The following is a 102,411-nucleotide window of genomic DNA, read 5'->3' on the forward strand; positions in this document are numbered from 1 at the left end:
TTATTCATACAGAATGTGCATATTGCAAATTGTCTATGGAAGAAAGTGGCTAAGAGGAAGGTGTTGTCCGAGCTTACATCCATCATGCACAACACCTCTCACTCTCTGCACCAGACTGTAGAGGAGCTGAGCAGCTCCTTTATATAAATACCTATTAATACCCTGTGAAATAACTATATATATAAATACCTATGTATATAAATACCTATTTATATAAATACCTATTTAATACCCTGTGCAATAACCCTGTGCAATAATCCTGTTACAAGAGACTGAAATATATGTTAGGTTCAAAAATGTAGGTTCGTAAAAGAAGGACTGAATACACACAGAAAGGGACTTAACCCAACACACTACTCTCTCTCGCCCCCCCCCCCCCCCCCCCCCCTCCATCTGCAGTGCCTTTTATTAACAGAACATAACACATGGTTACAAAACAGAGCATTGTTCTGACAGGACAATTGATCAGGTCATAAGACAGGATGCTCCACTAACTGAATCACATGGCAGGGTGAAGCATTTCCTTGCTCCAATGTTTCATAAGCACACACACATTAATTTTATAATCATCATTGAATAAACCTAACAATATATATGTCACATATATAAATTATAAATAAGAGCTGTTTATATATATATATATATATATATATATATATATATAGACGCACTATATATACTGTATATAGCCCATGCTCCTCCTTTTGGCATCTTATTTTTGACCAGCCGATATGACAAATTTCTCCACTGTGAGAACAATAAAATCTATCTTATTGGTTGTTTTTACAACCAATCTAGTTGGTTAAATCTACTTTGGTTAAACAATATAATGATTGGAATCAGAGCAGGCCACTGGTTTCAGTTGTAATATTAGTATTTTATAATATTGCTTTCTGAGGGATCTGTCACACCTTGCCGATTTAGACCATGTATGCCCGACACCCCAGAATCTCCTAAAATGGTAGCATACGCTAAATTTTCTGTTTTGCTTTTCAATTTTCGGCGTACGTATACATACTGTAGTGTATTCATGATGAGTCCAGAACTTATGTCCAACGACAGCCTAACGTATACATAACACACGACAGTGTAAAGCGTATGCTCATAACTTATACAAAATGTACCCATAACTTATCCAACGTATGACAGATTTTTTGTACGTCAGGCATATCTGTTCTAAATTGTCAAGGTGTGACAGGGGCTTTAGGAACAGATAATATTGCCTTCCAACGCAATGGTTGTTGGTTCAACACCTGGCTTAGGATCTTGAAGGTTGCTATGCTACTCAACCAGTATTTTGGCCATTGTGACTATTTGTATTTGTTTGCCATTTTACTGATATAGATTGGCAAAAAATACTATGAAACTAAATTGGTTTGGTTAAGCATATAACTTCTAACCAGATTAAATCCAAAAACTGTGGAAAAAGTATTATTTTTTTAATAAAAATGACTAACACTTTTGATTTTGCTCATCATGGCCCAATTTGCACAAGCACTTCCATTGTCTGCTTGAGCTTATTTTTCAAAAATGATAAAAAAAACAGTGTACCTTAAAATATTGTTCCCTTCTAAGACATTTTGCGCACAAGAATACCTTACAAAAGATTTTTTTATACACACTTATTAACAGTTTCAAAGGAACTTAATTGGGGAAAGAGCAAGAAAAACAATTCCAATAAAAAATCCCAGATTATATTACCAACTGAAGTTATGAACTCAACATGATATGGTGACATCTTAACATGAAGCTTAAAGAACGTTGGGGATCGTTGCAGCAATTTGTTCAATGCCTCAAGAGGCTTCATCTCACCATCACTACTCAAAAGTTTTTTCAGGAGTGAGAACTTTGGGTACATTACTCTTAAGTGAAGCAAGGAAGAGAACTGGTTAAAGAGGTTTCTAGGAAACAAATGTTAGGAACTCAGGAGGCAAGGAGTTACCACAAAGGTAAGTAACACTCTGGCACTGGAGAGCTGGCAGCAGCCTCCTTAAGTAGTCCACTGCTTGATGGGGAACAGGTGAAACCAATCAACCTGCCAAACTGCTTGAGGAGGACCTCTGGAGGAGAAGCTGAAAACTGGTTAAATGCAGGAGGAAACTCGCAGACCCCAACATAACTAAAGTAAGGCAATATTATTTATATAGCAGATATCAGTGGCAAGATAATTTCAAGAGCATGAAAGAAATAATTAATTGTAGTTGCATTGAGACAACTCAAAATAAGAGAACACAAGAAATTCATTAAAATAAGACAATTCTAAAAAAAAAAACAGATAAAATGATTCATAAAAAAGAGAAAGTTAAACTGATAACTATCCATCCATCCATTTTCTGGCACGCTTAATCCCAAGTTGGGTAGTGAGTGGTGCTGATGCCTATTTCCAGCTGTCTACGGGCGAGAGGCGGGGGCAACCCTGGACAGGTCGCCAGTCCATCGCAGGGCAACACAGAGACAAACAGGACAAAAAAAAACATTCACGCACACACTCACACCTAAGGAGAATTTAGAGAAGCCAAGTACCCGGAAAGAACCCACGCATGCTCAGGGAGAACATGCAAACTGGACTGATAACTAATTATACTTAAATGATACATTCAAATGTCAATATAAATGTCAATATTATAAATTATGTCTTTAATCTTTAATCATACTGAGAGCCTTAGTGAGGTAGTTAACTGTCCAGGCAGCTACTAGTTATCTGTCCAGTCCAGTGCCTCCAGCTTCCACTTCAGCAGCTCTGGTCGAATGGTGTTGAAAGGGCAAGAAAAGTCAAAGACATTGACTCTCACTGCATTCCAGGGGGTCTCCAGGTGGGTGAGCGCCCGCTGCAGCAGGTAGATGACGACGTCCTCCACTCCGATGTCAGGTCGATAAGTGAACTGCAGCAGGTCCAGGGTGGGGCTCACCACATTGCCCATAATGTAAAGCTGTGTGCCCTCTGCATAGCTATGGCAAGGTCCAATAATACCAGCACTGTGGTTCAACCACAGTCTGCATGAATCCGGATGTCACTGAATATCTTAACAAGGGCAATCCCTTTACTGTGGTGTGCACAGATGCTTGACCCAAGATGTTGATTGCTTGCAAGAAAATTAGTCAACAACAATAGTTATGAGAGCAACTGACAAGCTAATCATTTACTAATGAGTAGCAAAGTTTAGATGGATAGCACTGTAGATTTTTTTATCAGCATGCTTATGTTGAATATTTCAGCTGCAGGCAGGCATATTGCAATAAATGTTTTCTGACTGATAGCACATTACTTTTCAAAATAAATATGAACAGGACATCAATATCATTTTTTTCAACAATTTATCTGTCATTTTAAAATTCTTATACTGAGGCAACTGCAGAGCAATTAATAATATAAAGCAAAAAACTAACATGGGGGATGTCTGGCAACATCTATGTGTTAATAAAACAAACAAACAAAAAAACAGAAAAAAACTGTTTGGATTTCTGCTTTGGTGTTATATAAAAAAAAAAATGAATCCGTTTTTCCAGAAAAGTCTCTCGAGTCCAGGAGTTTGTGGAGCATTAGGTTGTCTCCCGGGCTTTCCAAGACATTAAAAGGCGTGCTGTTTTTTTTACTTCTCCCCAAGTTACACTATATTGCCAAAAGTATTTGCTCACCCATCCAAATTATTGGAATCAGGTGTTCCAATAACTTCCATGGCCACAGGTGTATAAATTCAAGCACCTAGGCATGCAGACTGTTTTTACAAACATTTGTGAAAGAATGGGTCGCTCTCAGGAGCTCAGTGAATTCCAGCGTGGAACTGTGATAGGATGCCACCTGTGCAACAAATCCAGTCGTGAAATTTCCTCGCTCCTAAATATTCCACAGTCAACTGTCAGCTGTATTATAAGAAAATGGAAGTGTTTGGGAACGACAGCAACTCAGCCACGAAGTGGTAGGCCACGTAAACTGACGGAGCGGGGTCAGCGGATGCTGACGCGCATAGTGCGAAGAGGTCGCCAACTTTCTGCAGAGTCAATCACTACAGACCTCCAAACTTAATGTGGCCTTCAGATTAGCTCAAGAACAGTGCGCAGAGAGCTTCATGGAATGGGTTTCCATGGTCGAGCAGCTGCATCCAAGCCATACATCACCAAGTGCAATGCAAAGCGTCGGATGCGGTGGTGTAAAGCACGCCGCCACTGGACTCTAGAGCAGTGGAGACGCGTTCTCTGGAGTGACGAATCGCGCTTCTCCATCTGGCAATCTGATGGACGGGTCTGGGTTTGGCGGTTGCCAGGAGAACGGTACTTGTCTGACTGCATTGTGCCAAGTGTAAAGTTTGGTGGAGGGGGGATTATGGTGTGGGGTTGTTTTTCAGGAGCTGGGCTTGGCCCCTTAGTTCCAGTGAAAGGAACTCTGAATGCTTCAGCATACCAAGACATTTTGGACAATTCCATGCTCCCAACTTTGTGGGAACAGTTTGGAGCTGGCCCCTTCCTCTTCCAACATGACTGTGCACCAGTGCACAAAGCAAGGTCCATAAAGACATGGATGACAGAGTCTGGTGTGGATGAATTTGACTGGCCTGCACAGAGTCCTGACCTCAACCCGATAGAACACCTTTGGGATGAATTAGAGCGGAGACTGAGAGCCAGGCCTTCTCGTCCAACATCAGTGTGCAACCTCACAAATGCGCTTCTGGAAGAATGGTCAAAAATTCCCATAAACACACTCCTAAACCTTGTGGACAGCCTTCCCAGAAGAGTTGAAGCTGTTCTAGCTGCAAAGGGTGGACCGATGTCATATTGAACCCTATGGATTAGGAACGGGATGTCACTTAAGCTCATATGTGAGTCAAGGCAGGTGAGCAAATACTTTTGGCAATATAGTGTATATTAATGGTCAAATTCTTACTGAACTGAATGCTCTAAGCATCCATCCATGGAAGGACCAGGGGTTTATAAGGTCTAAAACGGAAACCCAGCCATCCCTAACCCCACTGACATCATTTCTGTGGGACTGCAAGCAGCCCAGAAGGAATACATTGTTCCTCCAATATAAACTGTGTCTGCCCAAAGGTCTTCTTCCAGTGGGATATGTAGTGGGGAGATCCTGAAGAGGCATCCTGATGAAACGCCTGCGGTGGGGAAAAATTATTTTCGCTTCTATTCCTCTTTTCCTCTATTTTAAAACCTGAATTCAAACAAAAGTATTCACTAAGGCTGAACACCTGCTGGTCAAGGCTCGGCCTAAAACAGGGATGTCAAACTGGCTCCAGAAAGGGCCATGTGGCTGCAGGTTTTCTTTCCAACCCTGCAATAGTACACCAGACTCCAATCATCTCATCAAGTCATCATGTTAAGACTGGACTCACTTGATGGGATGACTGGAGTCTGGTGGGCTATTGCTGGGTTGGAAAGAAAACCTGCAGCCACACGGCCCTTTCTGGATCCAGTTTGACACCCCTGGCCTAAAGGCTTATCTTACTGTCACCTGAGAAGCTGTTTTTTAGTGTGAGATGTTTTGGAAACTGAGCCAGACCCCTTTTAGGTTCAAGGTTATTCCGCATCCCTCTGTTTGTTCCAAACAGTCTGAATCTTGTTTTTGTATAGCTGCAAGTTAATCTCTCCCATTTGTTTAGTAGTTTTAGTGTTAAGTAGTCAGTACAATCCTGTCTGACCAGAATGGACAGAACATTGGCAAAAACGATATCTGCTCTTTGCAAGGGTTTATACTGTACATGCTAATTAAATGAAGACCACAATCGTGTTCTTCTTGAATAAGACAAATTTGTTTTTTGTCAATAACGATGCCTAAACCACCTCAGTAAACTGCTTCGATGTAGAGGATCAGTGCCTTAACTAACAGCCTTCTGCTGACCCAACAAGAGTAGCCCAGTAAACTAGCCCCACCCCGCCATCAGCCAAAATCCTTTTTGCCTGCGAGTTTGGTCTAGCCTCGATCAATACCCCAGCTCCTAAATCTGGCGGGCCAATCACAACGCAAAGATGTGTTTTAAATATCAGGATGCAAAGCGGGCGGAGTTTTGAGGGCATGACGACAAAGCTGCGTGATGCATGGAAAAAGCACAATAGTAGCATGCACTGCGGCGGCAGCAGCTTTCAATGGAGCACTCCATTGCAAGCTAAAAGTTCTCTTTTCTGTTGCTGTTGTTCAATAAAAGTACAATTTATGATAATTTGAGGTGAGAATATTATACTTTAAAGCGCCACTATATGGTCCATTTACAGATTTAATGTGTAATTAAAAAAACTATTTCCGAAGTTGAGAGGACCGCAGCAACCAGTGTACCTCCGAGGGTAATGGCAGCCAGGGCTGCAGCCCATCTGCAGGATTAGACTTGGGATTTTCATTGAAATCTGAGCAGGAAGAGGCTCTGCGCTCATTCATTTTTGAGGACATATTCGCCATTTTACTGACAGGCTGTTTGTTTACATCCCCCCACTAGCTTTCTGTCGCTCCTACTACGTCACAGTCAGTTGCACTCATTGGTCAGCGGGTTGGCCAATAGGCACATACATGGTTTAAAAAACAACGGGTTGTTCTCATTAACAATCTTCCGATATCTCATTCATTGGGGCCAGACTAAATTACACATTTAATCTCACATTTATCAGGCTACCAACACGAGCACTCTATATTACTATACACTGTAAATAGGGCACCTAATGCCTAATATTCATCCATCCATCCATCTTCTAACACTTAGTCCCAAGTCGGGTCACGAGGGGTGCTGGTGCCTATCTCCAGCTGTCAATGGGCGAGAGGCGGGGGAAAACCCTGGACAGGTTGCCAGTCCATCGCAGGGCAACACAGAGACAAACAGGACAAACAACCAATCACGTACGCACTCACACCTAAGGAGAATTTAAAGAAGCCAATTAACCTAACAGTCATGTTTTTGCACTGTGGGAGGAAGCGGAGAGAACCCACGCATGCTCAGGAAGAACTTGCAAACTCCATGCAGGAAGAACCCGGGCTGGGAATCGAACCCAGAACCTTCTTGCTGCAAGGCAGCAGTACTACCCACTGCGTGCCTAGAAGTCCTAATTATAATAATCATTAAAATTATATTTTGAATCTTAAAATGTTTAACATTATTAGAAAGTAAAAAATAATGTCCCAAATGGTATTTTGCTTGACGATTACCTGACAAATCCTCTTGAATATTCTATTTGAAGCAGCACCCCCTCCCTGTCCTGGAAAAGACTATAGCAGTGTTCGGAACTGTGAACTGTGAATAGAACCTAGCTTGATCTGCACCTACAGTATTGGGCAAACAAGGCCCCCACTTTATCTTATCAATAAGCAGTCATACAGGTGCTGGTCATAAAATTAGAATATCATGAAAAAGTAGATTGATTTCAGTAATTCCATTTAAAAAGTGAAACTTGTATATTATATTCATACATTACATACAAACTCATATATTTCAGATGTTTATTTTGTTTAATTTTGATGATTACAAATGACAACAAATGAAAATCTCAAATTCATCATATCAGAAAATTAGAATATTACTGAAGACCAATAAAAACAAAGGATTTATAGAAATGTTGGCCAACTGAAAAGTATGAACATGAAAAGTATGAGCATGTACAGCACTCAGTATTTAGTTGGGCCTCCTTTGGCCTGTATTACTGCAGCAATGCGGCGTGGCATGGAGTCGATCAGTCTGTGGCACTGCTCAGGTGTTATGATAGCCCAGGTTGCTCTAATAGTGGCTTTTAGCTCTTCTGAATTGTTGGGTCTGGTGTATTGCATCTTCTTCTTCACAATACCCCATAGATTTTCTATGGGGTTAAGGTCAGGAGAGTTTGCTGGCCAATTAAGAACAGGGATACCATGGTCCTTCAACCAGGTACTGGTAGCTTTGGCACTGTGTGCAGGTGCCAAGTCCTGTTGGAAAATGAAATCTGCATCTCCAAAAAGTTGGTCAGCTGCAGGAAGCATGAAGTGCTCTAAAACTTCCTGGTATGTGGCTGCGTTGACCCTGGACCTCAGAAAACACAATGGACCAACACCAGCAGATGACATGGCACCCCAAACCATCACTGACTGTGGAAACTTTACACTGGACTTCAAGCAACGTGGATGAAGTGCCTCTCTTCTTTTCCTCCAGACTCTGGGACCTTGATATCCAAAGGAAATGCAAAATTTACTTTCATCAGAGAACATGACTTTGGACCACTCACCAGCAGTCCAGTCCTGTTTCTCTTTAGCCCAGGCAAGACGCTTCTGATGCTGTCTGTGGTTCAAGAGTGGCTTGACACAAGGAATGCGACAGCAGAAACCCATGTCTTTCATACGTCTGTGTGTGGTGGTTCTTGAAGCACTCACTCCAGCTGCAGTCCACTCTTTGTGAATCTCCCCCACATTTTTGAATGGGTTTTGTTTCACAATCCTCTCCAGGGTGCGGTTATCTCTCTTGCTTGTACACTTTTTTCGACCACATCTTTTCCTTCCCTTCGCCTCTCTATTAATGTGCTTGGACACTGAGCTCTGTGAACAGCCAGCCTCTTTAGCGATGACCTTTTGTGTCTTGCCCTCCTTGTGCAAGGTGTCGATGGTCGTCTTTTGGACAACTGTCAAGTCAGCAGTCTTCCCCATGATTGTGTAGCCTATAGAACTAGACTGAAAGACCATTTAAAGGCTTTTGCAGGTGGTTTGAGTTAATTAGCTGATTAGAGTGTGGCACCAGGGGCCATCAATTTTGAACCTTTTCACAATATTCTAATTTTCTGATATGATGAATTTGAGATTTTCATTTGTTGTCATTTGTAATCATCAAAATTAAACAAAATAAACATCTGAAATATATGAGTTTGTATGTAATGTATGAATATAATATACAAGTTTCACTTTTTAAATGGAATTACTGAAATCAATCTACTTTTTCATGATATTCTAATTTTATGACCAGCACCTGTAAAGGGCAGAGCATCGTCATTTCCACTTAAGAGTTTGATGAAGTGCATTTTTGTAGTAGCTAATCTGCAAAGAGACAGCATCTGTTCTTTTTTTTTATTAATCTCTAAGTTTAAAAAAATTGTTATTCGTAAATCATATATGGGTATAAAATTGGTATATTTGTACATCCAATGCTTAAATGAATAATGTATATACAAAAAAATTCAGATGAGTAATTGTAGAATTTTCAATGTATTTGCGATAAATCATGAATTACATCTGGACACTGATGTAAATAATTGCAATTAAATACAGTTAACTGACAGACTTACTGCAAGGTAACATAAGGTATTATGGCATCACACCTCATTGCAGGCCATTTCAGTATCTGTTATATGAAAGGCTGCATTAAGAGAGTTCTTCACCCCATTTGTTCCAAGACCCAAGCACTTGCCAACTTCCTTATTTTACATTATTGTTTTATCTCTCATGATCCACGTCTGCTGAACAAAGGTGAATATTGGCTTGTAGAAAGGACCAATAAACTTACTTAGTTCTTTCTTCACTAAAAGAAACTTTAGCAGACACCATATTACTGCAATTAAGATTCTAATCTATCTGTTTTGCTCCATCACTCACAAGTGATGTGGAATAAAGTGTCTACCTTTATCCAGTTGAGAACCACAGACGCAAACATAGAAAAGCTGACTTTTATCCCTCCCACTTCACACTTGGTTTCTTCATAAAACCACTGCTGAATAATCAAATTATTACTAAAAATGTATACATAAACACATCAAATGACAGTAGAATACTTATCCAAGCTGTTATACATTGATGCTCATAAGGATCATACTTGCATAATGATTTAGTACACTGTTGTTGTAAAGAGGGAGGACTAAAGTCTCCTGCTAAAGTTTAAAAAGGAAGCACCTGCAGGATAGCATTTAATGATTTGTTGTTTTCCCCCCTTCTTCTTTTTAGGTGAGATTCAGCTGCTGCAAATCTGTTTTACTAAGCATCAACATATTCCTCCTTTCATTTGTCAGCTCGTGACAGAACAATAAATTGTCTTACAAGAAAAAGGGTAAAGCAAAAATCATCAAGCAAAGTTCATCCTACTGGGTCTGCAGTTTAGATGCTGCAGGACAAAAACACCTCCCCTCTGACAACAGATCGGTCCCCATTTAAGACTGATCCTTGTCACCTCCAGCACAACATGTTAACATTGATGTGCATAATAAGAGCTGTAGTAGCCCCATTTGTTTCTCTGCTGTAGGAATTAAAGCAGGCTGATTAGCAGGCAGATGGCCAAATAAACAAGCAGGCAGTCGTGATGGAGATTAGATTAACATGAGGGTCGAATTGCATTTGTGAAACCAGACAAAGAACATAAGGCAAAATCAAGTGGGATCCAGATGATTGCTGTTTCTTAGCAACAATGGTACACAAAGAAAACTGCTTTTTTTTTTCTTTTGGATTCTGGTTCAAGAATATACTAAATAAAATTATAAGTAGAGCACAATCATTTTGAAAATCTCTATTATTGATTATCAGGCGTTATTTTGTTTTAACAGTTGTGCAAAACAATAGAGTTAGGCCTATTCATTTTCATTCTGTCACTTCCTGTCTAGTATCTATTATGTTCCTTGTTCCTCTTCATGTCAGGCTGAAGGAAACACAGATGTTCTTGTATGAAGGCCAATTACCCCAGTGTCTGCATGCTGCTAATTGTTACCTTGGTCTGAGTTTCCTCTGTGTGCCTAAAGACAATCCAAAAGCTTGCATGTAATTAAATATTGAGTGAAAATGCTCTCTGCTCTGCAGACTTTTTACAGCTTTGTATACTTAATGTTGCTGATTTTCTTTTTTTATCTCAAGCTTCTGTTGGTAGTCTTGCTTTTAAATGAGATTAGTTTTTTTTTTACAATGAACATAATATGATATAACTGATGATCTCATCTAATAACCTGCCAATAAATACATTTCTCTAGACAATCCTATAATAGAACAAATGTATAGTAACAGCATTTCTTTTTGAAAAAAAAAAAAACTGTGATTACTCTCTATAGCAGCCAGGCTACTGCAGTTTTTTTTTTTTTCAATGAAAGCTTCTTTAGTTTTGTTAGGATAATTATCAATGATGATGTGTGAGTTTATTACACTTAATATTAGCTGCCTGTTGCATGTTAGAATTTATATTTTCCACAATAGTTTATCTAATTAAGACAGCATCTCTGTCCGGATATAGAGTTATAATCTTCATTATGTACGTAGCAAAGATTTGGAAATGGAATGAGAGCGGCGTCTTTCAGCTAAGAACAAAGTGTAATATCTTTATAAGGCTGGAGCCATGGATGTCTCCTCATCTGATAACGTATGATATGATGATGCAATGATGTGGCAGACTGGAGATGTATAAAATGCCTCTTTAACTGTTAATGGGGGCCACTTCCCGAGAAATGAGCCTGGGGGTTAGCAGCTGCCTTCTATAACCCTAAGCAACTTCTCTGATTTGAGTAAGATTACAAATTCTATCAGAATCTGTTGTCATGTCTCATGGTTGTTTATTACATAAACATTATGAGGTGTTATTTAAAGAGTTTGTCCCGAGTGATCTCTTTTCAGGAAAAAGAACTGGAGAGATAGAGTCTCAAGGTGCAAATACAGAGCCTATCTTTAACAGTTTCATACTTTGTTTTATTTTTTTATTTTTTTACAGTATCCTGAAAATCTTTGGTTAGTTTCATACCAGACTTTTACGCAATGTGAGCTTACAAATAGTTATCTGATCCCCACAAAAGGAAACATAACCTTTAATGTGTTGTAAAGATAGAAGCAAATCTTGTCAGACATTGGACTCAGATGTTAGCTTACAAATAACACAATATAGTTAATAGTTCAAAGAAATGTATTTAGCACGATAAAAGCTTATATGTTTATTTTACTGTGCAACAATTTGGAAATGCTTCTATTATATAGATAAAATGGAATGGATTTGACTGGATCAGGTGATTTAAACAAAGTTGTCAAATTTTTATAAGAAGGGATTACTCATTTTAGATCTAAAACTTGGAAGGCTTTTGCAGTTTTGCTTTATTAAAAGAAAACCATCTGGTTTGCAAATGCAATTAAGTATTGAAGCTGTGCCAAAAAATTTACAAATAAATCTGATATATCCACAGTGATACAATTCTGTCTTTGAAATGTCAGGGTTGGTGCATGTGGTTGTGGACCCAAACGCAGAGTAGAAGGAGGCCGAAATGAGTTTTTGTTGATTTAATGAAACTGGAAAAGGCAACAGAAGCAAAATCCAAGAACAAATACAGGAAACCGAAAAAACAGGAGATGCCAGGTGAGAACACACATGTGGAGAAAAGTAAGAACAAGAAACCAGCACTGAGGAAATGCACAAGAGCAGTATGCTGCTGAACGTTTAACTTTTAGCTCTTTTAAGTTCATCTCATTTCTATTCTCAACCGAAGGAAATGCATGTTTGCACAAATGCCTATCTGCACTGAACCATTGCAATTTGCACTCTGTTTTTATCCACTGCACTGTTTACACTTTGACCACTGCTGCACTTTTTGTATAACTCGTGTGTAACAATCCAGAAAGGTATTCCATCTCATTTGAAATATCAATGCAATGTTCATAAGCTGTATGCAACGCAATTTCGTTCTGTATGCACTCTTTGCATACAAAATGACAAATAAAGAAGTCTAAGTCTAAATGGATGATTGAATAAAGACAGCCAATCAGCTGACAAGGAGCAGGTGTGGATGGAAGCAACCAGAAAAAACACAAGAAATTCAACACTTTCAGAAAACTACAGACATATAATCACAGTGAAACTAAAAACTGAAAAACAAACCTATAAGAAGGGCAGAACCATTACATGAAATCACTATGTGCATCTAACAAGTGGAAAGATGTGCTCATATTCATTGCAAAGTAAAAGAGATGTTTTTGAAAATATAATTTGTCCCCATCTGCACTGGCCATGTAGGATAGTTGGAAAAATTTGTATCATTATCGAACTGCAGGCCAGGGGCTTCAAATGTTTCCCAGGTTGAAATTTGGACACACTAGCTCTGTGAGCTATAATGTTAGAATAGCACTGCTGATTGTGGCGTGATACGACATGTGCACAAAGATCAGAGCAGCTTTATTGAGAACAGCTGATATTAAAGTGTTCCACCTGTCTCAGAAACCATGATATGAGACTATTGTTTCAAGTCAGCACAGGAAGAGCTTTTACAACTATTCAGATTAATCAGACTATCAGAGAAAACTTCAGTTTGCTCTTTGGACTTTTTATTCTTTTGGAATGTCGTAGATCAGGAAGAGGTTCCTGAGTCTAAATCTCAGCTTCCTCCCACTCTCCAAAAACATGACAGTTAGGTTCGCCAGTCTTTCTAAATTGCCCTTAGGTTCAGGTATGCGCTTCAGTTCTACCTTGTGTGCCCGGTTCTCCATCCTATGTGCCTCTGTGTTGCCCTTTGTCAGCTTCTCACTTAATGACTTAATGGATTGATAAGGGAATTGCAGACATGTATTAAACATAATTTATTCAAATTAACAGCATCCAGAAGAGATGGAAACGTAAACTGTTTATTTTCTGCCTCGTTTGTCTGTTCTGTTAACTACAGTAACTCATAGATTGTGAGTTAAACTCACATATTGTGGGTTAATGTAGGTTCTCTGAGGTGCTACTGCGGTTTCCCCTGCGTCCTGTATGATTCCCAGAGCTCAAGCTGTGTGAAGAGAGGTGGGGGAGGTGGGGTTTTGTTGGGCTTTAAAGGAATGATTAGCCTTCTCACTCATTTTTCCCAGAGCTACTGGAGTGGAATAATTGGATAGCATGTACAAATCTGAGCTCTTTTCACTGTGAGAGGATAGAGTGATGAATGATAAAGAGAAAAAAAATTAAGCAAAAGAAAGAATGGGACTTACTTCCTGTGGATGGCTCTGAGCCCTGCACAGCAGCGATCACATTATTTACTGCTGAGGGTTTAATGCATTGTTGAATAATGAGCAGGCAACCGATGGTCTGTGATTTGAAGCTCACTTATTCACTCACTGGGCTGTTTTCCAGGACTGTAGACCCTCTGGGTTGAAACAAAACCTGCTCCGCCTTCTAATTTAGCCACTTCACTCTTTCTGCATTTTGGTGCATTACATGCATGCTAATTAAAACACATGACAAATACAAGCATCTTTACAGGGTCGGGTGAAATACCATTTTATTTTTCATACTATATTATTCTATGAATGGAAATGAAACAGACCCTCAAAGCTGTTTTTATGGTGACACCTCACCTTGTTGTTAAAGGAACTGCTCCAGCTTCTGAGAAAGAAAAGCTAAGTTTACAGTGACACATGGTGGTCACTACAAGACACAACAGCATGTTCAATTTCTAGGCTTTCTGATTGGTTCAGGTCACAGAGGCTTAGTTACTGTAAATATATTTTGCCTGTTACTGAAGACTACCTCTGTTTGCAGAACCCTTCTGAGGCAAGGGTTATAAATGATCTAGGATCCAGAGTGTCAGCAACCTTCCCAATACCTTTAAAGTTAGGGGACGCCGCAGCAGTAATAACATATGTAGAGAAAAAGAGAAAAGTCCCCTTTTTCCTGGTTTCACTTAAAATGTTAAATGGAAGTCAAACAGCTTTGATGCAGAAGACCAGGCGACTTTACTTTGAGGTCAATCACACCATGGAGGAAACCGACAGGCTCTTGTAATTGAGATCTTCTACTTTTACTTACTTCTTTGCTTTAATCAAATGAGATGAACGGTACAGGTGAAACAATAAGATGGATTAATGAACACAACCCTTTGCATTTTAGCCAATGTCTGTCCTCAAATCAAAATATGAACCTACACCATGCTCTGAAGTTATCAAACTATATTTCTTAAAACAATCCGTCTTGGCATGGCTAAACGTTGAATTGTATGTCTTGCCAAAAAAAATCATAAATAGGTATAGTAACATAGACTGCAAGATTACAAAATACCTACACATTTCCAGAAATGCGGGAGCAAATTATAGATTTTGACAGTGGCTTAGGACTGCACCATGTTCAATACAAAAATGAAGCCATATTACTATTTTATCATTATCATAAAATATAATCCAATTCTCTTTTTAATTATCCATCCAACATATACCAGTGATATATAATTTTCATATGAAGATTTTGAAGAATTACAGGGCACTGAAATGTCTTTTCCCTCTTAAAACAACCCACTAGTGAGTCTAGCTTTTCAACTTCAAAGAAATTAAAATAAATGAATTTGTAAATATATATATATATATATATATATATATATATATATATATATATATATATATATATATATATATATATATATATATATATATATATATATATATATATATATATATATATATATATATATGAGAGAGAGAGAGGCTACTATAAAGGGTGAAGGGATAAAATGGATAAATAAATTACATAATGAAATAGAAGAAAAAAATTCACTATAGGACACAAAAATTCAACTTTAAATAAATTATTTCACCCATAAATAATTTAATTGAAAACTTTTTCATTTATTACATTACTATATTATTGTACCAATAAATTGTGAAATGCTCAACTAAATGTATATTTAGTTTATTTAGTACATAATTAAATACTGGACTATTACATAATGAAATGTACAATTAAATGATATAATTTTCAATTAAAAGAAGATAAAATATTTGTATTTTATTATTATACATTTATTTTAATATAAATGTAATCATTTAATCCATTCAACTCAGTGGGCAGATTAGGGTAGCTTCTGTAGAGATGCTGGCATCTGTTAGGTTGTTTTACACTGGGACAAGACAACCTATGACTAGTTTGCTATGACACTGAGGTCAATATTTTGCTGAAACTTGCAGACATAACTCCAAATGTAATGTTGCAATTGATTTATCATAAACTTTGGGTGAGCAAATATCTATGATGTGTCAACAAGAGAGCGTTAGCTGATCAGTCGTCAGTCTAAAACCTAATGAAGTATGCAACAGAAATCTAAATATACTGGAATACTAAGGATGAGGTAAATAAAAGGGATGAAGTAAAGGAAGTACACTAACAGAATAAACGAATAAATAACGAGAAAAAAAAAGAAACGAAATGAACCAAAAAATGATCACACTCAAGGGTAATGACAAGATACTTTGAAGAAATCTCTCCTTCTGGGTAAGCAAAGAGCAACAACAGTGGGCTGTCTATACTTAATGAATTAAGTTTATACTAGCTGCAACAGATGTAGATAAAAACACAGAGTAAATATGTCAGAGTGGGTATACTATGTCCTCCAGCAGATTGCACAACTTCATTGGTACTCTTACAACTTTAAATGTTAATAACAATCATATGCTTGAGGAGCAATCAAAATACCCCATGGACTTTTATTGTAATTAGTTATTTTTCCCAGCAAAATCAAAAGATCTTTTAATGTGCTTTTTGTTTTTCGCATCCTTTTTGATTCCTGTCAGTGGTGTCTCTCCTGGATGCGCAAATGAAACGAAAACAGACGTTGCAAGACGTCTTCTAGGACTGCAGGCGGAGCTAAAACACAAAGTCTGAGAAGAAATAGATTTAATATTTGGAGCAATTCAGTTAAACATCAGACTCCACATAACTGCCACCTATTTTTAACATTTTTGATTGTGAAAATTAAACTTGAAATAGAATTACATTATAGTAGATTAGAATCCGTATATAACTAAGGTATTTTGAAATTAGAGCTACAGTAATAGATGTAAAAAATATATATATATATTTTTTTTATATACACATTAGCTAATGACAGAAAATCATTTTCACTTACCTAATGTGAAAGTTTTTATCGTCATGGCCGTTCTCAGAGCCGGGACCCAAACAAACACCTTCCTGCTCCAGTAGCTTCTGACAGTACAAAACATCAGCTTGCATTCATAACACCTATTAAATAAAAAAAAACACACATTTTACTATCACTAAAGTTTTTGAGAGGTCGGATCTATCATGTTTGCCTTTGTCATTATATTCCAAAGTTTTCTTAGGTTAAAACTTACCTCAGCCTGCTGTATGATTTCAACAGGTAAACGCAGACTAGGATAAAGGAATACTCCTCCCATCGCCGGTTGGCAGCTCATCCCTGCTATGTTGTTGAGAAACTCATATCCTCGCCGAGCATTCTGGGAGATAATCTCTGCTCTCTGGAGAACCTCCTTGAAGAAGAAACAGAAGTTAAGACCAAATAACAGAAAAGTATGAAAAACTTTATTTAAAAATGTATTTTGTTGTTTTTTTTCACATCTATACAGGATGACATAATTTCATTTACAGGTGCCATGGCTGAACATATAGAGGGAGTATAAAGACATTTTCTTCGGATTTTCTATTTTTTTCTTACTTTTTTCTTATTTTTTAGCTCTTATTGTGAGCTGCGTAAACATGTTTTTTTTTTTTTTTTCTTGTGATGCTCATCATAATCTGATATTCTCGGCATTACCCTTGCTAGCTCCTTGCCTAAAAACATATTTTTGATGATTAAAGAGATTAAAAATTCCTGACCTACATGTATTACATCACAGCTGTGTTTGGTGAAGTTGGGTAAAGTGCTCATACTCTACTGGAACACTTTACCTAAAATGTCTAAGTTTTAATCTTCAGCATTTGGTTTTGGGGTAAAGCGAAAGCACTTGGATTAACATCACCATCAATTATGCAAGAAAATAGGAAAATCTGCAAAAACTTTTCTTTTTTTTTCCATAAGGGACATTTATCGTCTGTTCCTGTTTGGCTGTGACGTCATCCTGGAAAGAAACATCAGCTGTGCTGCTTCTATCAACACGCTTGTTTATAGATGTTGGAGATCGGCCTGTTTTCCAGTGTGGTCCTGTTTCTCTGACCGTGACTGAGTGGATGTGCTTTCTTCGTCCTCTGGCATGGGAGCTGCCTTGGAGCTCGTCTGCCTGGCTGTGTGTTTCCTGGACGGGGCCGCCTTTTACAGCTGCTTTTTGTATCTCTGCTTCTGTCTCCTTGAACCCCAGTCGGCCTCGGCAGATGGCCGCTCACACTGAGCCTGGTTCTGCTGGAGGTTTCTTCCTGTTAAAAGGGAGTTTTTCCTCTCCACTGTCGCTACAAGCATGCTTAGTGTGGGGGATTGTATTTGAGTCAATGAGTCAATGCAATCAACTGGTTTTCCTTAGATAGAAAACTTTGTATCAATTTGATCTGGTTGAACTGTAAAGTGCCTTGAGATGACATGTGTTGTGAATTTGGCGCTATATAAATAAACTGAATTGAATTGAATTGAATCAAGACATTTAAGATTTACACACTATTGTGGGAATAACAAGAAAGAAGAATATTCACTTTTTCCAAATGGCAGTCATGATAGAGATGAGATTTTCCACACACATTTTAGAATAATGTTTATTTATTCCTTTTTGGGGGTTTCTTTGTTTTTTGTTTCAGGGTTTTTCAATATATATTCTCCCTACCTGAGAGTACACTTCATGTGAATGGTCTCCAGGTGATGGTGGATTAACCATGATTTCCAATGCCAGCTGTGGTAAAACTGGAGGGCTGTAAGGAGCCTGCATACTCATTAGAAAGCTTTTGACCAGTGGGTCCATGTTGATGACCTCCATATAGCCTCCTCTCAGACCACACCTAAACAGGGCAAGTAAAATTCAGACATTCTAGGTCAATATAAATAAAATGAGATACATGTTGTGATTTAAGGTGAAAGTAATTATTAGGCTAAAGAGCAGCATTTTTTGCAGCATAAATTGGCGTGAAATAAGATGCAATTTACTGAGAGCCTATTTCCAAACCAGTTTGTAAAATCCTGTCACTGTTGTTTTACATTCTGGTTACTAACATGATTAAAGAACACTCCAACACATAGGGCTTTTTATTAGGGGTGAATAAAATAAAAATAAAAACTACAAAAAGCTTTGACTGTTGTTGTTTTTGTTCAACATTCCTCTAAAGAAGAAGATCACAGTTATCTATAATTTCCCCCATTTTATGAAGAACAGCTTCATAAAATTAACAGCTTATTAAGCTTTTTTTTAAAGTAACTTGCTCTGCCAACCCACAAATGATTGCAGAAGAGATCACAGTCCCAACAACTGACTTGTGCATAAATATGCATAATCTCGTTGCAAACACTGAAGGGCCTAATCTTCCTTAGGAAGTAAAGACTGTTCTGTCTCTTCTTGTAAACAGATGCACAGCTGCATATCTAGTTGAATCTGTTGTGCAGATAGAAACCAAGGTATCTATAAACTGGATTCACAGTTTAACACTATTTTAAAAGCTAAATGACTGCAGAATTAGATAATTGTTTCAGGAAATACTGTGAAATGTTTCTTTACGATGACACTTCATAAACATAATTTTTGGATCTTTTCAAGTTCTTATCAGCTATCTCTGAGCAAAACATTAGATATCAAAGGCTGGTTATCACTATTATCACTTTAGAATAAAATCATTCCTCTTCCTTAAAAAGCTTTGGTTACTCACTCTCCCAGGATGCCATTGGATATTGAGTGGAACGACACCATCTCTACTTTGTCTGAGTAGTTAGGTCCCATCTCAAAAAGGACCTTTTTGTAAGAAAGAAACTTTTGCTCCTGTCCAAACACACTGTCCTGGTACACCTAAAAGGAGGTGAAAAGGTAAGAGAAAATAACTATTTCTAACAGTAAAACAAATAAAATCTATAATTTACCACTTTATAATGTACTTACCTCTTCAACTAAAAGAAGGAGCTGCTCTGATGCAGGAAACCGAATCACTCCTTCTATAGTTTTAAGGTCTTGTACATGACCTAACAGAACACAAGATATTTTTTTATTTGTCTTTGAATAAAATATGAATATTAAAAAAAATACAAAAACATGTGCACGACATAAGAACAGAAAAAAAAATACATAAAAAAAAAATTAAGATTAAATATCTAAATTAGGATTGAACTTTAAAATGAAGTTCACATTTAGAAAAAGTTTCATATAAATGTTCTTTGTTGATGAGCGTCATGTTTTTGGGGTATGCAGCCTTCTTTGCTTGCTCCACAGAATACCAGGACTCAATCACAGAGTTCCTTAATTCCAGTCCCGGAGGTCCTTAGTAAAACACCTTTTAGATGTGTCAAATAATCAGCTCATTTGCAGGAGTCTGGAGAATCTGACTACATACATATATCCACCTTCTGCACACTTTCTTCACCACTCAGAGGAGCCTGATCAGTGGGAGATTGCTCCTCCCAAATGCAGGACTAACAGACTGCTGAACACAAGCCAACAAGCAGCACAACTCCTCACTTGGTGGAAGGAAGAGGTGTTAGGAAGAGGGACAAGGGTCAGCAACCCCCTCCTTAGATATCTTATGTAAAACATTACCTATTGTCACTCGTGCAATATTCTACTCTCTCCCTGTGCAAGAAGACATGCCAATACTGTGTAGCCTGTGTAATTTTTTACTTATTTATAATTCAGTACATCTCTGCACTACAAGTGCAATAATCCAAGTCAACTAGTGTTTAATCTGTATATTTTTTACTTATTTATATAGTCAGTACATTTCTGCAGTGCAAGTGCAATAATCCAAGTTAACTGTAGTCTTTCCTTAGCTCTCTACTGTGCAGATAGTTTCATATCTAAAGGAAACATATTGGACATTACAACTCTTTAATGTTTGTTTCTTTTTGTCCTATATACACTCTTTTTATACTGTATGTTGTACTTTTATCTTTAATGCACCCTGCATTAACTCTGCCCTTTGTACTCTATATAAGCTACTGGAACCAGAATTTCTCTGAAGGAGTAATCCCGAGGGATAAATAAAGTTGAGTCTAAGTCTACTGAGGAGGTAATTCGGCCATTTGATCTGATCTGAAAAGATTGGAGCTGGAATTAAGGAACCAGTCTTAAATCGGAGGATCAGATTTTAGTCTGAATGACCTCTGCCCGGGTCACTCCAAAATCTTCATATAAACTTATATCAAAAGAAAAATGTTGGTAACATTAAAATTACTTTTAAAATCTGCAGGGGGTTTCAACTAAAAAAAAATACTTTGGATCAACTTAAAGAATTACTGTAATTTGTTACATTTAAATATAGTACTTTTTCTCCAAAGAAATTTACGAGCTGGGTGAAAATATATTTATTAAAAATGTTTTTTTTGTTTGTTTTTTTTTACCTTTAGACAAAGAAAGAAACTGCATTCATACAAAGTAGGACTATAACTTATAACATAACATAAACAAGTTTTATGCTTTGATATAACTTAAAATTTTAACTTGGAAACAACAACAATACAAAAAATATTAATTTACTTTTTAATAAAGATGTGAAAAAAAAAATCTAACTTCCAGCAATATTTGTTGACCACAGAATTTAGAGCCGGGCCTTTAGTTTTCAACATTGCATAAATCAATAGTTTTATCTTTTAATTGTTTATTTAACAAGCTAATGAACCTGTAACGCCTCAGAGTTCATAGAAAATTGTTTTATTGTATGACATCTGAGACATTTTAATTAATACCTGCAACGTTTTCCCCTCATAAACATTTCTGTGCTAAAACTGAATAGACCGTATTAGTTGTAACGTAAACCTTGCACATGGTGTTGCAGTGGTAGCCATACTTATTTTTTAATTAGGCGGGTAATGAGGTCATCTTCACATGAGTTACCACATGTGAAAGGCTAAACCCCTGGGGAAATTATTACCTTTTGACTTGAAGCAGATATTTGCTTGGAAACTCGATTTTTTTCCCCCCATGATTTCTAATTCCAGGTAATGTGAAGTTATTGGTTTCAATCCACAAATATCTTCTTTTTTTTTTTTATGCGGAACAACATCACATTTTAAGTTGACCTATTGAAATGGACATTTCACTTCTTTCATTGTTTAATTGTCTATTATTGATGGTCTCTGTGCTTCGTACCTGTGGGGTTTCCAGGGTTACTTATGTAAATGGCTCTGGGCTCACAATGCCCCTTGGCGGTCCTCAGAGCTCGTTGCAGCTCTTCCAGCTCTAAGGCCCAACCTTGCTCCTCCAGCAGCTGGTATGGTATCAGTTTGATGCCAGCCTCATCCAGCAGCATGGGCAGGGTGTGTGGACATGGCAAGGGGGTCAGCACACCTGCCTGAGTGGGCCCCTGTCCACTAGACATCAAGTGTAGAACCAACTAAAAGTAATGAAAAATAATAGACCGAAACATTGGATGTTGTATCATAACATTTGATTTTCCAGCTATAACTGTCATACCATTAAGGTTGTCTGTGAACCGCTGGAGAAGATGATGTCCTCTGGATCTGAAGCCACACCGCCATCTCTCCTTGTGATAAACTCTGCAATGCTTCTCTGGATTTGAGGTATCCCACAGGAAGAGGCAGAGTATGAGCCTGTCATGGGTAATTAGATTACCTTTTAGAGCAGAAACTGCCAGACATTAATGATATAAGTCTGTTTCACCTTACCAACGCTGCCTCCATTACAGGCACCCAGCAGCTTCTGCGCCCTCTGGCGAACATCTGAAGGAAAACTGTTGTCCTTAAGAAGCTCAGGGTACAAACAAGCTGCCAAGACCTTGGTGAAGCAAATAGATGGCAGTAACAGGGATGAATTTTTAGGGATGATCTGAATGAAACTGAGAAAAAGGTGCAAACAAAATGTTTGGGACCAACCTGGCGAGCAAACGAGAGTGGGCGCATCCCTGTCCTATGGGGATCTCCTGAGCTGACATCAATCACCCTCTGAAAAGGTTTCTGCTCACCCTAAGAAACATGTCAAAGTTTACGAACTTTATGGAAGTGCATTAGGTGCTTCCTAGCATCTAGCTACCTGCGTCCAGCTGGATAAAGTTAGTATGAAGGAAATGCATGAAAGGAAAACGATTATTTGAACTTGCTCAGCCCAACAATTCAACAAAAACCACAATCCAAAGCATTGTGTCTGTATGTAACCCACTTGTCTTTAAGCTCTCGTGAAAATCTGGTTTAGTTTTAGGTTGTTAATCAAGATTTATCTGTAAGTAAAGCTGGATAGTCTTTAGACTATAAACTAATAATATTAATATCTTTATCGCTGCGTTCAAGGCAGCATATTTTTATGAGCAGAATTTAAAGTAACCTGTGAACTGAAAAGGCTTGTAGCTAATCAAAATGTCTACAGCTGCATCAAATACGTTTTTTCTTCAAGTTTTTTATATATGTTCAAAAGGCTAAAAAAAATTTCAATAATTTTATAAATGAATTAGATTTAATATTTACCATTTGACAGCAGGTATATATAATATTATATTGTGCATGAACAATATTGCAATGCTTAGAATATTTGAATCACTAATAAGGCCAAGTTTCAGTCATTGTTCCTTTTAATGTTTTTTAAGAACTCTAAATCTCTGAAAACAGAACCACGCCAGGAAAGATGAAAACTTGTACAGCCTGAATCCAAAGGACTAAAAACAAATACGAATCAACTCTGCAAACATTTAAAATTAAATAATCCTTCAATTGAGTTCTTTATCCTTTAAACTAGAGGCTCAAATAACTCAGTTTAATATCAAAATACCAAAGAACAAGATGAGACATTTAAAAGTTATAGAAGTTGGCATCTATGGAGATCAGAAACCTAAATAAATCATACAAATTGATGAACAGTGTTTGCTCCCATTATGGCCACAATAGTAACAGGATTGTGAGTTTTACTGCACTGACTTTTCTCCTCCTGAGAAACATGAACCTTTAAAATGGTGGTTTAATGTAATTAAAGTTTAACCAAGAGGGTACCAGACAAAGTTTCAGTTTAACTTTAAGGACTCTGTATAAACCTCTGCCGATGAATAATACAACACAGATATTTTATTTTTCCTTTAGATGCCTACACAGTTTAAAGGACTGCCCTGTATTATTTGTGATAACACTTGCCAAAGGCTAAGTGGGGATTTTTTTATTGCTCAACGAACGATTAAGTCGGGATTAGAACTGTAAACATGAGGGATCGTTTGAACCTGTTGATGGTGCTTAGATGACTCACCTTTGCAATCTGTTGAGTGATCTGTGCAGCGAGACCCTGCAGGTTCACAATGTTTCTGATCCCACGGACCTTCGGGTTTACCTGCTGCATAGAGCTCATCTTTGTTCAACTAACTGAAGGAAGACTAAATGCCCAGCTAGACAGGAAGGAGGCGGGTGTTAAAGAAGGCAGAACCAGTTGTTTATGCTGAGTTTTTTTTTTTTTTTTTTGACAATTCAATGACTAAAACACAGATGTGTTGTTTTTAGTTTCTTACCTTTTGTTTTTATTAAATTTTTAGGAGTTAAGGCCTGAATTAAAAAAAACAACAATGTATTTGATGATTTATCATTTTCATCAGTAGATGTTTTGCTTTGATTTCTCTTAGCAAACACATAACTCATGAGGCATTTGGATTGCTTTGCTGCGATGAATGTGGATCCATAGCAAAGTCATGGTCATCAGGAACGTGGAGGAGCTGGACAGGTATGATCGATCACCACAAGCTACCCAAAATACCTCATTTATCTGACAGCAGTGACAGTGATGGAATAACTCAAAGAATTCCTGATCATTCCCAAATAAATTTTATATACATGTTATAGTTATTGGACATAGAAAATTACATATTGGACTATTTTTTTTTCAGTGTTAATGACAGTTACTATTGTTACACTTAGGAGACATTTATAAGACTATTCACAATTATTGCCATATCAGAAATTTGGATTAAACCTAAAAAGTAATGGATTATGAGCTGATTGATTTTAAACTTCATTGAACTTCAGTTTGATTTGTTAATGAGATTAATTTGTTTAAACCAGCACATTTATCAAGTCATTTCCAATTACCACACTAGTTTATTTGAATAGTGCTTTTCTTATTTGATTCTATGTTTTGTCTATTGTAGCACTCTTTTGTCTAATACAAGGCAATTATGTTTGTTGCCCAATAAAGCTAACATCTAAAACATGTCCGGCACAGAGCTAATATATTTATCATTCAAATATGTTAACATCTCTGTCAGCGAAGCGAAGATGGAAGGTAGAGAGACGATAAAGAACCTCATCCAGGGTGTCAGGAGGAACCAGAACACATAATCTAAAGGAAAGTCAAAAATTGTAAATATCAATATTTGTACTAACAAACTATTCAGTGCTGGATCTAACTTAGATGTTTCCTACCTTAGATGATGGCTGCCAGTTCTTTCATCATATTGGCCTGGTCCTATGATCAAACCCTCCTCCTGCAGCAACATCTGGCAGTAAAACACATCTGGTTCCAGTCCTAACATCTGAAAACCCAAACATGAGTAACAGTACAATAGGACAAAGATTTTCATTCCATTAATTTTCTTTGTTTCATTTTTAAGCATGTGAATCATGAAGACCATATTATTTTAACTTACTGTTCTTCATGTTGTCGATCACTTTGTTTTACGTATTAATAAAGACTCCACCTGTTTTACTAAATGCTAGTTTTAAATTCTTTTCGGCACTATATACAATCATTTGCTAGCTCATATTTATTTCTGATGACTTGCATGCATTTTAAAACATTTGATTTTTTGGGATATAAACAAATATTATGCAAGACCAACTCTGACATATTTAAAAATAAATACAGAAACATGAGGAGGGGTGTTTCTAAGAGGGTCAACTTCTGCCCATTGGTTGGTTAGCTTTTTACTGCATCGGTCGAATCTACAGGAGGAGAGGAGAGACCCTCTTAGACACAGCCCTCCTCATTTACATAATGAGGCAGAAATGCAGACAGAAATGTAAAAAACGACTGGCAGAAATAAATAGCATGGAAGAAATAAAGAGGATTAAAAAAATACAAAGGAATAATAAAACAGACAAAAATATTATATCATGCACATCAATAAATACTTGAAAAATAAGTAATAAATAAATAAAGTTAAAGATTATAACGGACATTAAAGAAATAAGATAATTATTACAAAGGCGAATAAATAAAGAAGCTAATAAAAAGATATATACATTTATGTCTCACTGTATAATTTAAATTCTACCTAAATTTATTTTTTTTATTGTATTTTTGGGGGCAATTAATTGTATGCTTATTTATTTATTGAGCATTTATTTAATTGTGTATTTATTTTTAAATATGGCAGAGTTGGTCCTCCATAAAATATAACCTATTTATAACAGCAAAGTTAAACTTTTGTATTTTACATTTTGAATTTTGCTTCTGTATTTTGGTTATTCAAGAATAAGAAAAAAAATATCTAATTAAATGTTAAGAAAATAGAAAAAACTAAGAAACCATGTTAATTCAAGCTAACGAAAGGCACTACTGGGTTATTGAGAGTTAGCAGCAGTGTCTAAAAATGTAAAATAAAATATAATTAAATTACATTGTTCTTTATAAACTATAATTTTTTAGCTTATTTGTTCTTTATAGATTGGATCAGCAGCACTTCCTGAAACACATGATGCTACATGGTGTGTGTGTCCTCCCATTTCCCATTGACATGATATTTTTCAGAAGCAATATGTTTTGTTGTTGTTTTTTTCCTAAAGTGTGTGTACTTGGTTCTTGGTTGCTATATCTACTGCACCTTTCCACACCTTGGCTTGCCTCCTGAACTCAGGAGGTAGATCCAGATGTGGGTAAAGGTAGATTCCTCCTATCGCAGGCTGGCAGCTTATTCCTGGTAGATCGTTCAGCAGCTTCAGAGACCGCTGAGCATTTCGGGCCAGAGTGGCTTGAGTCAGGAGAGTCTCCTTCAATGAAAATATCATCAAAGACAAGACTGTAAATAGGTGAACAACGGGAGCTGCTGATGAACCTTTGGTTTTGTTCTAACCTGAGCAAATGTGTTATATGAAGGGTCACCCAGTTTGGGTGGGTTGAGCATGAGATCCAGGGCAAGTTGTCCTGTGACTGGGGCATTAATGTCAGTGCAGAGCAAGGTATCAACATAATGCATCACCCCGGAGTCAATGTTGACCACCTCCATGTATCCTGCTCTGAGGCCACACCTACACAAATCAACAGGAGCTGATTAAAATACTCTGAGCTCAGAAAAGATAGCAATCTTCTAGAAAATCTATTAGCATACTTATTATATTCAAAATACTGATTATATTTTTGTTTAATTATTAAAATATACAAACATGTGTTCAGTAAAACCTATAAGCTAATATTTAAAAGATAATTTTAAGATTCCAAAAAAAAGAAATTCAAAATTATTTTGTAAAAAGATCTCGAGAGGTAATTTAAAAAGTCATTAAAATCTTTTTAGAAAGAATATAATATTAGTATTTTGCTGCGATTTTCCTTGGCTTAATCTGATTATCTAATGACATGATATAAAAGGTAACAGGAACTCACTCTGCTACAAAGGCACAGGATAAAGAGTGGAAGGACACAAGCTCGACAGAGTCTCTCAGATGCTTTTCCATCTCAAAAAGAACCTTCTTATATGAAATAAACTCTCTGTTTGGTGCATAAATGCTGTCCTGATATACCTGGAGGGAGGAGAAGAATAGCTAATGGATAAATAAAATGATTCTTCTGATGCTGAAGCGGTATACAATCATCACCTCATCAACCAGCAGCATAAGTCTTTCGGCTGCAGCGAACTCTATCACTTCTTCTATTGACTTCCTGTCCTGCAAATGTCCTAAAAATGAGAAAACATCAGCCACAGTAGTCTGAAAAAGATCTTTATTTAACTTGTGTGCAATAAAGGATGTACCTGTTGGGATTCCTGGGTTGCTGATGTAAATTGCTCTGAGCTCACAGCGCCCTCTGTAGGTAGTCAGAGCTTGGTGCAACTCACTCTTGTCAACAGCCCAGTTTTTCTCCTCTATCAGCCGGTAAGGTACTGCCATCACCCCGGCCTCATCCAGCACTGGGAGCAGTGTGTGTGGGCAGGGCTGAGGGACCAACACACCTGTCTGATGCTGCCCCTCCCCTCCGGACAGCAGCTTTATAAATACCTTAAAACAGAAACAGAAACCTTCTTCACTGAGCTAAACTTAGAAAATACTTTAACCACTATCTTATCAGATTTTATAAAAAAAAAAAAAAAACTTAATGAATAAATAGATACATATTAGAAACAACTGAGAAGCAATAAAAAAAAAGAATGAATAATGTAGGACATAATTAAATTAATACACGATACTAAGTTAAAAACTGCAGTTTTATTTTTCTTGCATATTTGATTTGACTTAACGTTTGATGGCAGATAAAAAAAAGATCTTTGTTTTCAACTTCAAGGAGGGAACTATAAATCAGACATTTACAATCAAAACATTTTAAATATTTCTCTTTACCACATAATTGCCTTGATTTAACCAAAATAATGCAAAAATATTGCATGTTCTTTAGCACACACATTGATAAGTCTGACTTAATATCAGTCAATCTTATTAAACACTTCTAGGGTTGTGGGAATTAATTTAATTTTAGGAACATTTGGAACACAATTGTTATGAGGGACATAACCATTGCTTCAGGAAAGCAATAAAAATAACACAGCAATTTAAGCTTCATGCTTTACTTAAGAAGCTGTATATTAGCAATTTTTGTGATTTGTATGCAGTAAAACCAGAGAAACAGCGCTTATTAATTGTTTTTGTATTTAAACACAAATAATGGAAAATCTCTTATTTTTAGTAATAACATTTTTTTTGTTATATCTTCCATTATTTTATATTTCTAAGTCAGACTTCCAAAGTTCCATTAAAAAAAAACCAGAACCCCGCCTGATGAATGCCTTCTAAGCTATGAATTTTCTACTAATTTGCTCATGGCTTTATAAAACAATAGATTCTTGTGATTCTTGATCCAGAAGACAAAAATACTCTTGGGGAAATCAGATGTTGCTGAGGACTTCTATTGCACATGATTGATAAATCTTTGAAAATACAGAGAAATCTGTAAGTATTTGTATATCTTGAGGTTTTATCTAAGCAAACACATTTTTATGAACATGTTTCTTTACATTTAAATACATAGAATATGTAATAGGACACCGTGATTAATCTATGGTTACCGGAAGGTAGCAGCATAGATGTGTATTAATCTCCCTAGTTTCCTGATTTGTAATTACACTGTTTTTTTGATAAAATCATTCCCAAATCTGACCTCTAATCAAATTAAGGAAAGCATGATATGCTTATTTGGGATTTGGTCCTTTCTTCAGGTTAACTGTAAAATAATCAAATAACAAATTGTCCCTAGTATTTATTCAATAAATATAAAAGCTCAAGATGTTCCCCCTGGTTCGATAAATATTTTTTCAGAAATACATGATTTAGATGCACATCAACTCTAAACCAGGGGCAGACTAAGTACGTTCATCCTTCGGATTTAATGGAAAAGCAGATCGAGAATTCTCTAATCCAGTTAAATTCAGTTCGTCACCGAGTCATTTTTCCATGGAGTTTTTTTGTTTATAAAAATTAGATTTTCTGTTTAGTTAATATTTGTTTCTCATTTTCTGGAACCAAAGAAGTATAATAAAAAAATAATCTGTTTTTCAAAATATGAAATTTATTTAAAGAGTTATAAATGTACAGATTAAAAAAAAATGTCTGTCCTCATGTTATGGAAACAATTGCAGAACTAAATTATAAATGTATTATTACAAATGAATAAAAATTGAAAACTAAAAGTTTGACTGACTTAAATTCCCAACCTTAATACAAAGAAAATCTGAGAAGCCCTTGAACTTCTGTGAAGTTACTTTTTCAATTTACTGTAAAGTAGTTGTGTTTACACAATCCATGTTGGGATCTGGAGGTCTGTCCACCTTTCTCCAGCAGAGGGCGTTCTAGGTCTCCTGGAGCTGAAGCTGACTACCACACCTGCGGCTCGTGAGCTCATCAGGAGACCGGCATTTAAGGAGAGGCAGAGCAACACTCCGACGCCAGAGTGTTTTGCCAGTTATGGTTAGCAAGCCTGAGCCAACCTGCCTGTCTGATTCTCTGACTCCCTTGAAGCCTGAACCTAATCTGTTTTTGTCCTCTCTGTTTCTCAGGAAGAACCTTCCTGAAAACCTGAAACCTGGAAGAGTTTCTCAAGCGTGAAACCAAGCAGTCTGTTCTCAGTAGAACCCTGGAAATCCGAATCAGTCTGATACCTGCCTGCCCGCTCTCAGAAAGAACTGAGAGAGAAGCTCTGAACCTGCTCTGTAAGATTTACCACTCAGCCCTGCCTCTGCCTAGCCCTCTGCCTGCCTTCAGCCTCTGGACCCTCCTGGTTCCCCCCTTCTACCGCTCTGCTCAATTTCTGATCAGTGAAAACCAGTCGTGACCAGACCCGGACCCGATTTATCCCAGAACCATTGTTCTTTATTGTGATCTGTTTTCAAATAAACTTTGTGAACTTTTTCCCAGCCTCTGAGTGTTCTGCATGTGACTTAGATCCCTGAAGACAAACATGACAATCCATTTAAAGCAGATGTCATGGATTACTCAAAATTCTAATAAATTTGCACCAAGTTTGCCAAATTTTTGTAACACTGTTAATAAAGTCTTGTTTTAAATAGTTTTTTTCATAGTATATCGCTGACAGTATTTTATCTTAATTGACACATCCTTCAAGTTGCTATGCAATATAATGATCCCTATAACAATGGTATTAGTGATGTGGGGAAAACTACCATTAAACAATAGTAATAGTAAAGACATAGCATAGTATTCATACCATCAGAGCTCTCTGATGTCCAGAGGAGATGAAAATGTTCTCGGCGTATGCAGGAACACCATCCCGTTTCATGATGAACTCAGCAATGGTTTGTCTGACGTGAGGCAGTCCAGATGAGGCCGTATAGGAACCTTAAATCAGAGGAAAAATCTGCTGTTTATTGAACTTTTAAAAAAAAGTTGGTGTCAACATAAAACATTACATTTGGTGCAGTAGCTGGTTGATTCAATGACAGGGATCTAAAGAACCCAAACTGATGTCTTTAAGGTTGCTGGAATTTGATAGAGAAATCTGAGCTCTCAGTAAAATTCAAAGGTTGGTAGAGACACTGAAACTTCATTGTCAAAAAAAAAAAAAAATTTAGTTTTTACTTCAGGTTGATGGCACTTTTGCCCATAATGAGATATAAAGTGTGTTATTTGGCTACTAAAGGTGGACAGTATGCTAAATCAAAACTCTTAAAGCCAAAACTAATTTTACAAAGTAAAATAGGCTGCTAAGAGAGATGGAGAGACTAAAACAATAAAAAAAAACATATATAAATACACAGCACAATGGCAATTTAAAGCAAAAAATCTATTAGATTTCACTTATTTGCTGCAAAGGTCTTAAAAGGTTGCAAAGTGGAGCAGCTTCTTTCTCATCATCAATAGAGGAGAATAAGAAAAATCCTAGATTTCTCTTTAAAACTTACTTGTCCATCCCCTTTCTCTTAGTAGTAATGATTTTATGGACTTTTTTTAAAAATAGAATTGATTCCATGAAAGATACGATTGTTTGAACCTACAAATATGATTAATTTATTTTCAAAAATAAGCGAGAATTTGTGGTAAGTATAGAATCTAAACTATGTTTGGACTGGTTTGATCTCTTTGAGCTTTCTACATATTATTATTATTATTGGCTTCATCAACGCTTTAATCTTGTATGTGAGATCTGGTTCCAAACAGACTATTTCAGGAAGTTCCACGTCCATTTTTATATACTGTAGGACAACAGACAAAAAACATTTTCCCGTCATTAAGACTAGTTGGTCAGGAAAATGTAAACTTGATGTCTAAGCAAGTATATTCAAATTAATATAAAACATTTAAGTTTTAGTTCTATAACAATGTGATAACTTTTTTTCCTTAAATGCTGTAAACATTGGATAAAAAAATGCCCCTTCTTTGATTGGCTTGTGGTGTGGTTCATTTACATATAGAAGCTGTATCTAAATGTCCACCCTAATCAATATATAGGGCACTATATAGTGTTTACGCCCTTTTAGAAGAGTGTCCGAATGTCTAGTGGATTAAAAAGTAGTGGAATCGAATTTTCTCAAAATGAACATTAAAAAGTAGAGAACATTCAAATGCTGCGTTAGAATTCAGCGGCTACATCCTCCGAAGGCCAGATTCGTTGGCAGATTACGTCATAGAGTGACACTGAGGCTTGTTTAGGTTGGAAGACTCCAGTACATGGCCAATTGATGCAGTCTTCATTTAGCCCGTTTTGAAGGACGTGTCTGGTGTGTCCTACTTTGTCTTAGGTATCCCGTGATTCATTGCGAGTCCAAAAAAGCCTGCAGCTCTGTGCTCAGAGAACAAAGATAAATGTTGCAGAACATTGGCAATTATTGTAATAACAGTTTATTATAATACAAGTATGTACATAGTTCCATATAAAATAAATGACTATAATAAATAAATGACAATAGATGTGCCATGATTAATGACGTTCAGGTCGGATGAATGCACCCTGGCTGTTCAGACACAGCTCGCATTTTTAAATATCGGATACGTATCAGATTCAGGACCATAAAGCCAAGGGCCAGAGTTGCATTGGAAAAAAAATTAGATCTGTGCTGCTCAGATTGTCATGAAAGGATCAGATACAGATCGGATATGAGCAAAAAAAATATATATGTAAAATTCTTAAATTCTTACCCACACTTTGACCATCACAGGCCTCAAGTAACTTTTGAGCTCTTAGCCTGACGTCCAGAGGAAAAATTTCTTCTGTCAGCAGTTCAGGGCACAAACACACTGCAATTACCTGAGAAATAATACCAAAAGCATAGGGAAAATAGCACAAAGTAAAAATATAGAAGATTTTAAACAGAAACAGTTACTATGACTGTTTAGAGAAACTTTTTTTTGCTTGTTTTTAGGCTAACCATATCAAGGATGTTTCTGTTTGCTAAATTATAATATAAAGAGAAATTCTTTCATTGAAAATGTTATTTCTTCCGTCAGATTTAAAGGTCAGCCTGATCACACACCTTTCCAGGTGTGCCGATTACGTACATTACAAAGTACGTCCAACCCCTGAAAATTGTGGGAGGTCAGTGCAACAGGATGCCATCCATCTTTCCTTACTTTATATAGTAGTTCTTCATTATGCATAGTGCATAAGATCCGTTGTTCAGGCACTACTTGCAAGTGTTTATTGGTCAAGCTTAAAACTGGAACGCATTTAACAAGGCTGCCAAGCTTCCCGCACTAAGTGTGGCAGTCACTCAATTTGACCCATTTTTACGAACCATGTCACAAATTATATTTGTCACGCATATTTCTACATCATTCAATATTTATTTAATACAGCTGGCCATTGTTAGTGTAACTCCAATTGACTGACCGAGATAACCAATCCAGCAGTTCTTTGTGTCTAAATCTAACCAACCACGGAAAGCAGCACATAATATAAACCAATCAGAGGCGACCTAAGGCAGGTCTTGGTGTCTCTTGCTGTCTTACACACACAAGAGCTTCGACATTTAAATCGCATTGGATTGCTCTCTTATTGCTGGAATACAGATGGTAGCTGGCTACTAATTATGACCACTGTTGATTTGTTGTATTTGCTTGAGTTCAATAAATATGTACTAATTTAATGCTGCTATAATTCTATTTTTTCCTGTAGTACTAGCAGATCTTTGCACACTTTATTTACCTCTTTTCTTGCCCAGTTCAGAAAAAGAATAGACTCCAAGGGTATGCTGAAGTTTATTCTTCAAGAACTACCATCCTGTACATTTTAGATGCATCTCTTCTCTAACACACCTGAATCTAAGGGCTGAATTTCCTCATTTAGCTCAGCAGAGGCATGTTAAGGAGCAACAAATATGATTAATGTGTTCTGTGTGTGTTTTCAGTACAGGGGCAAGGACCAGTTCTAAAGGGGTGCTGGCCCCTGCTGGACCATCTATAGAACCGCCCATGTGGCAAACATATCTGGCACCAGCACTGATGGGTTTTTTGTCCCACCATCAAATATAAATTTTCGCAATCTGATATCTGTTTTTTTATATTTAATATATATCAGCCTCCTAGCTCTGTCAACAAGGCATTAAAATGTGTAAAAAACATGACAGTACGGATGTCTTATGTTATAGGATGCCATTTGGTTGTTTTTTTAGATGAAATACTGTCAAACGAGGGAGATCTAGGGATCTATATTTTCATGGAAAGGTCAATGTTACCAAAAACAGTCATGTGTTCGAATATGGTAACCGAAAATCCAAATATTGCTTCTCTAAGAATTTGTAAAAAGCACTTACAAAAAGAAACAAAGATATTTTTTTAAGGAACATAACCTTAAAACATTACTAATGATATAGGAACTTAATTTTTATTTTTTTTTCTTACTTAGATAATTAGGTTTTTAACTTAGCTTATATAAGTTACCAAAAGTGGTAACTCAAACGATAAAGGGTTATGTTTAATCGAATAACATAACAAGATGGATTTATGTAAGTTTGGTTCAGGTAGAATATTATCAAAAGAGGTATTTGTTTTAAATATTTGATCTTTAGCTTTTGTTGAAAACCATCATAGCTTCCCCGGGTCCGTTGATTCGTGTGCAGGTCACTTAGATGGAGAGAAATAAAGACTGCTGGACAACAAAGCTTTTCTTTCGCCTCTGCAAAGGGAGAGCAGCAGCAGCAGCTTGCATCTGCGAACAGCAACTCTGACCCGCTGTGCAACACAGGCTCTTTTTATTATCTTCGTCAAGGAGAATCAGACCCACAAGTCCCACAAGAAGTTACCGAGTGATCGTACTTCCTACATTCCTATCCCCATGTATGGAGTTGTTTCCTGTTTTTCTTCTCCCTTGTTAATCAGCTTTCTCTGTGTGTGTGTGTGCGAGCAAGGTCATTCTCAGCCTTCCCATCTGCACATGTTGTTTTGTACACTCTGTCCTGTAAATCTGCCCTGATACATATGAACAATAAGTTTTGCTGCAGCTTTAACTTAGCTCTTTACTACTTTTAGCTTAAACATGTACCGTATTTTCACGACCATAAGGCGCACCGGACTAAAAGGCGCAGTCTCAGTTATGTGTGCCATTTCTGTATTTAACACACACATAAGGCGCACCGGACTATAGGGCGCGTTTTTTATATAAAGGTACATGTCCTCTCAGGTGGATTTTCTCACTTAAAAACATATTAAAACTACTTTATTCCCACTGATCACAGCAAATAAAGCTGCAAGGTGTATTTATTACAAAGTATTATTCAAACCTGGGAACCAGCCGTGAGAGACACATCGCTGATGACACAGGGCTGCGATTACTCCTCTGATACAGTTTATTGACGCATAAATTAACTTAAAACATAGGCAGGATAATAATCTGGATGAACTGTCTGCAATGATTACATTTTCAGGTGGACTTTCTCACTCAAAAAGATTTAGATTATTTAGATGAAAATACACCTGCGGAGGTGAGCCCTGATGCGCTGCGGCCCAGAGGCTGGTGTTGAATTAAGTTTTCAGGTAGAAAAATAGAGCGGGAGCAAAACTGAGTATGATTGTGCTTTATTCAAGTATTTATTACAGAGTATTAATCAAACCCATCAAAGTCCTCATCCTCTGTTTCTGAATTAAACAGCTGCGCTAAATCCGACATGCCAGTTTCCCCTTCTTCTTCGTTTATTGACGCATAAATTAACTTAAAACATAGGCAGGATAATAATCTGGATGAACTGACTGCAATGATTAAATTTTCAGGTGGACTTTCTCACTTAAAAAGATTTAGATTATTTAGATGAAAAAACACCTGCGGAGGTGAGCCCTGATGCGCTGCGGCCCAGAGGCTGGTGTTGAATTAAGTTTTCAGGTAGAAAAATAGAGCGGGAGCAAAATTGAGTATGATTGTGCTTTATTCAAGTATTTATTACAGAGTATTAATCAAACCCCTCAAAGTCCTCATCCTCTGTTTCTGAATTAAACAGCTGCGCTAAATCCGACATGCCAGTTTCCCCTTCTGCGCTGTCAGTCACTTTCCGTGCAGCGCAGCTCCTCAGAAATAATGCCGGCTTTTGCGAAAGCTTGAACAACAGAGCCAGCAGACACAGTCCATCTACAATCCATCCGCAAACTGTGGCGTAACTTGCCCGGCGCTGCCTTCTATTTATCATGAAACTGTGGTCTCAGTCTGTCATCCATCGCTCCCACGCCGCTCGCAGCCTTATGCTGCGTTCACACCGGGGGCAGCAAAAGCAGCAAAATCGCGTCTGCTGCTTCATTTTTGCTGCTTGTACCAGTGAATTCTGACGCGCGTCTGAAGCAGCTTTGCTGCTCTCGCTGCGCGGTCCAAAAGTGTGTCTGACGCACGTTGGGCGGAGCTTCACTATCCTTTCTCTGCCTTGCAGCTATATTTGCTGTGATCAGTGGGAATAAAGTAGTTTTAATATGTTTTTAAGTGAGAAAATACACCTGAAAACTTCATCAGTGGAGTCAGTTCATCCAGATTACAATCCTGCCTCCCAATATTATTTCTGTCGGAGCCGCTCAGACCCCCACATACTGGCGGTGCGCCGACAGAAGGAATCCATTCATCAGCAGCCTCTGGCCGGGTTGCCTCCTCGCGGTTTACCGCGGTGGCTGGTAGGTGTTTTTCATCTAAATAATCCGATCTGCAGGCATCAGGATAATAAAAGCGAACATATTCTGCCGGCAGATGTATATATTTTAAGTTAATTATGCTTTAATAAACTGTTTAAGAGAAGTGATCAGAGCAGTCTGTATCATCAGCGCTGTGTCTCTCTCACCAACCAGCTCCCAGATCAGCTTCTCTGATTGGTTGACGCGGCGCGTCGAGCAGCAAAAATTCAATTTTTCCATCTCGAGCAGCAACGCGTTTGCGGCGCGTCACGCGCGTCAGATGCCAAAACGCGCCCGACGCGCTGCTTCGAATGCTCAGACGCGCTGCGCTTGCTGCTCGAAACGCGCCGCGGGACCTTTTGCTGCGCCTTGACGCGCGTCAACCATTGACTTTGCATGTAAACTCGCTGCTTCTGTCGCGCCAGCTGCCCCCGGTGTGAACGCAGCATTACTGTGAACGGCCGCTTCGATGTCGAGCGGTGGAAGCTCCTTTGTCAGACCCCCGGGATAACGGCGAGCACAGCGTTCATTTGATTCATCTTTTTTTCACATCGGCTGTGAGATGGGCACGCAGCGATGGTGATGCGTGGAAAAAACCACCTAGTCTTCTCACATACACCTGCCTCAGCCACGCATCCACCGAGCCTTTTCATTTGCGTTAATGTCATCAGAGCGCTGTCTGTCTCGCTGCCAGCTCCCAGATCAGCTTCTCTGATTGGTTGATGCGGCGCGTCCAGCAGCAAAACTTCAATTTTTCCATCTGAGCTGCAGCAGCGCTTAAACGCTCCCGACGTGCTGCACCAAAACGCGCTGCGGGACCTTTTGCTGTGCCTATACGCGCGTCAACCATTGACTTTGCATGTAAACTCGCTGCTTCTGCTGCACCTGCTGGGTCCGGTTCACACTGATGTCGAGCGGTTGAACAGCGAGCACAGCGTTAATTTGTTTCCCCATGTTTTTCACATCAGCTGTGAGATGGGCACGCATGGAGTTACATATTAACAGCGATGGTGAGGGGTGGAAAAAAAACACCTGGTCTCCTTACATTCAGCCACTCTTTCATCATCTCCTCAATGAGGTGGTCTCAAAAGTCGCAGTTACAACACACATAAGGCGCACCGCACCATAGGGCGCACCGCACATTTTGAGGAAAAAAAAAGACGTTTAAGTGCGCCTTATAGTCGTGAAAATACGGTATATATATCTTCACTTTACATCTATTTAGAGGGTTTTTATTCACCTTCTGCCTTGCCAATGCTTATATTCCCCTGTCATAGCTGAATCAAAGCATTTTCCAACATGCAAATGTGATGATAATGTTATCTAGTGACTTCCTGACCAGCCAATAGCAACTTTCCTTGCTAAAGAGTTGCTAACAGTGGACACAGATGTAATTGCTGCATACTATCATCTCAGATGGGACCAGATCCTTAGTAAAGACATAAGTGGGATGCTCAAAGAGTACTTGAAAAATAATTAAAAGGAAAAAGAAACCTTTTCTTTTTTCTGTTCTCTCGACGGATATCCATTTTATGCTTTTGTAGTGGATCTGGTCCACAGACATAGTTGCCTACCAATGTCTATGTCTGGTTCCATATGTATTGATGGTTATCTCTCTTCCAATGTGTCTAGAGAACTTTTCTGTCTTTGTGTGTTATAATCATGTATGTGTTTGCAGCACATTTGCATTTCCTGCTCTCTATATTTTGCGAATGCAGCGTTTTTCTTATGCATTTGTTTTGTGTGTTCTTCGGTTCATCTCATTTTTGTTTTTGCAAGCCTAGGTTTTGTCTTTGCAGTACTTATTATGTTTGCTTAGCAGTTTTTTATCCGCATCATATACGCACCCCTTTTGCCAACCTAAATGTCTCGTTACTATTACAAAGCAGTTTATAAATCTGTCAATGTTAAGAAACTGATATATAAATAAATTATCATATGTTAATCTCCAAAGGAAGCAAACATGAAGAAACTAACCTGCCGAACAAATGAGATGGGTCTCATCCCTGCTCTCTGTGGATCACCACAGCTAACATCAATCACCTCCTTGAAAGATTTTTGCACCCCCTGTAGGAAATCCTGTTTTTAGGCACAATAGGACAGCATATTTCCTGAAGAAAATGTATTCCTGTCTATTAAAATAAAAGGTTTAACAGTTCATTAGAGGCTCTCTTGCATGTAGAGGGGATTTGTTATCTTAAAGTTTCACTCTGATTGTAGTTGGTTGTAAATTGCTTAAATTCTCTGATCTGGTAGAATTTTAAGCCTCACAATGTTTAGAGCTAAAAATAAACAGCTATCAGAGAGCATGCAAAATTCGTTTTTTTAAGAGAGAGTCAGTATATATTTGCAGAAATAATCTCAATTTCGAGATCTGATTTCAAGAAGTGCTTTTGAAGTAAATTGAAATCAATTTAATTAAATCATTCATAATTAGGAGATTTTAAAAAATCTGATAGACATAGACAGTAGTTGTCATTTTTGTGACCATGTTTCTAATTTTTCATGATTGAGCCATAGGGTAGTGATAGAGTTGACTATATTTACTATAACTATCAATGAATCCTTGCTAAATGAAAGGAAAAGGATGGACTTACCTGGCCGATGGTGAAGTTCTCAACCAGATTCTGCAGTGCACTGTGAGATGAGATCCGGATCCCTCTCACTCTGGGATTCACATCTTGAAGGGAAGTCATCTTCCTTTTGCATCAGATTAATTTTAGTGAATACTTGTGAGATTTGTAACCTTTTGATTTCGAGTGTTCTCCAGGATTTTAAGCAGTTTCTCTTTCCACATTACCCTTGCATATCAAATGCTCACCTTCTTTAATTTGAGACTTAGTCATGTTCATAGAAAGCGCTAGTTTCTGCTATAACAGGGCTATTGCATGTTTACACAGTTCCAACTCAAAACTCTTCTAAGATGTTATCCCTTTCCCAAAAAAGCATAAATCTGACAAGAACTAATTAAGGGGGATCACACCCTTTCATATCAAAAAGTTATCAATCTGTTAGAAGGTCTTGAAGTATGATAGCCCAACCCAGCCCAATTGTAACAGCATAGGAATTAGAAACCAGATGTGTCGAAACAAAAAAGAAATGTTTAGCTACAATCAACTTGCTCAGAATATTATGTGAAATAAAGACTTCTTGATTAAATTGGAATCTGTTACTGTGCAAAATCTCACAAGATAATATTAGGGATATGATTTATTTTTGATAAAATGTTCATCTAAAAACTTCTACAGATACATCTCCTCAAAATATGAAAAACTTAATGAGCAAAGTCTTTTAAATAAAGCCTGTTTTGATAAGTGTCCTGAATTTAGATAGTAATGGTACCAAAAATGCATATATATATATATATATATACGTTATACTGTTATACTTACTATGATTTGCAGCAATGAATGTTCTTATGTTCTTGATTTGATGTGTTTTCTCTAGCAGCTGCTCCAATGTTCTTGGTGAAAGTTCCTGACATACTGTTCAAAGAAAATTGGTTGAATGTATAACTGATGAACTACAGTTATTTGCTCGTCCGCTGTTAACTTAGTTTAATGTCTAACCATCTTAATTATTTCAGCAGGACCGGATCTTTGAGCCGGACTTTGAAAGCACTTGATGTTCTGACACTTTTTTGTCTTCATGATATGAAGTCGTTACATGATTAACCCAAGATACATCAGTCCTTATAAACTGAAGCAGGACCAATTTTATGACACATTGAGGTCCCTACAGGTTTGAGCTGAGTTGGGAAATACGGTATCTATGGAGTAGACATGTTCATCCAGGTCTGGGGAGTTGAGAGGCAAGGGACATTTCAAGGAATACTTTTATGAGCAAAATTTTCCCAAAACCTCAACAAAAAGCAGCATTTGTTTTTCTTGTTTTTTTCTTTTTTATGTTGTTAAGACAACAAGAGTCAAAACATGGTTTAAAAAATTGTCTTTAACAACATTATGGAGAATTTAAGGCCAGAACATTAAAAATATCCTGATTGGTACTGCTGAATAATTGTAAAACTTGATGCTGCCCTGTGTGTAAGGCTAACCCTTTATAAACTGCTCAAAAAAACTAAAGGAAACAAAAACTAAACAACACAATATAACTTCAATTAAATCAAACTTATGTGAAATCAAACTGTCCACTTTGAAGGCAACTCTTGGAGTGATTGAAAATCATTTTCACCTGCTTGTCTGCAAATGGAATAGACAACAGTTGGAAATGATTACCAATCAGGACACATTCAATAAAGGGGTGGTTCTGCAGGTTGGGACCACAGACCACTTCTAATTACCTATCTTTTCTGGCTGATGTTTTGGTCACCTTTGTATGTTGGTGGTGCTATCACACTGGTAGCATGAGACTCACTCTACAACCCACACAAGTGGCTCAGGTAATGCAGCCCATCCAAGACAATGCTAGAACTCATGTGGCTGGAGTGAGTTAGCAGTTCCTGCAAGGTGAAGGCATTGAAGCTATGGACTGAAGCTCCCCTTCCCCAGACCTGAATATGATTGAGCACATCTGGTACATCATCTCTCAATCCATCCACAGACTATCCAGGAGTTAGTAGATGCTTAAGTCCAGATCTGGGAGGAGGACCCTCAGCAAACCAACTGCCACCTCATCAGGAGCATGTTCAGGCATTGTAATGAGGTCATGCAGGCAAGTGGAGGCCACACACAACACTAAGCTTCATTTTGACCTGTTTTAAGGACATTACATCAAAGCTGGATCACCATTTAGTTTGACTTTCAACTTTATTTTTGTTTGTGACTCCAAATCCAGGCCTCTGTTGGTCAATATATTTGGTTTGCATTGAAGATTTTTGTGGGATTTTGCTGTCAGCACATTCACCTTTATACAGAACAAAGTATTCAGTAACAATATTTCATTTATTCAGATCTAGGATCTGTTATTTGAGTGTTCCCTTCACTTTTCTTTAGCAGTAGTTTGCAGATAAGTCAAGTTTCAGAACACATGTTGAATTCTAAATGATGCAAAAAATCTGCCAAAGAATGATCAATGGTTTACAGACGCAGACATTAAGGTGGTTTTGTTATGTACATCTCCTGTGGTTGTAAATAATTCCCTACATTTTTACAGCAGCCCTCTGGCTGCAGTGAGTAGGGGATGTATTATAAGCTCAGATTCCCATCTAAAGGCGAGATCGTGTAGACTGCTTAGTTTTCAAATCCAGAAAAAAAATTGCCTGATTTAAAACATATATATATATCTTTCCTTGGCTAATGATTAATAACTCGGACTGTTTTCCTTAAATGCTGCCCCACGAGTTTCTGATTCTTCCCCTCCTGTTGGAGAAACCATGTAAAGTAGGAGCCTCAGAAGAAAAGTGTTCCCTTCTTACGCATCTTTGTGCTTCCTGACTTCATTTTCATATTATTATTTTTTTGTATAGCTGACTAGTTGGCATATGCAGTGTTGAGTCAAGGAGAGCATTTTTTTTCATCTCAACAGAACCACAGAATTTTGCTATTCTGTTTGTTTTTGTGAACTTGGTCTTGTCATATCACTAGGTAGTGGTCAACTATAGTCAGTTTTAAAGGGCTGTATGTTTTTTATTTTTTATTCTGTTATTCTTCTTCTTGTGGTACACATTTATATGCGCAACACTGCTTGTCCTGTCTTGTTTTTACAGGTCCAAATATACCAAATTTATAGTACAGTATGACCGCTTTTACATATAAAAGGGAGAACATGCAAACTTCATTAGGAAACACGAGTCACCTGGTCTATTGCTGCGTAACAAAGAGACAAACTGAAAATAAAGTTTAATTTGGAAAATGAAACGTTTTATAGAAACCTACACATATAAAGCAAAACATGAAAAAACAGAACTATCCCAGGATTTGACCCCAGGACCTTTGTGGAAAAGGATGCTTGATTTATAGACATTTGTGTCCATAAAATAATTGCGAAAAACAGATTTCAATTTTCTGAATTTGTGTGAAAATACTTCTCACACAGTAGTGTATATGTCAGGATAATGTGTATGTAACCCATATGGTTACTGATGTTTTGCCAGAAAGTTTTTTCTGAATTCCCCTTGTACGCACCACCGTTCTCCTAGTTCCACTAAATGCATCATACAGGTGCTGGTCATAAAATTAGAATATCATGAAAAAATAGATTGATTTCAGTAATTCCATTTAAAAAGTGAAACTTGTATATTATATTCATACATTACATACAAACTCATATATTTCAGATGTTTATTTTGTTTAATTTTGATGATTACAAATGACAACAAATGAAAATCTCAAATTCATCATATCAGAAAATTAGAATATTACTGAAGACCAATAAAAACAAAGGATTTATAGAAATGTTGGCCAACTGAAAAGTATGAACATGAAAAGTATGAGCATGTACAGCACTCAGTATTTAGTTGGGCCTCCTTTGGCCTGTATTACTGCAGCAATGCGGCGTGGCATGGAGTCGATCAGTCTGTGGCACTGCTCAGGTGTTATGATAGCCCAGGTTGCTCTAATAGTGGCTTTTAGCTCTTCTGAATTGTTGGGTCTGGTGTATTGCATCTTCTTCTTCACAATACCCCATAGATTTTCTATGGGGTTAAGGTCAGGAGAGTTTGCTGGCCAATTAAGAACAGGGATACCATGGTCCTTCAACCAGGTACTGGTAGCTTTGGCACTGTGTGCAGGTGCCAAGTCCTGTTGGAAAATGAAATCTGCATCTCCAAAAAGTTGGTCAGCTGCAGGAAGCATGAAGTGCTCTAAAACTTCCTGGTATGTGGCTGCGTTGACCCTGGACCTCAGAAAACACAATGGACCAACACCAGCAGATGACATGGCACCCCAAACCGTCACTGACTGTGGAAACTTTACACTGGACTTCAAGCAACGTGGATGAAGTGCCTCTCTTCTTTTCCTCCAGACTCTGGGACCTTGATTTCCAAAGGAAATGCAAAATTTACTTTCATCAGAGAACATGACTTTGGACCACTCACCAGCAGTCCAGTCCTGTTTCTCTTTAGCCCAGGCAAGACGCTTCTGACGCTGTCTGTGGTTCAAGAGTGGCTTGACACATGGAATGCGACAGCAGAAACCCATGTCTTTCATACGTCTGTGTGTGGTGGTTCTTGAAGCACTCACTCCAGCTGCAGTCCACTCTTTGTGAATCTCCCCCACATTTTTGAATGGGTTTTGTTTCACAATCCTCTCCAGGGTGCGGTTATCTCTCTTGCTTGTACACTTTTTTCGACCACATCTTTTCCTTCCCTTCGCCTCTCTATTAATGTGCTTGGACACTGAGCTCTGTGAACAGCCAGCCTCTTTAGCGATGACCTTTTTTGTCTTGCCCTCCTTGTGCAAGGTGTCGATGGTCGTCTTTTGGACAACTGTCAAGTCAGCAGTCTTCCCCATGATTGTGTAGCCTATAGAACTAGACTGAAAGACCATTTAAAGGCTTTTGCAGGTGGTTTGAGTTAATTAGCTGATTAGAGTGTGGCACCAGGGGCCATCAATTTTGAACCTTTTCACAATATTCTAATTTTCTGATATGATGAATTTGAGATTTTCATTTGTTGTCATTTGTAATCATCAAAATTAAACAAAATAAACATCTGAAATATATGAGTTTGTATGTAATGTATGAATATAATATACAAGTTTCACTTTTTAAATGGAATTACTGAAATCAATCTACTTTTTCATGATATTCTAATTTTATGACCAGCACCTGTATGCTTGTCTGAGCAGACATGCAAACGGGTGACCTGAGCTACAGTACTTTAGAGATACACAGTCAAAACTTTTCAGTCTTCCTTTGCAAGACGCACTTTAACAAAAGGAATCTTGCTTTGGCCCAAAACTTTTTTATCTATCATAAGCCTCCAGGCACCACAAGGGAGTTTGTTATTCTCCTCTTCTGTGGCTCAAACCAGTGTTCTGTCAGATCAGCATACCCATGGTAATACGCATGCATGCACATTGCCATACGCTTCAAAAAACACCAAAAAACTAAGTAATTAAATTGTACATAAAATTTTTTGTACATGACTAAAGGGATACACGCCCATTGAGGTGGTCTAAAGACTATATTTCATATAAAACTAAAGGGATACTCATGCGTTGAGGCAGTTTATACTTTGTCTTTATTTGGAAAATATGAAGTTTGTGCTTTTTAATTGTCCTTTTGGATCAGTGTAGATTGACCTTGAGGTTCTGGCACCTATGTGCTGTCCATCACCCCTCAGTTCACAATGGTTCCTGCCTAACTGCCCCTATAAAACAAATCTGGCTACGCCTCTGGATGCAGAGTCCATTAAAAAAAAGTCCAGTATGTTTTTTTTTATAAAAAAAAAAGTTGGAACAAAAGTTTAAATGAAAGACTAGCAGCCACATAAGAAAAGAATAAGCAGTGATACAGAGACTGGGAACATTTCTATCAAAGTGCAAATTAGAGGGCAATCTTTGTGGAATCTTTGTGATCATGTGTGCTTCAGATTTGTAGTAATTTTGGTTAAATATATAATTCTCCATTTATACAATAAACCAAAATAATAATTAAAATAATCCTAGCAAGACCTTTAGATGGCAGAATAATTAGCAGATAAAATGATCCAAAAATGCTTTAGGAACACTTTCCTTATCTTTTAAAAAAGTTTTGATTTGGACTTTGAGTCGAAAACATTAAGTGGTGTACGGTTACATAAAGCCAGTGTGGAGTATAATGGTGATTATGATATAACTCCAGTCTAAAGTATAAGAGGATTAGGGAAAGAATTGAGAGGGTTATTGATTAGAGAGCAATGTTAAAAAATGAATCCTTTTTAACCACTGAGAAGATTTTCAGAGACGAAGGTAAGTGAGCTATAAACAAGACAATCCTGTTTCATATTCCAGAAAGTTAAGAATAGATGAAGCGATAAAGCTATTACCTACAATTGACTGATCATGGCAGAGAGCAAAAAATGTGCATAGAAACAACTATTTTTACTGTAAACCATTTAGGACAAAACTGACTGTAAAACTGCATCTTGTGGATGATTGGTAAAAATAGAATAAACATCACTTTTGAAAATGAAACAACTACATTTTATCTGTAAATCTGTTTCTGGTAAGCTAGAGTATAGGAATGAGTTATGACATTTTCAGTTTGATGCTACATTTTTTCCACTCAAGAGTCAAACATAGGGTGTGTAAGAGTTACCAGGTGAGAGCAGGAAAGAAAGGAGAATAAACAAAACGGATGTCTACAATTGCTGTTAGAAACTCTGGAAAATATGGCGGCTGTGGAAACAGAGACTGGACAGAAGATCAATGGATCATTTACTGTAGACTTTCTGAAAGTACTGCAGTAAATTAAGTGCAGGAAGTTAAGATGACATCAGGAAACAAGCAGAGGACAATGAGGTTAACAGTAATACACAGAGCTGGTATGGTGTCCTTGAATCTAAGCCACCCTGGAAAATTTTACTTTTCTGCTTTACCTGCTGATATTCCATAATTTCGTATACGTTAGAATATTGCTGAAAAATCAACCTATTTCAGGACTAAAATTCACATTAAATTCATCCATTCAAGTAAAACACTAAATATATATATATATATATATATATATATATATATATATATATATATATATAAGTGTTTTTCCCTTTCTGTTATGATGGTGTTCTACTTGCAGCAACTGGCAAAATGTTTTGGATTATGGTATAAATGAGCAATAAAGGAAAAAAACATTTTTTAGAGAAATCCTACCTTTAATCAAATACCATTCACTTCCATTTATATAGCTCCAGTTCACAATATGTTATCTTAAGGTGGTTTATAGAGATAATTCAGGCAAATCATACAGATTGTATAAAAGTTTTTTAGCAGTAACCTAACATGACATCCTCTTGGATCACGTCAAACTTTTGTTTGATGATGGATTGAATTTGTTTGACTGTACTTAATTCAGTCACACTGGAAATCCACACGTTCAAAGGTACAAAGTGCAACTAAAGGAAAAATATTGTACTGACAGAGACTAAACTGCTGTTTGTCTGTTTAAATCAGTGAGACAACCTGATTTATTTACTTAGTCAAACCAATCAAGCATGAGGTTGCAGTTTAAATGAAAGTACGTCTTAAACCTAAAGTATTTATACAAAGAAAAACAATTCAAACCAAACCTAAAAGCTAAATTACCTGGGGTCAAATCTCTGAAAGACATCAGACATCTATTTTATAATATTTCATCTAAAAAGAAAAAGATGCATCAATTCCCTTTATCTGAAAAACTAAAATATATGTGATCAGACAAAATATCTGCAGTTAAAGCTACAAGCTATATTCTATTGTAGAAAATACAAAGTTACAAATATTTTGGATTAAAACAAGCATGCTCTTTATACTGTTGCATCCCTTAACACAATAAAGATCGTATAACATCGAAATGGAGGCATATTTCACTATAATTGTGCTTTGGATCAAAGGTGACAGCATCAGCTAAAGTTAGCGTTGCTGCTACATTTTTTTGATCCACTGAATTATTTTATGTTTTCCTTTTAAAAACCATCTGATAGCATTTTTTATTCCATCTAATTAAAATTGTTTTTGTTTTGCTCACCTCTCCTGCATTTTTAGAGTGTAATTTATTTCATGAAACACATTTGATCATTTAATAACTAAATGTACTCCATGAAAATTGTATACATTCCAGCTTTTTTTTTATTGAGAAATTTACAAAGAATTTATGCTTATAGAACTAATGGCACTTCCTTTTCTATGTGATTCTGTCAGAGATTTGAAAGAAGGCAAAGAGCTATAACTGGATTAATTTATTGATTTGCATGTCTAGAGAGAAATTTGACCGATTCTAAGGTAAACATTCTCTATAACTGTCAGGATCCCTCTCAGTAACACATCAGATACATGCTCCAGGTCAAATAATTAACAATAAAAAAAATCATTGATGCCAGTACTTGTCTAAAGCTATAAACAATCAGAAAAATATCTGCTGAGGTTAAAAATAGTATCAATAAAACTGTTTTTGTAAAAAAAAAATAAAGCATATCTGAGCAATATTTTTTGTTATGTTCTGTGTTAGATCAGCTGCTCAGAGGGTCTGACTTCAGTAACTTTGCCTGTACAAGTTTCTCTCATCAATATAACTGGATAGGTAGCATTTAATGGACAATACCTTAAAGGTATAGTAGAGGGTTTTCATGAATTTTTTAAAAGACCCACCCTCTCCACTTTAAAACAACAGCACATGCACCCTGTAAGGTGTGCGAGAGCATGCATGAGCCCATTTCTCCTCGTGCACGATCTGTTTAAAAGTTTATGTTTGCATCGCTCATTGAAGCTTACTTTCCAAAAGATTTGTAATTTTTCCAGTATGTCAGACTCACCACCATTAAGTGAAAATGGGGACGAGCATGTAGGAGGGCCTTACGTAACCATATCACCAGAATGATCGACAATTAGGAGGACCACTTATTTTGATGATCCACCCGGAAAAACAACATCCTCCACTATACCTTTAACCTTAACAACTTCCTGTAAAATCTCTAGTTTCTGTATATAAGTAAAATAAAACGCTGAAATGCTGCTTTGACTGTGACATAAACTTGAGGGAATAAATACAACGTGTCATTTAATACTGCTGCTGTTAAACTACATCTTTATAGTCTTTCTCAGCCTTTAACATTTTATCTGTCATCCTGGATCATGTTTTCAACCTTTTTTGACAAGTGGGAGAAAGTCGGCCGCTGATCAAAGTCATAGGTCCAACACTCTTTCATCAAACTGTACACCTGGAATTATTAAAGGAAAAATATGAGATGTAACAAATGATATCCGTACAGCTGCAATGCTCATTATCGAGTGTAACTTACCTTGGGAGGGCAGTTTGGAGGAGCTGGTAACCTCCAGTTATTCGCCAGCATGTTTGCCAGATGCATTGAAATAGATGTACCCTGAACGTTTTGCCCAATCTCCTGCAGACAAAGCTGCACAGAACAATTATTATTTTAATTTAATATAACCTTAGATGCTGTCAATCTCTGAAAGCAATAAGGTCCTTTCCTCTTACCCTTTTGGGATTAAAGCTATTGTCACAGTAGGAGAAGAGCTCATGAAGAACAATCCCAAAACTCCAAACATCTGATTTGTTGGAGAATTTATTCTCATTAAGGCACTCTGGAGCTAACCTGGAAACAAGGAGGTTTAATTTAATGTAAATCGAAGTGAAGCCTGAAATAAAGAGACAATAGAAGACATAGTAGTCAGCACTGATAACTAACAAGAAGCAGAAGATCTTTAGCTGTTTTTCCAGAGGAGAAATAATAATTTTTGTCAATATCTGATTTATCTGTTATCTTTTTATGACCTAAACAATATATTGCATAAGAAACATGTGGCATTTTTGCAGTCTGTAGCTTTAGAGTAAATGAGAGCTCAACTGTCTTTTATCGGCTTGTCATGCTTTTGCATTGAATCCATGCATTGACCCAGGTCTATGCATTGGTGCTGATCCTCTATCATTGTGCTCAATGTAGTAACAGCTCTAAATACTTACCACATATTAACCTTTTCAGCTCAACTTATTCCCTAAGAAAATAACACTAGTGATACCCAGGCGCAAACATCTCCATGAAAAGAAGCAGGTTTAAGAAAAATTTTAACTTTGGAAACTAATTGTATGTTAAAAGCTATGAAACAAAGCAGCTAGCGACACAGACAGAGAAAAAACTGTTTTTCTAGTCATATAGAAGGATGTTGTTTCTTATGGTGACGTTTAAAGAAAGATGTTTTGCTTTGTTCCTTCATTAACATTTGAGCAGGGAGGAGTTTACCAGAAGAGGGGGCTCTGTCCAGGCTGTGAGAGGCGGTAATACTCCTTGTCAAAGGGAAGAACTTTGGTCAGACCAAAATCTGCGATTTTCACCAGCGAATCGTTGGCAACAAGAATATTTCTGGCTGCAAGGTCTCTGTGGACATAACGTTGAGTCTGCAGGTACTCCATCCCCTGTAAAAGGTAAAACAGGTAAAAATACTTTTTCTTCTAAATACTTAAGTATTTGTAAAGACTTGTCAAAAATGCAATTACTAAGGCTAGACAGTGCTTTAAGCTGGACAGTGCATTTTATCTCAAAGACTTTTAATATTACACAAGACTGGTTTCACTGCTAGTCAAACATGCCTTTCAAAAGGCCATACAGGGTTCAGAGATCTGCAGCATTTTTGTTTTCTCAGTTCTATTATCAATATATTTTAAATGATGTAGAACTGGCACTTTGTATAGATACAATATTTCAGCCACTATGATGATGACGTTATGATAGTAAAGTTTTAAAATGTATATGTTTGCAGGTAAAACCATACCTCATTTAGTTTTATGTATTTGCAAAAACTGGATGTGAGCCTCACCTTACAGATCTGAGAGGCAAACAGCAGCATCCTCCTGGGGGTGATGTTATGGCGGTTAGTCCAAACATAGCCATTGAGGCTGCCATAGGGAAGGTACTCCATCACTAAGCTCATACTGAGGCGACCTGTGAAGGAGCAGTTAAGTCAACCAGCAGTGAGAATGATTCACACAGAATAAAATATATGCATAAATATTATAGCGTTTAAAGGTATGAATATTAAAATGAATACTCTAGGATATGATAATTGATTTTAGACTTTATATTCTTAATAATGAAAATTATTTTAAGTCCTGTTTTGCTATGTTCCAGTCTATATGTGTGCATGTAACTTTTACCTGCACTGTAGCAGACTCCCCTGTACTTGACGATGTAGTCACAATGCAAAACACTGAGAGTTTTAACCTCCTTGTGGAAATCCTCCAGATTTGAAACTTTGTTTGGCTGCAGCTTCTTCACAGCCACAAGCTCACCAGTATTATCACCCAAAGGATCGTAACGACAAAGCTCCACGCACCCAAAATTTCCCTGCAAACATAACCAGACTATTTGGAAATCTGCCAAACTCAAATATTACCAAACAATGAATGTTAGCTTTTGCAATTTAAACAATGCTTTCAATAATTTGTGGTTTTAAGCTTACTTTTCCCAGATGGGAGATGTAGCATAAGTATCTCTCCTCAAACTGATCATGTTGAGAAGTGCTGAGAGCGATGGACATGGGGCTTTGTGTTACCGGTTCAGTAGGGTGAAGAATCACGTAATCTATCACAAATTATAAAAACACACAAATCAGGGCCATGAGATGCATTAGAAATACAATTTTCTGCAAATATTAAGGACTCAAAGATAGAATCAGTCACATTTATCATAAGGACATTTTAAACAACAAAATATTGGTATCTACTCTAGGATATTTTAAAAAACTGATGATTAGAACATCTAAGAAAAAACACTTGTCCCTCATAGGTCAGATAATCATTTGAAAACAGCTTTAGTACCTGAGGTGATGAGGCTGTTGAGCTGACGGATGATACTGCGACATGAGGGTCTAAAGGCGGCATCATATTCCATGCACTGACTGATCAGCTCTGCTAACTCTGTCCACTGGGAAGGGGGCAGCTGCTGCATGTTCTCATAAAAACTCCTCTTCTATAGTAAAAACACAAAATATGTCTTTAGGGCTGCTTGACAATCTGAACGCTTTTGGTTTGATTACAGCGTCTTGGTGAATATGGAGAAGTGCTCCGGGCAAGGCACTAAATACAACTGATCTGTGTGTCTGAATATAAAGATCCATTTTGTCTTTTATCCTAGCTGTAATTTTTACAAAGCAATAAAATGTATAAAGTTATGTAAAAATAGATAATTTAAGCTATTATTAATGTTATGCAAAACCCCCCAAAAATGTCTGTGGTTATATAACAGCTTTGTTATCACGTAATACTAGACCTCATTTGAGATAAAGCACATCATTTCTTTTACACAGTAAACCTTCCTGTATGTGTCCTTTTTCAGCGAAAAATTAAACACGTGCTGAGTACTGGGTCTCTTGATTTTTGAGCCGAGATATAAATCCACCAATTAAGTACAATTTATAGAATTTTCAAATAAAGCAGGTTGATTTCCATAAACAAAAATAAATAAATTAAATGAAGGAGAAATAAGTTGAAACCTTAAAAGGACCAATTATCAGTGAACATTAAGTAATGGTCCCACAGAGTCTTAAAAGCGTTTACAGTCTCTGCTACATAAATGTCTGTACCTGATCTAAGTTCCAGCCTCTTAAAGGGGAGCTTCCATCGTTGAAGATTTCCCACACAGTGGCACCAAAGCTCCACTTATCACACTCCAGCGTAAGGTTGTCTGGGGTGTTAAGCACCTCAGGGGCCACCCAGGGAATCCTGTCCAGAATAACTGAAAAAGAAAATGTATCATACTAGACACTGTTTATACATTTGTTATATATAATATTTATATATATTCTTTTTTCCCTTTTTTTTTTTTTTTTTACCATCGGTGCCCATCATCACCACACTGATACCAGGGTCACTCAGCTTGATGAAGGGAGAGTTGCCCAATGAAGGGTCACCTTCTCTTGCCAGCAGCAGGTTTTTGGCACAAATGTTTCCATGGACAATGTTTTGTTCTTCCTGTAAAGCACCCAGGTATCTTTTAGACCAATCAAAATTCTGCCTATCTCTAAAGCATTTAGAGCTTTCATCTATAGTAAGAAAAACATTTATTTCTTCAGACAGATTTCCTCTTTGTAAAATGTCTTTCTTACCAGAAAGTTGAGTGCACATGCAAGCTGTTTGGCTATGCTGAGTTTCCAGCTCACTGAGACAGATGTCCCTCTTTTCAAGTAAAGGTCAAGGGCTCCGTACTTGACAAACTCCTGGACCATGATGTCTGTAACAGCACAGCAAGATCTGTTTCTACAGCTGGACTTCAAATACAGATTCTCAAACACTCACGTGAACAAGGACTAAGCTTCAGCCAGAGTAACTTCACACTAGAAGTGAAGCTTAATGTATTAATTGATGTTACTGATTATTGCAATAACTGTGATGTACTAAAATTATATTTTATTTTATTTATTGCTAATTATGTGAGTTAAAACCTGGAAAATGTGTGCAAGGCATTCAAAATCGTTACTCAAATCTAGAGACAATCTTGCCACCTGTCATTAACTTACTTTGCGATCCATGAACACTGACACCATATACATGGAGGAGGTGTTTGTGAGAAACCTGGCTCATTAAACTGGCAGCTTCAAAGAGTGACTGAGAAAAAAGTATAGTAAAAAGATACATAAATGATCCATTAAACCTTAACTTTATGAAGGTTTATATTTAAACACTCATCCTCCAAAAAAAACCCACCTCCCAGCAGCTCTTGTAAGCAGAATCGAGCTCCTTCAGTATAACGTCAGTCATGTGCTTTTCTCCCTCACGGGTGTCAGTTTTGTAGCCTTTAAAAATTCGAGTGAAGGAACCCTGTCCAAGGCTCTCACCCTGACAGGAATGAAAATCTCATGTGAACTGTTCTTTTTAAAGTACATTTATAGTTGTAATAGACTTAAATAAATAAATAAATCTGATGACATAAAGATAAAACCAAGAGATTGCATGTTAATGTTGGTGTCATCTTAAATACGTACCCATTTCAGGTCATCAAATTTGATCATGTGGATCTGAATGTGGCTGAACTTGTTTCTCTCAGGTGACGGAGACCCTAGAGCTTCAAACAAACTGCTGTTTCGTACGATTATGAGGTTTGTTAGCTCTGCAGTGACAGAAACACATATATTTACTTCTCGTTGAAAAATGTATATTTGCATACACTATTATCACGTAAAACCTTTCCTGTTTTAAGCAAATATGGATAGTCTAAATGATCTCTATGTGTTCTAATAATGACAGGGAGGGATTTTTTAGAGATATTTTATTTTTCTTGTTCAAATTCTAGAAGTGAAGTTCACTTTACAACTACTAAGCCTCAGTTTGGAAAACCCCAGATACACTTAGCTTCCCTTATCTTAGGTTCTGATAAGTTCATTCCCATTTTATGTAAATTGAAAGCATGTGTAATTTCAGGCAACATATGCATATTCATGCTTTCAGGCAGCATACCACTTTCTTTTGGGACATCAGAAGAAGTTAAAAGAATTTTTTAGGAAGATCTTCACCACAATTTGCAATTGCAATCAGGGACAAGTTACCTTGCAAGCAAGAGGACTTGGTTTGAATAGTGGCAAAGGGGGTCCCGATCCAAACCGCGGTCTGCTAATCTGTGACCTCTGTCCTAGTTGGATGAATCCAAGTATTTTGTCATAATCGCCTTTGTTACATTTAAAGGAAAACAGGGGAGATCTTAAAGCCTGAGAACACCAACCCAGCTCCGAAGTATGGTGTTGGCAGTATCATGCTATGGGAATATTTGGCCACAGATCAGACTCTTTCACAAAACAGATGGTATCAAGAAGAAATAAAATTTTGTTGAAATATTGAGGCAACTTCTCAAGTCATCAGTTGGAAAGTTAAAGCTTTGATGCAAATGAGTCTTCCAAACAGAGATTATGTTTCATTGTGGTCACCAGAAAACCCTTAGTTTTATTACACATAAAGTTGTGAGAGAGAACCTAAAAGTAAGATGTGAGGTGAACAAGAAACCTCTCTAAGTTACTCGGTTACTGTAAAAGTCTGACTCAAGTTAAACAGTTTAAAATACAGTTCTGTTAAATACTGAGATATAATGTGAATTATTATTACAAATGAAAAGAAATGGCTAATGTTATTACACATGATAGGATTGGCTGTGATTGTTTGATGAAGTCCAATTATCATTACAGAACAATCTTTTATTTAAAAAAAAAAAACATTTTTGAATTTAAGTCTTTGTCCGCTGTACCAATAGTCATATGCTACAGAGTTCTCTATGTACCTGTTAGATGAAGCACAACTTTCAAGCTAGTTTTTTAGCTCCCTGTTTGGTTCCTCAACCTTCCCAAAGTGTTTCTGAACTAACAACGTTTTTGCCTGGGAGACATACCTTTGGGTCGAGGTGGACAGCAGTGAGTTAGCTTGACAGGTATTTCAGCCAACAGCAACTTGTTGTGTTGATAATAGTTGGTGAGTTCTCTCAAGCTGGAAAATGATTTTGGCACACCAGGAAGACTGTAGCTCTCACTTTTAATAATGAGACAGTCTTTGTAATCAAGTCCAAGTGGAGTCTGCGGGAAACAAAAGCAATAGACTTTATTTACAATTTAGACTAGTTTTAGATGAAAGGTAATAACTCAAAAACAGGGACATCAACAGTATATAATGACTAATTGTGACTCTACTTATAGGTCTTTTACAGACTCTTTTAACAGGCTCATTATCCAGAAAGCACCAAAGGGTCTGAGTTTTGTCATTAGGTCAATAAAATTCACAAAAGAGCTGGAGACAGTTTGCAATTTGATAAGAATATAACACGTGAACTACCACTGTCTTTACCTGAACACAGACGGTAAGAAAGAAGTTCTCGTAGTTCTTGGGACTCTGCCGAATAAGGAAGGTACCCGCCTTTACATCCTGACTTCTTCAGCTTGTTGACTGCAAAGTCCGATCTGATGCCACAAGATAGGACCAAGATACCTTAAACAGGTTTACTGGAATACTGTCCACACTGAGCACCTGACAAAAATAGGACTCACGTGATGGGGCCATGACAATGGTTTTTGAGTCCTTCAAGGAGACTTGGTGGAGAAATGTCTTGACAGAAGAAGTGGCTTGAATCTGTGATTAGCCTGAAATATCCATCAATCAGAGACATAAAGGAAAGGGCCTCGCTGCGGCTCTGGAAGCTGGCTTCCTATTGTGGGAAATTAGCGAAAAAAGGGTGCAAAAAAAAAATTTAAATCCATTTAAATTTAATTTCTATATCTTACAAAAGTACTTACCAAGCATCTCTCATCTTTCCGAGTTATTGTGACCATCCTGCTGTCTTGTGGGACCATTTCATTTAGAATCCTCTTAATACTGATATCTACAATTTCATGGAAATCACAGAAGGTCTGCCATTCCTAAAAGAGAACTGAAATTACTGCAAAAGGACTGATTCTAAAGAAAATGAGTCATTTTCCGACAAATAGCCACAAACTACATATGATCACTGGAATAGAAGCATGCCATCTCGAAAAAATAAACAACTGCAAAAACCAGGTTATCTAGAGATGATAGAAGAATCCAGCATTTTTAAAAGCACTGTTTGTGGACCTTAGCTAAAGGACATGGACGAAAATTAGGGGAACATGTGGACAGAAAGTGTTACATATTTTATACTTTTTTCCTGCACCTCTTGACGCAACCAGCATTCAAATCCAGATCCTCCGAATTACAATCAAAGAAATTAATCTCTGCACCATGGGGGCTGCAATCTGGGAATGAGATATCAATGCCTGAAATCTGATAGAATTAAGCCCTATAAGGAAGCAGGCCCAAATAATGTTCAAGGACAGGTTATTAAAGTGTCCAAAAAACAAAAGTAGCTAGTAATCAAATTATCGAGATTTAGCTTTTACTTTGCTTAGGCCACCAGACCCCTTTACAAATTATTCAGAATTAGCATGCATAGACTAGTTTCCCCAATAAAAGAAGCGGCCTATTATGCTTTCAACAGTGTTTCTTTTCAAATAAATGGAGCTCTGGGTGAGCTGGTCTTTCTTCCCCTTTCAGCCAATCAAATTGCAGGAAATCATTGAAATTCTCCTGCGAAATAAAACAAAGTAAAAAATACTGATCAAAGCAGGTAAAATAGACTGCCTATTGCGTAGATAACAGGAAAACCCAACCCCCAATTGACTGCACATGTATACTAGCAACTAAAAAAAAAAAGTGGTAGCTGACTGCTAAGTTACAAATTTTTTATCTGATCTTGTTTGAGCTCCAGTAAATGCTTGTAGGAGCAATGTCAAAATACACCCACAGCTCTTCAGTGAGGGTTCTTCCAACTTCACTTCAGACGTAACTAATGCAAATTTCGAATGAACTCTATGACTCACTGAAGGGCCTTTACACAGGATTAGCCTGTCTTTCATATATATATATATATATATATGTATAACTAAGCCATTGGAAGTCAAGATCAATGAATATACTGGTAACAACAATTGGCAATTCTGTTCAGATCATCACAAACTTCACTAAAGGAATGATTATTGGTTAATTCAAATGCATGGATCTTTATGTTTATCACTAATAAAGTGTCTGTGGTAAGATGACTATACTGTGGGCAATGTTTTGTAGCATGACTTTTTGAATATTAGCTCCCTTTGTTTTGGCATTCATAGTGAAATGCAAAAACGTTGAAACAACTGTAGAGACCAACAAGAGACCAACAAACTATGGAATTAAAAAACTTTATCATGCAGATAAGTAATTATTAAACCCAACTGTGTAACCTTGAATGTTAACAAATATTACAATTTGCACTCACCAGGGCACCATCAGAATGGCCAGTTTGGATTCCCGTCTCGCCACAGACTCGTAGAAGGGTGAAAGTTGTGTCAGAGGAAGAACGATTGACACGGAAGGTCTCACTCCCTAGAGAGGGCTCAATGCCAGCAAGTTCAATCAGGTATTTGAGTTTCAAGCTGTACTCATCAACAGAGCATTTGCCAAGCTTCTTCAAGAAACGCTTCAGGGTGTTTCGGATTCGAAAGCGGTCCAGGCGATTTCGTTTCTGGATGTCGTGCCGATGTGACTTGGGGAGGCACGATTTATAGCTGAGAAACGGCAATCAACGTTAAAGAAAAAAAAAATCACAAACATATTATGATACTGCAAGACATTTTGCAAAGTAGTACTTTAAATATTGTAAATGCAATGCTCAAATTTAAACCTGCTCATTTGCTAGTTCCACATACGTGGTATTTAAAACAAAATCAATTACATCAAGTATAAAATGAAGATGTGCTACCCATATTTCTCCATGCATGATTAATCTTAGAACATCAAGTAAAGTTTTTAACAGTAAATACCTGACAGACTTGCAGAGCTCCCTGATAGTCTGCCGTCGCTCTTTAGCCATTCTCCATAAGTCCAACACAGCAAGGCCAAGGCATTCCTCCTGAGCACTCAATGGTGGAACAATTCCTGCTTCACTTGTAATGAAGTCACTTCGCAACTACACCAAAAGAAGCCATATAACTGACCAAAATATTCAGTCTTTTTTTTTTGTTGCATTTTTCTATTTTTGTACAACAACAAAAACAATTTTTCCTACAAAACAGATTCTGCTCGGAGATAACATACATTCAATACTTCCATCAATGTCAGTGATTGATTATTTTTTGAGTTGCGGAATGTTCTTCTTAAGTCATTCTGCAGTGGTCTTCTATCAATAAAAAAATAAAAGTAAAATTCTCCACTGTGAGATCAATTAAGACAATCAATCAATTCTTCTGATTTGAATTGAGGAAATGTGAAATCTTGAATGTCAAACTCTAACTTTTGCAATATAATTATTATTGTGTACAGTAATTGGCAATCAAAACCAGGTAAACAATCTTAATTTAAACAATACCTATACATTTTTGTAATGAAACTGAAGAGCCTTCATTTGAACTTTTTTTCTTTGACAATTTATCTTCCTTAGCAGTGTTGCACCATAAACTTTTTGACATAAAGCATTGAAATATTACATTGATTTAGTGCCTTTAATGCAAGTGAGGAAGATTTTAATGTATTTTACCTGAGCAAAAAGGTAATCTATGACATTGTAGTCAAGGACTGGACTAATTCTATCTCTTGTCAGACTGTAGCGATATGAGGTTCTTGATCCTTGGCCAAACCAGTTTCCAAAGACAAACCTGAATTCATAAACAAATCAGTTTCATTAAACTTTAAGACTTGTCACTCATCACCACAAGCCATAAAAATTTATGTAAGCTACACAATAAGTATCCGATTTTTATGACATTTCTTAATGTACAGTATACTGTATATAACACTCAGGAGTTCTAATGCATGTATTTTACAGTTAACTAAGGACCTATACCCTTCAGTTAGGGGTCTCAGATTAAATTGAAGGAGTCCATAGAGAAAATAAGCAGACATGTGATATATTTATTAGGTATAAATCCCTATATGACATTGTGCAATGATCTGAGGAAGGATGTTGAATCATTAATCCAAAACTGCAGAATCCTCTCCCAGGCAACGGAAGACAACAGATTATAAAGACTCTGTTTTAAATGGGTTTTTTTTAAAATGGTAGTCTTACCTGACTCTAAAGTGAATAAGTAAGTTTTCATCTGAGTCAAACATGTGTGATGGTGGATACCAAAATGACAGATCTGAAGATGCCAGACCAAAAAGGCTCAGGTACACTGGGAGGATTCCTAAAAAAAACAAAAAAAAAAACATAATTTAATAATTTTATTTGGTAAACCAGTACTTAAAACCCACCAGAAGCTTCCTCAATGAATGCTTACCACATTTCTTTCCTGCTTGGATGCAAACATTTTCTGCAGATATCTGTCCAGGTGAAATTTGGAATACTGTTGCATCCTTTGTGCCAGGAAAAAAGTAGACATGCACTTGTAAGCCGGTTGCCATGCTGGAGCTGGACCTCTGACTTCCCCCCCGGTCTCTGATCACCAGGGGGGTCGATTCTTCCTCTCTAGAATTCACAGGCATGTCTGGGAATAAAATCAGAAGCATTTGTAAAATATTTGCTTAAATGTAATCCCATTAAAACATTTTGGTCCCTCTATGAGTAAACATCAGAGAACCTAAGAGAAACAGGGGGAAAAAAATATGATTTCATGACAAGATGGTCGGTCATTGACACTACAATGTCTTCTACAAAAAAAATCTGTTTGTAGCATTGTTCTTTGTACTAAACTAATCATAGATATTATAACAAAAACACAAAAGTAGTAGTGAATTTGAAAGTCAAACAAAAAGTCTCAAAAAATCATAATTCTTTTGTGGATTAGGAAAAAAATATTACTTCAAATGTTTTCTTTTCTCTCATATTGCTGCTCTATAGACAATAAATCTCTAATTCTGCATATAAATTAATACAATTTGTTATACAGATCTAAAAATGAATATAAACTACATATACGTTAAACACAAGGTGGATGCTTGATTACAACATTAATGATCAGCTATTTTGCCAAGATTGGAGCTCTGCATAAGGAACTAGATGATATGATATTAAGATGATACTTAATATCATATAAGAGTGTGCTAAACTTTCAAACCAGACCTTGCTTCCAATAAACATTGCTTCAGTCTTTTGAAATGCATTTACTGATATTTTCACTGATTTAAGAATTTAAGTTAATTAAAAACCTTTCGTGCAGTCTTCATTTTGGCTTTAAAATGTCTAATGACACAAAACAAAGAGGATTATAAGAAAGAAAAAATACAAAAAACACAACACTGATGCATACTTTGACTTAAGGAGCCTTTTTAAACCTTAATGATTAACAGGTCACATTCAGAATTTGGATTAAAACCAAACAAAAACAGTGATCTTAAACTAATATTGCACTCATGAAATCAAATTCAAAATCCCGGTCCTTCTTTATTTTCTTTCTAAATATTTTTGTACGGCTAATAAGTACATTTTAGTTTGGGCTATAGACAAGAGAAAAGTCTGCATTTATTCTGGTAAAGACTGTTGGTTTTTGTATTACGTATCAAAACATTAATTAATACTTGTTTATGTAACATTGAGCTGCACTCCCACGCTGTCTGCACTTATGATGAAGAATTAATCAAGGAAGTCAATGCCTCCCCTTTTAGTAAAAAAATCCCATTAACTCAAAAAAATCTAAAAATCAAGTTGTTGTTACAATTTGTGTCATCATTTAGGGAGGAGTGTTGGCCTAGTGGTTAGAGCAGTGCACTTTTGCTCTGAGAAGGTTGTAAGTACCTTGTTCGATACCCACAGCCTGCACTCTGGGTCCCTGAGCAAGAAGCTTAACACCACATTGCTCTATGGGCACCCCATGATTGCAGCCCACTGCTCCCCAAGGGCATGGGTGAAATGCAGAGTTAAATTTCTCCAATGTGAGATCAATAAAGTTCAGTTATTATTATGAGCATTGTTAATGTTTAGAGAGTTGTTATAACGAATAAGAGATTCATTTGCATGGTACTATTTTTTAAGCTTCAACTGAGGATTCCAAAGCCATATTTGACTGTTTTTTTTTATTTAAGTTAAAGAGCCTCCTCAAGTTTGTAAAAATATTATTATTCAAAATACATTATGGATCTTTTTTTTAATAAAGATTGTGGGGGAAAAAAACTCATTAAACATTGCAAAAGTGCAAATCTCTCTGTTGTAGCTTATAATAGACTGTGACTATATGGTGTTGACAAACTCCATAATCAGGTTGCCATTGCCATTGCCTGGTTTGTTCTTGATGTCTCATCTCAACTGAGATTAGTCAAAAATGTTGAGTAAACTAACTAATAATATCAAGCTTCTAACTCCATTATATTTTAGTCAATTTTCTCTGAAAGGTTTGTCTGCTGTAATCTGTAGGTGTTATGTTAAAATTTCCATTGTGTGTCTCTGTCTTTCAGCACTTTCCTTCTTGTTTATTATTTTCTGTAGTTGTTGCTGTTATTTTTGGTACTCTGGGTTTGCTATATCAAGTCTTTTCCTTATCCTCACTATTGCCTGGTGTCTTTTAGCTTATATTCCTATCTATTGCTTTGTCTTGTCATTTAGTTATCATTGTTTTCTCATTCATTTATCCTGAATCAGTGGATAGGTTCTGTTAGTTTTATCCTTGGTTTTTCTTTTAATCATTGCCCCCAGCCAAAGCCACCAGTTAAATAGCAGACCTCATTAACCTGTGTTTCCTCATTCAGCCTATAGCCTTCTATTTAAGCACTGTTTGTTTGTAGTTTTCACTTAGTCCTTTTGTTTGCTTATTGTCTCAATGTACAGTTTTGTACCCCTCATCCATTTTTTGTACATTTGTTAGTTATGTCATTAAATCCTTCAACTCATCATGGTACTTTAACTATGGCATTGCTCTGTAAATTTCCACTTTTCAGCAAATATTTAGTACTTTGTCCATCTTCTTCAGCTGCAGCATGCTCGAGGTGATATCAAAGGAAAGACAATTCTTCTAGTTTTTTTAATTCGGTTTTTACTCAAAAAGGACATGAGACAAGTGGGGAAAGCTGCTTACTAAAACTCCTGGTCCTAAGAGGAAAACATTAGTGACACTTGCTTAAAATAACATCTGCCTTCTCAGTATCTGATAACAGTCTTTTGTGCTTCCTGTGGCTTGGCCTGTTTCTGAAGATGAGTGGTCACCTCACAGTTGTCACATATATTTTACATAATTGTTTGCTTTGTATGGATTAGAACCCAGAGCCCTCTCTGTCTCACTGGATATTATCATTGGAACCAGAAAAGTCTTTCAGAATCCCAGTAACTGTTTAAGTCTGACTTAAAGATGGTTATCCATCATACACTTGACAACATTTAAAATATAATAACTGGAACTTCCCACCAGGTTTCTGTGAAACTAATTCTCAAACTCTGCTAAATTAGGAACAATATGGTTTTACAGAAATCCAAATACAGAAATCCCTTTGCAGGCTTATGTCACATTATTTAACAACTGGGTTTTAAAAGACTTTACTCAGAAAACATATTTTACTGAATTTACACTGAAAAGCATCAAAATACGAGTATAAGGTACACTGAGTCAATATGAAGTTTCAAAAATCAAAAAGTAAGCATTCACTGCAGATACATGTAGCTGTAGCAGAACAAAAGAGACACACATGTCAATGCTGTCAGTTGCAAACTGATGTCTGACCTTTCCTCGTACATCATCTCCATTATCTACCTCTTGCTTCCACGTTTAACTCTTTAAATAAATAAAAACCTAAAGCCACAGGTTGAGCTGTTACCTTTTACATTTGTGTGTCCTTATTTCACCAATTCACCAGTCTGTTCCTGTAAGTTTGAACTCTTCGTTTTTTCAACTTCTGCGTTTCCTTCTCTGTTTGTGTCACTGTCAGCGTGTCTGGGTGTTGACAGGAAGTCCTTTCTGATTTCCTGATTTTTGACAAGCCTCAAAAAAAGTCGACTAAAACTGTCGTTAGTCTTTCATCTTTGTCAGTTTTTTATCTTACAATTGTAAAACATTTTTCTTAACCTAACCCTCCAACCCAAAAATGATATTTTATTTGACATATAAAACAACTTCAATAAGGTATACAGGACATTGTCTGAAAATAATTTGATTTCTTTTTTAAATTGAACTTCCTGCATCCCTTCCCTGCATCTTTCAATTAGTTCAGCCTTTTAATCAAGCTATAGAATCTAAACCATAGAGAATCTGACAACATTTACAACAAAAATGTCTTTTTAAAGATTCAGAACTGACAAATAAGTTTAAATTACTGTGATGAAAAGGGTGTTCTGTTGTTTTACTGTAATTTTCTAATTATGGACATTTTAAAATTGGCCATAAGTGACAATATTCAAAAATGCTTGTTGAAGAATAAGTTTCTCTTTTGCATCTCCATAAACAACAAAAGAACAATAATAACTGAATTATAATCATTTGCAGAAACACAAACACATTCTGTTCATGTACTTATATTATGATGCTTTCTCGGTTCTCTGTTATTCAATTATTATACGGCAGAAGTTGCTGTTAAGTGAAAGTGAGGTTTGTTCTTTCAAGAAATTGATTCAATCTAATATTTCAGGAAAAGGAACCCAGCTGACAAGTGTGGCTTCTCTTCTCAGCAGCGCAGCTTCCTGTTCTCATTTTACTAAAACCACCTGCTCTATACTATGAGCATTCACATCCAACTTGGTTTGATTTATTGTCATTATCTTTTTTGCATTTGATGCTCATTAATCATCTTCGGTCTCAATTTTGAGTATATAAATTACTTGGTTATATGTGCAAATTGACCTCTAAACCGTTTTAGTAGAGTTTAACCCTTTTGATCCTAAAAAGAACATTATAAATGTTTTTTTTTTCTATTAGAAATGTGTAACCATGAAAATATCCTTGTTATATGATAAGTTTATATTGTCCCCAAGTTTCCTGTTAATACGAAATAAGAAGATGATTCATCCTCCATGGATTATAAGATGCATACATGAGGTTGTGCATATTGACCATTTATTATTATGCTATTGATAAAGTCCTTTTAACCCCCTACAACCCCACTTTTTGCTCATAAGGTAATTAGCAAGTAAATGCTACAGCACTGTGGCCTAAGAGAGAAAATTTTTATTTCTTTCTGGGACACATATCACATAACGGGCAAACAAACAAACAAAAAAAGACAGACCAAACGAAAAAAAATAAAACAATGAAACAAAAACTGAGGGAATTGCCAAAAATCACAGGCTTCTGCCAAGAAGACATATTGTTTGAACTCATGTTTGATCTGAATACTTTAAATCGGTAAGGACACTTTAGCCATGGAGGAAGTGCATTAGATGTGGCTATAGTCAGTGTTTTGATTTATTTCTCTTAAAGCTAAATTTTTTAGCTACAAAACAGCTCCTGTGATCCAAAGTCTCTGTTTTTTTTTGTTTTTTTTTTCTCCGTTTGTTTTAAACAAGACACATTAAGGAATGCTTTAGTTATAGATCTACTGTCTTGTTGAAACAGACTGGTTACCCGTTTACCTTGTGGAGCAGAGATTTTTGTGGTCGGAGGAATTTGATAGTTAAAACTGTGTAAAATAATTTTCATTACCAGAAGGAAAGGTTGCAAACACTCGGATATCTTCCAGTGAATTACAAGAAGCTGTTTTAAACTTCAAGTTGTTCTTTCGGGGCCAGAGTAAAAAATGAAAATTCACAAGAGGTTGAATGGGGGTAACAAAACCTAATTTAAGGTGAAACATGCAATCAGGCCAGCATAAAAGTGTTTTGTTATTTTTAATAAGAGCTGTTTAATCCATTCATGTGTTCTTACATTTTAATTGCCGAAGCTTTAGTGGTTTGAAGTCTGCTCCTGCAACAGTTTTTGCTGTGATAGCAGAAAAGGAAGATAAGACATGCAACTCTGAGGAAAAAAATCCCAGATTGAGTAAAAGCAGAACATTAGGAATAATAATGATGAATCATTTTGATGACTACTACTGCTTTTCACTTCTGATGCGTATTTTCCCCAGTGGCAGATTGTGGTTCTCTGTTTATTTGATGTCTAAAACTCTTTTAAATTGGTTTCTAACACTTTCCAGACAAATAAATGTCATGGCTTTATTGGCCAGTTTATGGCATTTTTATACTGCTCTTGATTATTATTATTTTTTTTAGATGTGTTGCTTTTAGATATCTTTCTGACAGGTTTAGTTAAATCATTAACTATTTATAATAAAGTTGAAAAAAACAATCACACTTGATTCATGATTTTAAAAGAGAGGACAATAACCTTTCGCAATAGGGCAAGACTTTCTACCTTCCAATACTTTCCTTAATTCAAGGCACTAGCAAGTGGTGGACTGGTGCAGAGATAACAGCCTGATCCTGAACTTGGAGAAAACGAAGGAGATTGGGAATAGCCGGCCTAACCACGCTCCACGGCTCATCAGCAGCTCAGCTGTAGGGGTGGTCAGCAGCACCAAATCTTTTTTAAGGTTTGCTAAATTTTCTGGTATGTTGGTGAACAAAAGGTAAAGCTCGGTTTAGTAAATAATAAAACCAGCTCTTTCAATTATGTGATACTGATTTGTGTGAATTAACAATGATACAGCTGCACACAGATTGGTATGGAACCCAAGGTTAAGTGTTTAACCCAGAGACTCAGGGTCAGGAGAAAGCTGGAACCTAGCCTTACATGTTCATACTGCATAACAGGTAGTCTTCCCACTGAGCCCAGTCTTCCTGGAAAAAAAATATAGATATAAATCAGTGTATCTTATCTTTCATATATTTTCATTTTCTCTGTTTTGTAGTTTAGCCAAAAGCTGTTGACCTACAGAAGAGTTAGTCTGAAAAAGCTCTAAAATCCTTAGTATTTCTTACATTTAATCTGCTTTTAACTAAATGGTTATTTTTTAACCCTATAGCAGAAAAACAGCTACTGTTTGGAAATAAAAGTGAATTAGGGTAAAGCCCTAAGACATCAAGATTTTCACAGTTTCAAAGGCAACCTTGGTTATCATTAATCACTGACAGAGATAATTCAACTAGGTAAAAGCAGTCTTTTTCGGAGTCCTTTGACCTTTAATATTCTAATAGAAATTTGTCCTTTTTTTGTTCTATCGTATCTATTGAAAATCTACAATGAAGTTATTTTCAAGTCGTAATTAAGGACAACATTTTCTCCATTCATTAACTGCATCCCAAGGCAGGAAAGAGAAATTAGGGTAAAGCTCTGAATAAAAACATCTACCGTATATTCACCAAAGTCACTTTAAAAGTCTATTTTTTTTAATTGACTTATATAATGTTATATAATGTTATATAATCTTCATCATAATCAGATCTTACTCCAAATAACAAATCATTGGGTCAAGGTCTACAGTAAAAGACAAAGATAGTACATTTTTATAGCCAAATCTTAACTTTATTTTGTGTTTAGGCGGCTTTCATGTGGTTTTATAGACAATAAAAAACCTTTAAACAGTTTACAGATACTTTTTGATTAACAGTAAACTTTCACAGCACCATCCAGAATGTCACTCCAGATCAAATGTGTTTCTTTCTCTGCTGCAGAAGAACTTGCAAAACACTCCCAATACTCCAACCTGCAGTGTTTTTATTAAATCGAGTTTAAAACAATCCTAAATGTAAAGATAAATACTTTTAGCTGAGCCAGTAACTATCATAGATACTACTAACAAACTATTAATGTTCTGTAAATTCTGGGGGGAGGGGGGGGTTCAATCAAAGTCCATTATTTATTCTAAAGACCAACTTTCTCTGTAGAGGTATTATGTGATAAGAACCATGCTTTAAAATAGGAAAGCCAAGAGACTTTTCCTTTGCAGTGGATCTGACTAACTATAAATACCAGGCAGTTACAGGGATTTAGCCTACAACATCATCCTGTCAGGGTTCTGCCCTCTGTTTGGGTTTATTCTTGGTTTCTTTGCATTTGTTTTCTATCAGTGTTTAGTTTTTGAGTTACTCTCTGTTGCCCCGTTGTGCTTGTTTCCTTTTCTCTTGGCTTCCTTCTGGTTGGTTCCACCCACCCCTGCTTCCAATCTGCTGATTAGCCTGTCTTGTTTCAGTCCCCCCATATATACACCACCTCAGTCATTCAGTACTGTTTTGTTATTCCCTCATCTCTGGCTTCCTACATGAGTTTTCCCTGATTTAATCTTATTTTTGGCTCTCAGTATTTTGGATTTTTGGATTTCTGCCTCAGTTGCCTGTTAAATCTGCAAGACTCATCTCTGAAAAACCTCCACCCAACCTTGACACATCCAGACAATTTTTTACATAAAGAGAGAGAATTGTTTGTTAATGAAGCTGAAATAAAATTGCCAGTTGAAGCAACATTTTATCGTATCACAGTACATTATGAACAGGATGGTAAGATACATAAAAACAGGTCTCAAAAGTTACAATTTTCCTAACGTGTGACTGTGTGTGTGAATGGTTGTCTGTCCTGTTTGTCTCTGTGTTTTCCTGCGATGAACTGGCGACCTGTCCAGGGTGTTCCCCGCCTCTCGTCCGTAGACAGGTAGAGATAGGCCCCCTCGGCGACCCCGCTTGGGATAAAGTATGTCAGAAAATGGATGGATGGATGGATGGATGGATGGAAGAAGCTCCACAAAACCTGGTGGCCTCTGCCACACTATGAAACACTAAGAACTGTAGAAAGTATTAATAGCAGGATTGTCAAAAATAAATGGGAAAATGCACATATGCTAGTTTTCAACATGTTAGATTATTCAGCTGGTACAAAAGATGATATCATAGGATAATTACTTGTACCAGAGGTGAACATAGGTATATGAAATGCCTGCACTTATATAGCACTTTTTCAAGTCAGAGGTCTTGACCAAAGCGCTTTACATTACATTCAGTCATTCACACACACATTCACTGATGGTGGTGAGATACATTATTGCCACAGCTGTCCTGGGGCTTACTGACAGAAGCAAGGCTGCTGTACACTGGCACCACCACTCTGACCAACATCAGTAGGCAATGAAGGTGAAGTGTCTTGCCTAAGCCAGAGCCAGGGCTCGATCCACCAACCCTCCGTTTGCAGGGCAAATTCCTGCACCTGACGCCACTGTCACCCATAAGAGACCAATATGTTCCCACTATTGTCAGTTTTCACACAAACAACTAAGAAAATCCAAAGGACAACTGTCAAACAAGGTGGAAACAAATCATTCATTAGACTCTGAACCTGTAAAGTAGAAATCCCTTAACTACGAGCAGACAGTGGAACTTACCTCCACAGTCCTTCGCAGAGTGGACCAAATTTGGGGCAATGTCATGTTCTCTGAAGGTGTAAGGACCAAGTGGCTATTAAACTGATGTATTTTAATTTCTTATCATCTGATTAACTCCTTCCCAACCATGCAAAGATAACAGAATTAAACACAGTTCTTAAACTGGCAGAGCAAGCACTGAAAAAAATATTTAGATTAGATTTTTTGAATAACTGTCAGTAAACCAGTATTAGTTTATCTCTGCAAAAATAGTAATTTTTGAATAACACCAGCATCTTATTTTCCTTTATCTATTGTTAGATATATGTTGTTTTAGAATAAAACTGATATTTTCCAGTAGTTAATGCAGTTTTAAGGTAAAATGAAAATGATTTGTCCGGTTAGTGATGTGCATCACCTTTGAGGATGGGGAGTTAACCATCACTGTTGTAAACATACTGTATGAATGGGTTAAATAGGTTTTATATTTGACAGAAGATAAGAATTTACCTTTGCTCATTGACTTAGAGAAATATCTGACAAAACGATTTCCCCAGTATCTGTGCATTTTCCTGAACAAATTATGTCAACTTAAAAGTTTAAATGATATTGCAGTTTTGTAAAATGTTGCTTCAACAAAATGCTGCTTGTAAAAACTATTGTGTCTAACTGCACAGTAGGTGAGTTTGCATATTATTGACAAGATTTATCACATATGTTAGGTCAATCAATAACTCGTTGAGTAGGCATACACGGTATGCATATCATTTTTATCTCCCCAACTTTACAATTGCTGAAAGGTAATGAAGTTTATAGACTTTTTTTAACCTAATTTATTTGGAATATTAATATTTTAATGATGCATCCTCTTTCACTCTCTTGACTTGCATACCAGCTTACCTCTTTCTTTGTGGCTGCACACTGTAAACCTTCAAACCTTAAATGAAGCCCTCTTCTAGGTGCCTTTCTTTAAGAGAAATCTCATGATGTGCTGAGGCATTACTAACACACAAATGTGAGTGTGTCAAAGAAGGTGTATAAATGTTTTGCAGCTGCTGAGCAGTGAAGTTGGCCGTCAGCACATTCTTACTTCACACACTGGACTGAGCTGTCATAGGGTGAGTCTTTAGAAGTATTTTATTGCATCTTTCATAAAGTAAAGGTAATCTTTTTTTAGAAGCAGTTACCACTTAGCAACCTAGTTTACTGTCTTTACAGCTAAGGTGTAAATAAAACAATGTCAGTCTTGGTTATAAAAAATTTAAAAACCTTTCACAATGCTTGGGAAAAAAGGTTTTATGCAATGTTTTTAAATTCTTGTGCCACAGGCTTATTCATATATATATATATTGCTAGAAACAGTAAAAAATAAAACATAAAATAAAAAACTCAAATTAGGTAGGAAAAATAAAGTCAAAGGAGTAACTTTGCATAATTTCATGTTTATAAACGTACATTAAACAGGTTTAATAGTTCTGAAGATTTTGATAAGTCATTTGTTTTGGAGCAGGTGCACATTTGTCAGAAGTTGCATAAAAAATATAAAAGTACATTTTATGCTGTCAAACATAAACATTTTCTCCCTCTTTTTTTACTCTCACTTTTTTGACATTTTAATATCATCTGAAGAGTATTTTTTGTACTATTTATGCCTTAATTAACAAGCAGCTCTTATCTTTCTTTGCAGAATATATATATATTATAAAAAAAAACGATGTTGTTTTAATTGTTCAGTTGTGATAAACTCCCTAAATCTGACAAGAAACAGATAGTTTTGCTTATCTCAGTTTTTTTTCTCATTAACAAATACTGGATGCCTTCTTCTAAACTCAGCCATTGAGTGAATAGCAGTAGTTTTCAATATTTTTTTTTCTTTGTTGTTTTTAATAAACTAAATCTAAAAAATACACTACTACTACTATATTTATCATCATCTATGGCTAAAACCTTTACATATAACAGATTTCCACCTGTTATATGAAGTTTTGGATGTTGTTAGAAAAATTAAAGTTAAATCAAATTTGCTGTGATGTTAAAACCCCTATGGGGTCATTTGGTGATTCAAAACGCATGTAAGATAGATGAAGTCCAGGCATTATTTTATTGTAACGTGTAAACATGTTCATAGTGAGATATTTCTCATTCACCATGTCGGTCACTGGTATAATCAAATCAAAATTGTATTCACAATGCACCTTACATAACACTAGACACCAAAGAGCTGAATGGCAGAATAAAAATATGAGATAAAATTCCAATCATGAAAGTAAAGCACAACACAATATTCTTCTTCTTGGGCTGGACTCCTCCTCCAGCTTCTCTGGGGAGGCTGTTTAAGGAATGCATCCAGCCATAAGATAAGAGCGATAAAAACTAAAATCAAATTACACAATGCAAAATATGCTAAAATTGATTTATTAATCTTGCTCTCAGTATTTAAACTCAGTGTTACAAGATGTGTTTTTTTTTTCAAAGAGATATGAATTCATTAAGAGTTTTAAAAGACCTTACAGAAAGAGGAACCTGTTCCAGTGTTTGGGGGGTTGAAGCGTGGTTTCCTTTTACCACGAATCAGTTCCTAGAAATTACTGACAGCATCTTCAGATCTCTGAAATCTACTTGGACAATAACTTTTTGCTCAGAAATATAAGGAGTTTGACCATTTAAAGATTTAAAAACCAAGAGAAATATGTCAAAAACTATTTTAAGATAAGAATTTAGCCAGTGAAGAGAATGTTAAATTTGAACAATGTGCTAACATTGTCTTGTTTCTATTAATAAGTGGGCATCTGAATTATGAACCAGTTGGAGACAGGAGAGACTGGTCAATACCACTAAAAAGGGAGATACAGTAGTCCAGTCTAGAAAAGAATGACCCTTTCAGGGCCTCACAGAGAAGATAAAGCTTGATTTTTCTAATTAACTTCAGATAATGATAAATCAAACAGTCTACTGTCCTGACTGCCCTTTAAAGTTAATTTGCAGAACGACCCAAAGAAAAGAACAGTTTGACATACCAAGAATTAAACAGTGCTGCTGGAAGTTTTCCCCAACAAACTTACCTCAATTTCATCCGATCAATAAGTGTTTTAGCATCTTTTTACCATTGTTGCAGAATTTCATTGCGTTTGGCTCTACCAGAGTTTAATGGGGAATCAATCTGTTTAGCAAAATAAACACACATTTTATTCCCAGTGCCAGCAAAAAGATGGAAAATAAAATGGGACCTGAAAAGGAGCATTGAGGTACCCTGCCTCAGTGGGACATAAACCATTTCAGTGCTGTGTACTTAACACCGACACACTGCTCCAGTTAACATAGTAAAACCTCATGATTTACTCTGTAAATGTAATGTAAATCCCTTCATTGTACTGCAATGGGAAAGTTCACTCTCTGCATTTAACCCATCCACTTGGGAACTAGTGGGCTGCCACTGTGCGGCGCATGGGGAGCAGTGTGGGGTTAAGGGTTTTGCTCAGGAACAGAGTGGAGGCTGTGGTGATCAAACCGGGTACTTGCAACCTTCTCAGAGCACAATTGCAGTGGCAGCAGTGAGATCAATAAGAAGAAAAGAAAATGCATTAAATAAAATATAACACACTGTTAGAGTGATAATTATAAAATTATTGTGTGGACATATGAAACATTGAAAGAAAGAAGATGCTACATTTCTATCCTGTTATTCAATAAGAAGGGTCATAAACTTTTATGACCTGCATCCAGTAGGTCATGAGGCAGAGTCACACGGTTGTGTGACTTCCATCCAGTAAGATGGTCATTTCACACTATCTTATGAGCTGCATCCTGCCAGATAATCATTACTGAGTTCCCTGTTTAAGACCCGCCCTATTATGTTGTAAACTGTTAATACAAGGCTTTACTGTGAAGGGATCTAGGAGAAAAGGTGCTGTTTCTGAGCCAGTAGCTTCTCTCCCCTACTGCAGAGGTTGACAACATCCCTGTCTGTGTCTGATCATTTTGTCCTCTTAATCTTTTAAACTCACATTTCTCTGGATTAAAACCCAACACACACATCAGAAGAACCAGAGTTATAGGTTAAAAGCAAATCGTTGTACACCCTTAGAGGAAAGAACATTATGGTCCAAGTTGTTCTTTTTAAGAAGACATCTTTTAACAGTTTAAAAGCAGCTAACCTAAGATGAGAGGTATTAACAAAAAGTGACCCATTAACCAACAGGACTAAAAATCTTTCAGGGTCACCTGCACAGGATGAAGGTCTCAGATGCAAAACTATTCCAGAATCTGAGAAATAGTCAGAAGGTCAAAACATCTGAGAAAAAGCTGGAGAAGCAAGCAGAATGACTAGATTGGTATTGTAAAAAAAAAAGCCTTAAAGACTTTTATAAATATATATTTTTTAACTCTTTCACACATGGCAAAATTATTTAGTAAAGAAAAACTCTGCAAAATAGTAGCACTGTTCATGTTACCAAAGACCAAAGTAAAGTGGCCAGTTAACCTAACATGCAGACTTTCAGATAGTGAAAGGAAACAGGAGTAACAGGGAGAAGCCATGCATGTACACGGAGACCATACAAAAGGCTCGGGAATTCAAATAGGACTTTATTCTTGAGGGGCAACAGTGCTGGACCCCCGGCTCACACCGACTCCGGTCTTACCGTTGCGGTGCGGTGGGTGCGGCGCCGCAGTGATTCCAAGTCATTAAAAAGACGTAAACCTCTCTCACCGGCTGCTGAGCTGTCCGGCTGCGGTTACCGAGACACTCCGGCGCTGCAGAAAATTCAGCAAGAAAGCTATCCTTGCGGCGTGCCGGAGCCCTCCGCAACAAGCTCTCGCAAATATCCTTATTTGGGCCGTGTTATCGCGTGAAGTTACGTGAACTCAAGTGAACTTCTGTTCTCGCTAGTTAAATCTCCGGACCTGTTGCCGGAGCCGCAGAGCCGCACCGCACCGTAGTCAAAAGGGCGGTGTGAGAGGGGGTGTGCGGGAGTTGCGGTCTCAGTCGGCTCGGTAACCGCACCGGAGCCAGTGTGAGCAAGGGGGGGATCTTTTCCACTTGTATTTTTTATTTATTTTATATTTAAAAGTTCTCATTAAAATATTAATTGTCTGCTGAGATTTTAAGACAAGGTATTTTTTGTGTAATCCAGACGGTGAACGTAGCACCAGCTTACAGTAACTACTCAGAAGGTAGAGGGGACACTTAAGCACAAATAAACAAATCTGCTGTGAACTAAAGCCATTAACTAAATATTTTTTTCTATTTTCATAACTTCCTTTGACAGATCAGCAGATTTGGATCAGGAGAAAGGAATCTAAATTCAGAAATGGAGGAGCATTCTGACAGTAAGCCATCCCATCCTGGGTTTGTATTGGCTGACTACGCCGTCTTTGCTGCCATGTTGTTAGTTTCCATGGGGATTGGTCTTTTCCAAGCCATGAAGAAACAACGAAGAGATGAAACAGCTGATGCCTTCTTCACCGGGGGTCGGAGCATGCCAGCTGTGCCTGTTGGTCTGTCGCTCTGTGCCAGCTTCATGTCAGCAGTCCAAGTTCTAGGGGTTCCCTCAGAGGGGCTTCGCTTTGGCTTCAAATTCCTCTACATGTGCCTCGGACAAAGCATCAGCTCCCTGCTGACAGCTTACCTGTTCATGCCAGTTTTCTTTCGACTGGGCATCACCAGCACCAATCAGGTCACAATGAGTCCTCAGTTTCTGCACATTATTTCATAAAGTGAGCAGGAATGTGTTGTATTATTATGACCAGAGTTAAAAGACATTAAACTAGATAATTAGATAAGAATAATAGCTTCTCTTTTGCTTTTTCTCATGAAAATGAACTGCTTGATAGTTTCTTTTGTGTTTGTAATTTAAACAGCTCTGACACATACCCTACTTTTCAGCTTGATATTAAATTACAGAAAAGAAGAAGGATGTCTCTCCAGCTGATTAAATTCCCCTGTAGCTCTTTGACACAGCTTAATATGCTCAGTGAGGAAAGATGAGGACTTGTTTTACTCTGATGTTCTGACTCCAACCATCTGCCTGCTACAGTATCTAAAGATGAGGTTTGGCAGAGGGATGCAGCTGCTGGGAAGCATCCAGTTTCTTCTTGCAACAGTAGGAGCAACCTTTTTCTTCTCTCTCATATCCCTGCTACATAGTATAGAATATTACATTAAGGGGTTTTATTACTTGTACATGAAAGAGTACAGATTTAATTTTGTATAAAGATGTACTTGTAATTTATTTCTCTTTCTTAGCTGCTTTACACTGGGATTGTCATCTATGCACCAGCTTTGATCTTAAATCAAGGTACAAAAGTGAAATTTGCTTTGTGTGAAAAAAAAGGATATTTTCAATCATTTAAGAGCAAATCTCTAATATTTCCAGATCTTATATGGTTTCTGCTGGATCTCAGTATTAATTTTGAAATAATGAATTAATCAAAAATATTAGTTGTCTGAAAAAAGGAAATTTTTAAACTGATTATGAAATCCATTTGCAGCCACTGGACTCAGTATCTGGGTGTCTCTCTTTTCCACGGGGATCATTTGCACCATGTACACAACACTGGTAAGAAAAATAAGATATTCTCTGAGGGTATGAATACTTATTTAAACAGGTTTATTCCATCTTTTTTTTATGTTTTCATGATTTTTTATCCAAGAAATTTGTTTAGGGGTTTCTTGCATTGCAGAATATATGTCACATTAAATGTGGAAAAGTTGTGCATAAAAACCATTACATTGATTGTGGTTAATGAAGAGAATTAAAAGTCTCGGGCTGCTCAGTGACGCAGTGAGTAGCACTGCTGCCTTGCAGCAAGAAGGTTCTGGGTTTGATTCCTGGCCTGGGGTCTTTCTGCATGGAGTTAGCATGTTCTCCCTGAGCATGCTCCCACAGTCCAAAAACATGACTGTAAGGTTAATTGGCTTCTCTAAATTCTCCTTTGGTGTGAGTGTGTGCAGATGGTTGTTTGTCTCTGTGTTCCCCTGTCATGGACTGGTGTACCCCACCTCTCAGCTGGAGATAGGCACCAGCACCCCTCGTGACCCCACTTGGATTAGTCTCTGTATATGTTTAACTTTACTTTGTCAGTATGAAGCTCTTTCTTTTTCCTCTAATGTTTGCAGGGCGGCATGAGGGCTGTGATCTGGACTGATGTTTTCCAGATTGTTGTCATGTTGTCTGGCTTTGTGGCGATTTTCATCAATGGCACAATTCTGGTTGGTGGCCCAGCACAAGTACTGGAGATTGCCAGCAATGGATCCCGAATTAACTTCAATGAGTAAACACTTTTCTGAATTATTGTTTGGGTCCCCACCCAGATCCAACCTGGCTTTAAAAATGTTTCAAAGTAATGATACGATACCACCGATCAAAAAGATCAAACCACTGTTTTTTTCCACATTCCATGATACAAAGCATTCTATGTTTTGGAATTAATAAATGAAAAACAGGCCCACAGAATCACTGACCTTCCACCATGCTTAACAGGCTTAACAATTTTAGACATACTTAAATTGATTAGTTGCTATCCTTTGAAACTATTAAACATCTATCTGGAGCTGGTGCTCTAAAATAAATAAAAAAAACCCACTGACTATTCATTAATTCTCATCTCTCTAAAGAGCATGGCTCTAGTTTAAGTTCTATTTGCAATCTTCAAGCTTTGCATGATATGTTGCATTATAGTCTATCATGGTTGATTTTCAGACTTAGTGACTCCTGGATGCTAGCTAGTCTTTCTATATTCTTAACTAAAGTGGTATGTTTCTGCATTTTTTACTAGGGCCTAAATGTAGATTAAGACACAGTACTAAACTATTGTATATTATATATATGGACTAGGAATATGGCATGAAATTTATATTGAAAAACAAACAAACCATATTTTTAAAAGAAAAAATTGGACTGAAGGATCTTTGCTTTCATATCCCATACAGGGCCCTAATTCTATTAGTCTTTTTGGGTCAAATTATTGAAATTTCACTGTGTTACTGGTTTTTATTCTATGGTTATGTGGTCAAAAAAAAAAATATTGTATGAAATATTAAAACGGTTGTGTTGTAAGTTGTTAGTGGTTCTTGATGTTCCTCCACAGTTTTGAAGTCGACCCACGAAAGCGTTACACCTTCTGGAGCCTCACAGTTGGAGGTTCCTTGGTTTGGTTGTCCATGTACGGAGTAAACCAAGCACAAGTTCAGCGCTACATCTCCTGCCGATCAGAGAGAGATGCCCAGTGGTGAGTGTTTCTATGAATTACCCACATATTGATTCATTCACTGTTGATTTCTGTTAATTCCTCATCATAATGGGCCTGTTGCTTTACGGTTAAAAAACAGGAAAAATGAAATGGTGTTTTGTTTTTTTTTTACGTTAAATTTAAATTCTTACATGGACTGTTGCACGAAAAATACATAGAAATATAGGTATGTTGCGAATGTTGAAGTGGGGGGTTATTGGAGGGGAGGGTAAGAAATAATTGGAATAAATAACCACTTTTGAGACAAATTTTTTTTTGTTAAATAGTCCCTTTTCCACTGAAAGGATTTGTATCATGTGCGAAATAGGAGTCCAGAATAATTCCCAATGCCCAGAATGTTCAGCCTGTGAGAAACTGCATCTACACCTTCAGTCCTGCGGGTTGGAAAAGGGGGTAATGTTAAATTTAGTTAAACAGCAAGAAGTTATGGTTTGTTTTTCTTTTCATTTAAGTTAGATTAATATTATTGCAATATGTAATTCTGTTGTTGACTCATTGTTCAACAGTTGAAAAGAATGGTCTGTGGGTGAGTGTTATAAAATACCTTGCAATCTAGTAAGAAGCTCAGCAAGAACATTTTGGAACCTATCAATTAAGCTGTGAAGCACCATTATTAGTTAATTTATTTAAGAATATAAACAATTAGGCATTCTGTCTGTTTTTTAGTTTGTCATCTTGCCTTTGGGATATTTTTATGTTTGTTTACTCCTCCCACAATAGACCAATTGCACCTTTACTGACGTTTCTTATCCCTTCTAAGAACGACAGCCCATTTTATTTGCCTTGTGTTTAAATACATCTATAATAAAGGATTAAAACGCATAATGATTTTGTTATTCAACCACAGTATTTATCAATGATCAGTACAGAATGGGAGCAAATGGTGTTGACTGGAATTAAGAATGCTGTTTTTATTTTTCAGGGCTCTGTTTGTGAATCAGGTTGGTTTGTGCCTAATTGTGAGCAGTGCAGCAACCTGTGGCATCGTCATGTTTGCTTATTACAACTTTTGTGACCCACTGAAATCTGGGAGGATCTCTGCACCTGATTTGGTATGATGATGGCTCTAAGTAATTATATAGTTTGTCTAACACTAACTCAAAAAAGTAGTGTTTCAGTTGGTTTACAAACTTCCAATTTCTAATGCCAGAACAGGATGAGGCTGTGAACCTCAAGTCATCTGATCTCAACCAATAAAAGCAGAATTAGCTCTAATGCTAGTTGTAGCTCTACTGTACTGTCAGTTTCTAGGCAAAGGTTAATCATGGATACTCCTTCTCTCTACTCTAGACATCATTTTAGGCAAACTTGGTTTGCTGTGTGCTATACTAAGTGCTACTGTCAAAAGTGACACACTGTCACTCTTTGTTCTCATTTGAAAAAGTACATGCCATTCTTCGTGGTGGACACATTTACAAAGCATCCAGGCTTCCCAGGGCTTTTCCTGGCCTGTGCATACAGCGGGACTCTCAGGTATTTACAATCAGTTTATCTCTCAGTGTTAAAGCCTGACTCCAACATTCCTTTAGCCACCAAGGTGAATTATTTGCACTTTGAGTGTTATAGAGATTTAACTAAAACAGAATCATCTATTCAAGTAAAATGACATGAAAACATTTTTAGCCAGACAAAATCATTTTTTTCACTACAGACATAATTTTAAAAATGCTCTGTGATTACTTATCACATATAAAAGGTCTTGCTTCTTTAAAATATTCCTCTCTATATAACAAGGATCTAACCCTAGCCTCTTCATGAAATGTTGTGCAAAATCTAACTGTGTAGAAAAAGTGAAAGCCTTGGTTGTTATTAAACAAAGAAGTCAAATCTCACTCATTGGAAATATTTCTTCTTTTTAGCTGTAAACATTTAGGACTTTTGGCTTTCTTTGTCTGTTTTGGCACATATACAACATAAACATAAATTATAGCTTATAGAGTATCCAGCAGCAGAATGACTGGTGACCTGTTGTCATGTTTAACAGCACAGCCTCCACGAGTATCAACGCCATGGCAGCAGTGACGATGGAGGATCTGCTGAGACCTCATCTGGTCCACATGACCCAGAAGAAGCTGATCCTTGTTTCCAAAGCACTGTGTAAGTTGAGTCTCACAGAGCAGGTCAAAGAGTTAGGTTAATCTTCGAAACATTTGTGCAAACACTGGTAGAAAATCTTAAACGCTTACAAGCTGATAAACTCAAATTTGCTGGAAGTCAAATTCATTTGTATAGAGTTAGCCTCAAGCAAATGTAATCATAAAGCTCTTTATACAGAGATTAAGGCAAATTCATACCCAAGCTGTCGTACCAATTACCTATTCCTTAGCCATACCTAATTAACAAACCTAATAAATAATTCTTCCTAGTTCCTGTTTTAGAATGGATCAGAGTTCTGCTAAACGGTTGTGAAAACAAAGAAGTTTAAAAAGAAATCTAAATATTATGCTTCTTCTGCTCTAAAACTAAAGATGCAAACTGCTTTCCTGCAGAGTACAGATACGGTCTGTGTAGTATGATAAATATTTGTCTGTTTTATTTAAAGCCTTCCTGTATGGAGCTGGATGTATCACAGTAGCAGCTCTTTCCTCCTTCCTGGACTGGGGAGTTCTCCAGGTAGTTCATGTAGAAATGTTTAATGACTAATGACAGCAGGTAGGAGGTGTATACCTTCTCTTTGTGTATGCTTACTCTAACTAAAGGTCCTCCTACTTATTTTCTTAAAAAATGCATATTAGGATTTTTTTTTATTATTATTGCATTCATAAGCCCATTGATCCTTAGAAATAAGCACCTTCAGAATCATTTATAATAAATGAATGAATTAATAAAACTGTTGTGAGTGGGATGTTTTCATCAGGCATAACAGGTTGTTTTTATGCATGGTTTGCAAAAATCAATATTTATAGGTTTCTTTCATCTTAACTCCTGGATTTTAATCTTTTTATTCTTTTGAACTTAGACTGTTGTTTGCCTTCTTTCCTCAGGGCTCATTCACTGTCATGGGAGTGGTCAGTGGTCCAGTTCTGGGCATTTTTATTTTGGGAATGTTTGTCCCAGCAACAAACAGACTGGTGAGTTTGGGGAAATTTAAATCCTAAATTGCAGATCATGACAGTAACTCCTCAAAATAAAACAATTATTAAATACTCAGAAAAGTCAAGTCGCAGAAGGGCAGAAGGGACAACTAAAACTCTGGATCCAGATGGGTCTCTGCAAGAAAAAATAGCTATGAATACATAAATATTATATATGTAATGTTAGAAAAGAAAACGTAGAGCTACATGAAAAGAAAAGGAAATAATTTATCTACTCCAGTGTAGGATGTTTGGGCTAAGTTTGAGGTTCTTGTTGAATTTTTTAGTGATTTTGAGTCAATTACATTTCTCTTACAATGACAAAATTTAAATTCCAGAGTGTTTAAAAAGAAAGCTCTTTCATTGTTCCATTTACAGGTGCTGGTCATAAAATTAGAATATCATGAAAAAGTAGATTGATTTCAGTAATTCCATTTAAAAAGTGAAACTTGTATATTATATTCATACATTACATACAAACTCATATATTTCAGATGTTTATTTTGTTTAATTTTGATGATTACAAATGACAACAAATGAAAATCTCAAATTCATCATATCAGAAAATGAGAATATTGTGAAAAGGTTCAAAATTGATGGCCCCTGGTGCCACACTCTAATCAGCTAATTAACTCAAACCACCTGCAAAAGCCTTTAAATGGTCTTTCAGTCTAGTTCTATAGGCTACACAATCATGGGGAAGACTGCTGACTTGACAGTTGTCCAAAAGACGACCATCGACACCTTGCACAAGGAGGGCAAGACACAAAAGGTCATCGCTAAAGAGGCTGGCTGTTCACAGAGCTCAGTGTCCAAGCACATTAATAGAGAGGTGAAGGGAAGGAAAAGATGTGGTCGAAAAAAGTGTACAAGCAAGAGAGATAACCGCACCCTGGAGAGGATTGTGAAACAAAACCCCTTCAAAAATGTGGGGGAGATTCACAAAGAGTGGACTGCAGCTGGAGTGAGTGCTTCAAGAACCACCACACACAGACGTATGAAAGACATGGGTTTCTGCTGTCGCATTCCTTGTGTCAAGCCACTCTTGAACCACAGACAGCGTCAGAAGCGTCTTGCCTGGGCAAAAGAGAAACAGGACTGGACTGCTGGTGAGTGGTCCAAAGTCATGTTCTCTGATGAAAGTAAATTTTGCATTTCCTTTGGAAATCAAGGTCCCAGAGTCTGGAGGAAAAGAAGAGAGGCACTTCATCCACGTTGCTTGAAGTCCAGTGTAAAGTTTCCACAGTCAGTGATGGTTTGGGGTGCCATGTCATCTGCTGGTGTTGGTCTATTGTGTTTTCTGAGGTCCAGGGTCAACGCAGCCACATACCAGGAAGTTTTAGAGCACTTCATGCTTCCTGCAGCTGACCAACTTTTTGGAGATGCAGATTTCATTTTCCAACAGGACTTGGCACCTGCACACAGTGCCAAAGCTACCAGTACCTGGTTGAAGGACCATGGTATCCCTGTTCTTAATTGGCCAGCAAACTCTCCTGACCTTAACCCCATAGAAAATCTATGGGGTATTGTGAAGAAGAAGATGCAATACACCAGACCCAACAATTCAGAAGAGCTAAAAGCCACTATTAGAGCAACCTGGGCTATCATAACACCTGAGCAGTGCCACAGACTGATCGACTCCATGCCACGCCGCATTGCTGCAGTAATACAGGCCAAAGGAGGCCCAACTAAATACTGAGTGCTGTACATGCTCATACTTTTCATGTTCATACTTTTCAGTTGGCCAACATTTCTATAAATCCTTTGTTTTTATTGGTCTTCAGTAATATTCTAATTTTCTGATATGATGAATTTGAGATTTTCATTTGTTGTCATTTGTAATCATCAAAATTAAACAAAATAAACATCTGAAATATATGAGTTTGTATGTAATGTATGAATATAATATACAAGTTTCACTTTTTAAATGGAATTACTGAAATCAATCTATTTTTTCATGATATTCTAATTTTATGACCAGCACCTGTACAATATCCCTACGTTGACAAGTTGGGCTTGTTATCCATTAACCCAACACATCTTTGATATGTGAAGTTTCACTTTTATGATGCACAGTCACAATAAAGGTCATGGTTTTCACACATACCCGCATGTATAATGGTCTCAGTAGCCGTAAACGGCTACATTAACGAGCCGTTGGTCTGACTCATGCATCACTTCCTGTTTCCATTTCTTAGATCTTTGTATCTATTAAAGAAGCTTTATCTTTTATGATATCCTATGCAACCATATTCTTATGAGGATTTTCATTTTCACCATTTAAGTCTACAAACCAGACTGGATTTGATTGCATTTCACACACTGCAAAAACAATCTAAAAAGAAGTAAAAAAATTCTTATATTAAGTATTTTTACCCTTAATTTGAGCAGGTAAATGCGATACTTTGCCAATGGAATGAGTGTTTCTAGTCTTAAAATAAATAAAGACAAATTAGATGATATGCACTTGAAAACAGACAATGCAAATGTGTTTTCTTATTTTAAATCTAAAATGTCTTGTTCCATTGGCAAAAAGTCTCTTTTACCACCTCAATCCAAGAACAAATGCACTTATTTTAAGAAAAAATAACTTATTTAGATTTGGATTTTTTTCAAGTGTATTTCTAGTTTTTTCACTTGCCATCGAAGAATCATACTAGATCAGGACATTAGTGAAATTAGGCGGTCCAGAAAAGCAATCTGGACATGCTGAACAATGCCAGTGGAGTTCAGAAAGGTTGCAACAAAACTGTTGAAGTTATTTATCATTTATTTCAGGGGGCGTATGCAGGGATATTGGTGGGTTTCTGTGTCTCTCTGTGGCTCGCTGTGGGTTCCACTCTTTACCCGCCCAGTGAGGAGACAATGGGTGTCCTGCCCAGCTCCACGCAGGGCTGCAGCCCTGCTAATGGAACACTGAGCAGCAGATCTAACCCAGACGAGCTATCCATCCTGACCCCACTTCATCCTGATGACCAAGGGTTAGCAACTTCACTTTTTCACATGTTGATAGTAAAGAAGACTAACTTAAAATTTCTTCCTTCAGAGGAATCTTCTTTTGACACAAATATGAATGATTAATCTTTTATTTAATTACTTACAGTAGCATTTCACATATGTGAACAGGTACTGTAAGTAATTAAATAAAAGATTAATCACTCATATATATTAAGTCTGCTTTATACTGCATCTAGAGATAATAAATGAAGAATATGAAATATCTTTAAAATTGTAATTAATTTTTGCCATGTGCTTTGTTTGCCTAAAAACAGCGGCATCCTTAACTTCTACTCCATGTCTTACCTCTATTTTGGAGCCATGGCCACCAGTTCAGTGATACTGGTTGGGCTGATAGTGAGCTATGCGACAGGTAAGAAGATGATGTCAGATTTAACACAATGATCATAGATACATGCTGTGAAAAGGGCAGTCACTCCTACACTTTGAAAAAAATCTTTTTGTTATAGATTTGTTTGCAAAAGTATTCAGAAACCTTTAAACTACCTTCTTTTTTCTTTTCTTTATTTATTTTTACAATCATAAATCCTGGGAATCTTGCAGGGATTCTTTCAGATAATCAACAATCTATCACAGAATAGATCGGGGTTAAATGAAAGTAAGAGGATTCATGGTTTTAAATAGTTTTTTCATTATTTTTAACAATCAAAATCAGGAAATGTTAACCACCCCATGTAGTCCAGACTTTCAAAAAGGCCTCCAGGATTTGTAAGAGAACATTAGTAGACAAGGAACATAGTGTGCATGTGAAGCACAGTTTAAAGTTTGAATCAGGTTCTAATCGTAAAAGATTAATATAAAAAGATTAAAAAAAATTTGTGTGTCTTTGGATAGAGATTCAAAATCTATTCGTTTAGAGTGATCTTTGACTTATTTAAAAATGATTATCGGTAGTTAAGTTTTCAGTCTAACGTCTTCCACTCTCTTATTCATTTTTTTCCTTTTTTATTATTTATCTGTCATTCCATTTTTTATATAATTCTCTTCTTTTAATGTGTCATTTTATTCTCTTTAACTATTTGTGTTGCCTCTATGCCACTGCAATATCCTTTCTATATGTTTTCTTTTTTATTTTCTCATATGCAGCCCTTTTAATTGTCTTGCCACTGAAATGTTTATATGAATAAACTTGATTTGCATCAAGGCAAAACAAGTTAAATAAAAAATAATAACATAAGACATTTTAAAAATCCTAGCAGTGTAGTTAAAAGTAAACTTTGCTTAGGCTACTCAGAGACCCCTGTGTTAATCGCACACTGGAGATGAACTGCATAAAACCCTTGCATTTAGACTATAACATGGTCAAACTTTGTATTTGAAATAAAAACTAAATTGAATTTTTGTCATGTCATTCTCCATATTTAAAGTCAGGCTGTCAGGTTAGCAGTAATATGTATGTGTCCTATTTTGACATTTGAACCAACAGTTATGAAAGCAGATATACCTCAGTCAGTTCACTTCAGGTTTATTTATATTGCACACAGTTACCAAAGAGCTGCATGGTTAAAATAAAATCTGAATATATAGAACATATACAGAAACACATAGGCACACAAACAGAGTTTATGTGTAGTCAGCTAAGGTGAATCTTTCTCAGATGCCTTCTGGACGCCTCCCTCTGGAGGTGTTCCAGGCATGTCCCGCCATGATGAAGGCATGACATGACGGAGGGAGGGAGGGCCAAAGGTGCAGTCCAGGACATGAGGGAGGGAGGGAGGGAGGGAGGGAGGGAGGGAGGGAGGGAGGGAGGGAGGGAGGGAGGGAGGGAGGGAGGGAGGGAGGGAGGGAGGGAGGGAGGGAGGGAGGGAGGGAGGGCCAAAGGTGCAGTTGAGAACATGAGGGAGGGACTATCCCAGAATGCCTCAGGCTTTCCCCTAGAAGAGTTGAAGGAGGTGTCTGGGAGTCTGATAAGACTGCTGCCCTCCTGGGTCCTGGATACGCGGAAGATACAATAGAATAGAATAGAATAGAATAGAATAGAATAGAATAGAATAGAATAGAATAGAATAGAATAGAATAGAATAGAATAGAAGATTGCTTTATTGTCCCACAATGGGGAAATTCTGGTGTTTACAGCAGCAAAAAGATTATAGAAAAAAATGGTCACACAAATGTGGACCTTATAAAATGTATAAGAATAATACAAAAGTGAAGAGTTAAAAGATAAACACTGTAAAGTGGTAAAGTGGTAACAATAAAATACCAAGGGCTGGATTTATCAAGATCCAAAAAAACTGGTGTTTTGTATTGGCCTGTAGAAAAATGCACATACCAAATGGCTCACAAGAAGTGACTGTGGATGAGATTACAGCACGTACGCATGCCCGCAGCATTGGCATGTTGCTCCAGATGCAAAAAAGTGCAATGTTGCAAGGAGTTTTGTGATATCTGGTATTGCGTGGGTCCTCCTTGTGGCTGGCTCCAAATCCATTCAGAGTTCCCCCAACAGCTCCAAAATGGCAATGCTGGATAAACGATATGTTTTGATGATAGTTTCCACGTTCATTCCAAAAATATTCACACGGAGTGAAAAAATTCGTTCTCTGCGTCTCCTTGCTTCATTTCGATGTCTCCTTCTTGCGACAATAACCGCTGCCATGTGTGCGCAATTACGCATACAGACCATTTGCACCTTCTTTTGAAACGTGTTAAATATAGAGTCAGATACCGTTAGCAACATTGGTTTCAGGTTTAATAAATCACTTTGCGAGTGCTAAATTAATATATTTACATTTTCTCCTTCCACAAGACGCACTTTTGCGTGTAAACGCCCCATATTGCATATTCATTGCAGAAAAAGTACTAAATGGATAAGAGGCGCTATTTAGCACGTTTTAAAGACCAAATCCTTTTAGCACGCTGTTGATAGATCAGTTTGTACATTTTTTAGCGTGCGCAGTGAAATAGCTCACATTTTTATACACGCAAACCTTTGATAGATCCGGCCCAAAGAACCATATAAAATGCTACTAGAGACGTTCTACTTTAAACTTGCAGTATTTGCGATAAAAGATGGGCTGAACACAAATGCACACCATGCCTAAAAAAAAGGAAAAAATAGTAGCCATGTTTCAATTTGAGAATTGTGCTATTTTGCTACATTTTTTTGTGATCTGGATCACTTAGGATCCTTCAAAGGGTGTGAATACTTAAGCAAGGAGATGGAGCTCATTTCAAATCAAACGACAAAGTAAAGGGCCTTTGGTTCCTGAATCACCTTTTTTTTGCAGGTTTTATTCATGCATTAACCAAACTATCATGTTTCTGTTGCACACAGGGCCGACAAAGAGGAATCAAATTAAAGAGGGCTTGTTGTGGTGGGACCTGAAAAAAAAGAAGACTGAGATCTCTTCAGAAAACACAGTATTTGTAACAGAGATTATAATATTAATACATTACCCATAAGATCCCCTCAAGTATTTCCTGTTTGGTAGTATTTATCTGTAATAGTATCTGTTTCTCTTAAGACCAATTTGATATCCAGGATGTTACCCTGCTACAGCCACAATGCATGCTGGGATACGCAGCATATACCTGCAAGTCACAGAAGAAACAACCAGGTAAGGAAACCGTTTGTATAAAATAATGCTCTAGGTTTGTTGGAATTGTTTGTCAAATAATAAATATTTTTAAATGTTGGATGAGAATAACACAAGAAGTATTTTAAAAGTTTCTTTTTCATCCTATTTTTTTTTTCAGGAGGATAAATTACCAAATAACCCACAGCTGCTTCCTTTGACGAACCTGCCCAGAGACGGCGTGTTGTAAATGAAAAGGAGGGGGAGTGACTGTTAGAATGACATTAACCATCAGATTACTCCTAACGATTCCTATTGGCTCTTAATCAGTAGAAACAGAAAAATTGCTTTAATCTGTTTAGTTTATCTTTTTGAAAAGATTTTTTTAAATATATCTTATCCTTTGACGCTTCAAAATACTGGCACATCCAGAGCTGCGTGTATTTCCTCATTTTCACTTCGAAGAGCCATAAATACAGATAATATTCAGTCCAGTTAGATAAGATGAAACTTTAGTTTTCTTCTGTACTGTTTCTAGAACGATGGAGTGTTTTAGTAGATAAGAGGGATTCAGTCTGTGTGTACATTAGCAGTAATTCAGAGCTAAGTTCCTTATCTTATTATCAGGCCTTTGCTTTTGCTTCTCCTTTTTTATGATTGGGACTAAAGTGAGTCACAGCTTTTTACTCAACGGTTAGTCACTTTATACATGATTGTTGAACATTAAAAATTCCCAATGAGATAAAAAATAACTATTACAAAGTTCACAGCATGAAGGGTTTGACTTCTACAGGTTTATTTTCTGTGACATTAACATAGATTTTATAAAGTGATTGTGTAACTTCTAATGATTTGTGAAGATCCTGTGTGTTTTTTCCATCCTTTATTTTGTCAAATGTTGCTAAAGTAAATCTGATAAATTTTGCTGAGCACACTGCAAAAACGATGTAGAAATTATTTTAAAAAATGTTTAAGTTAAGTGTATTTCTCCTTAATTTAAGTAGGCAAATAAGATGATTTCCCAATGGAATGAGTATTTCTACTATAATGATTAGATGATGTGCATCTGAAATAAGGCCATGCAATTGTTTTTTCCTTATTTTAAATGTAAATTGTCTCGTTCCTTTGACAAAGTGTCTCATTTACCTCCTCAATTCAAGAAAGAATACACTTATTTTATGAAAAAATGAATTAATGAGATTTAAAAAATTTTTGCAGTGCAGTTCACTACATAAAAGTATGGAAACAAATTATCTGTATAATTATTTATGCTACATGGAAAACTGCTGTACTCTGATTATCAAAGCCCTATTCATTTCTTCATGTCAAAAAAACTCTCTATTTTCTTCATTTTCTCCATGTGAGTCTCTTCAGGTTAACTATTCATGTTAACTATTTTTAACAACATTATCTGGAAAATGTTGATTTTAATTTTACTGAGTCCCAAAGTTTTATTTACGCAGTTAATTCAGGAACAGAATAACCACAATGTGGGTTAGCTGAATTAAATGTAAAACTTACTATATCCTTTTTCACACTGCTGACTGAGATCTAGAGCGTTGTTAATCTTAAATCATCTATCCTATTTGTGTTAAGATTATAAGTTAATGTAAATTACTTCAAAAATTATTCTTCTTTCTTGTAAATATTCAATACATTTAGATTATCAATGTCTTCCAGATTCCTTGCATCTTGCATTTCCACAGGAAATGCCTTCAAAAGCATTTAACGTTATATTTAAAAAAAAAAAAAAACTGTCTGTTATTTCTTTGACTTAGACAACTTTTAATATTTATTAATATAACATTGAATCGACTCACCAAGCCATGCTTTGCATTATGCTTTTATTCAAATGCCAGACAATGACTTATTTTGTCATTTTGGGGTTCCTTTGATGTCCTCTCCTTGTTTTATGTATGCTTTGTTTTCAATGTATGCCTTTCCTTTTACTCACTTTTTGCATCGCTGCTTTTATTCTTTTATTGTTTTTTTACAGGTTTTAATTTGGGATGTTTTGGGATGCTGTGTCATGCCTGTCAATTGTCCAGCACCTTGGGCATTCTGTTGATTGTTTTTAAGTGTGCTCTTTAAATAGATATGGATTGAACACATTTCCTCATCGTATTTCAATGAACTGAACTCTCTGCTTACTGTTTATGAGTGAAAACCCGAAATTAGCAAGAGAAATCCAGGTGGAACCCAGTAATCATGGCTCAACAGGTTGAAACTGGATCTCAGAGAGGAAAATAGGAAACCCTATTTATGTTTCAGTGTGTGAAAGCCACATCTATTAGTAGCAGTGATGTTGTAGCGCCACCAAAGGGCCAGCAGGTTTACCTACAGCCTCTTCTTTGGTGCTGTGTTAACTGCTTGGAAAGTTAGTGGCATGGCTGGATGATGTACAGCAGCCAGGTTATCAGGTTAGCTATGCAACAGTGCTATGCTAATGTTAATTCTTTTTTAATAGACTCTGTTTCCTTTTATGATGATTTCTAATGTAATTATAAAGGAATAACCTTTATATTAATTCTAAAGGCTTAATTACAGTGACTTACGGTATTAAACGATTTCAAGTGTTTATTTTTTTTTTTTTTTATCTTACATACTGTTTCTGTTATCAGGGAGGCTATTCCTCCACTAATTGAGGATCAGTAGTACAGTGGATCTCCAACAAATAAACAACACGTGGGACTGGAAGGAAGCACTAATTACAGTGTTCACCTGTGGTTGCTCTTCTTAACCTTTTTAAACATTTTACCCCTGGAAAATATATATTTTTAGCCCAGTTCAGGTTCCAAATTAATTTATAGATATAATTAAACTGTTGAGAAAAGTAAAGAAAAGTTTGACTGTTGTTTGATATACAAAAAAAGTAAAAACCTGATTCTTGCCTCTTTTTTTATGTCATGTCATATTTACGTGATGCTATTATTTCCTATTGTCTAAGTCTCAGCAAACACTTCTGCAGTGAGACTCGTTGACACAGAAGGTTCATATTTAGCACTAGATTCACTGGTTAACCATTTATCACATTACACTCACCTTAGAAAAAAGAACGTACACTAATTTCTCTTACTCACTAATGTAACGTTAATTTTTATAGATTTAGCTGAAAGAACCAGTAATTGTTGATTACTGCTTTGATAACCTTCCTTTCTGCATGAAGCGTTATAGTTTATCTGTGAAAATTGACATTTTGAGAAGAGGATTAAATCATTGTTTTTGTTGCTCACTATTGATTTCACTTCTTACACTGGAGTAGGCAGAAAAATATTTCTCCAAATCAGCCCCATCAAGATTATTTTTCACCAGCCTTCACTGCCTATATAACGACACAATAAGCCAGACTCAGCCAACTAACCCTGGCTTACAAATTAGGCCAGTTTGAGAAGCACTTCTCTGGGTGTCCAACTCTGGCTTTTCTGAGCTAGTTTTATGAAATTACTCTGAATTTGGCAAAACTGGAAATATTCCGTCACAGAAGACAAAAGTCGTTGCCTCGAAACTAAAGGAGGCTTAGCATTCCCTCTGAGAAAATAACATTTTATACAACTTCAGGGAGTCTTAAATAAAAGCAATTGGATCATGTTTTACAACTTAGTTTGAAATGTTTGGATTTATATTGTTTTACTGTGTTAATTAGTGGCGGTTCTAGACAGGGTGCAAAGGTGCCCCTGTAGAACTGGTTTTGACCCCTGTACCAAAGACACAATGCAGAATAAATGTATGATAAATAAATGTATGCATTGGAACAGAAACCACAACTGAAAAGAGGCAACAAATATATATATAATTAGTATAGTTTCAATATAGTATAACTATATAACTAATTAATAATTAGTATAATATAGGTTATATTAATACAACATACACAATACAATTCTATTGTATAACATAAAACCACACTGCCCCTACCTGTTAAATTTGGTCTAGGACCACCATTGACTTCAAGCTGCTCATACTGTGAGAATGTCAAACTGGTCCATGTTTAAACAGATTTGTTTTTATTACTATTAAAAGTATAGAATTTTGTTCACTTGGCAGTTTCCTGTATTTTTCTATGTGATGATTTTATAACTCAGTTTGCTGCTAGATTTTTTTTACTGAACTTTGGGCCAAAGTGACTGTAATATAATCACATTTTATAAGAATTGAGATACATATTTGCTCCCTTCCCTGATGATGCTGATGTATGTTGTGAGAAGCAGCTGCAGTCAGTCATTGTAACACAATGAGCACAAAGCAGATTCATTTCACACGGTGTTCATTTATTGCCTGTTATTCAAACATTCTGTCTAATAATGATATTCCCAGACACCTCCTGCTGGGAGGATTTAGAAGATAAACTAGCAGTTCAGTTTTTAATGTTGTGCTTCCGTGCACTTTGGTCCCGGATCCTGCAGCTGATCGTGAGGCCGGAGCTTCACCACTCATCCGAGGCCCGGTTCGAGTCCTCTTCTGCTACAGCGCAGTCCAGGCGCTGCACGCCGGGGAGCGCCAGGTCCCTTTCGTTAAGTTTCTCCAGAAACGAAGAAAGCAGTCGTTTGTTTAAATGGTCCGTCAGTGTCCTTTCTTCCTCCACTCGCTCCTTGGAGACGTCAGTCTCCGTCGGCTCCGCTCCTTCCGCATCTGTGTCCATGCCGAGCTGCAGAGGCGCAGAGCGCTGCTGGTTCAAGGGCAACCCGTTCGGGTGCTCACTTTGCCCGGATTCCTGCTCCATCCAGCTCCCCGCGTCCGCCCCGGATTCCGTCTCCATTTGTGATATCAAGCTAGTCTGCAGGGCGGCATTTTCCAGTTCTTTGAGTCGTTTGCTGTGAAGGCCGCAAGCAGGCGTTTCATTACCTGCCGGGCTGTTGTTGTTGTGCGGGGGCTCAGCAGTTTGCTCCATCTTGCTCTGCGTCACTTGAGCAGCTCATAGACTGATGGGAAGCCAAACTGACAGGTGTCGCCTCCTGGTGGATTGAAACAGAACTTTAGCTTTACCATGGAATTGGAATTTTTGTGTATATAGTTTTGTTTTTTTTATTCCTTTTTGTACTTATAAAATTATTAGTTTAGACAAAACACTGCACGTAGAGAAGCACATTTTTACGAAAGATGATTAGGGCCACTGCAAAAAAAAAAAAAGTTAACTTATTTTTAAATTGTATTTCATTTTAATATGGGAAAAAATTCAGCATTCTGAGATTTTGGGATTAAAGTAAGAATTCTGAGATTAAAGTTAGAATTCTGAGAAAAAAATCAGAATTTTGAGATTAAAGCTAGAATTCTGAGAAAAAAGTTAGAATTCAGATTTTTCCCATATTAACTGTGCTTCTGTACATGCAATCTTCTGTCTAAACTTAAAATTTTATAAGTACAAAAAGGAATCAAACAATTTTCGCCATTGTGTTCATAAAATTATTATATATATTCTAAATATTATTATTATTATTATTATTATTATATTAATACATATTATATTATAACAAGCAAAAAACCGATTTGAAAAAATGGAACTGAAAAACTTTTGATAAGTACGATTTTTTTTTTAAAGAATTTGAAAGATTTTTTTTACGTGTATGGAAATATTGAATTAATGTTTTTGCTGGTTGCTTTATTTTATTTAGATTTTGTGGTTTCAAACTTTTCAAATTTGATCTGATTTCATTCATTTCATCTGGAGTTAACACAAGTGGAATAAATAAAATAAAATTTTATCATAATTTTATCATTCATTTTCATTTTTTATTTGTTAAACTTGGTCTCCCAAAAAACTGTATAAACTACATTTAGGAGAAAGAATGTTTGTTTTATTTAAAACGAAAATAAATCTGAGCATATATTTGAAAAACAAATCTGGAAATTAAGTCTTAAATGTATTGAAAACATTTAAAAAGGTCCATGTAAATTTATCAAATTACAAAATGTTGGTGAAATGTTGGTGGAAAAGGGGCAGAAACATAAAACATGCAGTGTGCATTAGATAAGGTACCAGACTGGGCTGATAGAGGGGGGTTTAGATAATCTGTTTCTAAGACTAAGTTTTTCGTTTTGAATAGAAAAAAAAGAGGGTGGTTAGAAACCGCTCACTCTGTACAGTAAACATCTTGAAAGAGTTAAGTCAATTCAGTTCCTTGAAATAATGATGGATGAGCAACTTATATATAAAGATTGTATACAGAAAATAGTAGATACATGTTTTAAAGTTATCAATATTATGAGATGTGTGGCTAGAAACATATGGGGCAGGTAGATCTGAAAAACAAATCTGGAAATGAAGTCTTACATTTATTTAAAACATTTAAAAATGTGTACGTACATTTATCAAACTGCAAAATGTTGTTTAAACCCTTTGCATAAATAATAAATTACTGCCCAAACCACTTTTTTCTTTAGAAAATGTTTTTAAAAGTTTGGCTTTTGAAACACATTTTGTTTCAAAGATCTATTGTACTATACTTGTTTTTTTTTTGTTTTTGTTTTTTTGCCTTCACTGATTTAGGACTGTGTCTCTCCAAATTGTGAAAAGGAAATTGCCTCAATTATTTAACTCAGATATTTAATCATGATGAAACATTTCATCTTATAATATAGCTTTGCCTACACTGTGATGTTTTCATCGTAATAGGCATTCACAACCATGGGAATAATTAACTGCTGATATAGTTCTGGGAAATTGAACTGTTTTTTTTTTTTTTTTTTTTTCTGTTTTTATATCATAGCGATGTTTGAGGTCACCAAGCAAATTTCAGTATCTTACAAATATAATCACAGTGAATTCATAAATATTTTTTCAAATGATAGCAGATGGTATTTGCGACAAAAATTTGGATATAGGAAAATGATCTGAGTCTTTGGTCTAACATGCAGGATGTTCAATCTTCAATGTAAACTCCACAGAGTCTTTACTGAGAAGAAAACTGCCTAAATGATGTCAGTGGATGGGTTGTTTTTGTTGCTGTTTTGCTTTTTTTTATATATCCCTTAAAATGTATCAGAAGTTGACAGAACCCCGTGTTAATTCTCACTTTCAAACAAATAAAAATATTACGTCTAGCTTCATGAATTATTCTCTCTTTCAGTGCTTTCAAGTATTTTGACTACTTTGACTTTCCGTAGACTACAAATCGTTCCCATAGCGACCATCTAGGCGGAGGAGACTACTGAAGGGTTTTATGACGATACCAGGTAGCAAAACCTTGCTTGTTAACAGTTTAGAAGGCGTAAAATAAATGTCCCCTATGTTGTACACGATGGGAGCTTTTAAATTAACAAGTCAATAAAACAAACGTTAGCTCTATGCTAGCTTCGAGCTAATGAGAAGCTAAAGGCTTTGCTAACTCAGCTGGGAAATGGACTCACAAACTGAAGCGAATAGTTAACCTGCTCAGCTTGTACTTATAATCTATAATGTTGTTTATAACAAATAACTAATAACTGAACTATGAAAAGATTTTGACTTGGCTGTAACACTAATTTATCATTCTTTCTTTCAGATCGACATGTCCTTCAGAGACCTAAGAAGTAAGTTAAACCTCCTATTTTCTCAACCTTTTAAACAATGACCGGTATATTGGAGTATAATTGGGTTTTTTATTTGGCAGATTTCACGGAAATGATGAGGGCTTTAGGCTATCCTCGCTTGATATCTATGGAAAACTTCAGAACACCAAACTTCACCCTAGTAGCAGAAATCCTAATATGGCTTATAAAGAGGTATGTTTAAGCTTTATAAATCTAAATGCTCGGAAGGAAAGCAACTATGATATATATATATATATATATATATATATATATATATATATATATATATATATATATATATATATATATATAGAAAGTTCATTTACACATTCCCCACAGAACATTTGCATTGAACTATTCTAATTCGGCTTCACAAAGATGTTCTGTAGAATCGATGTACTTTTCTTTACTTTTTTTCTTCTTTTTGTAGATATGAACCTAACATTGATATTCCCACCGATGTGGAGACAGAGGCTGACAGGATATTCTTCATTAAGGCCGTAGTTCTGTTCATGGTGAATTCTTTCTCAAATGTTTGACATATAATGTTCTTAACTGTTAATACGATTCCCGCCAGTCTAAATTAACTGCTATGTGACCTGGTTTCAGGGGAGCAAGGCACACATCAAGCTAAACACCAAGCACCTCTACCAGGCTGAAGGTTATGCAGTGAAAGAGATGCTGAAGATTACGTCAGTGCTGTACAATGCTATGAAAACCAAGCAGATGGCTACCGAGGATGTTGTGAAGGAAGATAAAAACAATTTCAAATTTGACCTAAGTTCAAGGGTGAGACTATTACCCTCATTCATTGTTTGTTTTAAGCAGTAGCGTAAAATGTGACTTGGGGGGGGGGCACTGTATGTCATTTCCGTAGATTTCTGATCTTAAAGCGGCTCGTCAGCTGGCATCTGAAATCACATCCAAAGGAGCGTCGTTGTATGATTTACTGGGAAAGGAGGCAGAGCTCAGGGTGAGGAAAAGACATCATTGTTTTTCAATACATTGTTTGTATAAATAAATAAATGGGAATATTTATGGCTTATAAAGAGGCTAAATGATGTTCCAAAAAGAGTTGCCTCTCTTTCATGCGTTTAAGACGCGAGTAACCGTAATGATTACTTTTTTTGTGTCTTCTATTCTATGGTGATCACAGGAAATGAGAACTGCTGCCATCGCTCGACCTCTTGAGATCAATGAGATTGAAAAGGCACTGAGAGCTGCCATAAAGGAAACTCTAGTCAGTATTCTTAAAGTTTATCATTTTAATTTGTGTGTTTTCATCAGCACTTGTCATGAGCGCGCCACCCATCAAATACTTTATAAATGAAAGGTGTTGTATTGTTTTTATCACAAGGTGAGTGTGGAGAAGACCAAAGAGATGCGAAGTAATGTCGTCTCAGATGAGACCAGCCTGGACTCTAAGTTAAAGAAGAAGAAACAGGACCTGGAGAGGCATCAGAAGAGGCTGCAGACGTTGCAAAGTGTCAGGTCAGTTGGACTGTGTTTTTGAAATTTGGAACAAGGCTTTTAACAACATTCGAAATCATGCCACTGTAATTTTGATTGGATTATTATAGGCCAGCCTTCATGGATGAATATGAAAAGATAGAAGAAGAGCTGCAGAAACAATATGAAGTCTTTGTGGAGAAGTTCCGAAACCTCACCTTCCTGGAGTCACAACTGAATGAGTACCACAGGCTGGAGCAGGAAAGGTTTGAGGTGTGTGAATGGAATCACTTAGAATATAATTTAAATGTAAATTTTTGAATTATAAACTTTGGAATTGATTTTAATTGTAGAAGTGGTCTACTTCTTTGTCTGTCTTGTGTGCTCCTTAGGAAAATGAAAACACCCTGAGGATAATGCAACACAAAATAAGGGAGGAGGAGAGAGATCTGATGAAGAGCTCATGTATGTTACACCTACACCAGAAACATGAAGCAAAACTCACACAATCCAAACCTGCTTTTCCAGAAGTTAACTCTTGTTCCTCTTGGCAGTAAAAGACTCTGACTCTGATTTGGACGTTCTAGAGGATGAAGGGTCAGACAGCGACCTTGAAGAATCTCGTCCATCTAAGCCACGACCAACAAGAACCAGCCTCATGGGAGGTAAGCAGATGGACTGTAGCCATGTAAAGAAAGATAAGGAAATGTTGATTCTCACAAATCTTATAACATAAGAAAATGTTAAACAAATATCTCCTTTTTGAGAGATATTTTCTTTAAAAAAAATTATTTTATCATTATGCAAAAGGATTTCTTTACAGAAATTTTAGATTATTTACTTTCATCTCCCACATTAATAATAGAGTACGGTGGCCCTGAAGTGCAAACTGCAACTTCAAATCTAAAAGCGCAACTACATTAAGGAAAACACAATTACATTAACCTACCAGAAAAGGTAGGTACCAGTGGGAAACATGAGACATCACTGATTGGACGACGGCGCCGTTTGACCCTTGAACCGGAAGTTGCGTCGTCTGAACAGTCCAGCTTCTTTTAAGTGTGTCTTCAGTGTACGCAAACTAACTGAAATTTCGTGATTAGTCTTGAGCATATCCAGTATGACCTCGTACGTATGTCCTGATTCAAAATACTCCTGGATAACGGCAGCTATGTTTGGGGCGCCGACAATATCCATGTTTTCAAAAGCTGCAGCAGGCAGAATGACTTCCGGTTCAAGGGTCAAACGGCGCCGTCGTCCAATTAGCGATGTCTCATGTTTCCCACTGGTACCTACCTTTTCCGGCAGGTTGATGTAATTGTGTTTTTCTTAAAGTAGTTGCGCTTTTAGATTTGTAGTTGCAGTTTGCACTTCAGGGCCACCGTAATAGAGGCACTCCACATATTGATTTCTTCTACAGCTAAACTCAAATATTAAAGTGATATTTAGATTTTACAGAGCCGCATAAAGTTGCTGTATTTTCCAGTGTTTTCATGAATTTTCTTATTTTATTACTTCTTTATTTTCTCTACTAAGGGAGAGGAGCACGTTTCATTGGTAACATGCTGGCCGGCGACAGCGATGAGGTTAGTTTTTATTCAAAGTGTCTCTGTGTTCAGCACACATTTTTTCTGTGTCCTGCTGAGCTGCAAAGAGTAAATTACTTTCTTGTTTACCTCCAGTTGTCATTTGAAGGATGTCCTCTTTTTAGTAACCCTGACCGACTTTACCCCATTCTTTTCTTTTTCACTTCTCTCTTCATTCAAGTATTTCTAATGGAATCTGCTGTTACCACCAGTCTTTTTTCTTTCATTAATTTCTTGTCATTGTTTCTTGGATTTTACAAGGGGTTTTTAGCAGTCTCCAGAAGGTCAGTCACTCAATCAAAAAAACTGCAGACAGGAAAGGTTCGCGCATTCATTCTCATTTCCTCACAATATTTTAGAAGGAAAAATCCATTCTTAAACTGCTTATTTGAGTCCAGTGTTTGGACGAAATGTGTTTGGGATGGTGGTAAATTTATATATACATGTATATTAAATTGTCTTATGTAATTTAAAGGAACGGCACTGATGTTTTAAATAGTTACTATCTCTAGTGTAAGTATGGATTTTTCCTTTAAATATTAAATATATGTTTTTATCGCTAAACTGATCTGTTCCAATAATCAGCCTTTCCTCTGATGTAGGAGTAAACCATCCCAAGGTTCTGTGCTTAGTTAGAATGAAAATACGATCGTTTAACTTGTGGTTCCATAGTTTGTGTGTTTGTGATCAATAATTACCCTAGAATATCTTGTTTGGGATACCATATAGTTGGACTTTCCTCACAAAGACAGACACCCGCCTGTTTAATGAATGTTTAATGACGAGTGTGGTCAAAACTTTCTTCTGTTTCAGACTGATGACGGCGAGATTGATGTCGATGAGGATGATGAGGAAGATGAGGATGATGATGAAGAAGATGAGAGCAGGGAGCTGGAGGACGACAGCTTAGATGTCCCGTTGCAGAGGAGTAACCGTCTGTCTAGAGGGGGAGTGAAACCACCTCTGCTGGAAGAAAGTGATGATGGCTTTTGAGTTAGGAGCATCAGCTCTGAACTTTTTAAAATTTGGAGTTATAGATGGAGATAGATTGTGTTACGTTCTTGAAATAATAATGCCGCACTAGGAATTTTACCTGCAGCTACAGCTCTTGTTCTTTTATATTTATATAAACTGCTGACAAAAATAAAAGTCTGAAATGTTTGTTAAAAAAAAAGTTGTGTATTGTACCCCAGATAACACAACAACAATATAACCAGAGTTAAGAAACTGTGTATAATGAACATGTTAGGTCAAATCTTACATTTTCATACAGTCATTTAACAATAACAGATGCAGATTAGATTTGTTTATGCCCTCATTAAATCATTTCAAAGAGGAAGAACAAAGAAATGAACAAAGAAAAAGAGGAAGCACCCAGAAGTGTCTTATAGAAGTTATGAATGATTAAAAAAATAATAATTTTTTTAAAAGTTAATATGAGAGATGGCTACTGGTTTTGTTGGGCTGTTCAAAGGCATCATTGCAAATAGCATATTCTCCTAAACGGTATAAATATTTGGGACAAAAACTCTTTAGGTTTATGTTTTATTTTCCTGACACACCATGTTGTAAATGAGTTCTGGAACAATAATGTGAATGTTAATCTGTAATTTACCTAGACTTACACTAGTGAGTTTTTGGTTCCAATTTCCAATATGAGAAATTTAAATCATTTTTAAAATAACTCACTGGATATATCCAACAACTGAAAGTATTAATAGATATAGAAATATCTTGAATAAATCCCAGACCTTTTGTAAACTTTTCAAGTATGCTCAATAGAAGTGGTTTTCTACATTAACTAAAAGGTTGTATGCAAGTATTTCCACCTTGGATGTCGCCTGAGCTGGATATTGATTCGTCATTAAATGACTTAAAAAAAGATTTTGAAAGAATGTCTGAGCAGCACTTCACATTAAGAGAGTCAGCGCTAAAAGCATAGACATATAAACACTGTAGGTCGATGGCTCAAAGTGCCCCGATTCCAGAAACCTGAAGCAAACTCAAACGCACCGCACCAGTGACGCCATCATTGTGCGCACTTCGCTCCGAGGTGGCGGATGCCTCTTCAGGATAAAAAAAAACCCTAGGATTTGGCTTTCCTCTAACACTGGTATGGAAATATCTTGTAATTGAACTGATGTGTATTGAGACGATGTTTAGTAACAAAGCAGTGTGATAGTTCAAAGAGCGGAAATACTCAGTAAAGTTAAACAAGTCTGTATTATCAGGGTAACAGCGGCTAGCTAATGCTATGTAGCTCACCTGACAAGCACAACGCTGACATTTTCAGCATATTCGAGTTTTATTCAACAATAAACCTGTTTGATTGTTGTTCGTTAGTTAGCCGTATCGTTTGTCAGATAAGCATTACAATGCACACAACATGCTGGAAATATAATATTAATCTGTTAGACTTTTTTTCGGTCCGTTTTTTTTGTCTCATAAGATTTTTATTTTTTCCGCAAAAACATAATAAAGCCGTTTTCTTGCCTTAATCAATTCAAACTTTGCTTTAAAGGCGTCTTGGCACATACGTTTTCAAGGAGATTGTATAGAGTTTAGGGCTGCAATTAATTATTATTTTGCAAATCGATTAATCAGTCGATTATTTTCTTTGATTCATTAATTCATAATTATTTAGGTTACACGAAATTAAACTAGGTAAAACTAGAACTTTTCCACATGTGAAGTTTAGGATGGATCATATTGACAAAAGTTTTTGTTTGTTTTTTTAAATCTTAAATGCAAAATGTTGATTTTGTACAATTCTGGCATAAGTACCACTCTAAGTGGGTCGCTCAGTCAGCTAAAGGCATGTTTTAGAGTCTCTATACTCCAGTGTGTGTGTGTGTGTGTGTGTATATATATATATATATATATATATATATATATATATATATATATATACAATATATGTGTGTGTGTGTGTGTGATGTTTAAATTAAATTTAAATTAAATGTCGGTTGAGTTTTAAAGTTATTGCTGTTACCACAGGTGTCTGAATTCCAGAACCTACATGTTGGTTGATTTGAAAGAATAGGTCACAAAGACTCTACTTCTTCTCTTAAGTCCTGTTATGTTCCTAAATAAAAATCCCATCAGCTGTTGATAGTATTATATCATATCTGTAGTTGTTGGGAGCACCAGCAAATCTGCGCCAAAGTGATACACATATCACACAGAGTAGCTTAACCAGACAGGTGGGCTGCATTACTGAGCAGAGGTGGCTAACCTAAACTTCCAACCTCAGTGTCTGACTCCACAATTGCACGTCTGGGCGAAAGCTTACCATAAAGAAGTTGAAACTGTTTCAGTTGCGAAGAATGTTCTGACATTTTATCAAACGCAGTGAAATAACAACGGAAATATTTCTAAGAACATAAGTGTTTAAACAGATCTATACTTTCAGCAATATAGGGCATGTGAGTAAAGTTATTCTGCATCTCAGCTAAAATTAGGATATTTCACATATTTGCTCTTCAACTGCCTGATTTTGTGTTCGTGAAACCATTTAATCCATTATGATGTGCTTAAGCTTGTATCCTAATAATTTTATTTTCCTGATGTGACTCCAAAGTAACAACAAAACATTTACATGCTAAGCTTTTTAACCTAGCAAAGTCACTTCATGTTATTTAACTTGATGAAAACCCACTATACTCATCTTAAAAATCTGATACCACATTATCTCATCTCCTCATTGCTCTTTCTTAGCAAAAAAGCAGCTGTAAGGATGCCAAAGAAGTTCCAGGGCGAGAACTCCAAGGCGGCCACTGCCAAAGCCCGCAAGGCAGAAGCTAAGGCAGTGGCAGACGCCCGCAAGAAGAAAGAAGAAGAGGACGCCCTTTGGCAAGAAACAGATAAACATGTACTTAAAAAGGAACAGAGGAAGGTGAGCAGAGATGCCCAACCTTCACTGTTAGACCAATTTCATTACATGTTAACACTTTGGTGGAGTTTTAAACAAAACTGTGATCTGTTAGGATTACGAACAGCTTTTTAATCACTACATTTTCTTATGCCCACTGTTTGTTCCATTTTTTGTTCTCGAAAACCTTTTGTTGGGATCAAAATAACAGCTGCTGGAGAGGAAAAGAAACTTTGTTTCCTAAAATATTTATTTGGAAAAATCAGAAACCAGTGACATGCTTGTTTACTCAACACCTCTGCCTCTGATTTGCATCAGAAAACCCGTTTTTTATTAGAAAACCGTAATAAACAGCTTTAAAAACAGATGGGAGGAAAAGTTTAAAGTAGGATCAGTTTATAAAACACTTAACAAGCTCAGAAGCTCTCATTGAGCACTGTTCATTTTATCTGCAAATTGAAAAGAGTTCACAGTTAATCAGAATTATTTTTAATGCCCTGCGGGAAATTCTTTTCTTGCAGTGCAACCGTTTACAGAAGAGAGAAAAATAAGATTGTAAGTACAAATAAGATATAAGATAAGGAAAATTAAATAACTTACTAAGTTGGTTGGTATATGGAAGGAGCTTAAATACAGGAGAACCATAAAGGAGAGCCTGTATTTTCTTTTGTTTGTTTTTTTACTGAGGAAAATGTGTAAAGGCTCATTATAAATGAATACTTGCAGAATGAGCGTCTTATACACTCAAGGCAAATGAAGCTCAGGAGTAGTTTTGTCTGTAATTTTGGTCTGTTTTATAGAAAAGGTTTTAAGGATCTCTCTTCTATACATATATAATGGCTAATCCCTGGTACTCTGTGTTGGGAAAACTAGCTGAATCAACTTTCTCTTGCCACAGGATGAAAAGGAGAAGAGGCGACTGGAGCTTCTTGAGAGGAAAAAGGAAAACCAGCGCCTCCTGGATGAGGAGAGCGCTAGGATAAAAGGAAAAATTCAGAAGGAGGCAGGATCCGGTGGAAAAGTGACCCGTGCCGAAATTCAGGAGATACTTCAAAATGAGCAACAGCAGCAGCAAGACATCAAGCCTAAAGGTAAAAGTCGGTTTGGAGGTGCTGGACCAGGTGTGTTAGGGTTAGGGTGGAAATAAAATAAAAAACATTTTATCCATACAGAAAAAAGCCACCTGGAGACTCCTCTGGAAGAGAATATTAACAGAGTTATAGCTGAAGAAGGAACCGTGGAAGCACGAACAATAGAGGACGCCATCGCTGTGCTCAGGTACCAGACGTGTGAATGACAAAGATGCGTGTATTTTAGATGGTTTATGCTTTTTGTCACTGTTGACTTTTTTCTTACTGTGTCCCAGTACGGGCCCTGAAGACCTGGACCGTCATCCAGAGCGGAGGATGAAAGCAGCTTTTACTGCCTTCGAGGAAGCAAACATGCCCCGACTAAAAATGGAGAACCCAAACATGCGGCTGTCGCAGCTGAAGCAACAGCTGAAAAAGGAGTGGGCTAAATCTCCTGAGAACCCTCTGAACCAGCGTTTTGCCACCTATAACTCAAAGTGAATTTTGTTTATTTTATATTATCGTTGAAAACTCTGCTTAAGCAATTTAGTGACTTTGATCTGAAAAAAACTAATAATTTCACCAAAAACAAGTTGTCATTGAGGAGAGCTCCGTCAGCAAGCACCCACACACCTTGTGTGCCAGAGGACTTGACTTTATTGTTTAAATTAGTAGAAAGGTAAAACTGATTATCTGCTTCCAAAATAACGACTCTGTCATGTTTGTGCACATCCTCTAATGAGGCAACTCAACATCTCATGAATTAAAGTACTTATTTTTTAGTCCTTCTGGGAAGGTGGGAAGCCAGATGTTTTCAGAATAACTTATTAAAGTTCACAGCTAAATCATCAACATGTGTTGTTTTGGTCTGTGCAGCACAAACGGATTGAATGGAAATGTTGCGAGTGTAAGTCACATTTGTTTAATAAAGAGGATAAGTAAAATATTTAATTCCGGGTCACATAGTGTACACCAACCAATGAATTTTGGAAATATATTACGCATAACTTTTTTCTATCTCAGATTATTCTAGTAGGTAATGATTATTTAATTTTTTTGTTGTTGTTCAAAAGGAACGATTTTAATCGCTTATTTAAATATATCTTCAAATAAATAGGTATTACCCACAATACTCTATCAGCGTGTTTTAAATGTAAAAGAGCAGTTACCAATGAGAATCCTAGTCACAATACAATAATGTACAAACAATTATGAACTACAAGTATTGCATTTATAAACGTATGAAATGTAGATGATAAT

The 102,411-nt window shown here is 36.7% G+C and overlaps 6 protein-coding genes across 10 annotated transcripts; 3 read left to right on the forward strand and 3 right to left on the reverse strand.

Annotated features, from left to right (window-relative positions):
* Positions 1-16,409: 16,409 nt before the first annotated feature.
* LOC119787633 (alanine aminotransferase 2-like) lies at positions 16,410-24,137 on the reverse strand. The gene is made up of 11 exons (XM_038291605.1): positions 23,966-24,137; positions 22,615-22,704; positions 22,408-22,516; positions 22,196-22,332; positions 21,872-22,115; positions 19,673-19,752; positions 19,446-19,582; positions 18,416-18,587; positions 16,982-17,137; positions 16,756-16,868; positions 16,410-16,507 (listed from the first exon to the last, which is right to left on the reverse strand). The coding sequence occupies exons 1-10, from the start codon at positions 24,062-24,064 to the stop codon at positions 16,860-16,862; spliced, it is 1,233 nt and encodes a 410-aa protein (XP_038147533.1). The 5' UTR covers positions 24,065-24,137; the 3' UTR covers positions 16,410-16,507; positions 16,756-16,859.
* An 83-nt stretch (positions 24,138-24,220) lies between these two features.
* LOC119787632 (alanine aminotransferase 1-like) lies at positions 24,221-39,993 on the reverse strand. 3 transcript variants are annotated; one of them, XM_038291603.1, is made up of 12 exons: positions 39,894-39,993; positions 39,099-39,201; positions 38,479-38,568; positions 32,560-32,668; positions 30,632-30,762; positions 27,672-27,915; positions 27,517-27,596; positions 27,305-27,441; positions 26,778-26,952; positions 26,539-26,694; positions 25,129-25,202; positions 24,221-25,045 (listed from the first exon to the last, which is right to left on the reverse strand). In XM_038291603.1, exons 2-12 carry the CDS (start codon positions 39,195-39,197, stop codon positions 24,943-24,945), a joined length of 1,398 nt encoding a protein of 465 aa, XP_038147531.1. In that variant the 5' UTR covers positions 39,198-39,201; positions 39,894-39,993; the 3' UTR covers positions 24,221-24,942. The 3 variants fall into 3 exon arrangements, with proteins under 3 accessions (XP_038147531.1, XP_038147530.1, XP_038147532.1); XM_038291602.1 differs by having other exon boundaries at positions 25,129-25,238; XM_038291604.1 differs by lacking the exon at positions 38,479-38,568 and having other exon boundaries at positions 25,129-25,238.
* Positions 39,994-47,950: 7,957 nt separating this feature from the next.
* Positions 47,951-59,094, reverse strand: jak3 (Janus kinase 3 (a protein tyrosine kinase, leukocyte)). The gene is given in 24 exon segments (XM_038291575.1): positions 47,951-48,292; positions 48,374-48,487; positions 48,571-48,688; positions 49,334-49,506; positions 49,908-50,032; positions 50,245-50,434; positions 50,550-50,671; positions 50,908-51,058; positions 51,672-51,823; positions 51,921-52,059; positions 52,194-52,318; positions 52,605-52,692; positions 52,792-52,923; positions 53,070-53,194; positions 54,461-54,641; positions 54,910-54,975; positions 54,977-55,022; positions 55,110-55,267; positions 55,356-55,478; positions 56,891-57,179; positions 57,435-57,580; positions 58,148-58,265; positions 58,679-58,796; positions 58,890-59,094. Coding segments are annotated over 24 exon segments (3,309 nt in total). The 3' UTR covers positions 47,951-48,187.
* Positions 49,327-86,573, forward strand: slc5a5 (solute carrier family 5 member 5). Of its 2 annotated transcripts, XM_038291577.1 has the most exons (18): positions 49,327-49,515; positions 72,942-72,981; positions 73,077-73,484; positions 73,845-73,910; positions 74,054-74,105; positions 74,299-74,366; positions 74,927-75,081; positions 75,898-76,038; positions 76,982-77,111; positions 77,444-77,532; positions 78,044-78,156; positions 78,602-78,672; positions 79,044-79,130; positions 81,912-82,114; positions 82,406-82,503; positions 85,429-85,514; positions 85,619-85,711; positions 85,851-86,573. In XM_038291577.1, exons 3-18 carry the CDS (start codon positions 73,119-73,121, stop codon positions 85,917-85,919), a joined length of 1,887 nt encoding a protein of 628 aa, XP_038147505.1. In that variant the 5' UTR covers positions 49,327-49,515; positions 72,942-72,981; positions 73,077-73,118; the 3' UTR covers positions 85,920-86,573. The 2 variants fall into 2 exon arrangements, with proteins under 2 accessions (XP_038147505.1, XP_038147504.1); XM_038291576.1 differs by lacking the exons at positions 49,327-49,515; positions 72,942-72,981 and adding an exon at positions 68,807-68,927.
* Positions 86,574-92,742: 6,169 nt separating this feature from the next.
* On the forward strand, positions 92,743-97,402 carry cluap1 (clusterin associated protein 1). Of its 2 annotated transcripts, XM_038291775.1 has the most exons (14): positions 92,743-92,839; positions 93,148-93,175; positions 93,256-93,367; positions 93,606-93,690; positions 93,785-93,964; positions 94,053-94,148; positions 94,332-94,415; positions 94,533-94,666; positions 94,756-94,897; positions 95,017-95,089; positions 95,179-95,289; positions 96,161-96,210; positions 96,472-96,531; positions 97,024-97,402. In XM_038291775.1, the coding sequence occupies exons 2-14, from the start codon at positions 93,154-93,156 to the stop codon at positions 97,201-97,203; spliced, it is 1,329 nt and encodes a 442-aa protein (XP_038147703.1). In that variant the 5' UTR covers positions 92,743-92,839; positions 93,148-93,153; the 3' UTR covers positions 97,204-97,402. The 2 variants fall into 2 exon arrangements, with proteins under 2 accessions (XP_038147703.1, XP_038147704.1); XM_038291776.1 differs by lacking the exon at positions 96,472-96,531 and having other exon boundaries at positions 97,024-97,394.
* An 802-nt stretch (positions 97,403-98,204) lies between these two features.
* Positions 98,205-102,102, forward strand: ccdc124 (coiled-coil domain containing 124). Its single transcript, XM_038291795.1, has 5 exons — positions 98,205-98,323; positions 99,928-100,105; positions 100,980-101,172; positions 101,254-101,359; positions 101,448-102,102. The coding sequence occupies exons 2-5, from the start codon at positions 99,947-99,949 to the stop codon at positions 101,650-101,652; spliced, it is 663 nt and encodes a 220-aa protein (XP_038147723.1). The 5' UTR covers positions 98,205-98,323; positions 99,928-99,946; the 3' UTR covers positions 101,653-102,102.
* The last annotated feature ends 309 nt before the right edge of the window (positions 102,103-102,411 follow it).

This window comes from Cyprinodon tularosa, unplaced genomic scaffold (assembly GCF_016077235.1).
Source record: "Cyprinodon tularosa strain WSP-4 unplaced genomic scaffold, ASM1607723v1 ctg30, whole genome shotgun sequence".
NCBI lineage: Eukaryota > Metazoa > Chordata > Actinopteri > Cyprinodontiformes > Cyprinodontidae > Cyprinodon > Cyprinodon tularosa.

Bases quoted from the DNA above. Each gene is read 5' to 3' on its own strand.
- LOC119787633 (XM_038291605.1), bottom strand. From the start codon at position 24,064: ATGAGCTCTATGCAGCAGGTAAACCCGAAGGTCCGTGGGATCAGAAAC. The intron at 19,583-19,672 runs GTAAGTACATTA...ACCTCCTTTTAG, and splicing joins TCCTTCTTTTAGTTGAAGAG to GTGTACCAGGACAGTGTGTT. The intron at 18,588-19,445 runs GTGAGTAACCAA...TGCCCTGTTTAG, and splicing joins TCCAATGGCATCCTGGGAGA to GTGTGGTCTGAGAGGAGGCT.
- LOC119787632 (XM_038291602.1), bottom strand. From the start codon at position 39,197: ATGACTTCCCTTCAAGATGTGAATCCCAGAGTGAGAGGGATCCGGATC. The intron at 30,763-32,559 runs GTAAGAATTTAA...CTCTGATTTAAG, and splicing joins CTGTGATGGTCAAAGTGTGG to GTTCCTATACGGCCTCATCT. The intron at 25,239-26,538 runs GTGTGGAAAGGT...TTGGGTTTTCAG, and splicing joins AGTTCAGGAGGCAAGCCAAG to ATGTTAGGACTGGAACCAGA.
- slc5a5 (XM_038291577.1), top strand. From the start codon at position 73,119: ATGGAGGAGCATTCTGACAGTAAGCCATCCCATCCTGGGTTTGTATTG. The intron at 78,157-78,601 runs GTAAGTTGAGTC...TTTTATTTAAAG, and splicing joins CCTTGTTTCCAAAGCACTGT to CCTTCCTGTATGGAGCTGGA. The intron at 82,115-82,405 runs GTTAGCAACTTC...GCCTAAAAACAG, and splicing joins CTTCATCCTGATGACCAAGG to CGGCATCCTTAACTTCTACT.
- cluap1 (XM_038291775.1), top strand. From the start codon at position 93,154: ATGTCCTTCAGAGACCTAAGAA. The intron at 93,965-94,052 runs GTGAGACTATTA...TCATTTCCGTAG, and splicing joins AATTTGACCTAAGTTCAAGG to ATTTCTGATCTTAAAGCGGC. The intron at 94,416-94,532 runs GTCAGTATTCTT...TTTTATCACAAG, and splicing joins CTGCCATAAAGGAAACTCTA to GTGAGTGTGGAGAAGACCAA.
- ccdc124 (XM_038291795.1), top strand. From the start codon at position 99,947: ATGCCAAAGAAGTTCCAGGGCGAGAACTCCAAGGCGGCCACTGCCAAA. The intron at 100,106-100,979 runs GTGAGCAGAGAT...CTCTTGCCACAG, and splicing joins TTAAAAAGGAACAGAGGAAG to GATGAAAAGGAGAAGAGGCG. The intron at 101,360-101,447 runs GTACCAGACGTG...ACTGTGTCCCAG, and splicing joins GACGCCATCGCTGTGCTCAG to TACGGGCCCTGAAGACCTGG.